At 38.3% G+C, this 124,690-nt stretch overlaps 3 protein-coding genes across 4 annotated transcripts; all 3 read left to right on the top strand.

Moving 5' to 3' along the window:
- The first annotated feature begins 34,635 nt into the window (after positions 1-34,635).
- On the top strand, positions 34,636-100,975 carry LOC140226542 (uncharacterized). 2 transcript variants are annotated; one of them, XM_072306991.1, is made up of 4 exons: positions 34,636-35,841; positions 76,689-76,806; positions 79,540-79,716; positions 99,773-100,975. In XM_072306991.1, exons 1-4 carry the CDS (start codon positions 35,071-35,073, stop codon positions 100,807-100,809), a joined length of 2,103 nt encoding a protein of 700 aa, XP_072163092.1. In that variant the 5' UTR covers positions 34,636-35,070; the 3' UTR covers positions 100,810-100,975. The 2 variants fall into 2 exon arrangements, with proteins under 2 accessions (XP_072163092.1, XP_072163093.1); XM_072306992.1 differs by lacking the exon at positions 34,636-35,841 and adding an exon at positions 68,988-69,558.
- Positions 86,145-91,115, top strand: LOC140226222 (uncharacterized). Its single transcript, XM_072306710.1, has 2 exons — positions 86,145-86,210; positions 88,820-91,115. The coding sequence occupies exons 1-2, from the start codon at positions 86,181-86,183 to the stop codon at positions 89,135-89,137; spliced, it is 348 nt and encodes a 115-aa protein (XP_072162811.1). The 5' UTR covers positions 86,145-86,180; the 3' UTR covers positions 89,138-91,115.
- Positions 100,976-108,726: 7,751 nt separating the features above from the next.
- On the top strand, positions 108,727-121,377 carry LOC140226223 (uncharacterized). Its single transcript, XM_072306712.1, has 7 exons — positions 108,727-108,844; positions 111,451-111,508; positions 112,543-112,646; positions 114,293-114,381; positions 114,799-114,899; positions 117,503-117,645; positions 119,641-121,377. Exons 1-7 carry the CDS (start codon positions 108,803-108,805, stop codon positions 120,556-120,558), a joined length of 1,455 nt encoding a protein of 484 aa, XP_072162813.1. The 5' UTR covers positions 108,727-108,802; the 3' UTR covers positions 120,559-121,377.
- Positions 121,378-124,690: the final 3,313 nt, after the last annotated feature.

A 124,690-nucleotide genomic window follows, 5' to 3' on the forward strand; every position in this document is an offset into this window, starting at 1 on the left:
CTATTATACATAAAATACATGATATACAGGATAGCAACAATAATGTCACAACAGAGAAATGCATTAAATGCCAATCTTGATTTTAATGAATAATCCGAAGGATCCTTCCTCTTCAGCAGGGATGAAGAGGAAGGATCCTCGAAAATTCGGATTATTCATTATCATTTATGATTATTATTATTGCTATTTCTAGTACTGCCAATACGCGGAGCAACTATATACATATATATATATATATATATATATATATATATATATATATATATATATATATATATATATATATATAATGATACGATAAATTATAATACATGATGTATTTCTATGATACCAATGATAATGATAGGCCCTATATTATACAATATAGGAGATTAGTATGTTATTATATGATTGTACATGTATATAATATAATAGGCCGAAAGGCAGACACCCTCACCGCATATTACATGCATATCTACGTCTTATATCTCACTGCTGTTAACATTTACCAGTTACACATTGCAAAATGGGCAAAGAGCCATTTTTAAACATTTCAAAGGAAGTCCATAATCAGATAGGGCAAAATTAAACTTTTCCAGTATTACCTGTTGTAACATAAAAAGGAATATTCTAGAAGTTATGATTTAGAATATCCTGTAAAATTCTTTGTTTCTTAACCACAAATATCTCAACTTCACAAGAATGATTTTAGCACGTTTTGTAATAAAACTCTTTGACATTGTAAAATCAGGGACACCTGTGTGTTAACATGCATTTCTGTGGCTGAAAGTTTCCACATTAGCAAGTTTTTTCATAGTACATCGTGTACTGTAGTCTCTTGTCAAGACGTCAAAGTTTTTGGTTTTCAGAAGCCTCCTGTAGAATCAGACTTGGCAGCTTCTATTATAGATGTGGCCAATGCAAGGACACATTTTTGGTCCACAGAAAGACTAACTGGCAGACAGACAGACACACACACACACTCACACTGACCACCCCCCCCACCCACACACACACACACAGAAATTAATGTGCATACACACACACGCAAACACACAAACAACGTAATTATGGACAACACGCTCCAAGAACCTAACATTTGATACACAACAAACCACTCTCAATCAAATGAAAAAATAAAGATAAGCATAGAACGGTGTAGTTTGACAGGAACACCAAATCTTGCAAGATAACACAATAGAAATTTCAGTAATTTCTTCTGTATTTCTTATACAGTTATTCATCAAACTCACTCTACATGGTGTACCATGTACACTGTAGGTGTACGAGTACACCAAATTACAACACAAAGAGAATTGCTGTGGTAATTTTTTTCTGCACTTTACCTAATACTACAGTATTAATCAACCACATTCTACAAACTACTAGACATCAAAGGTTTCATTTTCAAGTCCTTATCTTTATAAGACAAGGTGAATATCTGTCTCTACAATGGCTAAAGAACATGATTCAACATCCAAGTTTTGGCATCAATTGAGAAAAACATCGCAAAACAAAGAACAGAACAGGATGTTATCCAACAGATAATGAGTTGTGACCTATTATGCGAGGGAAAAATTATTGCATGTGACTGTCTTTGACATAAATCAAACAGCATAACTGCCACTCAGCTTCATGGAGAAAAACATTGCATTTTTTCTAATTTCTAAAAAACAAAAAAACAAAACACCCTCCAAAACAAAGAGAAATATCAATGTCCTATTAGTCTGTCAAGTACATACTTTATACTAATAAATTGTAATTCTGTGTAATTTGAGGACTACTGAGGCATATCTTCGTCATAAAGCACATAAATTGCACAATACATATATGGTATAGGTCTTTCTTACTCTGTGAATACACACAATTTCCCACTGAGAATAGAATGCAGACTTATTGTCAATCATCTAATACATGTACAGTGTATTGTGAAAATGAAGAGTTTGTAAAAATAGCAGTATTCAAACGAATCTCTTCAGAGTCAATAAATTGACATTACAGCATTCAGCAGAAATTATTTAATCCAACAGCTAGCGGGTCATTAGGACTCAACTGATACATGAATCAAAATTGCTATAAAGGATGGCATGGATCAAAATCATGATGGTACGTGTATGGAAAGTCTGCTACATATTTTGCACATGAACATTAAGAGCATACGAACCGAATCAGTGCCTAGCCTATGAATAAGAACAGCGCCCTCTAAAACTGACTGGAAGCAATGACCAAAACTTGTGAGATATTCAGAAAATTCCTGGCAGACTTAGTCAGTAATGATCGATGATTTCACATCAATGACAGAAATAATGTGACCAATATAATTTGATGGGGAATGGATCACTGTAGTACTGGATATCAAGGTTGGATCATGGAATTCATCCAACAAACGACAAACTCAGACTCCACATCATGTCCTTGCTGGTAGGCAAGTTACTGAGCATGAGGTGCAGAGGGAGTAAACCTCGCTTGATTCAAATCTATTTGGACTTAAGAAATAGCTTTGACTTAGAGAAAATGAGAGGTCAAAATTTATAGGATATAAAGAGAAGAGGACTTGAAAAGACCTTCAACTTATGTGATTATACAACTTATACGAGGTCGAGTAAAGCAAAGGTTGAGTGTACACCCTTGGTCAAAGAAGATGCAATAGCAATGAAACTAGTAAAAGACATGAAAGGTTTGAAACACAATACTATTGAATACATGGTATATGGGAATCATGACAAAGAATATAGAGCTCTGTCAGGCTGTTAAATAACACAGGAGTCTGGACTCAATGGATGGATGCCTGGTTAATGCCATTGACAGTGCTGGTATCATTGAAAATCTGTTTACACTCACTGGCAACTGCTTTTTGTGAAGATACATTGTACCCCATCAAGTTCAAAGTGAAGAAAGTGTGAAACACTTTGGTGGATTGCATGCACTTTCTGCTTGCACAGTCAGAAATATGCTCCTAAGTTTTGGTAGCAAGAGAAAACAACTTACAACTCCCAAACATTCTGAGATGTGCTTTACTGTACTCTTGTTGCAGGTACCTTTTCAGATTCTCTGGTCAGATGTAGACCGACTCAATGGAATATCTGCTCTGTTTACACTGTAATACCACAAAGCTGGGGCATTATACCTTTGCTTCATTTGTCATACCCCATTCACTGTTTGAATTCTTACTGTAGTTTTCAGACTGGGGCATAAGCAGTATGACTACATGTATAATGCAAATGCTGTGCTCCCTGGCAAATATGGAAAAGCACAAAGAAAAAGAAGTGTAGCTTAGCATTGTCTAATTACGACCAAATCAAAACTTCATTACTTGCATTTGTTTCTAGATCTACTGTTATTTGTCATGGTCAAAATACAGGTGCAAAATATGAGCACCAAGAGTGGAATGTGTTTTTTCTGATATTTTCTCCTGGACAAAAGAAGAAGAAGAAAAAGAGCACAAATGAGCATACAACTCGAAAACACCATTATCTATACACGATTTCCCATGAAAATGAGGCACAAATGTCTTATACTGATACTACAAAGTTTACATCCCCTTTACTAGCCAGCTACACTTTGATAACTGAGAAACAATGCTAGGCAGTTGGTACAGTATGCATATTGTTTGTTGTAACGGTTTTTGCTTTTCATGGTATACACCCGCTTTAACAAAGTGCCCTAACGTGGAACTGTCATTCTGTGAATTTCAAGAAATACATGTTTGTTTGGTTGTATTGAAAGAGTGACCCAATTCAACTTGCACTTATACAGAGTTGTATTTTGTATACACCTGTATTCCTCTTGTATCCCTCTAGTTCCTTTTTACTGTTTGCTTTTTATGACACTGTGTATATAACACGGTGTACAATAGTGTATTACACTGTATATCCCCCACAATGTGCTATGTTTTCATCACACTGTGCATACTACACGGTGTATGCCCATTTCCTCTCAACATCTTTTTATCAACACTGTGTACAATACACAGTGTATGCCAGGAAGAGGCACATTTATATGGAAGCATACATTTCTTCTTTTTTAGTTTGTTAATAGCATACCATCAGACTACAATTGCTACCTAGCAAGCACTGTTAAAACATCTACATCTAAGTAGATAGGCCTAGCTACTACATGTAGAAAGAAACTAAAACCTCAAATCGCACTACCCGACACCCCCATCCCTCCCCCTTTGCCGAAAAACAAAAAGCTGAAGACATTGCACTAAGAACACAGTTTAACTGAGATATAGATTTCTAAAGCTTGGCTTCTTGTAAAATAACACAACTTGTAGCTATAGCAATACATATTCCAGATTTATACTCTCATAAACCAAGATCACAATAGAGAATGTATTTAAATCTAATGAATCAAGTACTAGTACCTGATTTTGCACCTACATGGATGGATTTACTCTTCTTTTTCTTCTTCCACCAAATCTATGTTCCATGTCTTTATTTTTATGATTATAATGAAAATAAATTGAATTTAATGGAAATCGAATTAAGCTTTTGCGTTGATAGGGCTCATTCAAATTGCCATCGTATGAACCAAAATTATCATAATTTGCAAACATTGGAAACATCTAAATGACTTAATAAAGTCAACACATCTGACTTGAAGAAAAAAAGGACTGGTAAAGCTCACAAATACATTGTATGAATTATTATTACACGAGTATAAACGATCTATTTGAAATCCAATTCAAGGTTCTCCATTCAAATGATGATCATAGAAAAGATCAGACATACATGTAGGTACTCTGCAAAACTACTACTCTCCAGCGAGGTTGAAAGAGTGTGTTCCACCTCCCTGCACTACCTACACGCAAAAGCAACATTGTTTTATATCACAGATAAAGTGGTGGAGTCTCCAAATGAATAAAATTGCTATGGAAAGAGTACAGCATTGCAGAGATGGTATAGTTTTTGGTAGAGATGGGGATTTAGTTTTCCATTTTTTCTTTCTTTATTTATTTTTTTTTTTTGTAAAGATGAGAACCACTTATGAAATATGAAACAGTATGTACAATTCTAGAGGAATTCAAAGTTTATTTGATGAAAATTAGTTTTGAACTGGCCATGATATCCAAAAACAAAGAGGTCCTAATAAAAGATGGGTACCACCTTTCATGGAGACCACTCTGTTTACTTCTTTTATTATCATCACATAAACTTTGGATTCCTCTTAGAATTGCATACCCTTTCATATTTCACAAATGGTTTCTAATTATTCAACACAAAAGTTAAACTCTGAATCCCCCATCTCAGCCATAACTATATCATCCCTTTAATCTGCTATCAGCGCAGGATTTGATGCTAATCAATTAAATAACTTTGTCATATCACATGTCCACTTCACTAGTTAACCCGAAGTAATCCCTGCTGGTGAACAGAGTAGTCAATGTACCTTTAAACATCACTACACACAGATATGTCTGCTCACTAACAATCTTTAAAGAGATATTCCAGTCCAGTCATAGTCTGATAAGAAAGAGTAAAGTCTTATGAGAGCAGCAGTGACAAATTTGATCAAAATCAATTATAAATTAGGAAAATTATGATAATGTGAAATTTCACTAATTTCTGTAGAACAATTCTCCTACAGCCGATATGAATATGCAAATGATAAGCTGATGATGACATCACCTCACAATTTTTCAATGATTGTGCACAATAATTGATGAAAATTCAATATTTCTGTTATTGAAGTGAAAAACATGATTTTATTACCGGTTGAATAGCTTGAGAGTAATGATCAGGTAAATATACATGTATCTGGATGCGAGTCTGGGACGTAATTTGCATTTTATGAAAACTTGGCAATTTCAAAATTTTCATGTACCCGGCCAGTTGTGAGGGGATGACATCATCGCTTCACTACTTGCATATTCATGTTGACTGTTCAAGAACTGTTTCAAAAAAATAAGGAAACTTCAAAATGTAACAACTTCCTATCATCCAATTTTTATCAAATTTTTATTGGTGTGCTCAAATAATTTTACTCCTTCTTTTCAGACTATTACAACTGCACTAGAATTCCCTACAAGCACACTGCTAAGGTCACACTAGGCTAGATTTGGTATTTACAGGTACGTCAGCACATTCTTCTTCTACAGTTTGGCTTCATTATGCTCCCAAAATCTATCAAAGCAGACTGCTACTCCCTAGCTCTCCCTCTGTCTTTTTAACCACACAAATCAGACATTGATTTATCTTGCAAGCATTAATCCCACAAACCCTAATCGTTTGCCTGTGGAGCCTGTAATGGGTATATCATAGCGGGAGCGGCGTGTTCTTCTTCTGGGCTTATCAATGCTCAAAGCAAGTTGATAAAACTCCCGGTATAAATGCACAACAATTTGCTGTCCATAATTGACAAAAAAAAAAATAATAATAATAATAATAATTGCTTTAGAGTAAGTTAGTAACCACTTACTAATACTATCTTTTACTTTAATGCTATCAAACTATTGATAACAGAGACAATACTTTCGAGATTTGAGATTTCAGACTGGCAATACAAATTTCTTTAGAGTAAAATAATCCACTTTAATTCTCGTGATCCTCCAACTGCAGGCACTCTTGGGTTCACAGGTCACGATGTGATTTCACTTTGCACTTGGCCATACATACGCTGCCCCCGACCCTCGACCCTGTTTGGTGACCTTCCACCCCATTGCGTTGATATTCCGTGGAACGAAGACGACTGTGGCTGGCACTCATCTGTGAAGAACTAGAAGTGGAACACAGGGAATAAAAAGCAACCAGAAGGAGATAATTCAAAGTAACCAAATCGAAGTGGAATGGCACCGAGTGCAGAAAACAGGAATACAGACTGGCTTAAAGGGCAATTAATCTATCCCAAATACAGTCAACCTTTCTCACGTCAACCTCACAGGCTCACATTAAAATAAGTTGAAAAATCACCCAAGTCCAAGGTCTTTTCAAGTTCTCTTCTCTTTGATATTCCATTGACTTTGATCCCTCACTTTATAAAAGTCAAAGTCCAAGTGATTTCTTCAGTTGAAATAGATTCGACTTAGCAAAGGTTGAATGTCTGCTATAATCAGTGAATGCAGAAAAACACTGTCATAAACTATAGTATTACATTGTACCAGTAGCACTATAGCAGTACATTGTACAATGTTAGTAGATACGATAGTACTGGTAGTTACTTAGTACACATCACAAAGTTTTCAAAAAGTGAAGTTTGAATGGAGTACTATTGGACAATTGCTTCAACAGAAACAAACAATTGCTGTCATCACTGGATAAGACGACAATTTATAGTGTTGTGCACAGTAGGGTACCTAAATGATAATTAAAGAAAGAGAATAGAATCTACTGAACAAGTTGATTAACATTGTATTTGTATAAGGTTATGACCAGGCAGTAGAAACTGTTGAAGTTTACGCCACTGTATTATTAGGCCTACTAACGTCGTTACATGAATGAACAGTCAGTGCAGTGCAAGTGCGATTACAATCTGTGGTGTAGACAGTATACGTTTTCTAACACAGTAACTGTGTTAGCTCACCTGATTTTGAACCACTATCGACCAGCACAGGAATTCTTTCCCGCTAGTCTTTGCTCGTCTGCTTCTTCACTTTGTCCTTCTGTTTCTGTTCTGCATTCGTGATCTGGTTCTCCACCATCCGCGCCTCCCGGGCATTGTGTGAGCTCGCCTGTTCCTTTCCGATTTTCTCCTTTTTCGACAGTCCCTTTCCACTCGCGCCACTGTGGATGGGCGGATCGTAGTTGTAGTGTTCGAATTCGTCCATATGATCTTCAGACATTATTGTGTGTTTGTCTTCGAATCGCGTGGAGTTTTTAAACAGAGTTAGGGTCTAGTCTTCAAAAGCTCTACTGGATGGATGGTTCCAAAACTTCTGAAATGCGAGAACAGTAATGCAGCTGTTAGAAGGAGTGGGACCTTGGTACAATTTCGCAAGTTTTTATCCTGAGATGACCTTGCCAACGTGGTCTGTTTGTGTGCGTGCGGCGGCGCGGCGGTTCTTGCTCGCTCTAAGCAGCAGCCAGCTAGCTCGCGGCACAGCGCGCTTCGCCAGCGAGCACTCCTCACCCACTGCTACGTTGCTGGTCTTCCACTACGTGTGCAGCATGCAGTATAGGAGCGTGTACTATGGAACGGGAACAATGTGACCTTATGTAAACACCATGGTAAACACGGCCAGCTGAACAGCTGGCTTAGCGAGATAACGTGGCTATGCTCAGGCGAGGTGGAGCACCCCTGCAATAATTTGCATCTCATTATCGCCCCCATTCTACTAAAAAAGTGGTTTTTTTCGCGTAGGCCTACAGAAACTTTCGCGGTTTCCATCGGTGCCGACTTTTTCCGAGTGTGTTGAAATTCGCGGTCGGTAATGATAGCGTTGTAACAAGCGACGAGTTCAAAACATTTTCGCGTTCAACCTCAAAGCGCGAAAAGCTCGAAAATAAAACCACCGCGAAAGAAACCACTTTTACAGTAGTACTAAGTATTTGAATTTCCAACGGGCATCCGAGTCCACCTTCATTTACATGTGGATTGAGTCAATGAAGCAATATTAGTAGAACACATCAGTGAAAGTTTGGGGAAAATTGGACAATCCGTTCAAAAGTTTTTTTTAAAGTATCTGCGTCGATCGTCACTGCTGGATGAGAAGACTACTGCAGTGTATGATGTCATATGCGTACAGGCATATAAAGAAAATAAAAAGAGAATTTCACAAAACTTTACTTTTTGAATAAAGTGCACATTTCTTCGACTTGTTACTGACATATGTTAAGGGTAATATTATTCCCCCTGCCTTCTAAAAGAGAGAAGTCAAGTGTTCTTTTGTTATATGTGCGAGAAAAGTGAAAATATGTTGAATCTTCTTTATTCTTTCTTTATATCGTTGTACTCTTGTGACATCACTATAGCTATAGTAGTCTTCTCATCCAGCCTTAAGTGAGCAGAAACTTCAGAAATTCATAACTTTTGAACGGATTGTCCGATTTTCCTCAAACTCTCAATGATGTGTTCTACTAATATTGCTGCATTCACTCAACCCGTATGTCTATGAAGGTGACCCCAATACGTACCGTACTATAGCGCCCCGCGCCGGGGTTACCCGCGAAACTGTGTGCATGAAAAAGTCAAATCTTTACCTTATCCTTGTGCCGCTATGCGTGCAGCTAGTAAACTCAAACTTCCCACACTATCTAACTTTTTAAAAACCTCCCTTTTGATGAAAAAATTATGAAATTTGCTGCACTAGAACTTCAGATATTAAAGCGTTTTGATAACCACCTCCGGCGCAAAACATGCTCTCTGTTTTTTTTTTTTTTTTTTTTTTCTGACTGGACTATGGCCGGGCTCCAATGTGTCCGAAATTCGCAACAAAAGTTCATCAGGCCTCAATCCATATATGGTGAAAGTTTTCACTTGGTTCCACCTGTACTTTTTGAGGTATCAACTTGTTTCTACATGGTTTGGAATAGTGTAGTCAGCGAAACATGTGAAAATGACGTCATTTCTTTTCCCGTAATATCGCGCATGCGTGGTACGTGAGATTCAGGATCTCGTGCTCATTGTTGGTTTACATGTGACGCAGTCAATTTTGCCAGCTGGGTTTCTCGTGTTGTGTGATTTGGTAAGTAGGAAGCACAATCGTGATATAATCCCCACCTCGGGTATAACATATCACCGGTGGGAACTAATAGAATCCCGACAGCTACTGTACCTTGCACACAACATTACTGTAATGTACAGTGTATTCATATCTCTCTGTGCTGTGCTTGTCTGTGCTCTCGTCTTGATCGGTCACCTCAACGACGCGCACGGGAGTTCTAGTCTTCACCAAATACGCTTAGAAGCTCACGCAGTCTTTGGTCTTCACACTCTCTTATCTCCGTGTATCTCCGTCTATTATAATTTATGGTCGTGATATATAGTCCCAACTCTATGGGAAACTGTGTGCGAATTACACGGTGATGGGGACAATTTCACGACCATAGAGTAGCTCCGTGAAATCGTCCCCATCACCGTGTAATTCGCACACAGTTTCCCATAGAGTGGGGACTATATCACGACCATACTATTAATAGACGGAGATACACGGAGATAATAGAGTGTGAAGACCAAAGGCTGCGTCAGCTTGAAGCGTCTTGGTGAAGACTAGAACTCCCGTGCGCGTTGAGGTGACCGATTTCTAGCAGACAAGTACAGCACAGAGAGATATGAATACGTACACGGTACATACAGTAATGTGTGCAAGGTACTACTCAGTATACCATGGAGCTACTAAAATGGTACTACAGTAGCTGTCGGAATTCTATTAGTCCCCACCGGTGATGTTATACCCGTGCGAGGTGGGGACTATACCACGATAATGCCTTTTTGTTCTTCTTTACATGTTTAGAGCATTGTACCGGATTCCTCTTTGAGTGAAAGAGAGGGAGAGAGAGAGAGAGAGGGAGAGGGAGAGAAAAAAAAACCTCGTCTCAACTATCGCCAGAATCCATTTACTACACTGAATAAAGTGATGAAAACAAGTAGGCTAATATATTTTTAGCAGAATAGAAGGAAAGAAAAATGTTTCAATTACCCTTCGGTGGGCCCGTCTTTATCATCCGAGGCATTCAAGCACAGGTCGGGTGCGTGCGTCGTAGTATATTATATTGATTTTTGATGATGATAATGATGATGATCAATGTCATTGCTATAATGTTGTAGTATTATGTCAGTTAAATGCATTTCCCGTATTTTCCCTAATTTGCTCTGATGCAATTTTTATAGTGTATTTTTATAAATGTTATTACATTTTTAAATAGACTGAAAACTACTTTGAATAAAGAGGCTTTCGGGTGGGTCGATTCAGCTGTTCTACATGTATTTCTTCATTTATTTCTTTCATTTAATATTTCATTAAATTAGTTATAATATACCCTCCTAATTTCCGATGCAGTTTGTGCACAAAACAGATTTTATGTTATGCAATCATTATTGTGTTCTACGTGTGTTCCGTTCCTCTGAAAGAATAAAAAAATGTTACAATAAAGACATAATGGTGAGAGGCCGCTGCCCAATTAAGCAAACGATACATTTTCTTATTGATAACGGTCTCCTGGCCCACTTGCATACTTTACATATTATTTCACATGATTATATATTTGTCATGTGAAATTTTGTTTGTATTTTCATGATTTGACTAGAAAATTAATTAAAATGCAACTATGTAACTAAATGCAAATCCAAAATCAAATGCAAGTGTATCAAATCACACGCAACTTTGCATTTAAACGCAGTGCAGTGCGTTGCTGAACAGGCTTTCGTTTGATAATCATATGAAACTAGAAAAATTGTACGAACCTGAAACTCATTTGCCTTTAAACACAACTCTAAAAATCAGAAAAAAAAACCCCCGCTGTATTCAAACGCAAGAGCGTTGCATAGATTTGCGGTTTTCATACGAAACTAGAAATTGCGTTTAAAACCATCTCTGAACATCTATGGAAGTGCATTATTGTTGAAAAGACTTCATTGTTTTTTATTTCTTACGCAAAATGAAAAATTAAACGCAACTCTGAAAATAGTATGAAAGTCCATCAAATCACACGGAACACTGAAAAGACTTGCGTTTGAAAATCATACGAAACTAGAAAATTTGTAGTTTTTGTTTGTTTGTTCTTTGTTTTAATTTCATCATAAACTGAAAGGGGAGATATAGTGTGAGAGGGCAGTTTAGAATAATAATTAAATTTTTATTTCAACCAAAGTGAACTATCAAAATTGATGCTTTGTACACTCTTAAAACATCCGAGTCAGAACTGACCCGGAACTGGGTCCGTTGGGGTCATACACCGTTCCGGGTCAGAAATGACAAGGAATTTGGTCAAATATGACCCATTCAGAGTCATGAATCGGGTAAGGATGACCCCATTCGGGGTCTTTATGACCAAATTCCAAGTCATTTCTGACCCGGAACGGTGTATGACCCCAACGGACCCAGTTCCGGGTCAGTTCTGACTCGGGTCTTTTTAGAGTGTAATGAATTATGGATGCTTTCAACATTTAGTTGAGAAAATTTGTAACGGAAAGAGAGGCGATACTCACATGTAAAAGCGGTTAATTTTGTACCAGTAGTTGTGCCCGCATACAAAAATTTTAAAACATAACATTTAATAAGGTAAGGTTAATGAAATCTTCGGAGAGAGAAAATCCATTTTCTTGATGGGAGATTACAATATAGATTTATTACAACCCACCCATTTCCATGACATATTATTTTCTAATTCACTGCATCCCCACATCAATAAGCCCACCAGAATAAATAACACCACCCATAGCAAAACATTAATAGATAACATAATGTCTAATGTAATAACGGAAACCTGTACGAACGGCATTATTTATTCAGATATATCCGACCACCTACCAATTTTTATGATTAATGATAAATCTGTAACAACCCCAATACGCCACCAACCCAAACAATATTTGAAAATGCATAGAAACGTAACGCCACATAATATCGATTCATTGAATCAAGATTTATTTGAAGAACAATGGAATGACGTTTTTGAACTCCAAGATGTCAACTCTTCTTATGAAATTTTTTTACAAAAATTATTAGATTATTGTGATAAACACATTCCTTTAACTCCCAAAAGAAATGGAAGGAAAAAAGCTCGGCAACCCTGGATTACTCAAGGTCTTATATGTTCTATTCTCACTCGAAACCGTCTTTATAAAATATCTCTGAGAAAACCTACTCCTGAAAACGTGAAAAGGTACAAAATATATAGAAACTAGACTTGGAATTTGTCAAGACTGACAAATTAGGTGATCCGATTTTTTTTTAATCAATGATTCGAGTCCTGATCGCAATAGGCATGACCATATAGGTTTCATCTGTGTTTAGAGACATTGGACGTGTGATATTTGGATTCTCATTTAGAAAAGAGAGTCAGGTCTGCTATCTTTGTTACCAAATTCGGTATACACTATAACGAGGATACAGAATGAAGCATATTTGACCATTGACCCAACTTTGCACAGCCAAGATGGCATCTGAGCAAAAAGTGGTTATTTTGTGAAATGATTCTTGTAACATGGCCTTTGCGTGTGCAAAATATGGGAAAGATAGGACATGTATTCACCAAGATACAGGTTAAAACATTTATGACCTTTGACCCTAATTTACATACCCAAGATGGTGTCTGATCAAGTAGTTGTTATTTTATGAAATAATGTACGTGACATGAACTAAACATGTGCAAAATATGGGGATGATAGGGGCTGTTTTTCTTGAGTTATTGCAAAGAAAGTTGCAGAGAGAAAGAAATATCTCAATACGTCGAAGATAAGTTTGATGTCAACCAAGTTTTTTGACGTGATCTCGGCGTCGTATGAAAAAATGGAGAATCACTGATGATAGCCCAAAGTCTCAGCTACAACATATTAAAATCTGGGAGAAATTTACAGAAGAGTAAGTGAGGTAGTGCTCGATAAAGACCGTCTTGTCAATTTTCATTTCCAGAAAAATTCCCTCCCATAGAGATAACACGTAAACTGGTTAAATTTGACAAGGTTACATTATATCCATTTTCACGTGGTGAAGACATCATCCGATTAAAACTTTGATTAACAAAACTTAAAGAGTATTACATTGGCTACAACATACTAAAATCTGGAAGAATTTCACCGAAGGGTAATTGAGCTAGTCGTCGATAAAGACAATCATGTCAATTTTCACATTTAGAAAAATTCCCTCCCATAGAGATAACACGTCATAATGAAGATAAAGAAAGAAGTACATATGACCTTTGACCCTACTTTGCACAGACAAGATGGCGTCTGAGCAAAAAGTGGTTATTTTGTGAAATGATTCTTGTAACATGGTCTTTAAGTATGCAAAATATGGGAAAAATAAGACATGTATTCACCAAGATACAGGATGAAATATTTTTGACCTTTGACCCTAATTTACATACCCAAGAAGGTGCCCGATCAAGTAGTTGTTATTTTATGAAATAATGTACGTGACATAAACTAAACATGTGCAAAATATTGGGCTGATAGAGCTTGTTTTTCTTGAGTTATTGCAAAGAAAGTTGCAGAAAGAAAGGAATATGAAAATACATGGAAGATAAGCTTTAATTTCAACCAAGTTTTTGGGCATGATGCCGACTCCGTATGAAAAAATGAAGGGCACAGCTACGATAGCCCAAAGTCTCAGCTACAACATACTAAAATATGGGAGAAATTCACCGAAGCATAAGTGAGCTAGTGCTCGATAAAGATAGTCATGTCAGTTTTCATTTCCAGAAAAACTGCACTCCCCTAGAGATAACACGTAAACTTGTCAAATTTAACAATGTTACTTTTAATCCCTTTTTACGAGGTGATGCCGTCATCCAATCAAATTGTTGTTGTTATATATCTGAAAGACCATTTAATAAGCTACAACATATTGAAATTTGGACGAAAATCAACTAAAGAATAAGTGAGATATGCTTGAATGAACTTGAAATTTGATGACGTCATTTTGAAAATTTACTTTTTTTTACTTTATTAAGAAATTTGATACCTTTTAATCATTTTTTCAGCATCGCCAACCCATGAAATGACATGTACAACTCATCAGCTTTCAGAATATGTAAAGAAAATGGGGGGTCACCGTCCATCCTGAGGAGTAAAATCGGATTTAAAATTGGCATTTTTTTGGCATTGTTGCACTGTATATCGCCATTGACGCGCGCGCGGAATTTCAACTTTGACGGACCCGTATGACGTCATTTTGAGTGGGATTGACTTGAAACTTGGTAGAAATATTCCTTGACATTTCAGACATCCGATCAAAGTGAAAAAACGGGAAATTTTCATTGCATATGAGCTGTGCGTGCGTATATGTGCGCGCGCGTACGCGTCCGTCCGATTTTTTCAATTTTTCAAAAAATGCTCCAAATGGTCTGAAACGTGTGCAAAAAAATTTTGAGCTCGATTTGAGGATACAAATATTTCAACGCGCGCGTACGCGCACGTTTTAAGAGAAAATATGAATTTTGAGAATATGAGTAGAATGCGCATAACTTGTAATATATGTGACGTAAATTTCATTGAAAAACTCTATTCCATTAGTGAGATATGATTGAGAATGTGTTTTCATATAATGACGTCACAGTGACGTCACTGTCGACTGATCACTATCATACATTAGATCTGTCGTCTTTGGGACATGATACATATATGGTATAATTTTGAAATTGATAGGAAGAGGACTTTCTGAGCTAACCTCTACACAAATTTTGTCCAGAAATAAAGAAGAAGAAGAAGAACCAACAAAGAATCCGTACAGATACAGAAGGTGATCCGAGAGGATACTCGGATCACCTAATAAACTAACTACTTTGATTCGAGTTTCACGTAAATCATATATTTCGAATAAACTCGAATCTAATAAGGATGATAAAAGTGCTCTTTGGCGGACCGTTAATGAAATACTGAAAAAGAAACCTACGGAATGTCCTGACAGCATTACTCACAACGATAATGTTATTACCAATCCTGATCAAATTGCAAATATTTTTAACAATTTTTTTGTTAATGTCGGTCCTTCTTTGGCAGCATCTATTCCCATAAACGATATAAAGAATTATAAAGATTATTTATCTGAAAGTAATCAAACTTCTTTGTTTTTTACTCCAATTAATGAATCGGAAATTATTGATACTGTTCGATTTTTGAAATGTAGTAAATCCTGTGGGCCTGATAACTTAAGTGTGAACTTGTTGAAAAAAATAATTTACCCCCTAGCAGCCCCTCTCACCCATATATTCAATCTATCCCTACTCAACGGAAAGTATCCAGACTCCTTCAAAACGGCCAAAGTTATCCCCATTTATAAAAAAGAAGATCCCTTAATGGTGAAAAACTATAGACCCATTTCATTGTTACCTGCAATATCGAAAATTTTAGAAAAAGTAGTTTACAAGCGTCTCCACTCGTTCATGATTGAAAATGAAATATTAAATGCGAATCAGTTTGGTTTTAGGAAAGGATTTTCTACCGATTATGCTATAATTAAATCTGTTGATAATATTATTGATGCGCTTACTAAAAAGGAGCACATAATTGGAGTTTTTATGGATCTTAGTAAAGCGTTTGACACTATTGATCATGACATTTTACTTGAAAAATTACATAATTATGGTGTGAGAGGGATTACTCTGTCGTGGTTCAGAAGTTATTTAAGTCATCGAAAACAATATGTGGCATTTAAATCCACTCACTCAACATATTCTAACGTGTTATGCGGTGTCCCTCAGGGGTCTATCCTCGGGCCCCTACTCTTTTTGATTTATATTAATGATATTATTAACTCCTCTCCTCGTTTAAATTTCATCTTATTTGCAGACGACACCAATGTTTTTTATTCCCACAGGGACATTGTAACACTGGTTGATACATTGAATACGGAATTAAGCAATATCTCGAAATGGTTTAGAAGTAATAAGCTTTCATTGAATATTGATAAGACATGTTTTATACACTTTCATACGTTGCAATCCCAACCCACCCTTCCTCAAAGTATTTTTATTGATGATATAAACATTGCTCAGAAACATTCAACCAAGTTCCTAGGAGTGACCATAGATAGCAATCTATCTTGGAATACTCATGTTCAGAATATTACAACAGCAATATCTAAAGCAACTGGTGTTTTAAGAAGAATAAAATATTTAATTAATGATCAAACTTTAATTATGTTATACAATACTTTATTTTTACCATATGTAATGTACTGTAATATTGTATGGGGCAACAGTAGCAAAACAAAATTGAATACAATTTTTCTTCTCCAGAAAAAGGCTCTTCGTATATGCACACATTCAAATTTTTTGGCTCACACTGATCCCATATTTTATCGCCTAAAAACTTTGAAAGCCCATGATATACATCTATACCTAACTGCCATATTTATGTATAAACACACTCGAAATTTATTACCATTTTTTCATAATACCCTAGTAACCAATGATCATATTCATTTATACCCTACTCGTCGTTCCCATGATTTTCATTTAAGTAATCCGAAGCTTTTACTTGCTCAAAAGTCAATTAGACATCAAGGTCCGGATACATGGAACACTCTTCCTGAGGAGTTGAAACAGTGTGCCTCCTTGTTTTCATTTAAAGCAAACTTAAAGAAGTATATTTTATTACAGTATACTTCAAATACGAACTAAAAACAAACAAATTATACAATTAATGTTGGTCTCCCGATAGCAACAACGCATATCGTCCCCTCTTTCAGTAAACCAATTTTATTATTCTAAATTCCAGCCTATCTGCCATTGTGCACCTTCAAGCACCTGCACACACATTCACCACCACCACCATCACACACTAGAGTTTATTTTCCCCTGCTACTTTCGCAGCAGAATTTATATCGTTACGAATCTAGTACGTCCTTATCTTTCCTCGGGCCGGCCATCTTTTCAAGCAATGCTTATAATGGCGGCCCTCTGCATAATCGTTTCTTAACTATAAATGCTATTCTTATCACTGCTGCATAGACATGCATATTGTATATTATATTTCTTTCATATCGTTGTTTATGCAAGTCAAAAGACTGTGTTAAATTCATTTTATATACTTCCTACATGTTCATGATTATGTACTTATATGTATCGCGGTTTATGCAAGTCAAACGACTCTGCGTTGAATTTACTTTGTATACTTCCTGCATCTTCATGATCATGTAACTTATGTATATTGATTTGCAGAAAATAAAGTATCTATCAAACAAATATCAAACAAGGTATCCTTTCCAGGATGCCTTACGTGCAAGTATGAATGATCTATCATGTTAAAGATCATATTCAAGCAGTATTGCATTGTAAGGTGTCAAGATATTTCTTCAAACATTTGAGGTAAATTAAAAGAACATTAATTGATAAGAGTATGTAATACCTCACTAATTTTCTTCTGTCAGTTCAGTAAAAAGAAAATGAGGTTGAGATATGAGTTTGAGATTGTCAAAATTGTATTGTAAATGGAATAAGAATAATGTTCATGCTTGATTTTCCATTATTTTCTCTACTAAACACATTCTTTTTTTATTCCTTGATTTTGATTTATATATAGTCCTCTGTGCTGTGTCCTGAATGGAGACAAGCTTTCTTGCAGTACCTGCCACTGGGCATCTGAGCTACCAGGAACCAGACTAGTTCAACCCCTTGGTGGGTTGCTTGAGGGCTTATTAGTCAGCTGATTGAGTAAGTTTTTTATTTGATTTGTAAAATATATCCCAAAACAAAGTGAAGATGTTCTTTGAGTAGTAGATGAATTTCAAAAACATTTGAACCCTTAAGTAAATATAGGTATCTCATTCCATCCTCCCTCTAGCAAAATTAATATCATTATAATTATATTTGTTTTGGTCACTTATTTTGAGAAAAATTGATCATTAAAACTTTGATTTTATTTATCTTGTTTAACCCTTAAAGGGACGGTATAGTAGTGGGACAGAATTTGAAATCATCTCTGAACCTCATGATATATGTATTTATTGGAGACAAAGCATGTACTTGTAATATGAAATTTACGGCCTTGTTCGAGCTTAGTGTCACATTAGATGCGAAAATAGGGCAAAATATCATTTGATCAATCACTTTATAATCGATTCATTTAGCTCAAGAATTTCAAAAATATCAATACAGACCTCAGCTTAGCCATACTTTTTTTTTATAGCACCCTATGTAAAGGGAACAATATTCTTTAATATTACAATTCCAAAAACACAAATTTCCATTTTAGAATCTGCATGTAACGGTTGATTTTCAAAAGCATGATTTCGGACGCCGTCGTCATTCAGAAATTCAAAGATTCTTTTTCTTTTATTTTCATTGTTACAAAACTAATTCTTCTCAAACAAACTTTAGAAACATGCAAAAATAAATATGAGACATAGGTTTTGATAGCTATTTTCATTTCAAATCGTCAAATAATTTTCCGGCTAGGGCGCCCTCTTAACCACTACTGAACCTCCCCTTTAAAGTGGTATTTTTTAATGATTTTGATGTCATTTTGAAGCCAGTTGTACATGTGTGAAGCTTTGTAAAGACTAATCAGAGAAGTAGGTGACAAATTGTTAAGTGACACAGGGACACAGTGAAGAATAAAACAACTCAACCATATCATACAGTTCCTATAATCTAATTGGCTTAAAGAAATCTTTGCAACTGCACATATCTGTGAATTTGGCACTCTTCCATGTGAACGTTTATGCGAATCTGGCATGTTATGAATTACTTAACATCGTAAGATATCCAATTTTTTATTCTTACTTTATACATATGAATTTCTTCCCCCCTCCCGAAAACATCTTCATTGATTCCTCATTTCTCACATGTTTACTTCAATTTGCAGCTCCCCAATTTGTGATTTCTACATGGATAGAAAAAAAGGTTTCTATTAAGTACTTGTACTTTGGCAAGTGAATGCTGCTACTGATGCTCTCCCTTCATCTTGGAAGCTCCTGGAATAATTCTTCCTTTTCATTTGATGCTGTAAGTATGTTTTTGTGATTTATCCAGTACTTGCTCTGGCCCCAAGGTTAAGACATATTTTAACATTTTTTTCAGGTAGAGCTGCATGGCTGTAGATGTTGTCAACATATATGATTTTAATGAACCTCTAAAAAGTTAATGCCTTAATGCATAAGATACTGATTTCCTGCTTCAAATGGGAAAAGCTAGTGATATTAACTCCATAAACCACTGCTAGAATTGTGGTGTTTTCCCCACATTAGTAGCATATTTGTAATGCGTTTGTGTGTGTGTATGTGCTTTTTTGTGTTTTTGATTGTGTTGTAATTACCTTAGATCCCTTAAAACCGAAAGGGGAGGATCATAGTGGGAGAGAGGGCAAATTTTGATTTTAAACAAAGTGAACTATCAGAATTGATGCTTTGTATTGAATTTAGGTTGAGAAAAATTGTTAAAGAGAAGTGATAGAGGGGGTATATTAGAAGCATCCCCCCCCCCTTGCCAAAAAAGCCTGAGAGGTCCACTTCTTCACGAGTTTGTGATATTTTTTTTTCTTGTGGTCTCCCACTGGTAGCCGGTTATGTGCAGAGCAGAAAGGGGTAATGAGTGCACAAATGACATTTTTTTAAAAGGTGTGCTCCATAAAACTTCAAAGCCTCCCCCCCCCCCCCTCACTTTTCCATGAGAAATCCTGGCTACGGGCCTGGTATTGAATTTGAACAACTCATTTGAAATATATAAGATGATTTTTTTTCCTAAAAAGATTTTCCTTAAGGAAAATATAAAGAGAAAAAGAACTAGAACCCACCAATTCTTCTGTGTGATCTTGTACTTGTTTATTATCTCTGTGAATTCTTATATTTTATTTGTATCACTTGACAGCCTCATATCTGTGTCTCCTGTCTGAACCAAGATGAGCAGATTTGCAGTTCTTGCGAGTTAGTTATGACCAGAGTACCAAGGACCAACCCATCACATTATTCTTCCATGTCACAAAGTAAGTGTGTTAATTAGAATTTTGCTGCATATACACTGTAAAACTCCCCTAAATGGAGTAAAGTTTTTATTACGTAGATCAAAGCAACGATTTTTTATACCAGGAAAATGTAGAATCTAATAATAAATTCAGTATGGTATCTTTTAATGAACTCAATTGCACTCTGACCCATTTATATCAGGAAAGAAACTTTTTCTTTTCAAAAATACATGCAGCAGCAAAATATTGTAGTTTATCAATACAACTTATGTGAACAATTAACCCATCCTTAACGTTATAATTAGTCATTCAACATGAGCGCATTCTGCAAACCAGGGTCTGGCCAATGTAGACATAAAGAGTATTAACTTGATGATAAAGTACATCATACTTTGCATGTGTAACCCTTTAAAAAAAGGATGGGGGTGTAAAGGCCCCCTCCCCATTTTTTGCAATATATCAGTAACACAAAATGAATTCATATTCCTTGAAAGTTGGAGTAGTTGATATTAAATTTTATTTTATATTTTCAGTGTACATACATGTAATTTATTAAAATGGTATCCCATCCATTACTTTTGTATACAGTGTAATTATGTAATGAAGAGGCCAGACATAACAAAACCATGTTTCATCGGATGTCTTTTTTCCCTGCTAAACAAAGAAAGCTATAATCTTTATGGTCTCAAGGACCTTGTTATAATGAGGTGCCAGTACGCCACTGTATTTTATTTTCTTTTACAAGTTCTCATTGAAATATACAATGAAACGCAATGTTCATTAGCACTTTCAACATGTTATTGCACATACAGTCGACTTCGCGTAAGTCGATTTTCACGGGACTGTACATGTACATTCAAGTTCAAGTTTTATTTAACCAATTCATTAAACATTTGACAATTTACAAAAGGATACAGCATTAAGAATAATGAATGGTTTGGGACCCCAAAAGAAGCAGAGCTTGTAAAAAAAGGGGTCCCGGATAAACATATAAAACAAAACATACTAAAGTTTTAAATATAGTAACATATTTACATAGGACAGATGCAACACAAGCACACACACACACACATTCAATCACACAAACACGTGTCACAAAAACGCTCATGCACATACATGTAGTTCACATGAAATTGCAGAAAGATACTTTCTATTTTACTATACTTTTAGATTCAGCTTCCCTGATCAATTCTTGTTTTACAAATTTCCCTCAAGATAGATGCGACATGTACGTTTAAAGTTGGATAGTGTTGAGGCTGACCTAATTCTCAATGGCAAATTATTCCATTCTCTAATACAAATATATACAAATGAATTTTGGGCAGTTTGAGTTCTTATAAAGGGTTGATGAATGAGATTACTTTTACGCGTATTAAAATAAGCATGAACGGTAGAATTTAACACAAACGCATCCTTCATGAAAGATTTCGGATCACCTTGTGTCTTAAACATAAAAGTCAAGCAACTTAAGATAACTAATTTTTTCAAATGGCAAAATATGAAGTTGAATAAACAATGACAAACTTGGACTTCTATAGTTTGAATTTGTAATATACCTTACAGCTTTTTTCTGAAGAACAATCAACTTATCTATATGAGTCTTATAAGTATTTCCCCAAGCTACATTACAGTACATTAAATGAGGCATAACTATGGCATTATACAGAGTAATTAAGGTTTCTTTTGGTAAATAGAGACGTAACTTGGATAAGATACCAACACTACGAGAAACTTTAGTACAGACGTAACTGACGTGGTCTTTCCACGATAAATATTCATCGACTATAACGCCTAGGAATCGCACATTATAGCTTCGATCAATCTGGTTACCGCCTATTACCAGTGGAACAATGTCATTTTGGATTCTTTTCCCTCTTAATCTAATTACAACATATTGAGATTTACTAGTATTCAATAATAGTTTATTACAACAAAACCATTCAAATATATTACCAATTTCATCATTTACAGACTGCATGACTTGCGTCGACTTAGGCGATAATTCGACGTATGCAGAGTTTTAATACAAGCAAATCTATGGAGAGAAATAATATTGAGACTTTTTAAAAGACATCGACTTAGCCGATTATTCGAGATATGCGACGTCCACCTAGGCGGAGTTGACTGTATTTTTATTTTCAGTTTCAATCGTCTATTGCAAAACATAAGTAGAGAATGAACTCAATAGAAAAGGCAAACAGAAATATTGCAAAATGTAATGCATTAAATGCCCCCTTTATTAGACATGTGACATAATTATTTGTTTTGATAGCCTGAATATAATACAGATTTCCCCAACAAAGGAAGAAAGAGAAAGATAATCATCTAAAAAGGTGTGTTTTCTATGTGGACTGACAATAAAAAATACTGAAATGTGTTTGATATGGCTTAATTTTGGTAACAAAATGTATACCTTCCAAAGGAAATAGGCTCAAGGAGCTTCCAGATGGTAAAAACAAGCACTACATGGCATTGACGATTCTTCTGCAAGAGGGATTGTATTATTGTATATAAACATAACTTACATGCTTATATGCCTCCCATTTAGTCTAAATTTTATTTCTCAATTTTAAGAATGTGACATAAACAAATTTGTCAAGGTATATTGTAAAGTGGTTTCCAATTATTTATAAATTCAATTCAACAGTTCATACAAGTAATTTAATGATTTCCTTTTTTACAGCTGCGCGGATGTTCCTGCCCGTCAACTCATCAGGGTTCTTACAGTTCCTCAAGACTCGCGGAACCAAGCCTTGGTGGTGTTTCTCCTTCGAGGTGGCTAGCCCATTACCTAGAGAGCATGGGGCGCAAGTTGATTTCAGATCTAGCCCATCCAGGAAGGCCTTGTCTATCCTGCAGTAAATGTAATAAAAGTAAAAAAGATGAACCTAGAAATTTTTTTCACATTGTAACATGGCCTAAACATCAGCAAGATCTTGCAAGAGAAAAATTCAATTTAAAGGACGATGCATGCTTGTGTGATGCTTGTCGACAAGAAGTAAAACGTAGCTTAAGTGGTATTGCTCCAAGCAAGCGCAGAAGAAAGGATCGGCCCCCATGTTTCCTCCAAGCTTTTAAAAGGTGTGACAATGTAAGCAGCGTAGACAGTGCTCCCCAAAGCTGGGCTGACTTTGCCTCTAAACTGAATCTTCTTGAGTGTCCAGCAGCATCACTTTCTTCAACGGTTCCCCTTTGTCAATCACATTATGAGAAATTGAGAAGTAAACCTATTTGTGCGATTTGTAGGAAAACAATCGTTGATAGAAAGACCAAACAATGTACTGACTATGAAGCATACAACCAGCTTAGCGAGGATATAGGTGGAGGAATTATGCTCGATGCAAACTCCACTCTCTGTCAGAACTGCTATTCATCTACAAAGATGTTGGTCTACAAGCAAAGCAAAGTTTCAATTGACTCTGACCTTGAAGTCCTGATAAAGCAAGAAGAGGATATTGCAGCAGAAGCGTATAATGCAGATATGCACACATTTGCATCAGCTTCCACAGTAACTGTTGTTGAAAATGGCACCAGCTATCAGATTGTGTATTCCCAACCAAATACAAACGTCAACGAAGGAGATGACTTTATCCCATGCAGCACGTTACCTAAGCCAGTGAAACCAGCTGACCTTCTATCAAAGAAAGTCCCTCGGGATCCAAAATATCTGTACCGTTGCTTGGCACGCAGAAATGATCCACACCTTCGAATGGCAGCTGGGGATGCCGAAGGAAACCTGGATCCCAAACATCAGATGCAAGATAACAACCTGGTAAAGGCATACATAGATGAGATCGTTTCCTTCTTAATCCTTCTTATGCGTTTCTGTACGATTGATGTGCACCGAGTTGGAAGAGGCATTCATTGAGGAAAGTGATGCTGCTATTGGAATGTGTGAGAAGGATGATACATGATTTTGTAAATGTGGACAACATCTGAGAGGAAATATGGAAGGATTTGTTGGAAGAAGGTGCATACACGTAATTGTAGCAAAAATTACTAGTACTTAATACATAAAAACACTTTTTCAAATTCAATTCAATAGTTCATTTATTTCCATCATCAAAAAGAAAAAAAAGAGAAAAAGTTGACATGATCCAATGTGATACAATTTTTTTTTTCATTTCTCTTACACTTGTCTGATAAAGGTTTTTTTTTTTTTTAATACAATATAAAGTGTATACACGAATGATGTCGTAAAAATCGGCAAGTATGCGGGAAGGCTGCTGCAAGTAAGCGGCAGGTCTGCAGCAGACCCTAGTATTCTAGACTAGCTAGTTCTACATAATTGCAATGCATCACATGATTTATATACCCACAAAAAATTGTTATGTTTTAAGGCATGGTTACTAAACTATCTGTTACAGATCTGCGGCAGATCTGCAGCAGATTTAATAATGAATATTCATAAGTACGATTTCAGGAGGAGGTTGCATGGCAGATCTGCGGCAGATCTGCGGCAAGATTTCTACACAGGTATGCAGTATGCGAGAAGTCTGCCGCAAGTTCCTTCCTCTGGCAGCCTTCCCGCAGATCTGCCACAGACTGTTCCTGCCGCATACTAGTATGCGGCAGGTCTGCAGCAAAGCTTGGTTCTGCCGCATACTCCCGCTTACTCTTGCCGCAGACTAAAAAGTATGCCGCAGATCTGCGGCAGACTTTTCTTTTTCTTATCCCCCCCCCCCCCCCCCTAATTCGTCAGCCCAGGCATAGTATTTCAAGGATAAGGCAGGGGTGGCGGAATGAATTTGAAAGTGCGGACCAAGCTGTTGGTCTCAGCTCTCAGCTACCAAAAAAGTTTTCTTCCCCACCAGCGCTGAAAAGTGTGTGTGTGTGTGTGTGTGGGGGGGGGGGGGGGGAGGGGGGATGCTGATTTTTTTTTTTTTTTCGTGGCCGCTGAAAATAATTCAGATTTACGTAAACCCCCCATCCGCTTTCGTCCAACTATGCCATCCACCCAGTAGAAGGTAAGCAAAAAAAAAATAAATAAATAAATAATTAAAATAAGAATCATATAAATAAAATAAAAAAAATGATAAAAATTGGATTTTCTGTGTCATCGGATATTTATGAATAATAGTTTTTCCTCCTCCCCCCCCCCCCTCCCCCTTCCCTATTATAGGCCATATTTTCTTCTTCCTCACACATGCATGTGACACAGGAGTAGATTTTTTGCATTTAGATCTATATTGTCTCACAACACAGTTCTCAGTTTTTAGATTAACATGTCAGCTCAGTTCAGTTTGCATTTTTCTACTTTCTCGTGTTTTTGTTTCTGTTAAAATATCTCCTTCGTAGAAGGTGAGAAATTACAGGTACATTTATTCAACTAGTGCAGTGGCTGAGTGTCGCACGGCGGTGACTGCTGAGCTACTGCCGCGCATGCTGCATGCAGCAATGCGTTGTGTGTGCTGTGACATGCAGCTGTGACATGCAACGCTAAAGTGACGCAATTATACATGGGACCGACATGTACGCTTTGCATTCGTGTCATTTTTGACATCATCTTCTGTTTTTTTCTGACACAACCATGACCGGGTAGCTTATAAGTGTCAACCAGATGATGAGATAAGAAGATGAGAAGAGAAGTTAAATACCGAGAAGCCGAGTTATTGAAACTCGGCAAGTCGACTTGTTTGGGTCAAGAAGACAAGAAGCCGAGTTATTGAAACTCGGCACGTTAATTTGTTTTGGACGAGAAGACAAAATGATATAAGTTGTTGAAACTCTGCAAGTCGATTTGTTGGGGACAATAAGACAATATGACGGGTTGTTGGATCTCGGAAAGTCAACTTGTTTTCGACATGAAGACAAGATGACAAGTTTTTAGAACTTAGCTAGTCTACTTGTTTGGGACAAGAAGACAAGATGATGAGTTGCCAAAACTTGGCAAATCGACTTATTTTGGACAAGAAGACAAGATGACAAGTTGTTGAAACTCGGGTTGTCTACTTGTTTGGGACAAGAAGACAAGATGACGAGTTGTTGAAACTCGGCTAGTCTACTTGTTTTGGACAAGAAGACAAGATGATGAGTTGTTTGAACTTGGCAAGAAGACTTATTTGAGACAAAATGACAAGATAATGAATTGTCGGAACTTGGCAAGTCGGTTTGTTAAGGACAAGGAGACAAAAAAAAATGAGTTGTAGGAACGCAGTTAGTCGACTTGTTTTGGATAAGAAGTAAAAAAAAAAAAAAAGCTCCATAGACATTTATTTATTTTGTTTATTTACTCTATTCATTTCAACATATTTTGACAGGATAACAAGATCAGCAGGTGAGTGCTGTTTTCACACATCAAGGTCCTGTACAATCCAACTATATAAATATAAAATAGTGTTACATAAATATAAGCATAAAAACCACGACAAATAAGCAATCAGAGTTGAAAGGAGCAAAACGTCTGGATAAAATCAGTAGTAACCAGATCAATGTATAAACGATATGCAAAACAATATGATAGAAAAGGATATATTAAAACAGCGATTAAAATGATGCAAGATTATATACACAATCAAACCATAAGATGTACAAAAGGAGTTTAAAAAAGTATAACCAAATTTTCTTGTGAATTAAAAAAATTGCTCCGTTCTGGTGGTTCTTTAACGCTTAGTGATTCTAAGCTTTTCTTGTAACCATTGTCTTCTTTTGTGCAAGGAAGGAATGATGGAATTATTATGGGGGGGGGGGAGCAAAGTGAGATGTTTGTGGGTTATTGATATTTTGGCCTGCTCCGCGAAAGGCCCGTGTCGAAATTGTTCTGTTTTAGTTGTGTTTTAATGCTAGATTAGTTTTAATCTTTTTGTAATTCTAAGCATTGCTTTGTAAACATTGCTATAATTCTCATTTTGGAGGGAATTACTGGGGGCCGGGGACAATATTTCCCCCCCCCCCAATATTTTCATTGCCAACTGCCGCAATCCCTCCCCCACCCTTCACGAGGAAAAAATCATTCGATTTATCATGAACACATATATTTTACTATCTCTGAAACCTGCTGGGGGTGATTGTACATACCCCCCCCCCCCCTCCCCGCTATCTACGCCCCTGCTTGGTGGGGAGGGGTGCTCTGGGAGATGGGAACAATAATTATGTTTGCGAAATATGATATTGATGTATAGAAGTAAAGGAACGACATAATATACATAAGTGACAGGTTTATGAACTGAGCTGCCTTCTCCCCTCCATCTCCGTATATAAATCGATCTATAAGTTTGACTCTGTTTTCTTTTCTTTTTTCTAGTTCTTGCAGCTTGCCAAAAAAGTTAGTGCTAGTGGACGTAGATAAATATGCCCTCTCCCAAGTCCGGCCTTGGTAAATCAATTCTATGTGTCAATATCACATTTTGTTGAGAAATGCCTAGGATATTACTTTTGTCAATTGTTTGTAGGTTGAATAACTCACAAACGCTTATTGAATGGCTAAATAGTGCAGGTCTTTTATTTGGTTTTAATCCCAATTAATAGTTGCTTAATTTATTTTCAGTTTTTCCCCAAAATTTCAAAATCTCAAATGAAGAGGCTTGAAGAGAAAGGCATATAGGTACGTACTATTTACTGTTGCAATTTATTCATAGTTTGATATAATTTCAGATAGTTTCAAATGCTTTAAAGAGCAAGTTGCTGCCTTCCGTCTGTCAAACACGTACATGTATTTCAACACTATTCTTTTCCATGATAACAATTTGTGGAATATGGCAAATAGCTTACAAATCAGGAAGGATATCAACTTTCCAAGAGATTGCTGTCGTGTGAAAGAGAAACTCAGTATGCAAATCCACAATGCAATGAGGTTGCAAAATGTCACAAAGAAATCTGTATATTGACTTTCCGAGTTTCAACAACACGGCTTCTTGTCCCCTTGTCCAAACAACTAGTCATCTTGATTTCTTGTCATAAATGTCGACTTGGAGAGTTCCAACAGCTCATCATCTTGTCTTCTTATCCCCCAAAAGTCAATTTCCGATGTTTCAACAACTCGTTATCTTGTCTTTATGTACCAAACAAGTCGACTTGCTGATTTTCAACTCGGCCTCTTGTCCCAAACAACTTGTCATCTTGAAATATTGTCCGAAACAAGCCATTTGCTGAATTCTAACAGCTCGTCATCTTGTCTTCTTGACCCAAACAGGTCCACTTGCCGAGTTTCAATAACTCGGCTTCTTGTAATCTTGACTTCTTGTCCTTAACAAGTCGACTTGCCGCGTTTTAACAACTCATCATCTAAATTTCTTGTCCCAAACAAGTCAACTTTGCGAGTTTCAACAAAAGGTAATCTTGCCTTCTTGTCATAAACTAGTCAACTTTCTGAGTTCTTACAACTCTTCATCTTGTCTTCTTGTTCTAAACAACTCGACTTGCCGAGTTTCAACAACTGGTCATCTTGACTACTTGTCCCAAACAAGTCGACTTTCCGAGTTTCAACAACTCGTCATCTTGTCTTTTTGTCCCAAACAAGTCGACTTGCCGAGTACCAACAACTCGGCTGCTTGTCTTCTTGACCCAAACAAGTCGACTTGCCGAGTTCCAACAACCCGTCATCCTGTATCTTTGTCCAAAGCAACTCGACTTGCCGAGTTTCGACAGCTCTTCATCTTGTCTTCTCGTCCCAAACAAATCGACTCAACAATTCGTCTTGTCTTCTTGACCCAAACAAGTCGACTTTCCGAGTTAAAATAACTCGGCTTCTCGGTATTTAACCTGTCTTCTCGTCTTCTTATCGCGTCATCTGGTTGGCACGTAGCCGGGAATATTACGGTATGAAATTTAAAATGCAAGCAGATAAATAAATTTGAAAGTGCGAAGGCATTTACGTTAGTTGCGGCAATAATATTAGGGAGCTTTAGATTTTGACGCGCGGACGTTTGAGCCGACGCTTGCGCTGGGCGTTCTCCTCTTGGGCGTTCTGCGTCGTATGGAAAAGTAGCTTTAGCTCCCTTAGTCTTCTTCCTCCGATCGAGTTTTCATTTTTTTTTCTTATAAATCGCGTGCAGCACGTCCTTGAAAAACAAAATCGCCGAAAAGATAAAATCCGCGTTACAAGCATACACATTAGTTACGTAAGTTAATTAGTATTAACAATAATTCTGTCACAAATGGGTAAAATTATTTCGTATACTTTTATTTCCTCGACGCAAGTTGTAACGTTAAAACTGTACGATCCACAGGCTGATGTTCGTATGCTGCGAGATTCATGCATGGTAAATAGGAGTACCAAAACGAACATTTTTTTTTTTAAATACAATTCGCTAATAAAAAAAAAATGCTAAAAAAACCAACAACACATCACGGAAGCGCGCTCGGGAACTATTGGGGGGGGGGGGGAGGAGGGTCGTAAAAAACAAACAAACAAACAAACAAAAGCCGCAAAACACGCGAAATGATCATACGTTGCCGATCATTTTACCGATTTCCGATCCGATACCGATTTATCGGCAAATTTTCCGATCCGATTTTCCGATCCGATCATAGCTTGAGGTTTTACTAAAACCCCTAAACCCCCTTTCGCTTGTTTTCTGACAGCGGGATACAAAAAACGGCCATAAGAACAGAGAACTATTGATAGAAACACCAAAGTTCACAAAAATTGTGAAGGAAAAAGGGTTGGAGAAAGAAATTATACAATATATAGTAAGACCCCTTACTCACATTTATAATTTGTCCATCGTTTATGGTATTGTGCCCGATAAAATGAAAATCGCAAAAGTTGTTCCTATTTTCAAAAAAGGATATCGTACAGAAATAGGTAACTATCGACCTATATCTTTACTTACAGTTTTTTTCAAAAATTCTTGAAAAACTTGTATACTCTAGACTTACTGCATTTCTTAAATCATGTAATATTTTTTCTACTTCTCAATTTGGTTTTCGTGAAAGGCAGACAACATCTCATGCTATCTTGTGTTTAGTAAAGAAAATAGCATCTGCCCTAGATAATCATCTTCATACTATTGGTATATATTTAGACTATTCGAAAGCGTTTGACCCTGTCAATCATGATATCTTGTTGCATAAGCTCTATTACTATGGTATAAGAGGATCAGCACTTGAATGGTTTAAAAGTTATCTAAGAAACAGACAACAGTTTGTACTTGTAAATGGTACTGCATGGTTCTGCAGTCTGCCACCTGTGGAGTACCCCAAGGGTCTCTTCTAGGACCGCTGTTATTTTATTCTCTATGTAAATGACTTTCCAAAATCATCAAATGTCTTTTCTTTCTTGTTATTTGCAGATGACACTAGTATTTTTTGCTCTAACAAACGTGACCTGCGTGTCCTTGGTTGGAGACAGTAAATATGGAATTACATGGATTAACTAATTGGATTCATGCCAATAAGTTATCCTTGAATCTGCTTAAAACAAAATACATGTTATTTAGTATACTAGAGAAGAGACACCTTAATGCCTGGTCCTGTAATTTTTGATAATGTTCAGATTGAAAGAGTTATATCAACCAAATTTCTTGGCATCCATATTGATGACAAGTTGAATTGGAAAATGCATACAACTCACCTTTGTATATGATCTTCTCTCTAGAAATGTATATAGGTATGATGAACAAACTAAAGTCTTTTCTTCCAAATAGCATTTTGGCCATGCTATATTCATCTTTGATTTTGCCTTACTTAAACTATGGTGTATTAGCTTGGGGTGCTACAGCCAAAACTCGCTTAGAAAAAATTTTGCTTCTTCAAAAGAGAGCTGTTAGGATTATGTCAGCAGCAAATGCACATGCTCATACTGATACGCTGTTTTATGGGAATAATGTTTTGAAAATACAAGATATTTATTTATTGTATTTGGCATCCCTCATTTATCAGATCAATAATGGTAATGTGCCCCACGCAATAGCGTCCATGTTTGTTAAGAATGATAGAATACACAATTATTGTAGTAACAAGACAGGCTGCTTTATATCATTTCACATCAGTCAGAACCCAACTCAGAAATAATACTGTCGCATTGGCAGGCCCAAAATACTGGAACTCTCTGCAATCCTCTTTTAGACAGGCCATTAGCATATCTGGATTTAAACGTGAGATGAAATCTTATCTTCTTGACAGATACAATGAATCCTGATTTTTTTTTTTTCATTACTGTACTTCAGATGAAATAACTTGCATATACATTTTTGTGCATAATGTGAGTCTGTTTTATGAATAGCAATTGGGACCTTTTTCAAGTTGTTGTTTACTGAGGTCCTACTGTACAAAAGATTTGTGTGACATACAACTTGTGTCAAATATTTTGACCTTGCTTCTGTGTATTGAAATTTGAACCTGTATATGAAGAGTTTGTTTGCAAAAACCGATAAGTCCATATTTGCCAAATGGAGATATTTGCGATTAAAGGTCAAGAAAAATAAAGAGAATAATAAGAAAAATTTTGCTTCTTTTGACCATAACTTCAAAAATATATCTTTTAATGTAGTGCCCAATATATCATTTAAAAGGTATTATTTTGTACTTTATGACAGAGATCGTACTTCAAAATCTTCAAAAATGGACTTATCGGTTTTTGCAAACAAACCCTTCATATATATATATATATATATATTTTTACATTCTGAAATTTGTCAGAGGGAATACATACATGTGTTTCCACTGTTGATAAAGTTCCATAACAGTGTAATCTTTAAATAGGGCGAGTGTTAAATTCACATCTTTATGAATATTTAGATAAGTATGTAGGCTTTTGATATAATCTGCTTTATTGGTTTTACATTATTTTTTTTTCCATTGATTAATGCTGAGCTACACCTTAGTTAAGCACTGGATATCTTGTAAGCAAGCGCGCCGGAACACTTCTGGTTTTGGGGGGGCAAAATCTCAACGGGGGCACATTTATGTGACGATGTGAGATCCTCGGCGCGGGAGCGAAGCGAGTTAGCGGGGGGGGGGGGGGGGTTGTGGAAAGGGGGATACCCCCCCCCCCCCTCCACTGTAGGGAGCTTTTGTAAAACAGGGTACAAAAGACGCGTTTATGGACCATTTACAAGCAAATTTCTAGGGAATTAAACATAGTGAAAAATAACCAGTGCGAAGGACTGATTATTACATACGGGAGTACATAATAATGTGATTGTGTGAGATCCTCAGCGAGGGAGCGAAGCGACCGAGCGGGGGGAGGGTGTGGGAGGGGGGATACCCCCTCCCACGGTAGGGACTTTTTGTAAAAACAGAGTATAAAAGTCGCGTTTATAGAGAATTTAAAGCAAATTTCTAGGGAATTAACATATTGAAAAAATCAGTTGGAAGGACTATGATCATAACATACGGGAGTACATTAATATAAGATGGTGCGAGGGAGCGAAGCGACCGAGCGGGGGAGGGTGTGGGAGGGGGGATACCCCCTCCCACGGTAGGGACTTTTTGTAAAAACAGAGTATAAAAGTCGCGTTTATAGAACATTTAAAAGCAAATTTCTAGGGAATTAACATATTGAAAAAAATCAGTTGGAAGGACTATGATCTTAACATACGGGGGTATATTATGTGATGGTGTGAGATCCTCGTCGAGGGAGCGAAGCGACCGAGCGGGGGAGGGTGTGGGAGGGAGATACCCCCTCCCACGGTAGGGATTTTTTGTAAAAACAGAGTTTAAAAGTCGCTTTTATAGAGCATTTTAAATTAAATTTCTGAGGAATTAAACATAGTAAAAGAAATCACTGCGAAGGACTATGATAATAACTTATGAAAACTTTAAAAGTACGGACAGAACGAGAGAGCCACTTTTACTTTGCAATTTATCTGAAATGTTACTACTCATTAAAGGGACTGTACAGTACTGGTTGAGGTAGGGATTCATGTTTTGAACATTCCTAAGTGAGATGATAAAATGCCTTTTATGAAATATGAAAGAGCATGTAATTTTAAGAAGGATTCAACGTTTATTTGATGAAAGTTGGTTTTCAAATGGCTGAGATATCCAAAAAAGAGCTAATAATAAAAGGCGACATGCCCCAACTTTATAAGTATCTCTTTGTTTCACCTTGTTTTTGGATATCTCAGCCATTTCAAAACCGATTTTCATCGAATAAACTTTTGATACCCCTTAGAACTGCATGCTCTTTGACATCTCATAGAGTGGTTTCTGAATATCTCACAAAACGTTAAAAGCTAAATCTTCACCTCGACCAGAACTGTACACACCCTTTAAAAGCTTAAACGTGATCGCATCGTTCGAACAATAAAAAATATTCTTATACTGCTAGAAAGCAAAGAAGAAAATGAAATGTGTAAGGTTTACTAAAGGTATGTTTCAGCGGGCACACTCGAGGACACGAGGCTACCATCTATACACTAAATTTATTCATAAGTTACTATTAGTGTATAGATACAATAATGTATGTTGTTAGTGTATTATAATTTTCGCCCCGTTAGGGGCGAAAATTTTTGCATTTTCAGTTATGAAATTACAACATTTAGACAAGAAATATGCCTTTATTGTTCATTTTGGTCTTTAAATCAGTGATTAATTATTTGTTGCAGGGGGCACTTTGGGGGGGCAAAAACTCGTTTTGCCCCCCCAACATTTTGTTTGGGGGGGCAAGTGCCACCCCTGCCCCCCCGCTTCCGGCGCCCTTGCTTGTAAGTCATTGCCTTTATTTCACCCTCTTTATTGTCCCTGTAACTATGTGTCCAAGTCCAAGTTATTTTTTTTTTCTTCCCATTATTCAATCTGTAATATTCTGTTTAAATACATTTTTTTTCTTTTAACATCCGTTAGTGTGCTTTCTCCCCCCCCCCCACAATTATTTCATTTTCGCATATTGTATGTATATATTGTACATAGTTTTCAGGCTGAATTCTCCAGTCTTGTGTATCTGGTGTTGTTTTGTTTTTTGTTTTGTATCTGTAAATAGGAGTTTCTGCAATTTACAAGCATTGCTTCTCAGCAGGACTCCTATCTTTTCCACCTCCTGTACTAGTATATGTTAACTCTTTTTAGCTATCTGTCGTGTTTGTGTAATCATTGATTTCTTGTCTTCACCCAATACCGAGGTATTACAATTTCTGTAATTTATTTTCTTGGTGGAATTGAACAAATAAATTGAATTGAATTGAATTGAATTGAATTGAGAGGATAGACCGATCGCCACTGCATAGGTATCGCGATATATCGATTGCCATATCCACCGAAAACGAACGAAAAATGGCTGCCTCCAGCTCGGATGCGCTGCCGGCGCAGTTTGAACTGTTGAATGACGAGGAATTGGATGAATTAATCTCTGGAACTCAGTCGACGAGCACGAAGCGATCTCTGAAATTCGGATGGCAAAAATTTGAGGCCTTTGTGAAATTTGCGAATACTTCATTGACGGATATTTCCCGTGAAAATTTGGATCAGTTACTGTCAAAATTTTACGCTGGGGCAAGAAGGGAGGACGGTACATCGTACAGCAAACGTACTATTCAGACAATCAGGTATGCAGTACAGCGTCACTATCTAGACGAACGAGGTTTTGACATTTGTGACAAAAGCACATTTCCTAAAAGCAATAGAGTTTACAAGGCAGTTCTTGTAAAGCTCAAGAGAGAGGGGAAGGCAAACGGTAAACACAAAGTCAAAGAAGCGATTTCACCTGGTGACATGGAAAAAATTCAGAATTGTGAGGACCTGAATTGTAATACACCTGCGGGGTTACAAAACAAGGTGTTCGTTGATTTAATGATGCATTTCTTCTACCGAGGGCGAGACTGCGTTCGTTTAATGAAGCCTTCAGATTTTTCTGTTCACACCGACGAGAATGGACGTCGTTACTTGACAAAGAGAGACTGTTTAACCAAGGATGAATCATTCACGGGATTGATGTTTGAGGTTCCGACAAGTGAAAAATGCCCTCTGAAGTCTTACCTGACTTATGTATCCAAACTTAATGACAACTGCCCTTTCCTATGGCAGAAACCGAAAAGTAAAGTACCTGTACTTGAAGATGTACCATGGTATGATAACTGTTCTATTGGCGTTAATACCATTTCCAAGAAAATGAAACAAATTTCTGCATCGGCAGGCTGCAGTAAAATATACACAAACGATTGTGTAAGACTAACGTTAAGAGCAAGACGCATCACCTCACTAGACAGCGCTGCGTTTGAGTCGCGTGACATAATAGCCGTCGGTGGTCATCGCAGTGCAAATTCTCTGAAGCAGTACAGCAAATTTGGTGTAGAACGGAAGAGAGAAATGAGCAGTCACTTGTCAAAAAAACTCTGTGGCACATCAGGAACACCAGCACAGTCCAAGAAGAGCGTACAACTTCAAAGACATGATCTTTCTGATATCGGTGTTAGATCTACTGTTGCAAGTGAAGAACATAATCATGATCATGGAACAGAGTCAGAGGAAATGTCAATTACCCAGGTACTATTCAGAGTTCTCAGACAGACTCAAGAGTCAAACAGACAATCTGGGGGGTGTTTCATCAACATTTGTCGGCGCTGACAACTTGAATCACCATAGTACGGTAACAGTCGGTGACCAGAGCATCTCAGCCAATCAAAACCAAGGATTTTGCTGAAATTAGTCGGCACCGACAGTTATCAGCGCCGACAAACGTTGGTGAAACACCCCCCAGGTTCACGAGTACGAGTATCACTATCGGCATCGCCATATCGGAGTGTCTCTATAGACAGAACTCGCCTCCATAATTATCCACAATTAACTGTGAGGTGCATTTCCACAACAAAAGGGATCCAGTTTCGGTTGAGACCTAATTTTAGGTTTCTAACATATTTTGGTGAGATAATGAGAAACCTCTTTATGAAATACATACTTGCCAACATTTTCATTTGAGAAAGCGGTAGAATCCAGGATGCCTACAGTATGCGAGCAGCGCTAGCTTGAATGCTATTAAATTATAGTAATGAAATCATTCAAAAGCGGTAGTCTACCGCCAAATGCGGTAGAGTTGGCAAGTATGAAAATATGACAGAGCATGTCATTCTGTAAGGAATTCAACATATTGTGTGATGGAAATTGGTTTTGAAAAGGCTGAGATATAAAAAAAAGAGCAATTTTAATAAAGTGTGGGACCCACACTTTACTACAATCGCTTTGTTTTACTTTGTTTTTGGATGTTTCAGTCATTCTAAACCTGATTTTCATCAAATAAACTTTTAATTCTTCTTTTATATGAAAATGGTATGCTCTTTGCTATATCATAAGTGTTTTCTCTGTATCTCGCAGAAAGTTAACCCATTGAGGATGGATTGATTTTGCTACAACACGCATTCCCATAGACGCCTGCCCGAGTATACTCGGGACTCGTCCTCAACGGGTTAAAAGCCCAATTCTCATCTCCACCAATACTGTACCGTCCCTTTAAGCCAATGACATATTATATATCGGAACTTGTACATGAGATGGTGTTTAGTATTTACAATGTTCTACAAGTTTAGTCTTCACTATCTTGAATTTTGTTGACGTTTGACTTTTGAGCTTTTTTATTCGTATTTAAAGTGGGTCTGCACTGGAAAGAAACATGTCTAGCGCCATCATAAGGGTCTTTTTTCTCTGTGGTGCCCGGCATTTCTCCCATAATGCCGAGAGGCGTGCAGCAATTAACCTGTTCCATACTGAATTCTGATATCCCCATAGACTTAACACACAGATCACCAGGTTCCCGTAAACATAGAGGATGGCCTAGCAGCGCAGCGGCTCGCTTCGATCCACCATTAGCAATCCAGTGCATACGTTATGGCACATACCATAGTACATCTACAATTTGTATGTACCATGGTATACGTACCATTATACATTTATACATTGTCACTTATCACTTCACGATCTGTTCGGTGCTTTTAAACACTGTCTTCAACACTCAGATCGTTTATTCTGATCGTTGTGTCGAACTTCAATCTGCAATTATGTCGCGGATACAGAGAACTCCCGTTATAAGGAACACGGTTATAACGAAATTTCGTTATAACGAAGTAAATCTTCTGGTCCCAAAATTATCACTATTAAAGTCTAGATGGTAAAAAATTCGCTTGTAACGAACACGGTTAGCAAAATTTCCGTTATAACGAAGTCTTTTCCGAGCGCCACAGACAAAGAAAAACAAAAGAAATGTGCTCTGTTATAACGAAATGCGAATTGCTTTTCGAAAATACCTAGCGGAACAAGCATTTATAGCGTCTCTGCATGGGTGAACGCTTCACACCACTGTGTGTTCGCTCTTTGTGTCACGCACAGTTTCTGAGGGGAACTTGCTTTTATTAAATTGTGATATAGTTATCTCATCACATTTCACAGAGCTTTCCGGTGTATGAATGAGTATTCAGCAAACAGAATGTTATATATATACGTGGTTTCCTTATTTTCGTTATATGTTGTATTTGTTTGGTTATAACGAAATTTTGTTATAACGAAAGAAAACTGCCGGTCCCGAGCATTTCGTTATAACGGGAGTGCACTGTACGACTTGGTAAATGCTGCATCCAGTGAGAGGAGATGCGAGCTGCGCTGGTGTAGGTCATTGGGCCGAGTGAGTGGATTGTCGTGGATCTCTCCCGCGACAAGTAACCCGTTCCCTCGTGATCGGCTGTCTATTTCCAAGAAAAGCAATGAAATCAAATGTGAAGTAAAATCAAGTGCTGGCATCACTAGTTTTAATATTTTATAGTGTAACGCCCAAAATATCCATGCCCCAATTTTACTCAACTCCCATTTAAATCTATTATATATCTATAACTTTTGGCTTGCGTCGCCTGAGTTTTTCACTACGCGTACTGCTGGGCTATTTTTACGTCTGCACAGGTTACAACGTAGAGAGCTACTTCAAGCACTGGTCATATGGGGGCACGATTTTATTTTTTATGCCTCCGCCACGAAGTGGTGCCGGAGGCATTATGTTTTCGGGTTGTCCGTCCGTCCGTTCGTCCGTCCTTCCGTCCGTCCTTCCGTCCGTCCGTCCGGCCGTCCGTCCGTCCTTCCGTCCGTCCGTAATGAATTTTGTGGACAATGTAACTATCGAAACCTGTTGAGGTATCCTAATGAAACTTGGCATGTACAGCTGTATGTGTATTAGGGGGTGAAGTTGTGCCTATCAACTTTTGGGTGCACATGCTCAAGGTCAAAGGTCAAAAGGTCAAGGTCAAATACATAAAATTTCACTATTTCCACCATATCTATTGAATGCCTGAAGATATTTTCTTGAAACTTAGTGTATACATGTATTACCCAATTAAGATTCTCTGGTGAAAGTTTGGGTCATGGGTCAAAGGTCAAAGGTCAAAAGGTCAGGGTCAAATACATAAAATTTCACTATTTCCACCATATCTATTGAATGCATGAAGAGATTTTCTTGAAACTTAGTGTATACATGTATTACCCAATTAAGATTCTCTGGTGAAAGTTTGGGTCATGAGGTCAAAGGTCAAAAGGTCAGGGTCAAATACATAAAATGTCACTATTTCCACCATATCTATTGAATGCCTGAAGATATTTTCTTGAAGCTTAGTGTATACATGTATTACCCAATTAAGATTCTCTAGTGAAAGTTTGGGTCATGAGGTCAAAGGTCAAGTAAAAATATTAAAACTTCTTTTTTTTTCCGTACCTTGGAAAATTGTTCAAGGTATCTTCATGGAACATAGTATATACATGTACTGACTGGAAGTGTTTATCTAGAGAATGTAGGGTTCATGGGGTCAAAGGTCAGGGGTCAAAGGTCAAGTGCAAGACTTCAAAATTTTACTATTACCCTCATATTTATGCAATGCCAGCAGGGTTATTTTTTTTACACTTTTGTGTATGCATGTGTAACCTAATAGAAATTCTCTGGAAAGTTTTTTTTTTCTCTTTTTGCCTCAAAGGTCAAAAGGTCAAAGATCAAGTGAAAGTGCTGAACTAACTTTTTCCTCCATATCTCGGAAGTGGCTCATGTTACCTTGAAACTTAGTACATATTATGCATGTTCTACCTGAAAGTAATTATCTTATGAATTTTAGGGTCAAGGGCCAGATGAAAATGGTAACAATTTACTATTCAATTCAGAAATTGCACTTTTTCTCCACACCTGTACCTTGAAAATTACTCAATGCCTAAATGTATGAATGGGTCAAAGTCAAGATAAAGTCCTTAAATCCCTAGATACATGCTCTCCTATTCATCCAGTTAAACCTACGTCAAGGAAGGTGAACATTCAACACGTTTGTGACAAACTTGTCATTCCAATATTTTGCCAATTTTGTGAAAATGTAATCACACAGTGTCCACATGTACTATCTAGACCTATTGGGAAAATCATGCATTATGGCGGAGGCATACCAGTCGCCAAAGCGACATTTCTAGTTATATGTTGCGTCCCAGCGTAATCTAAAGCTATTTTTCTACTCGACGCTGGGGAGAGGAGAACGTCCAACGCACTCGTCATCTTAAACGTCTGCGCGTCAAAATCTAAAGCTCCTAAATGACAAGCCTTACGCACTCTATCCTGTGCATCATATGTATACTATCGCTCGCCTGCGCTGCGCCTCGCACCTTGGAGAAAAACGCAGACTGACTCCGACTACTGGTCACATCGACTGTAGTCTAGCTGACTCTTTTTACTCGTAGCGGTGATCGTGTACGCCGTCAAGCTGTATAAGGGCGTGACACCCAAGGATTGTGATACACCGAGAACTGCGATACCCAAGAAAAAAGAGTCCAGTAAGATACTTTTGCCGGATCAAGCAGGGTCAAGAGTTCACGCCAGAGTGGTCATGAATATTCATGACTCGCAGTCAATCAGACAGTTTTACTAGTTAATGAGAATACCAACTGATCGCACTCCCACTGGTAGTGTGTGGTATACCTCCACTACACATTACTGTACTAGGCCAGGGAGATGAGTGTTTCCTCTCACTTCCCTGACTAGGCATTGTGCGCCAAAATAGGGAGTTTTGTTCTAAAGTTGAGCCTTAGGCTAAGCACTAATACTTCGGCCGCCACTTCATCATTCTGCATTATGTTACATGCTTTCTTTACATGATGAGCGACAAGCTGTCCATTCCATGATTTCATGAAGTCATCATATTATAAAAGTCTTTACATAAAATCTCGGAAATACCAAAGACTCTTATACAAAAAGTAATTGATATGTATAATTCATAGTAGAGAAGTATATGACATATAATCAATTCTGTGTGTCTTCTGAGCGAGAAGTCTTTTCACGAAACATAGGGAATGACGACATGACCGCTGATGAGGTACACACACAAAATGTTTCATTTGACATTAAGCTTGTGCAGATTACAGACTTTATTTTAGATCGGTTCCTCCGAGAATAACAGAATGACATCCGTAAAAGGATCAATCCCACTATATCCGATCAAATAGGCCTACGTGATTTTCATAAATTTATGTCACATGACTTTTGATCAATATTCCAATAGATGTATGAGGAATCATGTGTCATAGAAGTTGTATTTTGGTAAAGCAACTCTATCAAAGATAACCAGACCCCCCCCCCAAAAAAAAAAAAAAAAAAAAAATATATATATATATATATATATATATACATATACCATTCCAAAATATCAATAGGAACCAGATTCAAATAGTCAATCGTGCAAAGACGCATTTCACAAAGATAGATTTCTGTTTTTCAAAGCATGTAGATAGGAATGAACAACAACAACAAAAAATAGCCATGGTCATCACAGGCAAGTGAAATTCATTGGATTGCGGAGTAGGATATCGAAGAGTTTCGTTTTGTTTTCTTTTCTTTTCTTTTTTTTACATAGATTGAGTTAAATACAGACAGGAGATAATTCTTCTTTTTTCCTAAATACAAACAACCAAAATCGTAAAGTCTTTACAAAAAAGTCCCAAAAATAAAAACACATTGTTTTCATGAAATAAAATAGAATAAAACACTAATTCTTCCTCTTCAGAAGACAATTTCATCAAGCAAATTCAAAATGTTATGCTAATTTATATCAGGTATTTGCCATTCAGTTATCTATTTGCAACTTCTGCCTTCAGCCTTCAGCCTTCCCTGACGAATTCCATAAGGTATTTTCAGATTCAACGACACATACGTTATACCCTGCTTTGAGATTTCTCCTCAAGGATTACGACAGCCTATAATAGCTCAACTGCAAGGAACTCCTTCCATATCTCACTATAAAACCAATTAAAGTATCTTTATGATCATACCAGCTTATTTTTTTTTTATATCAAAACTGATATTACATATAGTGTGAAACTCAACGCGGTAAGCCTTTATGCTCGCGTAATCAAAGCGTGTTTTAGTATTCTAACCTGTAATACTTTATAGCACACTATTCGCAATGAGAAGCTTTGATGGCATATTTCATTGATGAAATCACTTTATATCATTGTCAGAGCCAAGTAGAATGATTTGTGGATGTTTTTATTTGAAATAGATAGGGCCTAAATACCACACAATTAAATTGTGTGGTATTTAGGCCCTATAGATTACTAATGGTATTGAGGTTGTGAATTGTTGTTCTCCAGATATAAAACCCAATTGTAAATCTATACTTTACGTTTATACTTGACTAAAAAAAAAGGGGGGGGGGGGGGATTCCAGTAGTTCAAGGCTTCATTTATAGGATTGGCCCACAAGTACAACATACACAGTCGACTGCAGCATACGCAGTCGACTGCAGTCGAAGTATACCCAGCCATTTGCATAATTTATAATATCAATTTGATATAGAATCAGTGCCTCGACCGTGCAATCAAAGTGTTTCTGGAGCTGATTGAAATACCTCTCTCAATTCCTGTTGATACAAGATCGCAAAATCAAAAACACATCTAAAAATGATACGAACAGTCACGGTTACTGTCAGGCCTTATTTCTTTGTACGAAGTTGAAAAAACAAACATGAGACAGAAATCACTACAGATAATCGATCGTAGATCGCCAAACCCCAGAGCTATTTCGTTTGTAGCTCCATGGCCAAACTATTTTAAAGGGGAAGGCTAGTAACTGATCAGTGGGAATCAGTGGAAATGCTGGGAGATGATTGTTCCAATCCTTATGGGATTCATTTAAGAGTACATTATATATCTATTGTTGTGTGAAAATTATTTGCTTCAGAATGGTCTCATGTTCAAGTAATGTGCAGATTAATGCTCCGTCACTGACCAGGGACGCTAACCTGGAAGCATTAAACTGCACATTACTTGAATATGAGACCATTCTGAAGCAAATCATTTTCACACAACAATAGATATACAATGAACTCTTGAATGAATCCCATAAGGATTGGAACAATCAAATCCCAGCATTTCGACTGATTCCCACTGATCAGTTACTAGCCTTCCCCTTTAAACAATTATACCGGGTAGCGGGTACTACATGTTTAATATCATGCAATGCATGCATGCAATACTGCACTACATCCATGGTGAGACCAGTGACTCACCTCCCCGACAGATCTGCAAGGTGTTGGGAGAAAGGCACGGTACTGAACTGTATTAGTCTAATCCAAATTCAGCAGTAAATTCAACTTTATCTGTTCGTTTAAGCCTAACTATGAAGAAAAAGGTGTACTGTATTTTTTTTTTCCCAGAAGAATGGAATGATCTGAATTAAGCCCCAATTTGTGATGTATCTACATGTCATTAATGATATAGATCACATATTATGAAGTCAGATAGATGCGAATTCCTCTACTGAGACTGACTTTAAAGGGAAGATAAACCCCAAGAACAATGTGGATTGAGTGAAAGCAGCAACATTAGTAGAACACATCAGTGAAAGTTTGAAGAAAATAGGACAATCGATGCAAAAGTTATGAATTTTTAAAGTTTTGGTGTTGGAACCGCTGGATGAGGAGACTACTAGAGGTTATGACGTATGAGTGGACTACAATATCAAGAAAATATAAAGAAAATACGGCAAAAATCCATTTTTCATGAAAATTACAAATTCCATCAACTTGATATTGACATATGTTAAGGGTAGCAATCATTCCCCCTGCTTTCTGAAAGCGGTTGGTCCACTACTCTTTCATAATTCTAGAAAAGTGAATTTTTGTTGAATATCCTTTATATTTTCTTTGTATTGTTGTCCACTCATACGTCATAACCTCTAGTAGTCTCCTCATCCAGCGGTTCCAACACCAAAACTTTGAAAATTCATAACTTTTGCATTGATTGTCCGATTTTTCTCAAACTTTCACTGATGTGTTCTACTAATGTTGCTGCTTTCACTCAATCCACATTGCTCTTTGGGTTTACCTTCCCTTTAATAGTTTGATAAACAAGACTACTACCACTGTCGATGGGAGGGACCTGTCAGAGCGTATGATTTATCGCGTTCAGTCAAGATCTGACTGAAAGTCATAATACTACAACTTTCTTCCTGGACCGACCCTTTTTCGTTGGGCGCGCAGTAGGGCTTACACCTGTAAATAAAATGGACTGTCCCAGATCCCGCTTCATAAATTCGTACCAAAGATACCAAAATACATGAAGAAAAAAATTAATTAAAAATCAATGATGTAGTTTGGCAAAAAAATGAATAGCTGTATACATCGAGTATGAATTCCTCTACAAACTGCATTTTGGTTGGAAGATGAAAGCTTCTGTGATGGAATTTGAGGGGACTATATTTCATTGGGTACGTGTACGGAAAATACTGCAGTACTGTAGGTGATTTTTTGAGTGACAAGAACTCGTAGTCTGGCTTTGCGGACCCTTGGACAGAATTAGAACAGAAGAACCCACCCTGGAAATTTGAGGGATGAAAGGGTATATCTCACTTATCTAGGTTAATGAAGATGAAACACCTCATTTCTCCCAGCTATTTTACAGAATTTTTTGAAATTTGAATTTTAACACACGTCTCTATGGCCATGGGGAATTATTTACCCGTGTGAGCCCGGGGGGGGGGGCGTTTCATCAACGAGTTCGTCGGAGGTTTTCAGCGACAAATTTGCTATCAGTCAATCAGACGCAAGGATTTCAGTAGCTTTTAACAGTTGTCAGTGTAAATCACTTACAATACAAAAAGTTTCATGAAACGGTCCCCACGGACAGGAGCGTCTCACGATTACCGCAATCAGAAAATATGCGCCCTCTCTTGGTTTTATATCGCACCAAGGAAAAGGGGACGGAGAGCAAGCGGAGCGGAGCCACCAGAACTCTTTCTGTGCGTGGACTGCTGACTGATGCTGCCGCCTGCCGGTGTATGTACGTGTATGTGAGGAACAACTGCTGGTACATGTACGTAACTTTATACACACACAGGATTTTGTAGATTGTTAGATCTAAAGTTAGGGGGAAATCTGTCTGTCCCGGCTAGAGAGGGTTCCCCAGTTTTAGCAGGGGGTACCAAGGAGCTTCAAACACAGAACTCTAGCCCATTTTGGAGGAGGGGATTCCGTGAACACGGTGAAGCCAGTGCAGACGTAAATAGCCGACAACCAGCTAGACCAGATAAGGCCAAGGAGGTTAGGCAGTTCTCGACTATGAGTAACCCCGCCGGCGCGGCGCGGCGCGCTGTTGTACCTACTGATACTCGGTACGGGTTGGGGTTGCTGGTGCGGTTTTACTCGTAATATACACAGTACTCGTAGCTCAACCAACTAGACGCCGTGGCTTTTTAACCCTATGTGTGTCACGGGCCGAATTAAATCGGCCCAAAACCTGCCATGTACTAGTAAATGCTATTTTGATTGACAGATTACTGTACTTCAAAGGCTAGGAGTCTATGACACTACCACGCTATAAACTCATTTGTGATTGGCTGACAGTGTAAGGAAACGATATCCAGTGTGGAAAAAGCTTCCCCACCTTCAACCAATCAGGAAAGCCTTTTCAAAGTAAAAAAAAAAAAAATTGTGGTGGCCCCGCCCATGTTTATTTGCATTCAGACTGCAATGTATTGTGTACAGTTTTGCTATAGGTTTCTTGTGTGGAGAACTTACACGAATCTGTATATGTGGGACTGTAATAAGATCGCCGTGTGTGATGAAAAGATCGTACACATGGGTCAATTTTCATCCAATTTATCTAAGTCAATATAGTAAAATATGAAGTGAAAACATTCAGGATAGGGATTTCAACATCCTTTGAATTCTGTGAAGGGGTATGGTTTTAGTGATATCGGCCTCATAAATGAACTGTAGAATAAATGAACACTGCACATTCAGTGAAGCAGTTCTGTAGCTGTTTACTCAGCACTAACAACAGCGGTGCAATGGGTCTCTAGTTAGCCGGGGCTAGCGGGGCAGGGTGCTAGGAGCAATAAGGGTACAGTAGCCTCCTACCCGAAGCTGCACAGTCTCGGTCTCGAAGCTTAGAAGCTGAGGTATGTTTGACTGTCGATCATTATTATCTAATAAACCGTTACTATATGAAACTTATGTTCTATGTACATGTAGGTTTATTATAAAGCAAATGACGACAGTGATGGTTCAATTCTGTTCAATGAGGAGAGTGCAAAGGAGTCTAGCATACTCGACAGGAATGGTCACTCTGAAGACTGAATATTTTCAGTGACAATTTTTACCCTTAGAGTTAGATTATCTTATTCTTACCATACATGGCAATATTATAGGACAAGAATAATCTAAACTACAAGTAAAAGTCATATAATCAATTAATATTTTCATCCTGACTAGATGTTAGCATGCTTTATCTACTTTCATGCCAACATTTCATTCATAAAATCAGAAATTGTGCGAAGTGTTAAAATGTAGGTTGTACTTGCCACACACTTTTGTTCATAAAATGAAAAGTACTAATGCTACTGACGAAAAAATCACATCATCTGAAAGCTGAATAAATTCTCTACAACATTTGTATCTTCACCTTTTTGGGGTATTAAGAGCATATTGTGTGAGAAAATGAGGTGGTAACATGTACAAGTAAGTCTGGAAAGATAATTATGTGACATAAGAGGGTGTCCTACTTAAAATTTGAGGATGCCCTCACTCAGATTATTATGAGATATGAAAGTATAGACCATAAGCTTTCAAATGATGTATAACATGACACATTAATGTCAATAATAATAATCAGAACTGGCCAACAACAATCCCTTGTCTCCGCACTGCAAAATGTCTGAGCATTCTGGCTTCATCTAGACTATGTGACAGAGATAGGGTTACAAGTGTAGGACCTACTACAGTGCACTCCCGTTAAAAGGGCAAATCCGCGGTAACGGAATTACAAATCAGAGAACTTTGGCTCATATTCTTTCCTCCTTTACACTCACTGGATTAATTATTTTGCCCTTTCTTGATACATTGAAAAGATGCAGAGGTACTCACACTATCGCCCCAAATACAAATTTGTTAAATGTTCTCACTTGGTTGGTTACAAAGGAAAGGAGGTCATTTTTCTTAATTTTGTACATGATTATACACGTATTTTCTCTTAGATATCAATCACCATGATAAAGTTCAATGTGATCAAAGGCCATTAACACTATCTTTCAGGTCATAAAAGTCTCTGAATGTCCCATACGTAACACGCGTGTTATCTTGGACTTGCCCTGTAACAGGAGTGCACTGTATAAAATAACAGTCTATAGACTCCTACATGTATCTAGAAGTAGGAACTGGAGCTCACCCGACAGGCCTGTGTATGGTGGGGACCCTGAGGATCAGAGGTCTAAAATCATGAATCATAAAATCATTTAGAAGTCTAAAATCAGTTCGGGCTGGTCGTAGGTAGCCCAACAGTAGCACCAGGGTACCGTTTAGTGAAAGTTGTCAGCACTGACAAGTTGTCAGTTTCTGAGTCTGAAAATCACCATGGTAACAGTCAGTGACCAGAGAATCTCAGCCAATCAAAACCAAGGATTTTGCTGAAATTGTCAGAGACTGACAACTTGTCAGTGCTGACTAAATTGATGAAACACTCCCTCATGACCACTAGGCTCACACGGGCAAAGCAAGTATGATCCATATAGGCCCTATTATTATTAGAGATGTGTGTTAAAATTCAGAATTCAAAAAATTCTGTAAAAAAGCTGGGGAGAAATGAGGTGATTCATCTTTGATAACCTGAAAAGGTGAGCTTGTTTATTGTTGGAATTTTCAAAGTGTGTTTTTACTTCTAATATCAGTCATGAATGATATGTTCCCTGTCAACTGACTGCAGACTCTGTCCATGGTTGTAACTTACATGTATACAGTAGCTGTGAGTGTGAGAAAGGATGGAATGAATGAAAGATCAGCATAAACTCTTTGTGACATCACTAACTGACCTCATCAAGAATGTTTAGAAAATGGTCTTTTTACTCCATTTATTCAAGCATGCGCAAATCCTAGAATATAATGTCACTGGCTTGTCCATGAAATATCCCATTTACCAAAAAAAAAAAAAAAGTTTAGTGGAGTATCATAGTTCTAAGAAAATTTTCATCTGTGAACTGGGGATACATACGGTCAGCCATGAGGATGGATTGAAATAAAACAGCAATGACCCCCTCCTTTTTACAGAAAGAAGAGAAGATGGGGCCTAAACTGCTTAGTAGTCGGAGAAAGAACCTTTTCTTACCCGGTCACCAACCATGGAACAAAGGGATGACATTTAAAGGAGGAAGATCAAATGTTAAGTCTGAAACGACTCATGTTCGCCTGACGAGAGAAGATTTTGAACGCACAACCAACGCGTTTGGGAATGGTCATCGAGATCCAGATTATGTTTGCCAACAAAATAGAACAGTGATGCTTTTACGGCCAAAGAGGACAGAACTGACCACTGCTGACGAAATTTTGACACCCGAGCATGGCTTGGCGACAGGTCACCGACTGATAGACAAGCAGAAATTTGGAGAGGCAATTAATCTCGTCCGGAAGCAGCACAAGAAAGACAGCCCTGAATGTACCAAAGTGGATCTGATTATACCAGAGGAAGCAGAATGTCATAGGGGAATTGCTGTGAGTATCCACTTTGTGTTGTAGGCATTGTGATGTCATTTCTCGTGCAAGCTTACAAACTGTACAAAGCAATTCCTTGACAGGGTCCTGGAAAAAGAACTGCCATGCCAAACATGACATTGCAACTTAGACTTTATTAGGCTGCGTTCACATAGAAGTATTCGGTATTTGCTCTTCGCTATTCGGGAATCGAATACCCATCACCCGCACCGTCAACTCACCATCCCATGCAGTGAGGATTTCTTCCTCCTACATCCCAGCAAATCTTATTAACAGTTTCTAAACTGCATCAGAATGTCAGTCTACATATGCTTATTTTTGCTAAAGGGTCAATTCCAGCGTAACGGACATGACATTCAGACCACTTTTTTGTGATTCAAACCATCACACCGTGAAATTGGGAGTCTCCAAAAGATTCTAATTGAGTTTATCAGACACATTTAAGTATATGTAATGTACACAGAAAATTTCATGGAAATTCATCAAGTGGTTGTTGAGAAATTGCATTTTTAGCGAGCGTAACGGACATGACACTAAATGGACATGGCATTTTGATCTACTTACCATTATAAAAATTCCTGTGAATTTTTGGATAAGATGCAGCTGGTTTTGGTCTTGATTAAAACTTCAGGTCATGCTTTACTCATAAAGTCCTAATTTAGAGTAGTTTTACTGTTCATTCTTTTTTAACAGTTTAAAATATCGTGTAACGGACATGACACTTCGAGTGTAACGGACATGACAGTTTTGTCCGCTTTTTGTAAGCTAAGAGAATTTTTTTATTACAAGGTATAGCAGATATTCAATTGTTGGCATAGTAAGGTTAGAACATAGGGACACACATCATAACTGCAATCATGTAATATTTCTTAGATTTATATCATTTTAGGGGGGTTAGTCTTTGTATATATTTACAAAACAAAGAAATATAAAACAAATTCGCTCCTGCAGCAGCTAGCTACAATTAGTGACAAATTTCCTGTTACTACCACCCACCATAGCAAAACAGGACATAATACTATCTTATACTATGGTTATTTTTTTCTTAGTGGCCTAATATTTGATACTTAGTATTATACACTAGCGTAACGGACATGACACCCTTGTAAGGTGAACCATATTTTCACTTCTTTGTTTCAAAATAAAAAGATTAAAACAACTGCACACTGCTAACTACATTATGTTCTTGAACAAAACATCAAAAAGTCCTTTTATTGCAGGTTTCAGTGATCTAACTGCTTCTCTAAAGCACATGGAGTACAATGCCCCGAGTACCACAATGGCATACATGTACAGTGTACAACACAGAAGACCATGTCTCCATATCTGCGGATAGGCAAAGAAAACAGAACGAACCAGATCTGTATGAAATCAAAAGTTTAAATACAACATCATTAAAATGCACTCAGGATTGCATCAACTTTTATGCAATGAAACAGGACCACAAAACTGTTTGGTACCATTATCAATTTAGTGTTATCATCTGAAAGCTAGATGTAAATTTCATTTCTGCAAAGTTGTTTCATTTGGCATTGATGTCATCCTTGGAGTAGAATCATCCTCTGTTATCCAATCTTGGATAGACTAAACAAAAACTTAAACTGCTAGTACCAGTGCTTTATCATTGTCAACAAATGCTTTCTTTTCTCGGCTAGAAGTGAATGATCAAGCCCCTTTTTTTTTCTGAGAATTTTCACAACATAATCCATTTCCATGTAGAGTGGTCACCTGGGCAACAAAGTATTTCTTGTTTTCTTCACGGCAAATTCAACTCGTACAAATTGTATGATCAACTTATTGCTTGCTTAGGCACTTCTTAAGGCTTGCCAGAGTGGTGTACTGGTTACATTATTCTCACCAGCTTGTGAGGAGGACTTTTTGAAATACTGGATGCTTTCCCTACCAACTGGTTGTAAATGATTATCCAGTGTACCTTTCAGTGGATAAACATCTTCTCATCGCATCTCAAAATTGTGCTTTTTGAACGATGCTGTGCACTGTCATATATACCGGTATATCCCTTGGCATATTACTAGTTTAGTTGTATTGATGAAATGGATAGGCAGCATTCAGACCGACTTTCTCTGACGATAGAGCTACAAGTACTGTCAACACGCTTATAAAGCAAACAATTCCATTCTCAGCCCTCTTGGCAAGTGATATCTCATTAACGTGCCACTGAAGGTGTGGATTTATAGAGTGATAGAGATCAGAGAGGTACATGTATGGATGCAGCACAAACTTCTTCTTTTTTTTTTTCTAATTATGAGGCAACACCATCATTGAAAACATTGATGCTGGTGACATTTGGATTCTTTGTTGTTGTATCATCAGTGATCATGTTCATTGGATGCATGAAAATCCATTTGTGCAGGAGTTCCTGGCTGTTGTGTTGACTCCATGGCGGATATGTGTTAAATGTGGTCTACAATATGTAGAAAGTGCTCATTTTAAGTATTGAAGGGAAGGCCAACAGTGAAAACTCCATTGTCTAAATACTCCTTGGAATGACAGCTGCTGTTTATAAGTCAGGATTACAAGAGGTGAGAATGGATCAAACCGGTGTAACAGGGTAGCAAGATCATCTAAAATCAACAGTCTTCCAGTGGCAGAAAGCAAAGTCTGCTTGTTTTTGTTTTATTGAGTGATGTGCAGACTTGATTATTTACTTAAGTATAGAAATGTCCTACTATCCTCAAGCAATTAAGGCGCACCTGGTAAACTAGGGACTGCGAGCGACGGAGAGCGACACTCAGCGACGGGGACTTCTTGCGAGAACAATGAAGTGCGTCGCAGTATGTTTTTACTCCGTCGCTAAGCGTCGGTCCAAGCATTACGCGCCATCATTTTGATGATACCGCGACGCTTGCCGACGCTTGCTGACACTTGCCGACACCCTCAAAAGAAGCTGTTGATTATTTCTATGTTGCGTGACCTCCGCTCACGCAAGTGTTCGTTTTATTATAGTGCCGACGTTTCGGGACACGGCGCTTGAGATGTAGCGAGATTTCTGAATGGTCACGGCCAGTGCTCAAATTGAATAGCGAGCGACGTGTTCAGACGCACCTCTCCTGATTACAAAATGATGCTCGTGATAGCCCGACGATGAGCGACGTGTCCAGACGCTTTCCTTTGTCTCAACATTGATTATGAGTTGATTTGCGTTTCGTTTGGCTATAAGATGGTGAAAAGAAGACGTAATTATGGGGTGTGATCTCACTGAACGGAGAACACTTTGAAAGCAGCGATCGAAGATGGTTTATGAAAACACATGTAGGTCTACATTCATACGCGAATGTATGCCTTAATTAGGCAGCTCCATACATGTAAAATTTTGCATGCATGAGGTGAGATCTTTTTTTATCTGTCAAGTGACTCAAGAAATGAATACAGTGTATTACGAAGTCGTCCTATTTCTCCCGTAGGAAAAAGTCAGATGTTTGCCTTTACTTTTGGAAATGAACAGCGGCAACAATCGGCTCCGCAAGATGCTAAAATTAATGTCAGATGTTTCATTTTAATTTTGGAAATGAATAATGGTAATATTCGTATGATACTAAAATAAACGTCGGATGTTTGTTTATACTTTTGGAAATGAATAACAGTAAGATTCAGCTCCATACGGTGCTAAAATTGATGTTAGATATTTGATTTTGCGATCGGAAATGCATAAGGATAACATTTGGCTCCGGAAGATGCTAAAATAAATGTCGAATGTTTGCTTTGACTTTCGGAAATGATTAACAATAATATTCAACTCCGTACGATGATAAAATAAACGCCGCATGTTTGCTTTCACTTTCGAAAGTAGATAGCAACATTCGGCTCCAGAAGATGCTAAAATAACTATCACATGATTGCTTTTACGTTCGGAAGCGAATAGCAGTAATATTCTGCTCCATACGATGCTAAAATGTCGGATGTCTGCTTTTAAATTTCGAAATGAATAACAGTAACATTGATTCATTAAAATTGATGTTTGATGTTTGCTTTGACGTTCGGAAATGAATAATAATTATATTCAACTCCGTACGATGATAAAATAACTGTCTGATGTTTGCTTTTATGTTTGAAAGTAAATAGCAATAACATTCAGCTTCGGAAGACGCTATACCAATGCCGGATGTTTACTTAAACGTTCGAAAGTAAATTAGCGATAACATTCAGCTCTGGAAGATGCTAAAGTAAATGTTAAATGATCCCTTTGACGTTTGGAAATGAATACCAATAATTTCAACTCCGTGTGATGGTGAAATAAATGCCGGATGTTTGCTTTAATGTTCGAAAGTAAATATCAATAACATTCAGCTCCGGAGGATGCTAAAATAAATGTCGAATGATCCCTTTGACGTTCGGAAATGAATAACAATAATATTCATTTCCGTACTATGATCAAATGAATGTCGGATGTTTGCTTTTAGTTTCGAAAGTAAATAGCAATGACATTCGGCTCCGGAAGATGCTGAAATAAATGTCAGATGATTGCTTTTACGTTCGGAAGTGAATAGAAGTAACATTCTGCTCCATACGATGCCAAATAAATGTTGGATATTTGCTTTTACATTTCGAAATGAATAACAGTAACATTCAGCTGCGTTTGATGGGAAAGTAAATGTCTGATATCTGCCTTGACGTTAAAAATGAACAACAGTAGGCCCTACTATTCGGCTCCATACGATGCTAAAATAATATTGTCAGATGATTCATTTCACTTTCGGAAGTGGACAGCAGCAAATAACATTCGGCTCCGTATGATAATGAAATAAATGTCGGATGTTTGTTTTTAAATTTGGAAATGAATACCAGTAATATTCTGCTCCGTATACGATGCTAAAATAATAAGAGATTGTTGCTTTTACATTTGGAAATGATTAACGGTATCAATCGGCTCAGTTAGATGCTAAAATAGATAGCGGATGTTTGCTTTCACGTTCGGAAATGAATAAGGATAACATTCAGCTCCCTAAAGACGCTAAAATGAATGTCGGTAGTTTGCTTTTACATTTGAAAATGATTAACGGTAATATTCGGCTCCGTAAGGTGCTAAAATACTAGTAAATGTTGCGTGATTGCTCTTACAATCGGAAATGAATAACGAAAACTTTCGGCTCTTTATAGCGCTAAAACGTTAATGTCGGATGTTTTAAATGTCTGCAAATGCTCCCATTTTCTCATTTCAAACGTAAGTTTTGACCACCTAAATAGGCATCAACTTTTAACTAACTAACAGTGTGTGGGATTATTCCGAAGGTGCCTAGTCTGAAAACTCTTAATCCGGCACGAAAATTTATTTATTTATTTATTTATTTATTTATTTATTTATTTATGTATCTATTAATTATTCATTTATCTTTTGAGTTTAACAGCGTTGAGAATATCGACCCCCGTTTCGCTTTCGAGTCGACGATTCTTCAAAAAACGAAACTTTTCCCCCCTTCGTCAATTTGGGATTTACGAGCCTTCGGAATGACTGTAACTATATATGTTTATTTTTTTTTTTTTCAGCCGATTAGGGGATGGGGGGGGGGGGTAGTTCAGAAAATAAATATAGAAGGGAGTGAAAATCTTGAGGCAAGAAATACAAGTAAGTGAAATTCTCAGTTTCATATCGCTAATTGCGTGATGTTTGTATTCTGGAAAGAGTCATAGCCCTACTTATTCCGTTGGTTCGTTCTTCCGAATCTTAGCCTTCGGAATAACGAACTCTAAGTAACGAACTGTAACTTTATATTTTGTTTTGTTTGTTTGTTTTTCAGTCGAGCAGTGGAGGGGGAAGGGTAATTCAGAAAAGAAATATATAGACGACATCAGGGAAAATTTTGAGGCAAGAAATCAGTTTCTCAGTTTGACATTGTTAATTTCTTTGCGTGGTGGTTATTATTCCAAAAAGAGTCATGTATGATGATACTAGGTGTACTTATATTCCGATGGTTCGTTCTTCCGTATCCGAAAAACGCAAATTCCATGTTTGTTACTATAGTAATCTGAAAATGTATTAGGGGTTGTTAATCCGAACATTTTGTGACATTCCAAAGGTTCGTTAATCTGAAAATGGGAAATACGGTTCGTTAATCTGAAAACGAATAACGTGGTCAAAAATTTGTTTTGTTTTCGGATTAACAGCATTTAGAAAACCAAACCTTCCTTCGTTTTTGAATTGACGAATCTTCAAAACAGCAACACAGTTTTGTTGTTGCTTTTATTTTTTTTCGAATAACGAGACTTCGGAAATTGCAAACTTTCAAAGTAACGAACAGTTACGATTTTTTGTTAATCATTAAAGCGAGCAGTGGAGGATAATTCAGAAAAGAAATATAGACGGGAGGAATAATCTTTGATTGATGATGATGTTGGTCATGTTTCTGACTGTTTATAGAAAAAGGCTGAGTGATCCGAGTGATGGTGATGATCAGTTATTACTAATGCGAGTGTAAAAGACAGCTTGCTGAACATACTTCTTTCCCTTCCGGCCCATGAATGATGGGGAAAAAAAAAACATACTCCTCAGCTCACAACAAAAAGAACCACGTGCTAGCAACCTTCGTAAAGTTAAATCTAGACGTTCATTGCCAGCAAAGGGGAAAGAGATTGTGTATGCAGTCTCTGGCATTACGAGAAACTTGACACCCCACCCTTCTCCCCTCCTTGTGGAAATTTTCCACAAAACCAGGTGCCAGACCCAAGGTGCCAGACGAAAGAATGCGCGCACTGGAATAAACCGCGTGTACATAGCCTGGAATTATCGATCGAAGAACTAGCTCATGAGTTGTCATCGCAAAGATCGTGATTCTAATTATAGCCTTTCTTTTGACCGTTAGTAGAAATATCGAACAGTTTATTAATGTGTACTTAATTGAGTATTTTAAATGTTTACTGAACTACAAATTGTATAGGAAGGGATCTATTACTCACAGAAATATACGAAAGGCCTCGTATGCCCAGACAAATTCACTACGAGTATGTGATGCAGCCACTACCTGGTTAGACAGCAAAATCCTGACAATTTCACGCTCAAAACTACGTATTACTTTGGAAAGTTTGAAGGAACTTCACCTACGAACTGTGAAGTTATTTGGCTATCAACATTCGTTCGTTTTTGTTTTTTGTTTTGTTTTTGTTTTTTCCTCTTTTAAAAGACATGATTTCTTCGTATGGAACGTAAACTGTTTAGCGAACATCGTAGTATGGCAGACTTTGTGATATCAGTCAGGGGAAAAGAAACTGGAATAGTGAAGATGTTTAGAATCCAATAAATAACATGAAAAGCCTGAAAAATAACACATGACTATGTTTTATAGTAAAGAACAACTGAATATACCCAACAATTTTTTGCATTGAAAGAAAGATATTATTCAGAGGGGTGAAGGTTCAGATACGAGTTTCTTCCTCTACAAATTAAATTTGTTCAGATGGCAACTGCTGATCTGTACATCAACAAACATGTACATCGCGTACAGTAGCTCAGTACACACGAGTTGATCGTGCTGCTGGTATACAAGCTGGACGATACTATTACTAAGGCATACTGTCGTAATGTTTGTTTAGTCAATTTTTTTTTTTTTTTTTTTTTTTTGCGGACTAGCCAAAATTTAATCAGGGTAGTGATATGACAACAGTAAGTGAATAAAGACAATCTGAACTTATTCGTTGCCCTACTGTGATGTGGAGCGAGTTTTACCTTGCATTCTAAAAGGCGAGTTTTCTTTCTGTTAGAAATCATGTAACTGATCTCTGCAATATTAATGTACGAGTAGGCCCTATAGCTTCTTACTTAGTCTAAACACGATTTCAGTCGATTTTGCTATTAACAGTTCAAGTTTTTGCGTTTGTAAACGGCATTCACTGGTGCTTGCTTGTTTGCTTGCTTGGTACATTTCTGTCATGCGGCTGGCAGTTCGTGACTTAAAATCTCCACTTCTCTTTTACGGTCAGCAACGATTTGATAAACAAATTCATAGGGTTCATCAACAAGATGGTACACATAACGTGATACAATGCGTATTCACCACATTGGCGTGGTGGCATATAGAAAGTTAATGAACAAGCACTTATCTTTTTTTTTTTTTCACGCATCGCACTGTGTCTTGGAAGGAAGGTGTCTCAATGACCCCTTCACCACAGACTTTCAAGTACATTGTACAGAGTAACTTTGATCAAAGACAATGGCATTAAGGCTTGCCGATTTCAAAACAGAATGTCCACGCCTTGCCTCGTGCGAACAAAAGACGGATTAGGAGGCAACTCATTCACTAACTACCCAGCCCTGTCGCTGCATAGAATTGCACTGCGTCTGGTCGGGCTTATGTCCCTCAGAAGAAGGTGACGGGCACTCTCCACAGAACTCTTAAGAAGTTCTGTGGCACTCTCCCGTTTCGGGACAATTTTCACAACAATTTCAGATAATTTGTGACTGAAAAAAAAAAATCAATTTTGGGAATGAACTGGATGATGACACATTTGCTCCTGCAATAATTGTTCTTGCATGTATTTTGTGCATGTGAAAAAGCGTTCGAACTCTGTTTCCTGTGTACCGTGGAAACCCGATATGGGCATAGGAGATCCTGATATAACAAAATAATACCCGATATAACAAACTAATTTCTCCGGTCCCAACGAATTCATTTTCTGTTTTGTATTGTTTATTGTCTACTGATAAAGATTACATAGAACAAAATATGTCTGTCTCAAAAATCTCGTTATAGCGAGTTGCCACGTGTTGACTTTGTATAATTTTCGCGTGGTGTTCGGTGCTGCAAACTTCGAGGCTTATTCGCTCCTTCGGGTGTTCGCGTTCGCGTCGGGTGGTCGCGTTACCCGACATTTCGCAGATTAGGTGCCCTAAACAAACTAATCAGTTTTGAAAAATATTTCAGAAAGGGATTAAAAAGGTTTCACAATCTTATCAAATTTTGAAGGGATTATTTCATGCACCGGTAACCAGATTCTGATTATATCTGAAAAGAATCCCATCTTTTCAGTCAAACAACACAAGTATTCGCAGTGATGTAAAAGAATGTCTCCATATCGATACTATGTGGTTTTGTAGAATAAAGGACATTTATCCTGAAATAGGTCCCCACTCCATTCACCGCCATTCAGTTACACGTACATAGTACAAGTGTACGTAATTTGTATTTCGTCATAGTGCAGCCGGTGACTGCTGTCAACCTCCATAGACTTTGCACATGGTAAAGTTCACGATTCAGCCCAATAAAGTCCATGGAGGTGGTATGAGCTAGTTGTCACCAGCAGTGAAGAAATGAGTGGAGACAGAAACCACTAAATGCCGATAACAATGTTGTCAAGATGTTCAGATTGAACAGGAAGGACCAGATCGTTGTAATCTACGAGTCGAGACGACTAAAACTTTCGCCGCACATACTGTACAATATGAATGGTCGTCCATTGAAACCTGCATGATCACTCTATCGCACGCGAGCGTATCGCTTTGCCATAGTTATGCACGGCGAGCATCATCTGCTGCTAGCCTTGTATACAAACGCTTGTGATAATTTTTTCAGTGTAAAAACATAGGAATACAATCGCGTATTCGGAGATAAAACACGTGAACGTTCGTATATTTGCAATGGCTTTTTCTCGAAGATTCGGGTAAGTTGTACCCGATACTTCGTAAATAATAGGGGTCTAATTCTCAAATGCTCCACCCGACCCTTCGTATATTAGGGCATATAATCTACAAAAGGTCGTGTATCGCGACCACCCGACCCGAACGCGATCACCCGATGAAACGAAGTAAGCCCTCGCCGAAGTGCCAACTCATTGTTTTATTTCCGCTGTTTCTCATACCTCGTTTGGTACGATTTCTTTCGTTTAATATCACTATATTCGTTCCCTTTGCTTCGAAGTACCGGTATATAAAAATTCTTCCAGGTGTCTCTCTGGTGTCTCGGAAATGAATAATAAAAAAATTCAACTCCGTATACGATGATGTTTGCTTTTACGTTCGAAAGTACAGTAAATAGCAGTAACAGTCAGCTCCGGAAGATGCTAAAATGAATGTCGAATGATCCCTTTGACATTCGGAAATGAATAACAATAATATTCAACTCCGTACGACAATGAAATAAATGTCTGATGTTTGCTTTTATGTTCGAATCTGTAGCAATAACATTTACCGCCGAAAGATGCTAAAATAGATGTCGGATATTTGTTTTTAATTTTGGGAAATTAACAACGGTAATATTTCACTTTGTATGATACTAAAATAAATGTCGGATGTTTTCTTATACTTTTGGAAAATGAATAACGGTAAGATTCAGCTCCGTACGGTGCTAAAATTAATGTCGAGTATTTGATTTTGCGTTGGGAAATGAATAAGGATATCATTCGGCTGTGGAAGATGCTGAAATAAATATCGCACGTTTGCTTTGACGTTGGGAAAGGAATAATAATGATATTCAACTCCGTCCGATGGTAAAATAAATGTCGGATGTTTTCATATGGTCTTTTGGAAATGAATAACGGTAAGATTCAGCTCCGTACGGTGCTAAAATTAATGTCGAGTATTTGATTTTGCGTTGGGAAATGAATAAGGATATCATTCGGCGGTGGAATATGCTGAAATAAATATCGCACGTTTGCTTTGACGTTGGGAAATGAATAATAATGATATTCAACTCCGTACGACGGTAAAATAAATGCCGGATGTTTGCTTTTATGTTCGAAAGTAAATAGCAGTAATAATCGGCCCCTGAAGCTTAATGCTAAAATAAATGTGGAATGTTTCCTTTAACTTTCGGAAATGAATAACGATAATATTCAACTCCGTACGATGAATAAATAGATGTCTGATGTTTGCTTGTATGTTCGAAAGTAAATACATGTAGCAATAACATTCTGCCCCGGAAGATGCTAAAATAAATGTGGAATGTTTGCTTTAACGTTTGTGGAAATTTCCATGAAAGCAGAGTGGATCAATCAATAAGTTAGTGTTGCATGCCAGCAAAGGAATGCGCGTATGCATTCCTTCACACCCCACCCGCGTTGTAAACCACGTGTAGATATCAATTAGACAGTCTGGCTTGGGAGTGGGAGTGAGCCAGGGACATGTCTCTAGCACTAGTCTTGAGTAAAAGCCCCTTTTGAGTTCCTGTAAACGTCACATGATACTGTTTTGTCTTTCTCTTCGTCTAAAAAAAAAGCATATAGCGAACAGACCTCACCTCCCTGATATCACAAATGTTCACGTAGCCATGCAAAAGGATTGATTTATCCCTTCTAGGCGAAAACTGAATTAAATGTCCTTTGATAGAAAATTCGAAATCTAGCATGCCTGGATAAAGACTACCTTGGTACCTTCGCAATGTACCACGCCGGCCAGCTAGAGCCACATGTTCGATCGTTGAGAGCTAGCGAAGGAAGCAAAACGGTGAGCTAGTAGCGGCATGTACGTATTACATACAAAATGCACCTCATTGGTGAAAGCGTGGGGCTGATCGAATGCATTCTAGAAGACAAAGGCTGTGAACCCTGGCAAATTAATCCTGTTGGTAGTGTTACTGTTAGGTTTTAACAGACAATAGAGAGATTAGACAAAGTCATCCTCATTGATGCATTATCAGTTTCATTCCGGAATGCCCGGCTTATTTCTAGGCCCTGTTTACTAAGCTGAGCATTCCCAGGCGACGGCCGGAATGGGTATAGAATGCGCGCATTCTTGAGTGCATGCCACCGAGATAAAAGGTATATTCCGAACGCATTCTGGAATACCAACGAGTGGATGTCCGTCGTGCCTAAAGTTGTTGGGACCAGGGCTCGCTGGCCCTGTGAGAGATTTGACTTGCAGCTGCAAAATAAGTAATACAGTTTGTTTTGCCTTAAACTTTGCGTTGAATTAGAAACAAACGCAAATTGGCATTGGATTAGTCAAGGTTGCGTTCGATATTTTCCCTACGAAATCGAGCGTCCGCTTAGCAATGAACTTGCTTGCAATAAAATGCAAATTTGTGTACGGCTCGCTCTCGGGCGGGAACTTGCATTTGTTGATGCTTTACCTCTCACAACTACTGAAATTTCCCAATTAGATTATGTGCACTATACCACACGCTATAACGCATAATACTTTATGGGTATCGGGGATTTTCGGATCGATATCGGGAGTTGTAGTGAACGAGTAGCGCGAAACGGTAAATTCGCGATTTTTGTAAGCATCGGGCAGCAATCCTACCTTCATACTTAATGCCGAATTTGGTTCGAAACTGCACTGCGGAGGAGCTGAATCATGTCAGAATTCATTTCTGTAACCTAGAAAATCAGTAAGTGTAATTTTCAGGTCAAAACAGTGCGTGGCCCCAAACCCTCCTATTGCCGATGGCTTCTCCGCTTTGTCTGCTAATGATAATATGTAGCACTTTCTATTCCATTGGATTAGTGAAGGTTGCGTTCGATATGCCTACGGAATCACGCTTCCTTTTAGCAATGAACTTCCTAGCGTTTGAATTACGTACTGTGCGGGGACTTGCATTTGATGTTTAGCTCTCAGAAGTCACAGCTGTGCTTCATAAAATTTCATCTCGAGCCCAGGGCGCAGATTGTGTGCCCAATACTCGGACGCTGCACTACGTACACGCACGCGTATCGGGGATTCGGATCATGAGTAGCGAGCGAGTAGCGCGAATTTTTTTTTAAGCATCAAGCAATAGTATATTTATGGCATTTCTTCCTTAATACTAATTGCCGAATTTGGTACGCAGTTGCATTGCTGAGGAGTTGAATCATGTCACAATTCATTTCTGTAACCTAAAATACATTTGCACATGTAGCAGTAAGTGTAATTTTCATGTCAAAACAGTGCGTGGCCCCAAATCCTGGATTGCCGATGGCTTCTCCGCTTAGCACTAGTAGTAGCACTTTAGCTTTCTATTCATTACGAAACAATAGTCGCCATTCAACGAGGGACGCCTCGAGACGCATCGGGACGCATCTCGGGAGGGTAGAGGGAAGGAGCTTATTTTGCGGACGCAGCGAGACGGCCACCAGGTAAGCTCCTTTTCGTACATGCAACGGTCCATTTGTGAGGGCTCGTCTTTTACAAGTATACATGGGAGTTAGCCGACGCTTTGCGACGCTCGGCGGCGCCCGCCGACACGCAGTCTAAACTAGTGATTGTACACCGTCGCTAACCGTCGCTGCGTGTCCTTTGACGTCGCAAATTGAAAGAAATTTGCAGAAGCGTCGCACCGCGTCGCTCGCCGTCCCTAGTTTACCAGGTGCGCCTAAAACTAATCACCACCCTGTTTCACTGGGCCACAGTGTTATTTCTGCCACTTGTCTAAATATGAGGTGTCATGTCCGTTACGCAAAGTGTCATGTCCGTTACGCCATTTACAGGAAAACTAGAAGTGGTATAGAAAAATGGTTTCCACACATGCAAGGGGATTCTATCCTAACATAGAAAATGAATTTGCAGCAACTTTACACTAATTTCCTCTTGGCTATGAAAACTTATAGTAAAAAACGTAACGGACATGACGCTTCAAATGTTATAGAAATCACACAACTTTGAGGATCAATGGGTCAAAAACTGATGGATGCTAAAGAAGTTGGTTGTGATTTTCCGTTGATATATACACTGGACTATAATTTAAAAGCTGAACAAGGCCTCTAGGACATATCTGGCCTTCTTTAGAGACAGGAACACTAAGCTCTTTAAAAATAGCCAAATTTTTGTGTCATTGCAACACATCATACAGTATTTTCATTGACTGAGAAAAATACAAAATTTTGTAATGACAAAGATGCGACTAGTGAAAAATGAAAATACATATGTTACTTTTTTAGAATATTTGAAAACTTAAGTGAAACTCAAAACTTCATTTTTTCACCAAAGTGAACATTTTTCATGGAATTGCCCAAAGGGCAAATCCAGACCTAAAGTGTCATTATTTCATAAACAAGAGACAATATACGCTGCAAGAAAATCAAACAAGCTCGATTCCCACTTTGCTATACTTTTCGCAGCTATTCGTACTTTCGAATAGCGCCCTCCTATGTGAACCGGTGTGAGGAAATCCTATCGTTCGATTCAAGCTATTCGCGTGCCCTCGAAAAGCGAGCCCGAATACCCGAATAGTATACTTCTATGTGAACGCAGCCTTAGAGTTGCATTGCACAGTCTGCTGCAGCTGGAATCCTATATGATTCTCCAAAAAAGTACACATGTGATGCAATATTCAATCACAGTTCTACAAATGACAAAAATTCAACATCAAAGATTTTGTTCATTTTTTATCAATTCAGAAACTTTAATACCATAGGAATACTAAACAATCAATGGATGGTTTTTGAAAGCTCATATTTTTTCTAATAACAATCCCAAACGCATCTCTGAGATACGGTACAGTAGTCCTTTTTTACAGGTTAGAACTACATGCCAGATAGATGTTACCAGAGGGGCAATTCCATGTTACTTTCGTTACACTTTTTAGGCATCTCTGCATATTGTAATTGTCATATTTTTTATACTTGAAGGTTTGACAGACTCTCGGTATTGTACTGAATAGATGCACAAGTCCTTAAAATAGTCTACCACGCAATATTAATAGAATTTTACTAACAACATCCATACCGGAAATAAAGACAAAATACTTTCGTTACTCACGTTACATTTTTTGGGACTACATAAAAAGCCAACATGCCTTTATTCAAAAAGTGTCCTCGTACTGGGCAGTATTTCAAACAACTGTTGTATAATGATTTATATACCAGGGTAAACCATGTTGTGATACTCAAATATAGGGGGTCAAAATATTGAGAGCATTGGAAATATTTGACAGCAATAGCAAAATCATCATTACTCGCATTACATATTAGCTCATGCATAATCACTACCATGTAACTGACCACGAGAATTAGCTGGAAACTACAGCTGTAAATGCTTTTGATGAAGTCAGCCTCTACAGATATTTTGTCCCTAAAATAAGACGATATTGGCACTCTTTCATACTTTTCCCACTGCCATACGGTATATTCCACATACTTTACTTTTCAGAATCCGAGTAACCACTATAAACCAAATGCAAGAAAATATAAAGTAGTAGATACTAGTTCATGCAGTGAATTATTCTCCTATTCCCTTTCACAGGAACTTTAAATGTTTAGTAGTTTTACTCGTGAGTGAAACACTTGCTTTCATAAACTGTAAACTACATTAGAAATAACATACAGTACAATGTACATTGTCCAGCTACTGTTACCAGTGTGGACTTCCCACTCTACATGTATGTCAGGGCGGCCAACTCTCATGCAATTAGCAAGACTCGGGCAATTTATCAAATTTTGACTAACCCTGATAAAAGAATTCTCACACTTAACCCCCAAAACAGCATGTTAAAAAAAAAAAGGTAATGTCCTTAAAATTGCTGATTATCCAAACAATATGCCCAAGCCCAATCTTTGGAGATTTTCCCACAGGCAAACTTTCTCATGGCATGTGTTGAAATCTTTTCTAGAGTATGCACCAAATCCACCAGTTAAAATGCAAAATTGATGAAGTTCACTCCAGTGGAAAGGGGGGGGGGGGGAGACCACCCCCCTTCCACTGCCACGCCATCCCCAACCCCCCTCCCCAGGCACTTGCTTACTCACACTTCTCTCCAAACTCTCTCTAGTTTGCCAGCCCTGCTGTGTACAGTCTACAGCTATGTATGCATACAGTGATCTACCTCTTAACCCCAAATTTATTCTTGTATCTTCTGGTAGTGGTGGATTCTAACTTTGAGTATTAAAGTTATTGTGTAGTTAAGCAATTGTCATTATTCTGGGTTGACAATCCCAGAGAATAATGTATAAAAAGCTGTAACACTGACAATTCTAGTAAATGTTTTAAACATACATAGCATGTATGTGTATTTACCAGTTGCCAGAAAACGATTATTGTTAAACCCCCCACAAAAAAAAAAAAAAAAAATTGCCATTGTAAAAAGAGATAATCAGAGACTCCAACTCTCCCGTTTTCGATGGGAGATCTCCCGCCGAAAACCAATTTTTGCAAAATCTCCCGTTCTCCCGCTTGAGATTTAATTTCTCCCGCCCTGGCTCTGTGTCTCCCGTTGGAAAGGATTTCTTACTTATTGCTTTTGTATGTTGAAAAAAAAGCCTTTAATAGCACCAGAGAGCATCAAGAACCCTAGGAACTTCGCGCTTCGCACACATCAACTTGGAGTCTCCCGTTTGCTAGGGGTTTCAGGCGGGAGAATCTCCAGATCAGAAGGTGCTTTGGGTTGGAGTCTCTGGATAATGCTAACTCTTGCTTAAAGACACACAGTCGTGGCGAGTGGTTTGTGCGGCATGGAGATGAACGCAACATGCTGCCTCCCCCCATTCTGTATCAAATGTAGTGACCCCAAATGAGAATAGCGTTGACTCAATGGGTCAGCGAACAACATGCTACAATTTGTAGACTACAAGAGTTCTGTGCTACAAATCTCCTGACCCAAAATGGCTGTCCGAGTGAGCCACGAGAGCTTCCGAATGGAGCACACTCTCAGACCCCGTTTACAGTGCGGGGCCGGGCTCGGCCGCGGCCGAGCCCGGCCTCAATTGCGCGGCCGAGCCTTGCAATTTTGTCCGTTTACACTGCTGGGCTCGGCCGCGCTTTCGATTCAAACCTTTCATTATTTGGTCGTAGTGGCGCTCTGCTTGTAAACTAACGCAATTTGGTATTGTCTGGTTTTCAGACCCTTTGCCAACTGAATTCCGTGGCGACAAAGTCGCCGTTCGGGCAAAGGCCTTTGCCGAAGGAAAAAATCCTTTGCAGGACAAAACCACCTTAAACTATACTAGTTTTCGATGTTGAGGGGGTTAATATCCTGAACAGCGAAAGATACAAGCAGAGGGTTTGGAAGCCAGACTAAAACTGGCCGCGCAATTGGCCGCGCATTTGGCCCAGTTTGCGTTTACACCAAGAAAAGGCCGGGCTCGGCCGCGGCCGAGACCACCTCCAGAGCGAGGCCAAATGCGAGGCCAATTTTGGCCTCGCATTTGGCTTTTTGCGCGTTTACACTGAAGCGGAGCTGGACTCGGCCGCGGCTGAGCCGTGGCCGAGCCTCGCACTGTAAACGGGGTCTCAGTGCGCATGCCCATGAAGAGAGGCCAAAAGAGCCATGCGTCTTCTGGCCTCTCTCCTCCAATCACTGCAGCTCGCGGTAACAATGTTTTTGTATGATGCGTACACACACACGCACACACACACGTGTGTCAGTGGCAGCGTTGTCCCACACGTTAGTCTGGCATTGCGCAATTGCATGCACAAACTTTGGTCGTGTGGGAGTGTACATACCATTAGGGATGATGATCGACCATCTTTAAAGTTACATCAGGTACACAAGTGTACAATGTACAGATTTTTGTTAATCTATTATGCTTCCATTTCATTTGTCAATTGCATTGAGATGCAACATTTATACATTCCCATTTGTCTTACGATTGCTCTGGACATTAACCAATTACCCAAATTGGGCAAATTACAACCTTAAGCATACCAGCAAAAAAAAAAAAAAAAAAAAAAAAAAAAAAAACTGGCTCTTAAAGGGATTTAAAGTTATCCATAGCTGATATCTGAAATGATATAATGTAAGGCTTAGAATGTGAGGATTGTTAGCCACATCTGGTTCGTTTAGTTTGCCAATGAAGATTTTCTTTGGATAGCAAACCATGTGTTTAGCCTATTCAGGGAGGTGCACCTCCCTGGCCTATTAGACAACAACCAATTCAAGCAAGGTCATGTAAGGTTATGTACAAGACCATACTCTCTACATCTGCTCCCTCAGCTTACTCAAGTCACACAAAAAAATATTTGCTCTCATTGGTATAGAAATAAATGTATAGTTTGTGTTTCATGATTTTTAGTCGTTACTCGCGTTACCCCCTTGTTACTCATGCTACAGTTTTGAACCTCTCTCATTATAATACATTTGCATGTACACAACTCTTTCACCATTTTTCATATCAGGTAGAGGCAGTATGAAGAGAATTTCCATTGGCACATTTTAAATCCAAAGGAATGTTAAAGGTACTAGCCCACATTTGCAAACCCACGAAAATCAAAACTGCATAAAACAGGTCCAATATGACTTCAAGTACAAGTTATAACAGTAACATACCTCACCTGTCGCTCTTTGTCTATACCATTCAATAAAAGAGAGAAAATCATCATTTTAAAATCAATTTTCAAACCGGGTCAACCCGACCCAAAATCGAATTACGAGCGCGGGCTATAGCTACGTACATTGTACATGTAACACGTACGTGGACCGGAGCTAGCGAGCGTTATACGCATGCATACGGATTACGGTGCATTTTCATTTATTTTTATGAAAGTAATGGACTAATTGGAACGAAATTTTGCACAGGTGTTACTGCAATCATACCCAAACTCCATGCTAACTATGAGACCAATTGCTGCAGGTTTACAAATGTGGGCTAATACCTTTAAGATATGAAACTATTTCAGTATTTTCATTTATCACGTTACATTAGTTTTAGCAGTTTGGCAGTATGCATTCTACCAATTCATGGGAATACGGATCATTTTTTCCTCACTGACACCTAGTAACTAATACCCAATACATCATAAAAATCAACAAATCAATTACTTACCATTCTTTTATTCTATGGATTCAACTCAAACATTCAAGTACATTGTACATTTTCAATGTAATTCTCAAAGAAAATGTAATTTGACTTTATAAAAGTGTAATATCTGCCATTCTGGAGGCATATTAGTGCAAAAAATTGCTGTTCCACATGCCCAGACGTATACTGAACAAAATAAAATAGGTGGCAAGTTTCAACAGTAACAATTTATTTTTTCACCCCATGACACCAATCTCATGGAATTGCCCGGAGGTACAATGTAGCATCTTAGAAAATCATTGATTTCCTGCTTATATCGTGCTTTAATTGGGAATGCTTTAATGTAAAACTACAAGCTTAAACTTAAAATAAACATTATGGAAACATTTCGGAGTCAGTCTTGATCTAATCTCTAATAAAAGTGATTGTGATTTATAAAGTGAAGGCTGAATAATTCATTCAAGAACATATTTCGACACGCTTAAAATATATTACCCAAATTTTAAGATACATATGTACATGAAATATTACAAAAGAGAACCAAATAAACACAACTATCCACATTGTTTTTCTGATATTATAGTACCGAAATTTTGTATTTATGCGGAAAATGGGTATAATGAAGTTGGAAAAGATTTCTATGCAAATGATATATAAAACAATTCAATTTTGCTTTGTTCCTGTCTGTGATAACTTATTTTTCAAGAATTTATGAACGACGGTGACGTACGATTTTATCTGACAAAGAATTTATGTTCATTGTCACATATCAAACTACCGATTTGTACATCAAACCCTGATCACTCCAGCATGTGATCAAAAAAAAAAAAAAAAAATGCAAAGCGTTAGACATCAAATCCTATCTTCTACTAAGTTCTAGTCATTTTCAGAGCCTGGACATGCAACAAAGGAAGTGCTCTTGACTTTAAGCATACTGAACGCATTTTGTGTAGATAAGATGAAAAAATACTGTAATGAACAAAGGTAGACCATGCATGTACATTTGTAGTTGCATTTGCTGTGAAGTTGACAACATAAAGTGGGTCCGCTGCCATTTAACTGCAAGGTGTACCTAAGTGGTAATCAACATGATTTTAGCATTGAAAAGGCCTATGTAAATAACTCTTAATGTATTTAAAAAGTAATTTTCATGTCAGAGTCATGGTGAAAATAAACCGGAAGTGGTAATCTCTTCATAAACAATAGTATTTTTCACCAGTGCATTGACTAAATTTGTTTGGGAAAAAGCAGTCTGCAGAGTAAAGACTACAGAATCTGCTGAGCACACTGCCCTCAAATACATCCTGTTTACCACACAGATTTTGCCCCAGGGTCTCTGTAGTGTCTTTCATGTGTGTATGTGTGTGTGTGTGGTGGGTGGTGCTAGACCGTGCTAATACAACTGTATAGTTTACAGTGCAGTGAAGTGAAGCTCTATCGTAATGTCAATGATTGTACAGACTAGTGATGTACGAGACATAGTATTTGTTCAGAGCTTATTTTTCATCACCTGGAGAAATCATGCCCAGGAAAGGAAAAAAGAGTAAATTTTGTGCTTTACCTTCCTGGAGGATGAAATAGGAGCAGTCTGCAGACCATGATTCTACACCGGAGGAAGATGGAGAATCCTCATCACATATCATGCATATGGATGGTCAGTCCCACCTGTGCTAATATCTGTGTGTCCTAGCTAGTGCAAGCGAAGACTCGGCCAGCAGAATTCAGAAGGGGGGCCTAGGCCCGTACTAGAGTTTAAAAGCCCGACCTGAAACTCCTCTGGCAGACAGGAGACTAGCCCCGATCACTGGTCCCGAGACGAGACGGGACTCTTTTCTTTTTTTTTTCTCACTCTCTCACACGCCCTCGAATTGGCGGTAGCGCCGAAGTTTTCTCGATCGCGATCGTGACAGTCCACGCATCGCGCGAGTCGCGCTGACCCTATATTGGATGCATTGTGCATTTATAACTCGTTGCATATGCATTCGTTGCATTGGCTGAAAGTTTGACGTTTCAATAGAATACTTGCACTATTGTGTGATTCAGAGATTTTGGAAGGATCGATCTGTCCCCAAAACACGTGATTCGCGTTGATCTAGTGCATTTAAATGAAATGTTCGAGGACTAGGTCTAGACTATTCTAGTAGAAGTGATGCTACATGTATGATGCCTGTGGAAACGGTGTTTGGAGTAAGTTTAGCAACTTGCAGCTATGGCGAGCTCACGTCCACGGCTGAGATGGTGCATGGTGTGTAATGTGCAGCTGGTCACATCAAAGCATTACGTAAACGTAAATTCAGCCAGAGTCATCAGAATCGGACTGCAAGCTCAAATAAAGGACATATTTGACTGGAAAGACGAATTTAACAACCAATATTTGTGTGGAAAATGCACCAACTCAATAAACAATGTTTCAAAGCTAGATGAACTACGGGAAAAACTGAAGAGAAGCTACATCACCACCAAGGAGAAACATGCTATATCCACTACCGGCATTACTAATAAGCCCAGAGATGAAAATAAGGATCATGCTGAATGCGAATTCTTATTACCAATTGGTATGTCTTCACCGTTGCTGGTGGGTGAAAGAACAAAGCAACGTGCATTGCTTTCACCAGGAACACCATCAACAGAGGTAGGCCTACATGTGTTCTGCATTTTCCTTTGTGGCAGGTTTACAAGAGCAATGTTCTTTAACTTTGTCTTACCTTTCTGAATTATGGCCATCCTGCTGGTCAGCTATCAGTATCAGAGAGAAAATCCACGCACAGTGTGGCCGCTTGAAAGATCACACTCTTTCCAAAACCTAACAGGCAGACTCAAGAACAAGTCATGTCCTTTCAAGAAAGATGTGAGGGCTTGTTGCCTTGTAATGTATGTTTGGACCTACTGCTCATCGACCGCCTAATGTTTATTTGCTAGATAAGAATATCTAACACAGAAATTCACGTTAAAAAAACTTGACCTACGTGATTGAGAAAATCCAGCTCTATCAAATGCAGTTCCCTTTTCGATTCGAAGTTTCAGTGCAAAAATATAGCCGTCGAACTTGCGTGGCCTCGTTTCAGCTCCCTGCGGTAACGTTCCTTTGTATGTAGATCGACCGCTGTATTTGCATTGACAATGCACGCAAACCGAGTTGTGTTGAACACCGTGTTGTACGAAGCTTTTTAGAAACTTCCATAGACATTACATTACAATTTGGTGAAAATATTTGAGATGTTGTCCTTGATTCAAACCATTGATGAACAGTAAATTTTCACGTTTTCTCACACCATCCTCATCAACAGTCAAAGCCAATCCATTTTTATGTGCTTTGCGTGCAGTGAAGTGCGTACTAAGCGTTCAGTGCGCCAATTAATATGCAGTCGGTTTAAAAGACGGAGGTCGATATGTAGTAGGGCTATCATACATGTTGACTCCTGAAACTGAATCCGAGCAGCGAAGACAGTCGCCATAATGCAAAATTAGACTCAAAATGATGGAATTGTTACTGATCTGTGCCATATGGATGAGTTGAGCAAAATTGACGAAAACAAACACCAGCGAATAGCGAAATAGTAATTAATACACGCGAATCAAAGAAGAAGGAATATACATTGTATATACACGCAAATCAAGAAGCGGTCAGGAATACGACACCGTGCACAAGATACAGCTGGAGGCTGTTGCCGATCACGATCCTTGCGCTACACAGCATGCATGCAAATTCCAGCTGTTTTCATTTTATGTGTCATGCGGTCTCAATTTTATTGAAATCAATATTGTTACAAAACTCGTATTTTATCGCTTTATTGTCCTACTATAGAAGTTGCTCTTTTTGAGGAAAAATCTAATATTTTGAGTTTATTCATCATAAATCAGTATACAATTGACGCACAGGTCTGAGTGCGTCAGTCGGAATTGTGTGCATAAGGTACGTAACTGTGGAATGCTTAACCCACGAGGCGAAGCCGAGTGGGTTTAGGCTAAATTCCATAGTTACCGCATGCACATTATATTCCGACTGACGCACGAAAAGACATGTGCGTCATCTGATTTATAGAATGGGTAATTTTCTTGTCAAGGTGTTAACCAATGACAAAATTACTGGATGCATTTCCTTTTGGCTTGGCATACACAAACCATGCGTCAGTTTTTACTGGACGCACGGCCAGCCATGCATCAGTAAATACTGATGCATGGTTGTTATAGCCAATAGGCGTCTTGTACTGGGTGCGCGAACGCTTGCTTAGTGCGCGAATCTTTGTTACAAGTTGGCGTACTCTTGCTACAAGTGTGCGATATTTTAAACATGTTTACCACTGTGACTCAGCATGCGGCCAGTAAAAATCAACACATAGCTCTCGACCAATGAGATCGCAGGATTCTCGCTACCCATTCTATAATAAAATGTGACGTACCGGTACTTTACAAATATCAAGGTAGAAAGAAAATATTACTCTAGCGCCTTTCACCAAGAATATCCAACGTGCAAGCAATCAAGGTATTTTTCCAGGAAAAGATTTGCATCGGGCAGTAATGTTCATCGATTGACACACAACTAAACCAATCAGACACCGAGGAAGGGTTGAAGGCGGAGCACATCGTTTATTGCTTTCCCCGAAGATTTCGGGGGAAAGTGGCAAGATTGACTGGACTGTCTTCGGGGGGGGGGGGGGGGGGGGGTCTGTCCTTTGTACTACACACCCTCAACGACGGTACTTCCATGTGCGATATTGCTAGTACCACAGACCATGCTAGTGCACGTCGTATACGAAGGCAGTCGAGGCAGTGGACTAACAGGAGACGAGACTCAAAGCGTGAAGTCCCTTGCCGCCGCCAGGTTCCATCACCATTCATGATCACTATCAAGCTATCTGGGCAAAGAGAACCCCCCAAAATCACCCATTTAGACTTTTCCACTAAAGACAACCAATGTCGTGACTAAGAAGTGTTCAATTTGAAATGCACACCTATCGTTCGCTGCGCCATTTGTCAATCAAATTTCGTGCAGCTACTGGAGATGCTAAATTGAACCATATCAGACAGTTTTCATGGAATTAGGAAGCCGAAAAAGGGAAGAAATCTGAGTTGAAAAGTATGTCGGTCGCGAACATACTGTACGAGCTGAAATTTTCGCGTTGGTTTTATTTTCGCGAATTTCGCGAATCGCCTTTGAATCGCGAAAATAACAACATGCGAAAATAACAACGCGCAAATAGCTAAGTTCAGTTAGACCCTCGCAACCGCGAAATTAACACGCGAAAATGTCCTCGAAGGACCAATTCGCGAAAATATCTGTACGCGAAAATTTCAGCTCGTACAGTAGTCTTCGATGTAAGTAGTGCATAGTGCACCGATTTCACAGAGAACGATGTCAACCATTATAATCGATTTTGGCAGTCTCTAATAAGCAGCTTACTAACAACATCGAACTGGACTCCTGCAATATTTGTAGCCCCTACTTTTTTTCCGTATTTTTTTTCTTCTTATTGTTAGCTCACCTGAGTCGAAGGCTCAAGTGAGCTATTGTGACAATTCTTTATTTTCATTGCCACTATCATGATTATCACAATTCCAATTATTGATACAGATTAGGTCAATAGCACAATCAGGGTATGCAATTGTGTAACAGGGCAAAAATGAAAAAAACTTGGTAAAAATCCTTTTTTTGTTGTTTGTGGTAGCTGAGAGTTCAAATTTTAATTTCATGTAAAGAAAGAGTCAAAATTTTGCATTAAACTGCGCATAAATTAGCATTTAAAGTAGGGGTGTCGAATTACATTGAAATGACTAATATATTGGAAAAATTCATTTAAAAAAGGAGAATTTTTTTTTCATCTGATATTGCTGTTAGATATTCCTGATAAATATCCCTTTCATTCACCACCAGCACATAGCCATGACATATTACAAAATATGAATAAATTTCATATTTTCACTTCTCGAAATGGATGATCAATTTTGTTGGCATTATTTTGAATTCAAATAAAATCACTTTTACATATTTTATCATATTTCACTTTTGCCAAAGGATGAAGAGGCGAAACTTTCAGGAATAGGTAACAGACATATAGTGGCCATTATTACAAATTTTTATGAAATTAGGGCTGGTACTTTGGAAGATATGATATTTTTCATCAAAAAATTATCTGTACAGTTTGACCTTGAATGTGCGCACAGTGTTTGGATCAATTCTCATATTTGTAAACGCAGATAGAAGAATGAATGTGAGATTTATGATGACTTGAGTTGATATCCAAGCTGTGACACTCAAACAATGACATATTAAGCCAAAATACCATGTTTTTGCTTATGATATCTTTAGAAATTGAACAAGCATTGAAATATGAACCCTGAACACTTATCATATGACCTTCATGCAGTATAACATGGGCTTGTATTGCACTTTTTTATGCTCAGCAATTTGTAAAAATATAAAAAAAATAAGTTCCTATCGCTCAGATTTGCTAAAATTTTCACACAATAGATTTCTACATAATGTACAATTCATGGTTAAAAAAACAAGGATATTCAATAAGGGGAAAAGATTCTTTAAAGTAGTCAAATTAGGATACACCTCACTGAAAATACTGAAAAACGGCTGCACTTAATTTGCTCAGCATTTGAAAATGGCTCAAAACTCAAAACTGGCTGAACATTTATTGGCAAACAGCGCACCATTTTGTAGTGTGTCTTCAGTACTTTCAGGAAAAGCAGAAAAATAAGCTGTTTCTACATGTATAGCTGTACAGCATGGGTTAAAAGGTCACAATGTCACAAAAATAAGCCAGCATTACACTCCTACCAGGATGGGACTTCAGACCTTATAACTTTCTCCAGCTGAAAGAACCACTGTTTTTTATTGCATGCAAGCAATGCCAATAAAAAGCCATTAATTTGATACCAAACACATAGGGGTAGACTTAAAATATGGACCTCAAATCTTGATTTTACGTATTAAAGTTGTAAAACGCTTTTTTTGACGCATTACGTGGGTTTTGGGGGACTTTTTGGTAATTAATCTTTAATAATTAAAAGTAAATGAGAAGAAATTAGCTATTGTCTTACCACATGTGATAACTGATGTCTTAGCATGCTGCATGTGAATTTTTAAGTCAGTTCGTGCATTCTTTTAGAAGTTACAATCTTTTAAAGTGAGAAAGTCATGATTGCATACCCTGATTGTGCTTATCACCATTATTCATTCCTGAATTTAGACATTCTTTCTTTTAAAAAATAGTGGCGAGTGTTGATATTTATCATGACAATGGTTGATAATAATAATTTAATTTGAATAGTGTTGAAGGGAATAGAATGAGGTTGAAGGAAAAGTGGAAGAAAAAGGTTAGGCTGTTAGGAGGGAGAATGAAAAGAAGATTAGAAGGAAGTTGAATTTGAAGGGGATTTGTTTCTAGTAATCTACATAATTAATAGGCCTAATTTAATGAATTATTAAATGAGAATCGATGTACAGTGGACTCCCGTTATAACGAAGTCCTCGGGACCGGCAGTTTTCTTTCGTTATAACGAAATTTCGTTATAACCGAATGAATAAACAATAAAAATACATAGAGTTGATAATGTTGCGGCCCTAAATTTTATTTCGTTGTAACCGGAATTTCGTTATAACCCTGTTCGTTATAACGGGAGTGCACTGTATTACAAAAAGTGTATGTTATACAATCATGTACTTGTATTAATATGTGGACTTCTTATAAAGTGCTCATTCTACCTAAAAAGAAACAGAATATTGAAATATTGGAAAGATTGAAAATTGTAACAGTTTGTCAGAAAAATATCTGACCAAAACGCTTTGTGCAGGGCTGCCAACTCTCACGCATTGAGCTTGAGACTCTCGCAATTCAACCAATTTTGATTGTCTCTGATATTAAAACGAAATCTCACCCTAAACCCCCAAAACGGAATGTACATGACTACAAAAAATCTCTAGATTCTCTCATATTCTGAATATCGATATGCCAAAGCCCAAAATTTCGAGATTTTCCCGCGCGGGTGTAAAAGCTTAACCAATTATGATCGTTTTCGGTTCGCGCGCAAAGACGAGCTATTGGATTACGATTGGTTTCTACCTATACCACGTGAGCGCACTCAGGTTGGCCATGCATCCAGTAAAAACTAATGCACAGCTGGCCGTGCGTCCAGTAAAAACTGATGCATGCTCGTTTACGGCAAGCCAAAAGGAAATGCATCCAGTAATTTTGTCATTGGGTAACACGATAGAAAAATGGGTTTTTGACAAGAAAATTACCCATTCTATAAATCAGATGACGCACATGTCTTTTCGTGTGTCAGTCGGAATATATTGTGCATGCGGTAACTATGGAATTTAGCCTAAACCCACTCGGCTTCGCCCCATGGGTTAAGCATTCCATAGTATACTAGGTACAGATAATACACAGGTGAGAGTGCGTTTGTGGAGATGTAGCGCACTCGAGGGTATTTACAATTGTTAAACGTGCACGAGGCGAAGCCGAGTGCATGTTGCACTACTGTAAAAGTGTTTTCTTTTGTGGTGGTTTTATTTTCGCGCTTTGAGGTTGAACCGCAAATTTAACATCATGCGAAAATGTTTTGAATTCGTAGCTTGTACAATGCTATCATTGCCGACCGCGAATTTAAACACACGGGAAAAAGTCTGTATCGATGGAATTCGCGAAAGTTTCTATATGCGAAAGAAACCACTTTTACATACATTGTAAATACCCGAGAGTGAGCTGCATCTCCACTAACTTCACAAACTCAAACCTGTGTTTTATTTGATTTATAAAATGGGTCGAAAACTAACAGCATTTTTCACGTACCTTAATGGGTCAATACCAGTCAGCTACTTGTAGCACTCGCTCAAAAGTCAAGATGTCCGAAGATGTTCGTCCCAAACATTTACGCATGTCGCACTTGGAAATCCTGCACATACAAGTACTGTACGTGTCGATGGCGTTATACGTACGCACCATGTTATGCACAAGAAAGGCCGGCTGGCAGCCCGAACTAGAAGTTGTTTACAGGATTGACAGCGTGTGTAGTAGCGCGCAACGCACTTGTAACAACTGATTGAGTGTGCACTGCTAGTGTAAACATTGTGACGTCAGTGACTTTACGCTATTTTGCAAGGCCGTGCAATAGTATACAAATGACGCACAGGTCTGAGTGCGTCAGTCGGAATTGTGTGCATAAGGTAACTATGGAATGCTTAACCCACGAGGCGAAGCCGAGTGGGTTTAGGCTAAATTCCATAGTTACCGCATGCACACTATATTCCGACTGACGCACGAAAGACATGTGCGTCATCTGATTTATAGAATGGGTAATTTTCTTGTCAAAAACCCATTTTTCTATCGTGTTACCCGATGACAAAATTACTGGATGCATTTCCTTTTGGCTTGCCGTAAACGGGCATGGATACCCGTGCTTACCGTTTTTACTGGATGCATGGCGTTTTTACTGGATGCATGGCCAGCCATGCATCAGTTTTACTGGATGCATGGCCGAGCTGAGTGCGCGAACGCTTGCTTTAGGGCGCGAACCTTTGTTACAAGTACGCGTACTCTTGCTAAGTGCGCGATAACATGTTTACCACTGTGACTCAGCGTGCGGCCAGTAAAAATGAACACATAGCTCTCGACCAATCAGATCGCAGGATTCTCGCTACCCATTCTATAACAAGAAATCATGCACGCACACGTGACTCATTTCAGCGCTTCCAATTGGCTACATTCTTGAACCCATTTTATAAAGACTCTTGTCAATTTATCAAATCAGTCCACTGCAGGAAGAGATGAACATGATGAAGGAAAGGTGACTACTCAAGAAATGGAAACAGAAGAACCAATCTGTCCACCAGAAGTGCTGACAATTACCATCAAGACCGAACAAGAAGGTATGCTCAGGGGGGTGTTTCATCAACGTTTGTCGGCGCTGACAACTTGAATCACCATAGTAACAGTCAGTGACCAGAGCATCTCAACCAATCAAAACCAAGGATTTTGCTGAAATTTGTCAGCGGCAACAGTTGTCGGCACTGACAAACGTTGATGAAACACCCCTGGTCATGTGTCTGAGAGGGATGACTTTTTCATGATTGTAGGTTTGTTTGTTTGTCCGTGTGCAAAGTAACTCAAAAAGTTCTAACAGATTTGGATGAAACTTACAGGGAAGGTTGAGAATGACACCTAAAGTAACAGATGATAACAAATTTTGGTAGTGATCCAGGAATTCTTGTAGATTTTATGAACAACTTTCAATATTTTGGCAGGTAGGGTCAATGAACTTGGCAGTTAAGCTGCACATTATATAAGTGTTCATATGTTACGCACTAAAGTGTGTGCTCTAATTTCTGCAAACGCAACTGACTGGGGATACTAAATGTAACAAAAGGCTTCTATATTTGGAAATCTGGCAATTTTCACATGCATGCCTATTGGTGGAAATCACTGATGAGTGATCTCTATGGAAGAACAAGATCATCAGTGAAAAGTATGCTTGGAGGAGGTCTGTGCTCTCAGAGTGCTTCTCCAGTTTGAAAATGATTTGTGAGAGAGAGAGAAAAAAAAACTTGTGATTAGTGATATAAACCTTGCAGAAAGAGGATGACAGCTTATAGAATATTTTGACCACAATCAGACAAAATGTTATTAAGTAGAATAAAGCACTTTCTTATTTCCATCCATACACGCATGCTGACGTCACTCTTATTTCTCAATTATAACTGAGCCTTTCTGTTATGTTTTGACCATTCAGTGTGGCACATTCTGTATGGTATTCAATTGAGTCCTCTTCATTTGTTATACGTTACTTCTAGCAGAAATTCTTAAAGGGACATTCCAAACGATTTTCATAATTTCACATCATGTAGTACATAAATCAACAGCTCCATGTATAGATTTGTGGAATTTATTGTGGTTCTTGAGCAGAGAAACAATACTTTGAAAAACCCTAAGCAAATTACACTGAACAAGGATGATGACATAGGAGGCTCACATATTTCAGAAATGTAATAGTGTAATTCCATTACAATACCATTTGCTTGCGAGTTCACCTGTGTATAATCTATGCATGCCTTCTTCTTTTGTTCTGTTCCTTGAGCCCCAACTCATGCATTCTAATGGTGACCCTGCCATGTCATCATCCTTGTTCATTGCAATTTGTTTTAAATTTCAAAAAATATTCTTATTCTTCATCCCAATTATCATAAATTCTGAAACTCTGTCCTCGGTATAACTATTTTATATTTGTTCACATGTAAAAATCTGAAAATCATCCGGAGATCTCCTTTAAGTTCTTAACTAGAGAAGCACTCTGAGAGCGCAGACCTCCGCCAAGCATGCAGCTCATTTTCCACCACTGATCTTGTTCTTCCATTAGAGCTGATGTCAGTAATTTCCACCCATGCGTACAAGTTTTATAGCATTGTGTGCTGAAAGTCGCCCGATTTCCCAATATATTGTAGAAGCCTTTGTTACGTCATAAACCCTCAGCTGCACGGTGCGCCTAACAGAAACGAGAGCACGCAATTTAGTGCGCGCATGCAAACCTCAAATAGGCTCAGCCTGAACTCCCAAGTTCATTGACCCTACCTGCCAAAATATCAAAATTCCTTCACAAATTCCCCCCAAATTTTCGGATCACTACCAAAAGTTAATCGTTTGTTACTTGTGTCATTCTCAACCTTTCCTGCAAGTTTCATCCCAATCCGTTTACTACTTTTTGAGTTATTTTGCACACAGACAAACGAAGTATAACGAACAAACAAACAAACCAAGGGTAACAAAAACATAACCTCCTCCCATGGCGGAGGTAATAATGAAATACCTGTTATATCTTGGCAGTGGTCTAATGTAACTCGAGTTGAAAAGTATTTGTCTGTGCATCTAAGGTTCATTGAGCAAAATTATCACAGAATTGATTTACATGTTGCTACCATTGGGTAGGCAGTTGTGTGTGTTAAATATCGAGTCTCCGATATCTGGCCAAATCTTTCATCCAGATGAGCAATGGTCCTGACATGTCCAGATATGAGATGTCGGACTGTATTTTGAGGAAAAGTCAAGTAAATGAGTATATGAATATAAGAACGACCCAAGTCCAATTTTTGGCCAAATTCAGTTTGACCTGGGAAATTGTAGCTTATGCATGGACTCATCTTGTGTATAAATGATAAATCCTATACCCCCGGAAGTGCCTGAAATAAATGAGTTAAATCTTATATGAATGTAAGAATAAAGGACTTGGGTCATTCTTACATTCATATTATAGCGCCCTCTCTCGTCCTTCTCTCATCTCTATAGCAGAATATCATGTATATGAATCAAAGAACGACCCAAGTCCATCACACAAAATGACCTCTCCACAATTAATGTTAATGTTAATTGTCATAATAATATATGTTCTAATTTGTATATATATACAATGTTGCCTTCCCATCACAGTTAAATAGAATATTATTGGACAAACAAAAAAGATATGAAGTTTTTTTTAGTTTACTCGAAATGGTCTTCCATGGACTTGGGTCGTTCTTATATTCATATACTCAAATATTTTTGACATGGTTGACATAAAGTCAGCAGCATTTAGTCATTCTGTTTGTAAGTTTGTGCGTTTATGACCCACACAGATATCTCTGAGGCGGACTACATATATCCAGTGACATTGCACGTTGAGCAGGAGGAGGAGGAGAAGGCTAATGAGCAGAAGGAGGAAGCGGCAGAAAGTTGTGGAGAGAGCCCTCTAGAGGACACTTCAGGGGAAGGATGGGAGGAGATACAGGGCAGACTCACGCCCGTCGAGCAAGGTACGCATCATTTTCACATTTTAGCCTCAGATAAGATACAATACAGGCGACTCCCAACTATAACGATGTCCTTCGGATAGGTCTTTTGTTAGTTTGTAATTTCATGAAAGCCAAACAGTAAAATACTGTATACGCCAAATATTTCGCGAGGGTTTTATTTTTGCGAATTTCATGAGTCAGGTGCATTTGGCAAGTCGGGTGCTATTCACGAAATCAAAAACACGCGAGAATATTGATTCTGATCCTAATGTGGATATGACGTACGCGCGTACATTTCTCCGTTCAGTACAAGATTCCATGATCGCGAAATATATGACATACCGGTACCCATGGAAATACAGATATTTGAACTTAAATTTTTACTCTGTTGACAGGAGAATTTTGTCATAACTGTGGTAGTTACAGGAGTACACTGTAGCTATGGAGTGTATTGTAAATTTTGCTTGATGCCAGTGGATGGAGAGACAGAATGGGATGGAATGTGGATGGCAGAGTTTCAGTGGACTGAAAGTTTTGACCATGTGATAAAAAGAGGAACAATTGATGTAGATATTTAGATATCAGTCATACTTTTTCTAAGTGTGCAGCACTCTCTGTGTAAATATGAAATAGTTATATCATACTTGGCCAAGATATTTCTCAATTTCTCATCGAATACGTCCTATTTTAAAACTCCTTTCTGTGTTTCTCCTGTGCATGGCTCTTTATAGAGGGAAGAAATTGTTCTGTTAAGGGATTGTACTTGTCTGTGATTTGAATAGTGGATGACATAGTATCAAGGGGGAAAATATCAATATTCCTGATGGTCAAATTCAGGTGAAAACACAAAATACGAGTAGATGAAAAAATACAAAATTCAGCTCGCAGAAATCTGCCGCAAGTTAGGTCAACATTTTCAAAATCTTTCGAATTCATGAAATTCTTCCGTCGAGATGCTTTCATTGCGATTGATTGACAAATCGGTTGCAATTTTCAAAATCTACCAAGATAACCGTTACCCGATGAGTGCCATCTGCTGTTTCAACTCACAGTACGACGCTGTGTGTGCGGTTTGTTAACCAAAACCCAGTCTCCTTTCCACCAGCGCTATTGACTCCTTGACTGTATTACATGGCTTCTGATATCTCAGAGTTTCAGATCTCAGAGTTTCAGTTTTCGATAAGTTCTCAAAGTTGAGGCCACTTGTGCCCTTTGAAGCAAAAAAGAAAGTGAATGCCATCTGACAGCTAATGATTGTTACATAAACAATATGTTTCACATTTGAACATCCCAATGAGCACACGCTTCAGATTCACTGCAAATAAGAGGACTGATTACGTGACAAACTTAATAAAGTTTCAACTACAAATTCTTCAGGCTGTCCACGAACTTTGAGAAGATTTGCAGGGTAATGACAATGTAGGAAGCATTTGGTCAGCTGGTAAAACGTCGAGAACTTAAACTACAAGAAATTTTGCAAGTTTCACCCCGGCTACAGAAACATACAATGCGCTGTACATATCCACATGTAACCATCTTCTTTTTTTCTTTTTTTCTTTTTTTTTGATTTTCTTTTTAACATAACATGCATGCCTTTAATAGGGCCCTCTGTCAGGGAGGTGATAAATTGTGTTGTAGGTCTTTGTATTCTCAGATGACAGAATGTAGAATACAAAATCCGAATGTAGATGATCAAGAAAAAATGCTTTATACTTGTGCTTGCCAACACTTCGCTGTAACTGTATGCATAGGCCCATTTTACTTGATACATCAGGATGGCATTACAAAGGGACTCTGTGAGTGTTTGGGTTTTTTTTTTTTGCGAACAACAATTCATCAGCAGTTGCTCCATCAGGATGCTGCGACCTATCAGCATTTAAAGACAAAATCAGAATAGGATGGCAACGATATTCTTTGATGCCGATGAGGGTGTTGAAGAGTTTATCTCTGTTTGGAATAGGTAAGTACAAGTTACCGTCATGATCTTTACTTTATCTTACTAATACTGTAAATGCCGAATATTTTGTGTGGTTTTAATTTTCGCGAGTCAGGTGCCATTTGCGAAATTAAAGACACGCAAAAATATTGACTCTGATCCCGATGTGAATGTGACGTACGCGTGTATGCTTTTCCGTTCAGCATAGGCCTCCACGATTGCTAATTTAACCACTCGCGAAATCGTCGAGAATGCCCGATTCGAGAAAATTTAGACTTGCAAAATTTATGGCGTATACAGGTAATTCAAAGTCTAGTCCAGGGCATTTCTGTAAATGATGAAAAATAATACCATCAGCTGAGAACCAGTACGGCGCTATCGCATTCTAAGATTAGAGTGTAAATAAGAACGAAACAATCAACTGTCATGAAATAAGGAGATTATTTAATCAAAATCGGGTCAATTTACAATGTATAAGGATTGTTCCAAATTACATATCAAGTAAAAAGCACCCTTGTGTGTTTGATTCGGGACATTTTACAAAAAATGAAAATAATTTAGAATTGATGCCGTGATGTAGAGGATATTGAACTCCACAACGTGATACCAATAACTCAATACCTCCCAAAATTCTAATAAAGTCATCTTGGTTCTTAGCTGAAGATATTATGTTCTTCTTTACCCAGGGTAGCCTCTTCAGTGTTAACACTGTTCTACCAGAGGGGGCCCTGCCGTTATTATTATCCCCAGTACCTATTTTTACACCCACATTGAGAGGGATGTCATGGGTAAACACATCTCTCCAAGGATGTGCAATGTGTGCATTGGTCTGTCGGGCGCAAACTCCAGAACAACGTTTTGTACTCGAGACTCTTATATCCATTATACAGTGCACTGCTGTTACACCGAACACGGTTATATTGATGTTTCGGTTTACAACAGAATGAAAGTTAAGGCCGGACATTATCCTCTCTATATTGTTCATTGTTTGTTGAAGGTATACTAAAGTTTGATATTATGAAAGAAAACTGCCATTCCTGAGGACTTCGTTATAACAGGAGTCAACTGTACCACGAGTATTATTAGATATTAGTTGCCTCCTACTGTTGTATAAGATGTTAAACATAGTTTTCCTCTACCCTAAGAAATTGTTGGCTCCGTATGTACATTGTTTGAATACCAATTAGATTACCTTTGATATGGTACATTGTATATAATATTGTACATTGCCTGATTTTTATCAAAATCTTCTATGTAAGCTTTTGACTGGGAAAAGTTTGTGCTTTCTTTTCTTGTTGAGTGTAGATTATAGGTCAGCAGGGTTCGAAATTGGCGATGGTCCGCTGGCCATTGGCCACCCAAAATCACGTCGGACTAGCTAAAAATCGAAAAATTCTGAAGTTACTAGTCCGTCTGGCTAGCCAAAATATTGCTTCAGTGTCAAAATTGATTCTAAGTAGTCCGCCTGGCTAGTTAAAAAAAAAGTTAAGTGCGACCCCTGGTCAGCTGGACAATCACACAAGGAGAGATATAAAAAGTTGTACGTTTGTATTCTTAGTCCAATATTTCATAGGAATCCTATTTGTAATCAAGTAAAAACTTTGAGAATGCACTCGAGCACCTAGATAAAAAAGAAATGTGTTGTAAATCTAATGAGTTATATTTCAAAAAAACAACCGTGCCATTTACGAAAGGCAGCCCCCACCCCCCCCCCAAAAAAAAAAAAAATGAAAGTATTTCTAGAATAAATAGTGGTAGACATGTAATACATTAAAAATCAAAAAGTTCAAAACGGCTGAAAGTAAGCTATTTATATTAACCCTAAAAAGACTGGGCTATTTTGGTAGCTCGAAAGACTGGGGGGGGGGGGGGGGGGGGGGCCTAAAGGGCCCCCCCTTAAGATCTCGGCCGTGGATCGCGCGATCGCCGCGAAAATTTGCACAATGGTAGTGTGCGGTGTAATCTACAAGATCATATATTCAAATTTTACAAAATAGTCTTATTTTATTTTATTTTGATTAATTATGCTAATTTATGCGAGAAATCAGACTCTTTGATCTAAATCAGTAAATAAAGCTCCAAAAGTGCTCATTTTGGGTCCAATTATTCTTAGTGGCATTCTTAGCAAATGTACTTGAAAAAAAATTCGGTATCAAAATTAATTTCTTATCTATTTTATTGTTTTATGAATTTCTTATGTATTTCTTTGTTTTTTCGACCTTTTGTTTTTGTTGTTTTTTTAAACAAAATTTGTGGCAGACACTTTTTGAAGCATAATACTGCTAAAACAAATTAATTTTAGCCATTGAGAGTAAAAATAAGCATATTTATATGAGCCATGTGAAAAAACTCAATTTGCATTGACTTTATACACAAAATCACATTTTTGAGCCATTTTCGGCCTCACGTGCATGTACAAAAAGTTATGTAACTTCAGAACCGTACCCCCGGGCGTCACAAATTTGGTGTCAAAATGTGCGGGAAACTCAAAAGAAAAAAGTCATAGAGCATCGCGGCGAGAGCATTGCGCGTTGCAGAGTAATCGCGCGAAATGTCGAGGGGGGGCCTTTTAGGCCCCCCCCCCCAGTCTTTTTAGGGTTAAGTAATTTGTTATTTCACTTTTACTTCCACAGAAGACGATGATGTAAGGCCCCAGCCGACGGACTTGCAACTCCGTAAAAGAGATCATACATATTGCACACCTCAACCACAACTGGTATGTTGTTTGAATTAGAAAATTTGTAGAAATCCAAGTACCTTTAGAGCTGGTCATTATGGAAATTTATGTTGTAAGTGTTTACTCCTATAGCTGGTCAATACGGGGATTTAAGTCGTAAGTATTAACTCAAGGTGTAGCTGGTCAATATGGGAATTTATGTGATAAGTATTAATTCGTGAGACAGCTGGTCAATGTGGGATTTTGTCATCAGTATTTACTCATATAATTGGGCAACATTAAAATGGGAATTGATGTCCTGATAGGAAGAGAAAAGAAATTTTTCTACTTCACATTCGCTCTTCAAAATTTGATCCTAGTAGCTGACATCTGAAATGCCCTGGTAAACAGTCCACCAAAAGTCTTATTGATATTAAAATGACTGTATTAAATTCAATTCTATTTCATTATCCGTTCTTGAAATTTGTTTTGTTCGCATGCATACCCGTTACATCGATAAAGCACACACATAACATAGATACATAGACATGATAGACATACAAGAGATATACAACAATACAATATCACTATCATTGTCAAAAATAATAACATGACTGTATGTGAGGTTTCCCTTTGAATGCATGATGTAACATTTGTAACAATATGATATTATACTGTCATGATAAGGGGGTCTGCCAAAATGTAACATCACAAGTACTCCATTTGCTGTGGTGTCCAAAGATAAGTGTTTACCAGACATGGGTTAAACAAGAGCATCCAGTTCTCACTGATCCATGAAATACACCTGTGTATCATTTGTTATATAATATGGGCCCCATCATGCATCTGGTACACCCACAATACTATACAAGGCTTGAGACATGCATTTTGATTCTGACCAGATGCATGGCTCAGTGTGGAACAGTAAAAAAAAATCAATGCATGATGATTGACCAATCAGATTGCAAAGATTCTAAGGCCCATTTTATACATTAGCATTTAATAGAGATGTTGATTTGCGCTTAACATGCTGTGTCTGTACATTAACTCATCAAAGGTATGATATTATGGCTGTTTGCATTATATATTAAATTTCAGGAAACGAATGTGAACATGAGTAGAGGAAAAAGGAAACAAGAATCAGATGGTAAGTGTGTGGAAAATTTATGTGCAGTCAACGATTAAAATTGTACAACAGTGAAAATTTGCTCTAATTATAAAAAATTGAAGATAAAAATTGGTGATCTTATGAAATTGTGAATGTGTATAAAACTTGGCAATGCAGTTCAAAAAGAGTTGATATTCAATGTTCTGTAAATGCATGAGCTTATGATGTTATCACCTCACAATGTTTTTCAAGTCCATGTAACTTTCTATTGAATTTCTGTTACGCTTGACATGCAATGAACAAATTTTAAACAACAATTCCAAGCTCTGCTATAATGTAGATAAATGATTTTTCAGTCAAATGACCAGTAGAGCCATACATTATTATCCAAGCATGGCTTTTGGACACAGAACAGTGATAGAAGCTTACCAAAATTTGCTGTAGGAACACCGCTTGTTATTCAATCACCACGTCATGCAACCTATAATATACATGTGACAGGAATGAAATTCTGAGTGAAGCTTTTATTGTACTGTGGTATTTGGCGATTCATAGATCGGTTTTGGTGGGTTTGTGTGTTCGAGCAAAATATGCAAAGTTGGAGTGCAGTCGACTGAGTTGGGCGTGCCAACTTGGCACATGAAGAGATAATAACTCAAAGAGTGTTTGCGATTTCAACCCCCACTTGGACCACTGCTGTTATGCATGTACTGTACAATATATTATATTTTGTTTTGCCGACAGATTCAGGACAGAAAAGAGCAAAGTGGCCTGAGCAGAATACGATGCAAAGACAGAGAGAGGAAAGGGGAATGGTAAGAAGAAGATGGGACATCTGTTCAAACCTTAAAGCCGGTCTGCACTAGCCATTATTTTGATACCAGAACTCTTTTTGTAAAGAACGCCATCTATTAAAACTTCCGGTGGCTGGGTTACATCCACAGAATTCTAGTTCTGTGGTTACATCGTTATTTTATACTGTACAGTGGCTGATCGCCGCCTGCCGGTCAGCGCACGATCTCACAGCAGCTGTGTGCAGAGCCGAGAGAACACACACAAGCAGTGCATAATATGGTGGGGTACCGAGAGCACAGCCCGGCCCGCCCGGCGCAGCCTCGATCTTTCGGCCGATCGCGAGGGAATGGGTTACTTGTCGCGAGAGAGATCCACGACAATCCACTCACTCAGCCCAATGACCTACTCGCTATACACCAGCGCAGCTCGCATCTCCTCTCACTGGATGCAGCATTTACCAAGTCGTATCCGCGACATAATCGCAGATTGAAGTTCGAAACAACGATCAGAATAAACGATCTGAGTGTTAAGGACAGTACTAGTATTTGGAAGTACCGAACAGATCGCTAAGTGATAAGTGACAATGTATAATGGTATATACGTACCAGGCGTATTCCGCCCCCCCGTCAGATCTCGCCTATGGAACGTGTGATCGCGCCGAAAATCGGCACACGTGACGCCCGCAACGTATACTATCAAAATGTATGCTTGCTTTCTCCGAAAAATTTTTCTTATATTTTATATTAATTAATACGCCCCCCCTGTCAGATCTCGCCTATGGAACGTGTGATCGCGCCGAAAATCGGCACACGTGACGCCCGCAACGTATACTATCAAAATGTATGCTTGCTTTCTCCGAAAAATTTTTCTTATATTTTATATTAATTAATTATTGTAATTTATGCATAAAATCAGTTTTGGGCTCTAAATCACTTATTAATGCTCTAATTAAGCTAATTTCTTTTTAAAAATGTTTCTTGTATCATTCTCCTGAGACATAGGATAAAAAAAAAATCTGTATCGAAATTAATTTCTTATGTATTTGATTGTTTTTTGAATTTCTTATGTATTTCTCTGTTTTCGACCTTTTGTTTTTGTTTGTTTTTTGGCCAAAATTTGTCACAGCCATTTTTCGAAGCTTTATTATGCTAAAATAAATTAATTTCGTCCATTCTAAGTCAAGATATGAATTTTTATGTGAATTAATTGAAAAAACACAATTTGCATTGGATTTGTACACAAAATCACGTTTTGGAGCAATTTTGGGGTTGACAAATTTTTTTTCGAACGGGCGTCGCGTCAAAACGGTACGCGCGGGCGCAACAATTTTGGTCTCAAAAATTGCGCGATACTTGAAAGAAAAAAGTCATGAAACATCGCAGCGGGAGCTTATCGCGCTGCGAAGATATTGCGCGAAACGTCGAGGGGGGCGGATTCGGCCCCTCCCCCCCCCCCCCCCCAGCCTGATTAGGGTTAAAAAGAAAATACTACATATCCTCAGTGCTTGTGACATACAATCATTACATGTTGGTTCAGCTTCTAGGATAATTTGTGGGACAAATGTACAAAGTGCCATGCTATTATGAAAGTCAGTTTGTATAGGGTTGGACTGTGGCTCAGATGGTAGCATGTCTGCCTTGCAGTTGGAATGGCTCAGTCCCATTCCTATTGAGTCTACAATATAGCTGAGCAATGTTCTGTGTAATCATACCACCCCCTGTAGTCAGAGGCAGTTCCATACACACTGGCTTTCTGTGGAGGTAATGAGTTGTGGTCTTAGACATCTTAGGTTTATAAGGTCTAGTTACAAGTTGTATGATCTCAGTTTCATTTATGTGACAATGGTGATCTAAGAAATATTCATTCTTACATGCAAAATATTTAATGCTTTATGGAACCATTTGCAGCATCAACAAAAAATAAAAATCCATATATATTTGTTGTTTGAATGACTCTGTCAGGAATTCAGTCAAGTGATTGTGATTTTGTAGCTTTCTGTAACGTCAGTATCAGTTTATGTTGTTGCATTGATTCATGATTTGATTGAAGGAAATTTAGGGTTTTATGCGACTAGTGATTTATGCGTCTTCAAAACTCTAGCGGTCATCCAAGTAGATATGAAGTTCTTTGGAGGCACAGGTCAAAGTAATTTCTTGACTTTCATATTGAAACATTGATTTATAAGTCAATTATTATCTGGGGATTTCATCAATTCATCGTATACTCTAGAAATGGTTGTAAACCACTGTTTTGTCTTTAATACAAACCTTCAGTGATTTGCTGGCTAGCTTACATCCACTCCTGTAGACTTCTTCAGGCCAAGTGATTGCACCGTTTCTCTAGCACTGCCTGGTTGTTTGTTGATCATTGGACCAAAGATTGGTGACAGGCTCTATCCAGAATCCCTGTTGAGTGTGGGTTTGATTCTTTTTGTCCGGATGGACTCTTATTTTTCCCGGCCGAAAATTCCTTGGCCTGAAGATTTCCACAGGAGTGGTGAAAAGCTACAACTGTAGCCAGCAAATCACTAAAGGTTGGTAGAAGCCTGAATCTCCTATTGAATGATCATGATCTCCCCAACTGATGAAAGTTATCTGCATCACTGTTTTGTCTTTTTTATTTAATCCAGGTGAATGCTCTTGGAAGGACAGATGTCTTTGAAGGAGCGAGTGCAGGTGCCAAGGATGTGGGTTGTATGGACATAGACAGAGGGAGGGTTAATGGTGGTGAGGACGACTGGAATTCAGCAAGGGGGAAATCGAGAGGGGAACCTACATTGCGCGATGTCATGTTGAGGCTGAACGAAATAGAGGGGAAGGTTGATCGGATTTTCGAGATCTTGACAAAACTGCATCCGACGGTGTCGCAGGAGCAGCACAATGGGCCGTCGCAGGAGCAGCACAATGGGCCGACGCCAGCATTGCAGGCTGTCAGAACTTCCTACTAAATATTTGAACGCTGTGCCAAAATGTGAAAGACCCTGCGCATCAGAGCGGAGTGGAAATCGCGGCAGACTTTTGCCAAGACTTTGATTGTTGCCCTCACGTCAGTGGACGTTCTCTCCAAATCAAGCTGCTGAGGGGCAAAGGTCCCAATCCCCACAACCTGGGGAGCAGTGCAAACAATCCCTTCGCCCATTCACAATTACGTCGTTGACACAACCTTCAAGGTCTTCAAATCCCCTACTCCAACAGGAAGCAAATGTACCACGAAATAGTCAACGCCATCTACATGCTCTGTCGAAGGCTTCACGCCGGGTCACTGAGCAAAACAAATTGCAACATCAGGAGTACAGTGCATTACCGTTAAAACAAACACGGTCGTAACAAAATTCTTTTCACAATGAAAGAAAACTGCAGGTCCCATGGACTTCGTTAGTTTAAAGGGAGGGATGATTCAAAATTCAAGATGAAAGGTGCAGTGATACTCCTGTGTCTTCAAATTATGGCAACGGGAAAACAAGTCAGAATTCCTTATATTGAGATTACTTGATAAAAAGTGGGTACATCTTATTGACAATGTTCTGTTCTTGTGATATGATTTTTTTAAAGAATATGATATATTTGTAAATCTACTTGACAAAGTTCTGCACTGATTGTGACTTTTTTTTTGTACAACATATTTTTGTTTCTACATCTTTGAGAAAGCTCAGTTCTGATGATGATATTTTTGTTATCAATAATATTTGTCTATCTGTATATATCTCCTTGGCAAAGTTAGTCTCTTATCATTGGTGCTGTGTCTGATCGAAAGCAGCAACTCAAATAATAAAAATATGTTTAATGAGGATGTCAGACTTATGTAAAATAAGATATTTTGATACATGAAATTTTCGTGAATTGTCACTGCCATTCAATGTGCACAGTGTAGACAAGAACTTTCATGTTTTCGTGAATCTTGGCTCTCACAAAATTTGCGAAATTAAAATGCACATTAACATTCCCCGTTTTACGGTATTCTCATCTGAAGTTTCCACATGCTGTTGCCTTTTATGTAGCTTTAAATCTTCATTCATGTTGTTTAATGGAGTACTGAGGGGATGAGTTCATAGATCTTCCAGCTGTTTGAGATTATTTAGAACCAGTTTTCATTGCAATGCATAACTATGTATGACGTCAAACATCATTACTTTTTAATATAAAGGTTAATCTTGTTATAACAAAACCCTCAAAACCAGCATTTTTCTGTCATCATATGGAAATTTGGTTATATCCAAACTAATAAAATTTATAAACATATCTTGATGATAATATTTGACCCTGAATTTTATTTTTACTTCATTGTATCCAAAATTTCGTTAGAACCGGGTTCATTGTATCGGGAGTGCACTGTACTAGCTGTTAAGAATGCAAATTACATTCCTAATAGAACAAGTCTTTGTAAGTGTTGCATGCAGAAGGATTCAGAGTATCTCTTTTGTAAGATGTTCCCAAACATATCACTATACAGCCTTTATGAGCTGCTCTGGTATGGTTTAGTGGATAAGCGCCTTTGATGATGAACTATCTGTGATATGGTCCTAGGTTCAATACTCCAAGCAGGAGTGTTTGTGCCCCAAAGCAAGGCAGTTTATCCCATCAAGTGTTTTTAACTGCAGTCTTTTGTTGCCCTCAGCTATTACTGTACAGTGCACTCCTGTTACAACGAACACGGTTATAACGAAATTTCGATATAACAAAGTTAAACTTCTGGTCCCAAAATTATCGCCATTAAAGTTTATGGTACAAAATTCGCTTGTAACAAACACGGTTATAGCGAAATTTTCGTTATAACGAAGTCTTTTCCGAGCCCCATTGACAAAGAAAAACAAAAGAAATGTGCTTCGTTATAACGAAATGCGGATCGCTTTCGAAAATACGTAGCCGAACAGGCATTTTTAAATAGCCTCTCTGCATGGGAGAACGCTTCACGTCATCGTGCGTTTGCTCCGTTATATATTGTATTTGTTCGGTTATAACGAAATTTCGTTATAACGAAAGAACACTGCTGGTCCCAAGCATTCCATTATAACGGGAGTGGACTGTATAAGCTGTTATTTTCATGTACAGATATTTCCACGAATAATGAGGTCACAGACATTTTTGTGAGCTATCTTAAATGCAATGTTACCCTACCGCATGGCGACTATTTCGCCTGTTGTTGAACTTCGCGCTCCAAATGCAATTGGTAATATTTCAATATTTTAATTGGTAATTTGCAAAGATAACACCTCATACAGTAAATTGGTTTGCCAGGCTTTTCCCTTCGAAGGTAGTACATACGTTCCATATCTAAAAAAGAAAAGGTGTTTGTGTTTGTGTTTGTGTTTGTGTATGTGTGTGTGGGGGGGGGGGGATTTCATAGTTTACTGATCTAGTCTTAGAATGAAGAATATGATGGAGGATAATGTTTGTGTACAAAATGTTGTACGACAATGAAACCCACATAGAAAGTTTCATTCAGTGTAAAGCAGTCATTTGAAATTGCAGGTGTTGTTGGTTTTTTTTTTTATTGAGACTGCCAAAATGCAGAAAAAAAAATGATTGTATGTTTTACCATGGACCTACTGCAAATGGACATGAGTCATTTGTTAATTGATTCATGCACCATAGATCCCTATATGTCAAAAGTATTATATCACAATAACATTTAAGATATGTTTACTTATTGCCAAGAACAAATCAAATTGTATTACACATTTTTAGATGAAATTAAGTAAAGACTTATGATTACAATGTGATGTACACTGTACTCAAATGGTCAATTCCAGCGTAACGGACATGACATTCAGACCACTTTTTTGTGATTCAAACCATCACACAGTGAAATTGGGAGTCTCCAAAAGTTTCTAATTGAGTTTATCAGACACATTTAAGTATATGGAACGTACACTGAAAATTTCATGGAAATTTATCAAGTGGTTGTTGAGAAATTGCATTTTTAGCGAGCGTAACGGACATGACACTAAATGGACAAGGCATTTTGATCTACTTACCATTATGAAAATTCCTGTGAATTTTTGGATAAGGTGCAGCTGGTTTTGGTCTTGATTAAACCTTTAGGTCATGCTTTACTCATAAAGTCCTAATTTAGAGTAGTTTAACTGTTCATTATTTTTTGATAGTTTAAAATATTGCGTAACGGACATGACACATTGCGTAACGGACATGACACTTCGAGTGTAACGGACATGACAGTTTTGTCCACTTTCTGTAAGCTAAGAGAATTTTTTTATTACAAGGTATAGCAGATATTCAATTGTTGGCATAGTAAGGTTAGAACATAGGGACACACATCATAACTGCAATCCTGTAATATTTCTTATATTTATATCATTTTAGGGGGGTTAGTCTTTGTATATATTTACAAAACAAACAAATATAAAAAAAATTCACTCCTGCACCAGCTAGCTACAATTAGTGACAAATTTCCAGTTACTACCACCCACCATAGCAAAACAGGACATATTATTATCTTATACTGTGGTTATTTTTTTCTTAGTGGCCTAATATTTGATACTTAGTATTATACACCAGCGTAACGGACATGACACCCTTGTAAAGGTGAACCATATTTTCACTTCTTTGTTTCAAAATAAAAAGATTAAAATAACTGCACACTGCTATTACATTATGTTCTTGAACAAAACATCAAAAAGTCCTTTTATTGCAGGTTTCAGTGATCTAACAGCTACTCTAAAGCACATGGAGTACAATGCCCAGAGTACCTCAATGGCATACATGTACAACACAGAAGATCATGTCTCCATATCTGCGGATAGGCAAAGAAAACAGAACAAACCAGAACCAGATCTGTATGAAATAAAAAGTTTGAATACAACATCATTAAAATGAACTCAGGATTGCATCAACTTTTATGCAATGAAACAGGACCACAAAACTGTTAGGTACCATTATCAAATTAATGTTATCATCTGAAAGAAATAAGGTATGTAAATTTTATTTCTGCAAAGTTCTTTCATTTGGCATTAATGTCATCCTTGGAGTAGAATCATCCTAAGTTATCCAATCTTGGATAGACTATTGTAGAAACTTCCACTGCTAGTACCAGTACTTTATCATTGTCAACAAATGCTTACTTTCTTGGCTAGAAGTGAATGATCAAGCCCCTTTTTTTTCTGAGAATTTTCACAACAAATACCGGTAATCCATTTCCATGTAGAGTGGTCACCTGGGCAACAAAGTATTTCTTGTTTTCTTCACGGCAAATTCAACTCGTACAAATTGTATAATCAACTTCTTGCTTGCTTAGGCTTGCCAGAGTGGTGTACTGGTTACATTATTCTCACCAGCTTGTGAGTAGGACTTTTTGAAATACTGGATGCTTTCCCTACCAACTGGTTGTACCTTTCAGTGGATAAACATCTTCTCATAGCATCTAAAAATTGTGCTTTTTGTACGATGCTGTGCGCTGTCATATATACCGGTATATCCCTTGGCATAGAGGTACATCTAGTTTAGTTGTATTGATGAAATGGATATGCAGCATTCAGACCGACTTTCTCTGACGATAGAGCTACATGTACTGTCAACACGCTTAATAAAGAAACAATTCCATTCTCAGCCCTCTTGGCAAGTGATATCTCATTAACGTGCCACTGAAGGTGTGGATTCATAGAGTCATAGAGATCAGAGAGGTACATGTATGGATGCAGCACAAACTTTTTTTTTTAATTATGAGACAACACCATCATTGAAGACATTGATGCTGGTGACATTTGGATTCTTTGTTGTATCATCAGTGATCATGTTCATTGGATGCACAAGGATCCATTTGTGCAGGAGTTCCTGGCTGTTGTGTTGACTCCATGGCGAATATGTGTTAAATGTTGTCTACAATGTACTTATATGTAGAAAGTGCTCATTTTAAGTTTTGAAGGGAAGGCCAACAGTGAAAACTCCATTGTCTAAATACTCCTTGGAATGACAGCTGCTGTTTATCAGTCAGGATTACAAGAGGTGGGAATGGATCAAACCGGTGTAACAGGGTAGCAAGATCATCTAAAATCAACAGTCTTCCAGTGGCAGAAAGCAAAGTCTGCTTGTTTTTGTTTTATTGAGTGATGTGCAGACTTAATTATTTACTAAAGTATAGAAATGTCCTACTATCCTCAAACAATTAAAACTAATCACCACCCTGTTTCACTGAGCCACAGTGTTATTTCTGCCACTTGTCTAATATGAGGTGTCATGTCCGTTACGCAAAGCGTCATGTCCGTTACGCCATTTACAGGAAAACTAGAAGTGGTATACAAAAGTGGTTTCCACACATGCAAGGGGATTCAATCCTAACATAGAATATGAATTTGCAGCAACTTTACACTAATTTCCTCTTGGCTATGAGAACTTATAGTAAAAAACGTAACGGACATGACGCTTCAAATGTTAGAGAAATCACACAACTTTGAGGATCAATGGGTCAAAAACTGATGAATGCTGAGGAAGTTGGTTGTGATTTTCCGTTGATATATACACTGGACTATAATTCAAAAGCTGAACAAGGCCTCTAGGACATTATCTGGCCTGCTTTAGAGACAGGAACACTAAACTCTTTAAAAATAGCCAAATTTTTGCCTCACTGCAACACATCATACAGTATTTTCATTGACTGAGAAAAATACAAAATTTTGTAATGACAAAGATGAGACTAGTGAAAATTGAAAATATATATGTTACTTTTTCAGAATATTTGAGAACTTAAATGAAACTCAAAACTTCATTTTTTCACCAAAGTGAACATTTCTCATGGAATTGCCCAAATACAGATGAATAGATATCAACATACACTTGCAAGATCCTAAATTTTTGATAGTCCACATGTTGTATTGAGTCCATGGTGAGACAGTGCACGTGTGTATGATAAATTTGCCCATGTAGAGATCGCCAACTGTGCTCTGTGTCATCAACACTATTCAGTGTAATTTGTTTGCGGTTTTTTCAGGGTATTGGTTTCTCTCCTTGGAGATCACAATAAATTCCCCAAATCTGTATAAAAATGGAGCTGTTGATTTATGTACTACATGATGTGAAATCATGAAAATCGTTTGGAATGCCCCTTTAAGTATTGCCCACTGAAACAGCTTTCTTGTACATGTATTTTGATGTTTCAAAGTTGTCGCGTAGCAGTTTTATTTGTGATCCATGCCTGATGCTGATGTTCCTGTAAGTTTTTGCATTCTTGTGAAAAAAAGGTGACAAAAATCTGTCTTTGTTACACAAAACTTCTTGTTGTTTTCATGTATATTATGGGTCTCATGCTTAGAAGGACTTATCCACTTGTGTGTGGTATATTAAAAAGAGCAACATGAGAAAACTTGAGTATGTTTGAAAGTTTCATGTTCCACAGAATAAAAACCTCTGCAGCATTTTAAAAGTTTTTATGCCATACTCTCTTTATATTGTGTCTTTATTCTCTGCATCCTCATTTGCCCTTCATTTGAATCCCGACCACTCAATAGATTGCAGTATGAATCATGACACTTTATCCTCGATACATGGATTATTTTTGCAGTTAGCAAAAGTGACACTCTGTGATACTACTGATGATGTGTGTGTGTTATTCTTGAAGTATCATGGTACAGTTTTGTTTGAGAAAGGATTCAGGTTTTACTTTTTTTTTGCAAGTTAATTAGGAACCACTTAGATGAAATGATGAGAGCTTACAATTCTAAGAGGAATCAAAAGTTTATTTGACAAAAATCGGTTCTGAAATGGCTGAGATATCCATAAACAGAGTAAAAAAAAGTAAAACGGAGCAATCCTAATAAAAGGTGTTTCCCACCTTTTATTAGGATCGCTTTGTTTAGGATATCTGAGCCATTACAAAACCAATTTTCTCCAAATAAAAACTTTAAATTCCTCATAATTTTATGGACTTTCATATTTCTTAAGAGATTTCTCCTTATCTCAAAAAATCATCATCAAAAAACGTTGGAAGCCTGTTGCCCCATCTCAACCGAAACTGTACCCTAACTTTAGGCAAAGTGGTGATGGTATACAAATGAAGCACAGGTCTGAATTTGTCAGTAGGAATTGTGTGCATAAGGTAACTATGGAAAACTTAACCCATGAGGTGAAGCCGAGTGGGTTTAGAGTAAATGCCATAGTTACCACATGCACACAAGTCCTGATGATGTACAAAAAGATACGTACATCATTTGTTTTATAAAATGGTAACAAATTTTGCCAGAAATCCATTGTTTTACATGTATTGTTTCTGACAATTTACCAATCTCTGTTTTTAGTTTGGCGTAGATGACACATGCATCAGTATACAAATGACGCACAAGTCTGAGTGCGTCAGTCGAAATTGTGTGCATAAGGTAACTATGGAATGCTTAATCCACGAGGCGAAGCCGAGTGGGTTTAGGCTAAATTCCATAGTTACCGCATGCACACTATATTCCGACTGACGCACGAAAAGACATGTGCGTCATCTGATTTATAGAATGGGTAATTTTCTTGTCAAAAATCCATTTTTCTATCATGTTACCCGATGACAAAATTACTGGATGCATTTCCTTTTGGCTTGCCGTAACGGGCATGCATACCCGTACTTACAATTTTTACTGGATGCATGGCCAGCCATGCATCAGTTTTTACTGGACGCATGGCCAAGCTGAGTGCGCGAACGCTTGCTTTAGTGCGCGAACCTTTGTTACAAGTACGCGTACTCTTGCTAAGTGCGCGCTATAACATGTTTACCACTGTGACTCAGCATGCGGCCAGTAAAAATCAACACATAGCTCTCGACCAATGAGATTGCAGGATTTTCGCTACCCATTCTATAATGATGAGTGATGCATGAGACTTGTTACTGATACGTGGTACTGATGCATGGCTAATCATCTCTTGCCAAGTGCGCGAGCATGGTCTACATGGGTACGGTTTAGCCATTTCTCGCAAAGTGCGCTAATGCTTGCTGAGTGCGCGAACTCATTGTTACAACATTTTGACTGTGTCTGTTGCCAGTGCTCAAGCGTGCTGCCAGTAAAAACTGATACATGGCTCTTGACCAATGAGAAGATAGGATTCTCTCTACCCATTCGTTAATATTATTTTATGATCTTTGTTATTAAAAAAAAAATAGTGCTGTGTTTCATATGACCATGCTCGGCAAACATACTGCAGCAAAGTAGTGATTCCCAGTGATACTTGATAGTGTGTGTGTGTGTGTGTGTTATAGTGAAGGAAAAGTGGTGACACTGTACAGGTATGTTTTGTTGATTTTTTTTTCTTTTAATAGACAATGACAGTAAAAATATTTCATAAGTTGTGTGTATGTTTTGCACACAGTCATTCCATAGGCAGTGATACTGTAATCAATGACATTTAATGATTTATGTGTTTGTAACAGGTGGGTACAGCAAAAGTGTTTATGCAGTTTGTCCCCCAAATAAATGATCACCAGATTACCACATTCATACCTTTTATATGATTAAACTGTCCCGATGCTATATCAATGTCTAAAAATATGTTATCTTACCTATAGTCACAGAAAAGTGTGGAACATAAAGTATACTTTGTATGTCTTGTGTCCGTTTCTTCCAAGTTGAGGGGGGAGGGAAGTTCTCTGTCGAATTCCTCTTTCCTCCCATGGGGGAAGGCTCCTAGCACCCCATGTTCAGATTGGATGAATTTATTGTAATGCATCCCATAATAAAGATGTGTGCTGAATGGTGTTAAACAAACATCGATTTTCAGCTTTGCATGGGAGTTCTTTCATATATTTTGCTGCATAGGCCGTGTATTTTGTGAAATTGGATGCTAGTCAGTAAATTAATGCAAGCAAAAATATTAAGTTAAAGGGATCGTACAGTTTTGGCTGAGACCTAATTTCAGGTTTCTAACATTTTGGGGGGGGGGGAGATGATGAGAAACCTCTTATGAAATATGAAAGAACATGTAATTCTATGAGGGATTCAATGTTTATTTGATGAAAATTGGTTTTGAAATGGCTGAGATATCCCAAAAAGAGATAATCCAAAAAGCGATTCTAGTAAAGTGTGGGACCCACACCTTATTACGATCGCTTTGTTTTACTTTGTTTTTGGATGTTTCAGTCATTCCAAACCCGATTTTCATCAAATAAACTGAACTTTTAATTCCTCTTAAAATGGTATGTTCTGGTACTACTATATCATACGTGTTTTCTCGGTATCTCGCAAAAAGTTAAAGCCCAGTTCTCTTCTCCACCAATACTGTACCATCCCTTTAATAACTCCAGTCCTGCACGAATGAGATGTGCATGCAAACATTTTTATGCCTCCGCCACGAAGTGGCCGGAGGCATTATGTTTTCGGGTCGTCCGTACGTACGTCCGTCCGTCCCGTTTTGTTTTTGTTGATATCTCAAGAACCGTGTGGTGGTTTTACATCAAACTTGGTATGAGGGTATATCCTTGGGGGATAATACTTTGTGTTGATTTTAGGGTCACAGGGTCAAAGGTCACAGGTTATTTTGTAAAAAAAAAAAAATTGAAATTTCATGTTTTTCTCCATATCTCGCAAATGGTTCAAGGTATCTTCATGGAACTTAGTATATATGCTTGTACTGATGGGCAGTGATTATCTAGGGAAGTTGGGGTCATGGGTCAAAGGTCAGGGGGTCAAAGGTCAAGATCAACTCCTCAAAATATCACTACTTTCCTTAAAATGCAATATGCCTGAAGGTTTTTGTTTTTGTTTTAACTTGATGTATGAATGTATTACCCAATACATATTCTGTGGGAAGTTTCTTGTCAAAAGGTCAAAGGTCAAAAGGTCAAAGGTCAAGTGAAAGTGCTGAATTGCTCCATATCTCAAAAGTAACTCAAGGTATCATCATGAAACTTACATATTTATGCATGTTCAACCTAACAGTGATTCTCTTTGGAACTGTGAGGTCAAAGGTCAAAGGCCAGGTTTAGATAATGCTATTCTCCCATTTGATACTGAAATTATACTTTTTCTCAATACCTTGAAAATTACTCAATGCATAAACTTATAAAAGGGTCAAAAGTCAAGTAAAAATCATCAGTTCCCCAAATACCTGCACTCTAACATTTTAATCATTCATCCAATTGAACCTAGTTCTAGGAAAGTGAACATTCAGCACATTTGTGGCAAACCTGTCATTTTAATATTTTGCCAATTGTGTGAAACTGTCATCACACATTGTCAAGACATTGTACTATAGACCTATTAGGAGAACCATGCATTATGGCGGAGGCATATCAGTCGCCGTAGCGATATATCTAGTTCTTTTTATTACTGTTCTCTTTGATCCTGAATGTAACCACTTGCGAAATTGTCGGAAGGCTGGAAGACTGGCAGAGATTTGTGAAAAATTTGACTTGCTGAATATATGGTGAACGTATACCGGTACTGTACTCTCTGTTTTTTCCCCCCTACTAGTTTGATTTTGTTTTGCATTATCGGTTTTGGGGGTTTGGGGTTTTTTAGGGTTTTTTTTTTTTCTTTGCAAGGGAGAGGCGAGATGCATATTTGACATGTAGGTGGCTAAATTGCAGAAGTTCTAAAAAATGAAAGATGTTTTTATGTTTCATTAATTGTCTGATTTTTTTTTTTCAATTTCCAATGTAGATGAAAGTTGTGTGGAGACTGGTCTACCGTGTAATGCTCGTGGAGACACTCCATCGTTGGCACAGTCTGAAACTGGTCAAGGTGATGGAGGCAAGAGTGACTGGACTGCAGAAAACGATGATGATGACAGCGAGAGTGGGTGGATCCTTGACAGCGAAGACGAGGCGAAGAGTGTCGGCCAGTCGTTGCCTTCAACGTCTGTGGTCAAGACGTCCAGGGAAGAACACTCTGGGACTGGAGGCGGGGCTCTGCTGGAAAGACGTCCCAGAGAAAATCTACCCAGCTCTGATTCAAGCGAAGGAAATTCCCCGCAGGAGATGTCGGGAGGGGTCAAGCATGTTGGGAAAGGAGCAAGCTACAAATGCAAATTCTGCGGGAAGACATTCCGCCAGCCGAGCTGGCTAAAGACGCACGTCCAGATCCACACGGGGGAGAAGCCTTTCCAGTGTAAGCTGTGCCCGAAGTCGTTCACAACCAAAGGCAACCGGAAGGTGCACATGAGGTCGCACACAGGAGAAAAAGCCTATCCGTGCGAAATCTGCCCACGAGCGTTCAGCTCGCGGACGAGATTCTTGGAGCACGTACAGACGCACAAGGGGCCGAAGATTTACGAGTGCAAATTCTGCAGCAAACTTTTCAACATGAAACGCCTGCTCAATGTCCACCTGCGCAGCCATTCACGTGAGAATGTATACCAGTGCGAGTACTGCCCCAAGCAGTTCCAATGGCGCGCTGGCCTCGAAAACCACATCCGCACACACACAGGCGAAAAGCCTTTCACGTGCGACTACTGTCCAAAGACTTTCAACCAGAAGAGCTCATTGATAATGCATGTGCGCCACCATACCGGAGAGCGTCCATATGAATGCGAAGTCTGCCTCAAACGATTCGCCCAATCGTCGGGTCTGCATCGGCACAAGCGCATCCATACAGGTGAGCGGCCGTTCAAATGTGACATCTGCGGCAAAGCGTACCGTACGACCTCTTCCCGGACCCAACACAGACGCATCCACAAGGGGCATCCATCAAACTTGTGAGATTTGTGTAGAGATTTTCAGTGGAGAAAAGTACTCATATATTGTGCGTGGTGGACTACTCTTCAAGCGAATGATTTTATGTGAAGAGATGCTGAAATCTGGTGAACTGATTTTAAGCCCAATTTAGCTTTCAAACTGCCATTAAGAATTGCATTGTCATAGATTTTTCCAGTGCTTGTACCTTTACTCTCAGAGGATTTCTTTTTCTGCCAGGGGAATTGTGTTGTATTTGGCATTGCTTTGTTTGCTAGTTTGTTTGTTTGTTCATCTGTTATGTGACAAGCTTTTACCAAAAGTTATGAATTTGTTTGTAGAAGTTTTCAAGAAACCAGGTAATTCTGGCAGAGTTCTTTGCTCGTTAGATTAAGAATTTTTTGTGCAATTTGTTATTACAGTCAACCTTGCCTAGGTCAAATCTATTTGGACTGAAGAAACAGCTACAACTTGGAGACAGTTCAACTTATGAGGGATTAAAATCAATAGAATATAAAGAGAAAGGATGACTGGAAAAGACCTTCGAATTTATTAGGCGATTATTTGTCATATGCGAGGTCAACTAAAGCAAGGTTGACTGTATTTTAACCACTGGAGGTTTTAACTTTTTGCTATATATACTACTTGACAGAAAAAAAAAATTACCCAGCAACCTCAATGCAAGTTCTACAACAAAAAAATTACCCAGCAACCTCAATGCAAGTTCTACAACAAAAAAATTACGCAGCAACCTCAATGCAAGTTCTACAACAACAACAAAAAGTATTTCCTTCACATATTGGCAAAATCACTGTTCCACTGAACTAGATATTGGTTTTGCTTGATTTTTCAAAGGTTCATAAAAAAATTTGTATCTTTAAGTTGCATAACATTTCAGAGGAAGTTAGCCATCTTGGCAGAGGCTTTTTGCTGTGGAGCACTTTCTTATTCATGGAATAATATTCATCGTATCACACTGCAATTTGATGAACAAACTATCTTTTCTGTAGCAGTTCTTTTCCGTAGAAGTGTACAGGGTACCATTTGAAATATCCTTCTTTGGCTGAAATTGCTAATCAAATCTGAGTTGGAAAATTATTCCCCGATATTGTAACTCCACCATGACACTGTATAAGCTGCTATTTTTGCGTACAGTATACATTCACGAATGAGGAGGTCAACGACATTTTTGTGAAATGCTATTTTCGTAATTTTGACACCTCGACTATCATAAGTGCACTAATGCCTTCTGCTTTCAGTCTCAGATATTTTTGCATGTGGTTAAAGGGATCAAACAGTTTTGGTTGAGATCTAATTTCAGGTTTCTAACATTTTTTTTTTTTTTTTGGTGAAATAATGAGAAACCTCTTATGAAATATGAAAGAGCATGTAATTCTATGAGGAATTCAACGTTTATTTGATGAAAATTGGGTTTGAAATGGCTGAGATATCAAAAAAAGAGTGATTCTAATAAAGTGTGGGACCCACACTTTATTACGATCACTTTGTTTTACTGTTTTTGGATGTTTCATTCATTCCAAACCCGATTTTCATCAAATAAACTTTGAATTCCTCTTAAAACGGTATGCTCTGTACTATATCATAAGTGTTTTCTTGGTATCTCACAAAAAGTTAAAAGCCCAATTCTCATCTCCACCAATACTGTACTATCCCTTTAAAGTTCGCGATCCAACAGTGATTCACAAAATTCGTGAAAATTATACCCTCGCAGAATTAACAGCATATACAGTAAACAATCCTTACCAGCGTCTTGGTTGTTACTATTAAGTCAAGGCAGCAAATTGTATGTGTATGTATGTCATGTACAGTGAAACCGTGTTATAAAGCAGTTGGATATAACAAAACCCTCTTAAAACAAGTTGATTTTGCTGGTCCCAAACCTTCATATTTTTCAAGAAAAAGGGTTACGATCAGATTGTAGGCATTTTGATAGAGAGATTGACGGTGGGATTTGTCCATACCTTGTTCTGTACCTTCGTCATACACAAAGATTCTAATATAGAGTAGAGAGTCTGGTTTACGACCATGACATTTAGGTATTCTCTGTTACAAAAGAAAGTGAAATTTATGTTATGTTGGTCGAAAAACTGAAATAGATTTGCATTGAATTGGAGCATTTCTAGAATATGAAATTCATGGTGAGATTTGTTCACGTTAAGCTATTTTGTTACTACTGTGTTTTGTACAATCATATTGTAAAGACAGTGAGAGTGGTTTATGATTGTGATCTATAAAGGAGTTCGGGAATTGAAGTGAATGGTTTGTTTTGCTCACACTTTTCTAACCTTCCTAGCAACCATGCTGGGTTTTGTAAACCCATTTGGCCTACTTGCCTAGGGCCCTGGTTTATCAAAAGATATAACTGATTATAAATGCCCTTACCTCACAGGTTCCTATAGACTTAGGATAGAAATCAACGATGTAATCAATTATAACTCTTCATAAAACAGGGCCCTTTTCAACTGAAATATTTCAATGGGGCAGGCAGAATACAAATAAGAACTTGCCTTTAGAAATCTGAGTTGCCAACCAGTTTGTAGATGTAACATTTAGTGTTGTTTTTTCTTCAATGAATACTGATGATTAAACTTCTTGTATTGCTGCACAGTCAACACAGTCTACACAGACAAGTCCCGCATAAAGGATCCTTTGTCAAAGATCCAGCATTCTTGCCGAGAAGTCGTGGGCTGACTCGTGTAGCTCCTGAGCAGCTGCTGACAGATCTTTGTGTAAGGCAGCCGCTTCAGCCTCCCAGAAGTGAGCTTGGAGGATCTCTCTTAGAGTTGTGAGGTTCAGGCGACTGAGTGATATCATCTTCCATGTTTGGCCAACAGAACATATCGCTGTGTAATCCTGTCATGATGTCACAGGGAAACATCAGCTGCACCTTGTGCTCCTCTTATGTCACTCCTGGGCCCCGTTGCTAGAAACTTTGCGTTTAAACGCAACTTGCAACTGATTGTCACTGGCCAATCAAAATCATTGTTGCATGCATGTCTTCTTAATAGGGCAGACCCTGAGCCAATCAGAATGGTTGTTTCAAAATTAGCAATTATTTGCAATTGATTGCAACTTTCTTGCAACAGGGCTCTGGTCTTTATGGGCAAACAGGATCTCTTCCCTCAAATCTGTTGTCCTGAGGATGAAATCTCTCAGTCTCTTCCCTGCCTTGTCCTGTCATTACAGTGCACTCCCGTTACAACGAACACGGCTATAACGAAATTTCGTTATAACGAAGTAAATCTTCTGGTCCCAGAATTATCACCATTAAAGTCTATGGTACGAAATTCGCTTATAACGAACACGGTTATAGCGAAATGTCCGTTATAACGAAGTCTTTTCCAAGCGCCACAGACAAAGAAAAACAATAGAAATGTGCTCCGTTATAACGAAATGCAAATTGCTTTAGAAAATACGTAGCGGAACAAGCATTTATAGCGTCTCTGCACTGGTGAACGCTTCACACCACTGTGTGTTCGCCCCTTGTGTCACGCACAGTTTCTGAGGGGAACTTGCGTTATTATTGTAATATTTACTGTTATCCCATCACATTTCACATAGCTTTCCAGTGTATGATGAGTATTCAGCAAACAGAATATGATATATATCCGTTGTTTCTTTGTTTTCGTTATATATTGTATTTGTTCGGTTATAACGAAATTTCGTTATAACGAAAGAAAACTGCCGGTCCCGAGCATTTCGTTATAACGGGAGTGCACTGTAATAGCTTGTGAAAAAGCATGGCATGGTGGCATCCTTCTCCTGATGGTTATCCTGGAGTATCCTCTGCACAGTCGAAAGATCTAGCCCTGCTCTTCGTAACCACATAGCCTTGATCCAAGGACAATAACCCATTGTACTTGTTCTTTGACTTCTTCTTCAGGACATCCCTTTCTTGGGCCATCGTCTTAACTTTTGAATCAGACTGGAAAAAGTAAGGCAGTTCTTCTCCTGTGGTTCACCTATCTTTCAAGTTAGTCTTGATTATACAAGATCTGCTTCTTTCAGGTGCAGCATTTTGGCCACCTTTATGAGCCTTCCTTCAGTGCTAAGCCTTCCGAGTATGTCCATGTTCAAGTTCTCTATCTGCTCAGCCGTTGTCGCATGAGCGCTGATGATGACTTGTGTTCAGCCAAAATCACAACTCTTTTGTAGATGTTACTATGTTGAAATCCAGTTTGTTTAGGGTAGATGATGTGTTGACTAGTAGCATCACATGTGTGTTGCAGACATCACTAGTTTGTACATCATCAGTGCCGTGTCTCCAGAAAGTGTAACACCTGGTGGGGTGTACAGGGTGGTGCTAAGGTTAAGAAAGATGAGGAGTAATCCGTATACTTGCTTGTAAAAGTTGTGTTAGCATGGGGAATGACAACCACAGCCCCACCCTAAACAGGTCTTTTCTCAACCTGGACTCTCACATTTACTTGTGGGGGTGTCCTCTGTTTTTGTTTTTTGTTTGTTTTTTTGAAGCTAGCTCAAATTAAACTGCAATTGTGTGCAATGTTGGGCGTTCAAACTTTCTATTGCTGTTGACAGAATAACATCAAAACAAAATGAAAATAGGGGGGCACAATTTTCAAGACTTACATACAGGAATATGGCGGAATCTCATAATACCAACGAAACTCTCTCATAATGTGATATTGCAGATCCCAGCTCTCTCTCTATATATATTTGACCTGAAATGGTAAAAAAAACAACAACAACAAAAACACCCTGGTATAAAAAGTATGTGGTTGTTGTGGTTTTAGGACCGTAATTGTTATGACAAGGTTCCCGTATATGTGTATTTTACAAGGACAAAAGCAGTTGTCATGCTTTGTACAAGTGAAGGACCTGCGTTTCCCACCCACTCTGAGACTGAATATAGATTGTGTGATTATATGCAAAGAAACATCTTAACCAACAGTGAAAGAAATGTTTTACCATGTGTAAACACACTGCCCATGTTTGGTTTGTAATATGAAAGCCAGGTTTATGTGTGAACAAGAATACATTGTACAATTATCTCTCTCATTCCCTTCCCATTGTTCTACATAGGCCCTACTGTACATATAATTGCTTAGAACTCTAATTTCCTTATAATCATAGCTCTTTAACTCGTTCTAGCCATTTCAGTCAGGTTTGGCTGAATGTTTTTAGTACCATCCGTTATCTGCCAGTGAAGTATTTTAGTATCTTTTGCATGCTGTTACAAGTTCAGATTTTTCATTGATGGTTGGAGAGAAAAAATTCATTTCAAATAAATCTTTCTTCATTCTGAAATGGAGACTTGTCACATGAAAGAAAAAAAAAAGTCAACACACAGATTGTGTTTGCTTGCTTCTGACATGCATGTGTACAGTGTTTTCTAGAGACCCAGTGTACCGTACTAGTAGCCTACCAATATTTGACCTGTGTAGACCGTACATGTAGGCCGTGTACGGTACATGTGTACCAATAAGGCGGTACATAAAAATATGTACATGTACATGTATGTGATTGAATGTGTGAAAGTTTGTGTGAACGTGTAGCAGGCTATGTGAATGCGTGTGTGAATGCTGTGTGTGTACAATGTAAATGTGTGTGCTGTAATTGCTGGTGAAACATAGGAGGGATGGGGTTAATAAGTTTCAGGATTTTCTTTTGGTAGAATACAATACTTCAGGGGTTAAATGGGACTGCCAAGCTCAGTTAAGAAATACGGTTCCCCTCATTTCTGTTGGGTTTTATTGGGCACCACAATTTGCAGGAAAAAAAAAAGAAAACAAACTCTGAGTACCGGTACCGGGTACTGGTACTTTTGTTTGTTTTGTGATTAGGCACCACATTATGTTTGTTTTTTGTTTACTTGTCAACTAGCCAATTGGGTCTCCATAGCCGACTTTTTATTGTCAACTTTCATCAACAAATCAGCTGGCAAAATAACAAAAGAGTATCACAATACACAAACTGTATAGGCCCTGCTGGTAGTGATTTCCTTGCTGTAACAATAATTTGGCCTTGTGATAGAATTCTGCTAAAAACAGATAAATTGTGCCTAGCATAATGCTAGATGCTGAAACATATGAAGAGTTTGTGTGCAAAAACCGATAAGTCCATATTTGCCAAATGGAGATTTGCGATTAAGGGTCAAGAAAAATAAAGAGAATAATGAGAAAATTTTTGCTTCTTTTGACCATAACTTAAAAAATATACCTTTATATGAAGTGAGCAACATATCATTTAAAAGGTATTATTTTGTACTTTGTGACAGAGATAGTACTTCAAAATCTTCAAAAATGGACTTATCGGTTTCTGCAAACAAACCCTTCATATGAAGAGTTTGTTTGCAAGAACCCATAAGTCCATATTTGCCAAATGGAGATATTTGCGATTAAAGGTCAAGAAAAATAAAGAGAATAATAAGAAAAATTTTGCTTCGTATATTTTGACCATAACTTTAAAAATGTACCTTTATATGTAGTGACCGATATAATAGAAAAGGTATTATTTTGTACTTTATGACAGAGACCGTACTTCAAAATCTTCAAAAATGGACTTATCGGTTTTTGCGAAGAAACTCTTCATATATATATATATATATATATATGGCCGGCGGAACAGTGGGGGCCGTGGGGGCTCGGGCCCCCACACTTTTTGTGCACCATACAAAGGAATATATCTTATAAGGTGTCGTCACTTTGGGCCCCCACACTTTTTTAAACCGGAAGTACATAAGTGGCACTAAATAGAAATAGATAGAGATCTTGAAGTGTGAGTGCGGTAAGGTTATGTTTTTCCACTGAAGACCTTTTCTTTGTATGTTTTTTTTTTTTGGGGGGGGGGGGGGGGGGGGGCTTGTTAGCTCATGAAACCCGGAAGTTGGCCCCCACACTTTTGAAAACGTTCCGCCGGCCCTGATATAAACTACAGCTCTGTATATGAATGTAGCACAAAGCATATTAATTTTTATGCAAACTCTGGAAACATGGGTGAAAAAAAAAGGTAGGCACTGTTGGGGCACCCATCCCGCTTCATCATGAATATTCATCATCTATATGTATCCGTAATACCATGGAAATACAGTACATGATTTTTACATTTCCCGGCAGCGTTTTTACATTCCCCGTTGATGCAAATTTTCGAGATCCTTACATTTTCCGGCGATACGTTTTTATATACATTCTATGGCACCTATCCAGCGTTCTGGGCACAGTACTAGTATCTTACTGCCTGATGAATATTCATGATGAAGCGGGACGGGTGCCCAAATAGTGCTTACCGTTAAAAAAAGGGGTAAGCACTATCTGGGCACCCGTCCCGCTTCATCATGAATATTCATCATCTACATGTATCCGTAACACCGTGGAAATACATGATTTTTACATTTCCCGGCAGCGTTTTTACATTTCCCGGCAAAACTGAACATTTTTCCATCTCCCGGCGAGACGTTTTAACATTCCCCGTTGATGCAATTTTTCGAGATTTTTATATTTCCCAGCGATACGTTTTTACATTCTAAGGCACGTATCCAGCTTTCTGCCATTTACTAGTACAGTATCTTACTGCCTGATGAATATTCATGATAAAGCGGGACGGCCGGGTGCCCAAATAGTGCTTACCAAGAGGGCCAGAGCCAAGACGATACTGTACTAGTAAATGGCAGAACGCTGGATACGTACCATAGAATGTAAAAACGTATTGCCGGGAAATTATATAAAAATCTCGAAAAATTGCATCAACTGGGAATGTTAAAACGTCTCGCCGGGAGATGGAAAAATGTTCACTTTTGCCGGGAAATGTAAAAACGCTACCGGGAAGGTTAATGTAAAAGTCATGTATTTCAACCGTATTACGGATACATGTAGATGATGAATATTTATGATGAAGCGGGACGGGTGCCCAAATAGTGCTTTGGCAGAGCCAAGCATAGAAGGCAGATACGCAGCGCCCTCTCTTGAGGGAAATAAGCCAATTGGCAGCAGAAGGCAATCGGCAGCAATCGAGTAGCAAGAAAGTTACTGTATCCGTCAAAATGGACGAATTTCCAGAATTGTACAGCGTACATCGTGGGGAAGTAAGTAACTTCGTCGTGTTTTTTCCCCCAACAAGTATGGTTGTGATGCAAGTATAATTATGGTGTCTAGGCTACTACCTGTCTGTGCTGTGAGAGTGTCTCAGCTATGGACGGTGTGGACTGTGGTACCACATACTGAAATCGGTGTGGTTGATCTCGACGCGAGGTGTTGAACCGAGATCCATATTTTTATCCCCTCGTTGAAAGTTGAAAGTTTATTGACTCATACACCCCATTTGGGGTATGCAAGTTCAAAAGCAACATACAAAATATGATAACATACATCTGCCACATAAAATGTACCTGGTACAGAATAGTTACAGGCATGGCACTGCCTGCGAGCAGTGGTCAGTGCTGGTAAAAACACGAACTCGTAAGAACAGTTGCACCCCCCCCCCCCCCCCGGCTACACGCAGCCGCGTCGCTTCAGGCTGCACCTCTATTCCTTCGCAGACGTTGTCATTTTTCAGTGTGGTTGTGCGACTCCTTCATGAATATCTTTATTAATCGTGGAAAACTGAAATACAAGGAATTATCGTAATCTATGATAATCATTCAATAATCGGTATGCGATTTTTTGTTTAATTACGTCAAAAACTCACCGAAATCTGTGGCTGAAATCAGGTCTGTAAACGTCCTTATTGCTTCACTCCTCATCTGCGTGTTATTTGAATGGCATTCACTCTCGTATACTACAACGTACAACGTAGGTAGTCGGAGAGCTAGAGGTACCCCACCTACGTTGTAGTATATAGAGAGTGAATGCCATTCAAATAACACGCAGATGAGGAGTGAAGCAATAAGGACGTTTACAGACCTGATTTCAGCCACAGATTTCGGTGAGTTTTTGACGTAATTAAACAAAAAATCGCATACTGATTATTGAATAATTATCATAGATTACGATAATTCCTTGTATTTTAGTTTTCCACGATTAATAAAGATATTCATGAAGGAGTCGCACAACCACACTGAAAAATGACAACGTCTGCGAAGGAATAGAGGTGCAGCCGCTGTCGCAAAGCGACAGCGGCTGCGTGTAGTTACCCCCCCCCCCCCCCAACTATACACAGCCCAGTCGCTGTACGAAGGTACATAGCGACTGTATTCGCACAGCGTACTTACAGCGTCTGGTCAGGCTACCCCCCCAACTAACAGCCTAGCGAAACGCAAAATGTGAAGAGTTTGTTCGCAAAAAACCGATAAGTCCATATTTGCCAAATGGAGATATTTGCGATTAAAAGTCAAGAAAAATATTAAAGAGAATAATAAGAAAATTTTTGCTTCTTTTGACCATAACTTCAAAAATTTACCTTTATATGTATCTAGTGACCAATATATCATTTAAAAGGTATTATTTTGTACTTTATGACATGTTGTCCAATAGAATACCATATAAATTTTAAGCCTACCAAGTATATCTAAGTCATCTTTAATGATCATATTTACACACACAAAAAAAATGAACTTAAGTATCAAAATTCAAAGCGATTGCCATGCGATCGCTGAACTCTCTTCGTGTTTGTCGGTCCGTTGGTACACAGCCCTGTCGCACTATACTTTCAGCGACTGGGCTGTGTATAGTTAATACAGAATTTCACCATCTTAACCAATGTCTCTGATTGACAATTGCCCTACTACCGGTACTACATCAACGGAATTTCATGAATTTGAATGTCTCTTCAGTAGTACCATTAAAAAGTCAATCCATTTCATGTAATGTATGTTTGGGTGTTTCAAGAAATACTTTTTAAGCATTTACTTGTTTGCACTAAACGTGTTTCATACCGGTATGAGTACCGATTATCTTTTTTTTTTTTCCTCCTGAAGTTCAAAGAATCATCCAATAGTTCTTGATCTTATGAGTAATCAGGGCCTTCCACGCACGATGATTGTCCCCTCCCTGCCCTGGCCTCTTTGAAGACCTCACTTCCTATGAACAAAGAATACCCAGTCCTTTTTGGTCATTCCACCTTTGCATTACAGGATTCATGACATAGGAAGCCTTTTACTCCTGGTCCTTAACACTTTTCTTGTCAATTTTCTCGTCTCTTCTCTGTAGCTGTACAGAGTACAATCCTGTAGCTTCTCAGGACTTCAAGCTTAATTGCACATGGTATTCAGTAAACCTCTCTGTTTTTTGTGAAAATCTTTGAATATTTGTCACTTAATTACCGGCAAGCCAAAGAATGTGAAGGGAATTGATGCAAAATTAGCTCATAACACCATGTATAAGTATATTTCCATATCCGATCCGGCAATCCTGGGTTTTAGGGGGCTAGATTATTTTAAGCTTCTAACTTCAGCACAGCCATGTAATTTACCCTTGCTAAAATTGAAAAAAAAAAGGCAGTCGCCAAAGATATGTACCGGTATCAAATGGTGGCTTTAGGGTTTAAGTTTAGAGTTTAGAGTTTAATCTTTAGAGTTTAATGTTACGGTTAGTGTTAGGTTAGGGGCTGTGCTGAAGTTAGAAACCTAAAATAGTTTAGCCCCCTAAACCCAAGATAGCCCCATATCAGACCTCATTATATCAAGGTTCCATGTACTGTATACTGTGGTATTCCTATCCTAAGTTTTATGAGTATTACTATTATCTCTTGCAGGTAGCATCCATCCAGGCATATGGTGCTTTTGTGAAACTGGAGGGCTTCAGGAAAAATGGTTTGTCAGATAAATCAATCATTGTTTCATCGTCCACTCTAGGGTACTGTGAGATTTGATACACTGAATTATAGGCATTCTTTTGATAACGAAAACACATGTGTATTCTATGGACTCTGGTGATTCCATTAGAGTTTTATGCTTTTAGTTGATGTTTTGTTTTTCAAATCTTCAGTAAATTACATTAGATTTTAAATGATAAAATGAGCAAAGTGATGTCATTATAAATGTATAATTATGGTCTATTATCTACAACGTGTTAGAATTATATTTCTGTTTTGTTTTGCAGTAATCCTGTATAAATGATAGCATGGGAACAGCGGAAGAAGAAGACTTAAACAAAAAAATAAAATCAATCTTTTAAACACCAAGCTCTTGATTTTACTGTTGATAAAATGTACAGACATCTAAATACAATGTAATTGGTACACTGGTATCTTAATGAACAAATGAAGGCATTTGAAGAAAAAAAGAAAGAAAGAAAGAAAGATAGAATTCATAAGATGTAGTGAATACATTGGGTCAGATTGTGATTTGCAATTTTGTCAATTTCACAGGCTTCCTAAGGTTGGACAGTGTTCTCCTGTGATAATTAGCAAAGAAAATGGGGAAAAAAGGCTGTTCAGGCATTAAAAGTTGAATGAAAGAAACCATTTACTACCAGTGTGTGATATATGCAATGTTGATGCTCACTTACCATCTTCTCATGTTCAACTTGCAAAGCTTACAAAATGAGGCCAACTGTATAAAAATCCGTCCATCCGAATGGTTCTTTCATTCATTAATGTGTAGTTTGTGTGTGTTTGTCCCTGTGTTTGTGTCTGTGTTTGTGTTTATATTTGTGTTTATTTGTATATATGTATGTATGCCTGTATTTGTGTTTGCATTTGTGTCTATTCCAGTGTTTGTGCTGATGTCTCGATATGCCAGTATTTGTGTTTGTGTTTGTGTCAATGCCTGTGTTTATGTTTTTGTTTAAGCATTGCAATACACCCATGATGGAGTATACATCTGTCTGTCATCTCTCTGTGTAGGCCTGGTCCACAAAAGCCAAATCTCCCGCACCAAGAGAGTGGAGGATGTGTCGGAGGTCCTGTCTGTGGGAGACAGAGTCTGGTGTAAAGTCATCTCTCTCGGGGTAACTACATGGTAACCTCGTTGGAACAAACTGCTTGGCACCACTGAAATTTCATTATTCTATATAGTATCTCGTTATAACAAGCCAAGTGGGACAACTGAATTTTCCTAATTATACTAATTGGTACAGTTTAAAGGGTGTGTACAGTTCTGGTCGAGGTGAGGATTTTGCTTTTAACGTTTTGCGAGGTATTCAGAAACCACTCTGTGAGATGTCAAAGAGCATGCAGTTCTAAGGGGTATCAAAAGTTTATTCGATGAAAATCGGTTTTGAAATGGCTGAGATATCCAAAAACAAGGTGAAACAAAGAGATCCTAATAAAGTTGTGGCATGTCGCCTTTTATTATTAGCACTTTTTTTTTTATATCTCAGCCATTTGAAAGCCAATTTTCATCAAATAAACGTTGAATCCTTCTTAAAATTACATGCTCTTTCATATTTCATACGAGGCTTTTCACTATCTCACGTAGGAATGTTCAAAACATGAATCCCCACCTCAACCAGTACTGTACAGTCCCTTTAATACATGCATCTCGTTAGAACAAGCTGTATACAACTACTGAAACTCCTCTTTATATCGGTTATGTTGTTATATTGGAGATAAAAACAAAAGAGTATAAAAGGAATGGTACCGGTACCTGCAAAATTACCTCATCATAGTCAGGCATCTCACCATATAACTTCATTATAACTGCACAACCATCTTGATTCCAAGCATAGATCATCCTCTCTAAATATACCACAGACATCACATATTTGGAGAGCATGGTATTCCTCAAAATTGGAACTGGAAGACAGTTAATTAGGCCCGTGGTTGATGTAGCAATCGAGAAAAAAAAAGGTATTGACTAAGAAAAAAGTGTGATCCTTGGTCAAGACAAAAGTTGGTGATTTTCCATAGATCTCTGTGATTGGTTATTGCAGGTTTTGAGGAGGCAGTTTTGAGTTGCAGTACCACAAATGTCAATTGACTCCTGTGAGCTACACAAGTAGTAACACTGCTGTAATTACAAAATTACGCATAATACCCTCAAACTCACAGGCCACAATTTCACAGCAGAAGTTTACATTAAATCCATGGTTTAAATTTTATAGTCCAAGGGACTAGTAAAGAATGAGAAGTAGGCATACCTCTCAGATACTTGTATCAGTGTGCATTCACTGTGGGATGTCTGTTAATGAATCTGTTATGTCTGTTAATCTGCCACACACATCTTCACAGATAAATCTGCATAATCCATGAACTAAATATAAACTACTTTTATGAATATTTCCCACAGATTTCTACAAAATGATAAGCTGATGAAGACTGAATTAATACAGATGTTGGAATCAGTTTTATTAAGACTGTCCGTCAAACTAAGTGGCATACATTTATCCTCAGATGGTTACGTTTTCTGAGAAGACATACATGTCGACCATTGTATCAAAAGGTGTCACAAAAATGAGAAAGAATTTCCACTAGAAAAGAAGAGCTTGAACCAAAGCAGAATTTTGCAGCTTGAGAAGCATACAGTAAAGACATTGCAACTGTACTTGGACCTGCACAAATGTAAGCATGTGATTTCAGGTCACAGATATGCCTATGTGTTACGGATGTACTCCATACACTGATCTATGTTTTTTTGCATCTTTTTGTAATCCAGGAGGATGTGGAGAAGAAGATCTCTCTCTCCATGAAGGTCGTCAATCAGGACTCGGGGAAGGACCTGGACCCAAACATGGTCCAGACCAAGTAGGTCCACAACATCCGTCAAGGACTAAACATTCCTCTTGTTTTGCTATCTTTTGGTTGGACGGTTTGTTTGTCTGGTTGTTTTCATTTTGCTTTATAGCATTCTGTCGTTGTTGCTGTTGTTGTTGTTGCTGCTGTTGTTGTTTTAGGATCAAGATTGATCAAACAGTTGTAGGCTTAAATTAGATGACATTAAAACTATCTTTCAACTCCTTTCATGTTGTTTGCTGATATCATACCTTTTCTGATTAATAAAGCTCATCAGTCATCTCTTACTCATGAAAATTACACAATGTTAAGTCGCAGCTCGTCAAACCAGATCCATGTGATTGTTTTTGCTCTGGATTCATCATGCATTCATGAGGAAACTGTTTTTGTTCAATATTAAATGCATACACTCTATTTAACCCCCAACAGGCAGGAAGAACTGAAGAGAAAGAAAGGGAGCTACGTCCCCAAGCCCAAGATAGAGCTTGGAGCTGTCCTCAACACCACATGTAGGAAGTGTGGCACCAAAGGTCTGTCCCACCTCTCTTGTTTCCAGAGATTATTCTCTTTCCCCCACCCCCTGTCCCCTATTTTTTGTCTCGCCCACCGGAGGTGAAGGCGAGACTAAGGGATCCAAATGGCGTCCATCCGTCGTCCGTCCGTCGTCCGTCCGTCGTCCGTCCGTCGTCCGTCCATCGTCCGTCGTCCGTCCGTCGTCCGTCACAAATGTTAAAGTTTACCTGCAAGACTTTCTTATGATGCATAACTTGGCAACTGTTACAGCAATGGCAGCCACACTTGGGTGATAGAAGCACTAGGGGTATCTTCATGTTATGGTGTTGTCAGAGGTCATGTGATGAGGTCAAAGGTCATTTGAGGTCATATATTAAAGGGTATGTGCAAGACCCTCTTTTCTATGTTAAAGTTTACCTGCAAGACTCTCTTTTGACAAATAACTTCACATACGTTGCTTGGATTACAACCTATCTTGGGTCATAGATGCACTGGGGGTACCTTCATGTTATGGTGCCATTGGAGGTCACAGGATAAGGTCAAAGGTCATTTGAGGTCATACGTTAAAGTTTACTTGCAAGACTCTCTTATCACTCGTAACTCGACCCATGTTGCTACAATAGCAATCAAACTTGGGTGATGGATGCACTGGGGGTACCTTCATGTTATGGTGCCGTAAGAGGTCACATGATAAGGTCAAAGGTCATTTGAGGTCATACGTTAAAGTGCAAGACTCTCTTATCACACATAACTCAGCACATTTTGCTGCAATGGCAATCAAACTTGGGTGATGGTAGATGTCTCTTGGGAAGTTGAAGGTAACCACAAGGTCAAAGGTTACAGACAGGGGTCAACAAACTTTTAGGGCCCAATGTTAAGTCTTTAGGGTGCATTTCGTTTATGGCTCATAACTTTTGATCCCTTTGTCTGTTTGTGACCAAACTTTAATGGAACATGTCTCTTGGGGAGGTGAAGGTCGTCACAAGGTCAAAGGTCACAGACAGGGGTCAACAAACTTTAGGGCCCAATGTTATGTTTTTAGGGCGCATTTTGATTGTGGCTCATAACTTTTGATCCCTATGTCCGTTTGTGACCAAACTTGGACGGTAGATGTCCCTTGGGGAGTTAAAGGTCATCACAAGGTCAAAGGTCACAGAAAGGGGTCAACAAATTTTTAGGGCCCAATGTTAAGTTTTTATGCCGCGTTTCGATTATGGCTCATTACTTTTGATCCCTTTGTCCGTTTGTGACCAAACTTGGATGGTAAATGTCCCTTAGGGTATTGAAGGTCACCACAAGGTCAAAGGTCATAAGCAGGTCAATTAACTTCTGGGAGTTATAAAAAATATTCATTCCTTGTACGCGAATGGGCGAGACACAATTTGGCGATTGCCTTGTGTTACTTCATCTTCTTTGTCGTCATCTTCTTCTTCTTCTTCTTCTTTGTTGTCATCTTCTCCTACTTCTTTTTTTTTCTTCATGCTGCTATTCTTTTCTTTCCTTTCATCTGTTTCTTAAATGCATTCATAATCTTCTTACCACTGTTTTATATAACAAGCAAGAAGGCATTTTATATTTTCTGCAGATTCAAGGAACATTGGCTTTTGTTTTTTGTGTTTTTGTTTTGTTTTGTTTTTTGCCAGTATTACAGCCTCAAAAGGATTGCTTTATATTTCCCAACCTGTGTATGAGAAGTGTCAAATTAGTACTCGGCAGCATATGGATATCCTCTTTCATTTATGAGTCCAAAGTCGTAACAATATTAAGCTAGTAAACTGTCAATCAAAATAGATTAATGAAGCTCTTATTGCATATCATCGGTTGAAAATGATAAGGGCATTTTAATACAAGTTGCTACTAAAGCCAAAGTGTTTTAGACACTGTAACACCCTTATCATTCTCAAATAATTCTCAACGATATGCTGTCTTTTGTACAGTTTCAATAATTGTTCAGGATTTGCCATGGGTAGTGTATGTATGGTATGTGTATCTTATTCCGAACTAATTACATTGATCTTGTGTAGATAGAGATCTAATGTTACACTTATTCTTAATCTTCCATCTTTTACTGGAATCAGTCAACTGCTATGTACCTGTCACACAAACATGCAATTTTCTGCAGCTAACTACGTAGCAAACAAATTTGGTCTTTGAAGGATCCATGTTTAGTAGATGGAAACAGCCAGGAACAATGGCCGGATCAAGGTGCACACCAAGTTTGACATTATTTTGACAATATTCAACATACTCTCTGTTTTATTTAGAAGTTTGGGAGATGACAGATTCATACGCGAGTATCCTTGCTACTGTAAAAGTGGACATTTCGCAGTGTGGAAATTCTCACTCATTTGTCGTAAGCAGAAGGTAGCGCAGAAATAAAAGCGTGCAAACATTTTTGCACACCATATGTTCCAGTAGTTAATGTCCTGATTCTGCGGAATCAAAAACACACGAAATTCATCTTTCTTGGCCAAGCGCAAAAAATCTCTCACACGAAAATATCCACTTTTACAGTATTCATAGCTCCCTCTTGAATACTTGGTCCATTTCCATGTAATTGGTGTGCAAAGTCAAGAGTATGTATTTGACAATTTTTTTGGCTTGTTCTGCACTCATGCAGGACATCTGAGCCAGGACTGTTTTTACCAGCCTGGAGACAAGACCTACGACCTCATCCCTGACTTTGACATGAGTGCTCCACCTCCCGCCGTAACCATGGCAACTGAGAAGAGACAGAAAGACAAGAAGAAGAAAAAGAAAAAGGTAAAAATGTCTCATTGTTACAGTGCTTCACTTTTGCATTTCTCTTCTGGTTGTTTTATAGTGTTTTTGTTTGTTTTTTTTTCCACAGGATTTGATTTTAGTATTCTTTGACATTCTTACATATTTCAAGCTTGGGTCCTGGGGGCCATCTCTGTTATGTAATTTCTGTAACTATCAACCATTTGCTGTAGGACTATGTTTAAATCTCAGGTGTGAGTTTCTTCAATTTGTCTCCCTCTACAAATCAAATTTGTTAAGATCGCAACTGCTGATCTGTAAATTAACAAACATGTCGGAAAAAAGGGAACTAGTGGGACTCAAACCTGTCATCTACTGCTTTCCGGGCAGCGACACTACCACCAGGCTGTCCCTGGTTGCCGGCAGTGACACGATGAAGATGGAACAACATACTTAAAGGTGCATGGTCCCGGTGGTTTAGTCAAATGCGTATGCGGGCACACGGCGCAAGTTTCCTGTAGAGACCTACGCTATCGACTCCTCTTTAGCGCTTACGCTGTGGCCCACTTCCCCGAGTCCGAAGAAGTCCGATTCACTGTAGTCAGTGGTCCGATCACAGTTCAGCTCATGATTCGGCTGAGGGGATGACAGCTTTAGCAAACTTCTTTTGTGATGTCATAATAACAAACACATATGCACGCACCCTGGCATTACTACAAACTGCGCGATGCGCAGAGAAGACAACGAAGGCAACGTTACTTACGTAGCAACACCTACGCAATTTACTCTTGATGACAGCTCAACTTCGGTAATCTTCGTATTAATGCTAACGGTGATCGGCAGTATCATCAACAGCGCCCTCTACACTACCGGGACTATGCACCTTTAAGCTCCGAAATTCTGACATTGTTATGTTATGTAGTCCATGGCGGACAAGGAATATTACTGTAACTTAAGGGAGACAAAATTGAAGAAGCTCACACCTGAACCTTCACCCCTCGGAATAATTTCTTTCTTTCATTTAATGTTTAATGGGATGGTACAGTATTGGTTGAGATGAGAATTGGGCTTCTAACATTTTGCGAGATACTAAGAAAACACTTATGAAATAATACAGAGCATACCATCTAAGAGGAATTTAAAGTTTATTTGATGAAAATCTGTTTTGGAATGGCTGAAACATCCAAAAAACAAAGTAAAACAAAGCAATTGTAATAAAAGGTGGGTCCCACATTTTATTAGAATTGCTCTGTTTTGGATATCTCAGCTATTTCAAAACCAATGTTCATCAAATAAACGTTGAATTCCTCATGGAATTACGTGCTCATTCATATTTCATAAGAGGTTTCTCATTATTTCACAAAAAAATGTTAGAAACCTGAAGTTAGGTGTCAACCAAAACTATATGATCCCTTTAAATCTCTTGCGTGGTGTTTCGTGGTCTGTAGCATTGACTGTGAGGCAGTGTTCAGGTTGGTTTAAAGTTTTCTATGTCAGTCTTCTGATGCTACTATTGAACTACAAGCTGATCATGATGTTGAATTTCTTTCAAGAGAAGGAAAGAGTGTGCTAAGAAATATGAGTTTTCCCTCATATTCTTCTATCAGGCTTTTAGGAGGTAGTATAAAAGACATGTAATGTGTTTCAGTAGGGTTTTGTCAAATTAGTTCTGAAACCAAGCTGTTCAGTTAGGTAAAATTGTAGTATACATATGAATTGTATTTCATCTGTGTCAAATTATTATCTTGATTAACAAATACACATCGGTGTGCAAGGAGCTTGTACATTGATATCCTGCAGTTCTGTCAACTTATTCTCTATCTACAGTGTAGCACACTGCCCTGTTCACACTTACCTTCTAACATAATCAATCCGAAAAATGATTGTTAGTATGAATCTTTCTTTCATTCACATGTGTAAAAAACACACAGAGATGTTTGTCATTATTGGTGGGGAGGGAGGAGAGAAAAACATCTGGTGAATAGTTTTGAACTAAGGCCACTTGGCTTTTCTCTTCTCTTTTCTGATAACTTGCAGAAAAAGAGACATGTACACTCCAGCGATGATTCTGATAGCTCGGAGGAAGACAGGAGAGAGAAGGAGCGAAAAAAGAAGAAAAAGAAACAAAAGAAGAAAAAGAAAGTGTCTTCTTCTTCGTCTGATAGTGATGATTACAGTAGCGATGGAAGTGACAGCTCAGTGGAGAGAAGGCGCAAAAGTCCACAGTCACAGAGCAAACACAGGGGTGATAAAGGAAGCCGGCGCGGCAGCAGCCGCGATCCCCACAGGGGTAGGAACAGTGCGGACGGAGAGAAGGGCAGAAGGGAACACGAGGACGGACGTGCAGGGATAGACAGAAGGGAGGATAGCAGAGACCGTGACCGGCATGGGAGATTGGAGGAATCTAGAAAGGAGCGTAGCAGACGATCGGATAGAGAAGAGATTAGCCCTAAGCAGGGATACAGGAAAAAATATGGCTATGCTGAAAGTGAGAATAGAAGGAGTGATGTAAAGAGGAAGCATAGTACTGATAATGAAAGAAGAGGAGACAGAGAGGGACACAGGATAGACAGAAGGGAGGAGGACAGCGACAGTGGGAGTGATGCGAGCGTACACCGTAGAGAACGGCAGCACAGCGAGAAGGGCAGAAAGAGTGAGAGAAGAACAGACAGTGAGGAAAGGAGAGAAAGAAGAGATAGATGGAGCGATGGTAGCAATGATGGACGGAGGACGAAGCAGAGGAGAGGTGATGGAGATAGCAGAGATAGTGGCTCACGGCAAAATGTTGACTCGAGGAGATCAAGAGACAATGGCGATTATTCTCACAAATCTCATCACAGAAAGCATGGAGACAAGCGTGAGAAGAGAGGCGGTTACCATGACGACAGTGAGGATGAGTACTATCATGAAAAGGAAAGGAGGAGAGGACATCGTGACAGAGACAGGAGTAGATAGCAGATGATGGGTGTATTAGCATTTGACAGACATTCCTTTGCGTAACCTTTTTACACACTCCAAATTTTGATTTTTTTTTTTTCTGAAAAGGTTACATTGAGGAAAAGTTATTTTGATGATACAGTGCACTCCCGTTATAACAAAGTTATATTCAGGCCCTCAAATTATTATCTATGTATCTTTTTACATACATATAATTTATGTTCGGCTATATTGAAATTTGAATATATCAAATGAAAACTGCTGTTCCTGAGGGCTTCATTATAACAAGAATCCCCAGTACAGCATTGCAGGAGATCAGACAAGGAAAATACTGGGACAGCAGTAAGATATGACCAAAAAAAAAAAAAAACAATCAAGCCAATGAAATTGTAGGATGCCATGTGGATGGCAGACTTCAAGAGGAAATCCAGTCCAAAAATAAGTTAGTCTGATAAATACATATAAAAGTAAAATCTTACGAGTTCAACAGTAAAAATTTGACTGAAATCGGATTAAAAATAGGGAAGTTATGAAATTGTAAAGTTTTGCTAATTTCTGCAAAACAGTTCTTGTACGGTGGATATGAATATGCAAATGAGTGAGCTGACCATGTCATAACCTCACAATTTTCCAATGATCGTGTACAACAAAAAAAAATGGCGAAAATTCAATGTTTCTGTCATTGAAGTCTGAAACATGATGTTATTCCTGGTTGAATAACTTCAGAATAGTGATCAGTTAGATATATCAGGATTTGAGCCTTGGACATAATTGTGTCTGAATGAAAAACTGAAATTTCACAATTTTATGTACAAACTATATGGCAAGTTGTGAGGGAATGACATGCTCACTTTGCCATTTGCATATTCATATTGACCATTTACAGTAAGAATTGTTTCCTAAAAAAATAACGAAACTTCAAAATGTTATAACTTTCCTATTTTTCATGCGATTTCGATCAAAATTTTACCATTGAACTCGTAATATTCTACTCTTTCCTATTAGACTAACTTATATTTGGACTGGATTTCCTCTTTCATGAACATCTTGAATATTCTCTTGTGGCACTATTTTTAACTTCAGTTTTATGAAGAACTGTACAATAAATATCTTTCTACTTGAGATGCCACTTCATTTGCACTGGAAAAAAAAAAGTACTCTAAAGGTGAAGTCATCAAAGATTTGATGTTTAAACAATTCATCAAAGTTGGGACTTTGAGTTGTACACACAAGTCTATTTTTGCAAACTGATCTGACTTATGGCATATTTTTGGATGGTTTGTACACATGGCAAATGAGGACTGTACCAGGTTTAACCACACTGTCTGGTGCACTTCCACATTGTGCTCAAGTCTGGCTTTTGATATGTAGGCTAAAATGAGACAAACCGAGCTGTAGACATTTCATCAGGTTTGGAAACGAAATGAGAAAGTTGTGGAATTTTTTAAGTTTCACATGTTTTCACCAAATACTGTACACACAAATGTGAAGAGGCGATGATGGCGTCGCCTCATTCGAAATGAAGAGATGATTTATGTAGAGTTCAGTGAGAGATGTGTCACATGATGACATTATCACATAGGCTGCCAATTTGAGTATGTGTTTATAACTATCAGTGGCGGATCCAGAGGGGGGCGCAACCAGCGCATGCCCTCCGGACCCCCCCCCCCCCCTTCGATTTTCGTTAAAATCAAAAGAAATCAAAAGAAAAAAAAATGAAATGAAACCCTGAAGTGGCACCAGAAATATTAGTTGCGCCCCCCCCCCCCCCCCCCCTTTACAGAATTCCTGGATCCGCCCCTGACTATGATTGCAAATTTGAGAAAACATATTTTGTATGTCTAATTTTGATGATGTAATCACTTCCTATATAAAGAAAATTTAAGGACATTTTACTGTATCGTTTAGTGAGAGACGTGTTTGGTGATGACATCATCACTCAGGCTGCCAATTTGAGTATGTGCTCTATTACAGAGATCACAAATTGAGAAAACGGACATATTTTCAACTTATTTTGATGATGTCTCACCTCAAAAAACAGAAATTTACTGATGATTTATGTACAGTGTAGTGAGAGACTGGTGGTGAGGACATCATCACCTACACTGTAGACTGCCAAGTTGAGTTTGTGGTTGCAACGAAGATCGCAAATTTGAGAAAACTTGGGACATATTGTTTTTAGGTCTGATTCTGCTCGTGTGACTTTACTCTTTTGTGTCAAGCCAATATGAACGTGATGTTTAATTGCACTTTCAAAACTGTTACACAATATTTGGGACACCAATAATCAGAAAAACCACTGTTACTAAAAGCTTGCTTACATAGAGGTATTGCTTTTAACAAGATGAAATTCAGCAGTCCCCACTATTCCATTACCATATTTGTCTGATCCTTTTCTGGTACGTGCCAGTTATGACAGGTAGAATCTGTGGTCCTGGCAACCTCATAAATGGGTTTTCCTGTATTGCCACCTAAGATATGGTAATAAATATGATATGATATTCCTATTTGAATCCAGATTTTCTGAATTGTCTACTATTTTCCTTTTACTTTATTATGGTCATTTTTACCCCCCCCCCCCCCCCCAAGGAAGGAAGTTATGTTTTTGTTGGCGCTGGTTTGTCTGTTTGCAAAATACCTCAGAAACCTGTGAACGGATTTGGATTAAATTTACAGAAAAATGACACAAGGAACAGGTGATTAAATCTTTGCAGTGGTCCAGGGAATTTTCATGAAATTTTAAAGGATTTGTTTTTTTAAGTATTTTGACATAATGGGTCAATAAACTTGGGAGTTCAAGCTGCGCGTATGTGAGGTCTGCATTTACACGTACTAAAGCGCATGCTCTGCTCGAGGAGCCATGCAAGCAGAAAGCTGATGAGGTCGATATTTGAACTCAGTTTTTTCTTTTTTCCTTTACTTTTTTTTCTTAGATATCATTGGGAAATTGGGTGATTTTCAGCCTGTTTGTATGGGTGGAAATGAGCTGCTTTGTGGAGTTCAGCACTCTCCAAGTGCTTTTTTTTTTTAACTGTTGTGATCTGCACACCTTGATATTTATATACAGTCAACCTTGTTTAAGTTGACCTTGCATATGCAAATAATCATCTAAGTCAAAGGTCTTTTGAAGTCATCTTCTGTTTATATTCTATTGATTTTGATCCCTCGTCAGTAAAATTTTCTCGAAGTCGAAGCCGTTTCTTCAGTCCAAATAGGTTCGACTTTGGCAAGGTTGACTGTACTTATTCTATGTTAAATTTTGTGGTACTTCTCTCTCGAGATATCTGAAGACTCTTTTTGTGCTGCCATGTGTAGACTGAAAGCAGTGTTGGAGCTATCATTAAAGCCATTATGTTGGTGATGATGAACCTTTTTTTTTTAACAGAACAAAGGATTACTGAGTGATTACTTTTGTAGACTACAATGTTGTAAGATGATGTGTACTGTACTGTATATGCCATATATTTTGAGAGTCTAAATTTTCGCGAATTGGGAATTCCCGACGATTTCACGAGTGGTTAAATTTGCGATTGTGGAGTCCTGTACTGAACGGAGAAGAGTACACGCGTATGTCACATTCACATCGGGATCAGAGTCAATATTTTCGCGTGTCTTTTAATTTCGCGAATAGCACCTGACTCGCGAAATTTGCGAAAATAAATACCTCGCGAAATATTCGGCGTATACAGTAATTCAAATGTTTTGCTAGAAAAAAAAAATATGTGCATGTGTGTGTTTGCTTGTGTGTGTGTGTTTAATGATCATGATGATAGTTTCTTAAGGAGTATCTAGCAATCACCATCATCATTACCATGATTGTTACAAGCCTCAATGTATCTCATTCAAGTACTGGTAGGCCTATAATTATCTATACTGTCATTCATTATTTTTTGTCAATCTTTCATATTTCTTTCTTATAATAAACAATATACAAATTCAAAGATATTATCATCATCATCATCATCGAGGTACAATGATTTTTCTTCAATTTGTCTGCCCTCTGTACAAATGAAATTTGTAAGATCACAACTGCTGTGGGGGGATCTTAAATCTTAAGTTCGAGTTAAAATCTTTGTGAAACACCCTCCTGGGGGGCATTTCATGAAGCATTTTGTCCGACAACTTGTCGGACAAATCTGCTCTCAGCCAA

Source organism: Diadema setosum, chromosome 3 (assembly GCF_964275005.1).
Source record: "Diadema setosum chromosome 3, eeDiaSeto1, whole genome shotgun sequence".
NCBI lineage: Eukaryota > Metazoa > Echinodermata > Echinoidea > Diadematoida > Diadematidae > Diadema > Diadema setosum.

Bases quoted from the DNA above. Each gene is read 5' to 3' on its own strand.
- LOC140226542 (XM_072306991.1), top strand. From the start codon at position 35,071: ATGGAAAAAATTCAGAATTGTGAGGACCTGAATTGTAATACACCTGCG. The intron at 76,807-79,539 runs GTATGCTCAGGG...TGACCCACACAG, and splicing joins CATCAAGACCGAACAAGAAG to ATATCTCTGAGGCGGACTAC. The intron at 79,717-99,772 runs GTACGCATCATT...TTTCCAATGTAG, and splicing joins ACTCACGCCCGTCGAGCAAG to ATGAAAGTTGTGTGGAGACT.
- LOC140226222 (XM_072306710.1), top strand. From the start codon at position 86,181: ATGCAAAGACAGAGAGAGGAAAGGGGAATG. The intron at 86,211-88,819 runs GTAAGAAGAAGA...TATTTAATCCAG, and splicing joins AGAGAGAGGAAAGGGGAATG to GTGAATGCTCTTGGAAGGAC.
- LOC140226223 (XM_072306712.1), top strand. From the start codon at position 108,803: ATGGACGAATTTCCAGAATTGTACAGCGTACATCGTGGGGAA. The intron at 111,509-112,542 runs GTTTGTCAGATA...CTCTCTGTGTAG, and splicing joins GGAGGGCTTCAGGAAAAATG to GCCTGGTCCACAAAAGCCAA. The intron at 117,646-119,640 runs GTAAAAATGTCT...GATAACTTGCAG, and splicing joins AGAAGAAGAAAAAGAAAAAG to AAAAAGAGACATGTACACTC.